The 144179-nt window shown below is 47.1% G+C and overlaps 1 protein-coding gene and 1 pseudogene across 1 annotated transcript; one reads left to right on the top strand and one right to left on the bottom strand.

Moving 5' to 3' along the window:
* Positions 1 to 4218: 4218 nt before the first annotated feature.
* Positions 4219 to 4928, bottom strand: LOC102905009 (chromatin target of PRMT1 protein-like; annotated as a pseudogene).
* An 82290-nt stretch (positions 4929 to 87218) lies between these two features.
* On the top strand, positions 87219 to 138540 carry Smyd2 (SET and MYND domain containing 2). The gene is made up of 12 exons (XM_076548194.1): positions 87219 to 87468; positions 102947 to 103010; positions 110723 to 110833; positions 112848 to 112908; positions 113621 to 113745; positions 118990 to 119057; positions 121599 to 121701; positions 124413 to 124523; positions 126050 to 126170; positions 127581 to 127755; positions 136628 to 136736; positions 138166 to 138540. The coding sequence occupies exons 1-12, from the start codon at positions 87296 to 87298 to the stop codon at positions 138244 to 138246; spliced, it is 1302 nt and encodes a 433-aa protein (XP_076404309.1). The 5' UTR covers positions 87219 to 87295; the 3' UTR covers positions 138247 to 138540.
* The last annotated feature ends 5639 nt before the right edge of the window (positions 138541 to 144179 follow it).

The following is a 144179-nucleotide window of genomic DNA, read 5'->3' as shown; positions in this document are numbered from 1 at the left end:
TCCCAAGTGATTTTATATTTTAGCAAGTTGATGACTAACACCACCATCACACCATCTAATCAGTCACCAGAGACGAAGCCCGGTATCTCATGGTTTCCATCAGGTCCAGTAGAAGCCCCTCTTGATCCAGACACCTTCAAATAAAAAAGCCCCTCCCCCTACCATGCCCATGTACACATTAGACCTACAATAGAAAATCAATATCAAGATAGTACAACCATCACTTTGGTCTAGAAAGAGGAGACTGGGGAGCACTTGCCCACAGCCTTTCCAAAACCACAGAGTAAATACCGCAGTGCTCCCTGATTAAGCCCAGTCACACTTTCCGGGCACATTAGTCATTCTTCTTTCCTTGTCCTCCAGTCCCCAGAAACCCATCTTCTTTCATTATATCTTTTACCATATTGGAAAGGCATCTTCTCACCTCAAACAATCCAATCAGGAAATTCCCTCACAGGTGTGTCCAGCTGCTTGGGTTTTAGTTGATTCTAGAAGTTCAAGCTGACAACCTTGAGGAGCCACAGGGTATATTAGATCACATGGTATATAAACTTGGGAGTGTTGCATGAATCCTAATTGGTCTTAATAAAAACTCGGAGCCAGATATTGGGATAAATGCTGAAAGATCAGAGAGACAAAGGAATAAGCCACAGTCACTTCTCACTTCTCCAACTCCAGAAATCCTCTGATGACAGAATGTCCCTGAGTCCTCAGCCAAAAAGGGCTTTAGTTCCTGTCTCCTTATGCCTTATATACCTTTCTCTGCCCAGACATATTACTTGCTTCCTCATGCTGAGATTAAAGGCATGTGATTCCTAAGTGCTGGGATTAAAGTTGTGTGCCACCACTGCCTGGCTGTTTCTCTCCTAGACTGAATCACTCTCATGCAGTCCAGGGTGGCTTTGAACTCACAGAGAGCCAGACAAATCTCTGTCTCCCAAGTGCTAGGATTAAAGATATGTGCCACCACTACCTAGCCTCTATGTTTAATCTAGTGGCTTGTTCTGTTCTCTGATCTTCAGGCAAATTTTATTTGATACACAATATAGCACCACATTTCCCCTTTTTTGTCTAAAATAATAAAAGAAGGTAATAACTAATATAAGAAAAACTATATACAATAAATATGTATATAATATATATAGCCAAAAATTACATTAACAATGTCCAGTCCATTAACATTTGACAGATTCAGAGAAAATACTCCATTATTTATCCTATTTTGGTGAGTCCAAAGTGTTGTACCTAATTCATTTTCTATTCTAACTTGTATTACCAACCCAAAACTATATTTTGATGTCTTTCAATCTTATACACTTTACACCTCTTTAGTGAGTTTCTTTTCTGAATTTGTTAACAAGGAAAACTATATAATTATCTAGTCTTCAACTCCTTCAGAGACTGGAGAAGGAAATAATATTACCTGAGTAATCAGTAAGGACAAACAAGTGACTTCCAAACAATGTTAGAAATGACAGAAATAGCAGCTGGCTGCCTGGACAGCCACCCAAGGTTCCTCTGCAATGTTGGGGCATCCATCTTTGGCCTACAGCCCTAGCATATCTGACAGATTTATCTGTGAAGCAGGATATTGTGAAAGACCTTCCTACCTTGTCTTGGCAAGGTTCGGCAGTCCTTTCTCTTGTGTCCTGCTTGTCCATTTTGAACAGCATACTGTCAGCAGTCAAGATAAAGGCATTTTCTTGCCCAGTGGCTAACTTTTGCCACAAAGAAAACAAATTCCATATGGAGTTTCTTCGATGCCCATCATCTTTTCTGAAGTAGATTAGTGCTGCCAGCAGCAGATATGTCTCATTGTCATTAAAAAAAAATCTATGTTATTAAAACATCTTAAATGCCGTGTTCTATAGCTCTCTGAAGTGTTTGAAGATGACCTATCTAAAATATATCTCTGTTTGGCCTTGAAAACATACCTAACATACTACAAGTTGATTGCAATAACTATTAATTTGCATTTCTTTATATCCTAATTAGTTGGTAATAACAACTTTCAAGGACTAGTGATTAAATTGTTAAATGAGCTGTATAGGTACAATACCTTGAACAAGAGTAGAAATGTATTTACAGTATGTTCTAACAAAAATAATCTCAAGTTTGTATCAAAATACACAATTTGTATACAATATACAAAAATTCAATCCAATGTAAAATATTTAAAACAGGTAGTTGCTTTTTTAAAAGTAGATTCAATAATCTATCATTTTGCCTTATCATATCCATATTCTCTTTTTTCTTTTCAGAGTAGATTCAATAATCTACCCTTTTATCCTACCATTTCTATATCTTTTTTTTGAGTAGATTCAATAATTTACCTTTTATCTTATTATATCTATATACTCTTTCTTTTTCTTTTTTTTTTCAAACAAGAACGCTGAATCTAATCTCATTTGTTTAGCTTTTTTTCTTGACCATTATCAATTAACAACTTGTAACCAACCATCCTAAACAATAACAATTATCTATAAGCCACTGAATGGCCAAAAACCACCCACCCAACTTCTTGGGAATGTGGGTTTTGTGTTCTTAAAACTACTTCCTGCTGTCTGGCAGGAAGAACCGGGGCGGGGGTGGGGTGGGGTGGTGAAAGCATCTTTAGGGGATCCTGAAAAGAAAATTTTGGATTAATTGTCAAGTCCTGGGGGAGGTAGCTGTATCATTTGTTGTCCATTCTCTGTGTAATGGTAAAGTGCAGGGCTTGTCTTAAGTCCCGGCTAAAGTAGTCTGTGAGGTTGGATCATCTCAGCTAGTCACCTAGAGATTGTCCTGACCAGTTTGTAGTCCAAAGCCAATCTTTAGGTGGTGTTTGTCAGCTTAGTGGTGTTATCATAATCTATGTGGAATCATCATTGTCCTATCATCTTTTTGGAGACTTCAGAGATTGCATTAGGTAAGATTATTTCTTTTCTTGGTAATTTTTTTCCAGATAGTTCTCCCTTCTTCTTTGGTTGCTTATTTGTCCAAACGTATTTAAATTTCTCAAGATGGTTGTTTTTATTTTTTCTGAAAAGACAAAAACAAAACCTTTCCCCAACCCTAACTTTGGGGAGTTTCTAAATCTAATTTTATTCACTTTGATTTATAGTTTCTCCTGATTTTTTGTTCTCTCTTCTATAGCTGTTCTATCATCCAGAGCTATATGTTTTTTTATAATAGGCATTAGGTTCTTTAATTGCTCTGGGAAGGAGTTTCCTCGATGATGAAAGGAAATGACTGAGCCGAATTTGACATGTGGGCCTGAGAGAGGCCCCTAAGGCATTTCCCGATGGCAAAGGATTACCTTGTCTGTCCCTTGTTGATCTACACTCATTAGGCCAATGTCTGCCTTTGCCACAGCTTCTGCACACTCCAGAAGGGAAGGGCATTCTGTTGGGATTATTCTTAGCAAAAGCATTGTTTCTAGGGATGCCCTGATTACAGTCCCTTTTTAGGTGACCTTGTTTACCAAAATTAAAACATTTAACATTTCAATTTTTCTTCAAACCTCTGGGAATCACCTCTCCTATCCAAGTATCATCATGGTCAAGAGATTCAATATTGATTGTATCTCAGATCCATTCCTCCATGGGTACTGCTCTTGCCTTTAATGGCCTAATTATCCTTTTGCATTGTGCACTACCATTTTCAAAAGCCAGAGAGTCAATTATTATTTGTCTATCTTCTGAATTTGGTATCAAGCAATACCAACATTCCCAGTTTACTGCCTTCACCATCAACACAGCAGACACACCTTTAGCTTTAGCTATTAACAAACAGGAAGCTTCTAAGGAAGATGTAGAAGAACTGTATCCCAGAGACCACACATTAGTGAGAACACTGGCTCCCTCTGGGAACCTTTTCTGGGATCTTAAAGATGAACAGAGGGAATATTAAAATGCCAGAGTATATGACAGGTGAGTCAGAGGCTGGAAAATGTTCTCTTCACATGGCCAACGCATTCCTGTTCACAGAACTCTGAGTGACTGGATAAACAACAAAACAAACTCAACCAAATCAGAGGAAAATGGGGTTTCATATAACACAGTATCCAAAAGTAGATGGGACAGAGTAAAGAGCCAACTGGTGGCAGGTAAGTCCACAGCCTGCTGCGATGGGTCCTTTCAGCATCAATCAGATTTCTTCTCATGTTTTCTCAAGGTTATTTTTTTATAGATGTGGTGATTTAAACAAGAGTCTAATAGGCAGGCAGGCTGGCCGGCTTCAATCATTGGTTTCAGGATCTGCCTGTGCCATGTAGGCATCTAACTCAGCATCCAGGTGTCCTTTAGTTTTCGACATGTATGCATCCAATTGGTTGTCCAGCTGCTCCTTGGTCAATACAGAGTGAGTGAGGGCACCTTTCCCTCTGCCATGACCTCGGCCTTGGCCTCCAAAACCCCCTCTTCCCCGACCTATCATACTCTGACCTCAGAGTGATATCCTGCCCCTAAGCAGGGCTCTGGTGGCACATCCCCCACATAGTCCACCTCAGTGGCAAATCTCTCTGGATCATGGGTAGGCCTCTTTCTCCAATTGCTCCCCTGGCCAAGGTACCTATGGGTGGTGCTAAATGTGCCTGGATGTTACTCTTACCCAGGAGCTGCTTTTCCTGGAACTCACTCTGTAGCCCAGGCTGGCCTCGAACTCACAGAGATCCGCCTGCCTCTGCCTCCTGAGTGCTGGGATTAAAGGCGTGTGCCAACACTGTCCGGCTTCTGCTTAAGTTTTAATGCTGCCTGGACAGAGGGTCTCTTCTCCATCTGGTGGGCCAGTCTTCTGTTTCTGGCACTGGCTAGCTGCCGCTGCGGCATCGAAGCCCGAATACTCACCGGCATCAGCCAATTGGTCTTCAGCGTGTTAGTAAAGCGCTCATGTAGAGACATCTCGGTCGTGCGTTTCAGCACAACTTTTGGCACTGACTGTGCAGCCATCTTCAAATCCCGAGACTCGAAGGAGATGGATGCCAGCACTCCTCCTGGGGCTGCCATCACGGCTGCGGTGGGCAGGCCGGGGGAGGGGGGGGACAGCCAAACCTGAGCCGATGGGGGACCGCTCAGGTTATCTAGATGGGCGGTTGGGTTAGATGCTTAAACGGTATGATGCGAAGCTCACTCGTGTGGGTTGGGTATCTAGACAGCCGATCCCCCCCCCCCCATCCTCCCACTTGTCAGGCCTGCCCTTTCCTGCCTCTCATCTGTGCCACCACCGCTGGCCCCGCCAACTCCCGCTTGGTGTCCAAAACAAAATCCCAAGAGGTGGGGTGGAGACTCCAGCCCGGTGTAGCCAGTGGCTGCAAAGCCACAGGCAAGAGGCTTTTTCTTGAATTCGTGCCCCAAACTTTGGATGCGAGACGTTGCTTGAATTTTAAAGGTCTTATAATAAAAAACCTGGAGCAGATATTGGGGTGAATGCTGAAAGAGCAGAGAGACAAAGGAACAAGCCACAGCCGCTTCTCACCTCTCCAACTCCGGGAATCCTCTGACTGAATGTCCCTGATCCCTCAGCCGAAAGGGGCTTTAGTTCCTGTCTCCTCATGCCTTATATACCTTTCTCCACCCATCCATATTACTTCCTTCCTCGTGCTGGATTAAAGGCATGTGATTCCTAAGTGCTGGGATTAAAGGTGTGTGCCACCATTGCCTGGCTGTTTCCTCTCCTAGACTGAATCAATCTCATGTGGTCCAGGGTGGCTTTGAACTCACAGAGATCCAGACAAATCTCTGCCTCCCAACTGCTAAGATTAAAGGTGTGTGCCACCACTGCCTGGCCTCTATGTTTAATCTAGTGGCTGGCTCTGTCCTCTGATCTTCAGACAAATTTTATTTGATGTACAATATATCACCACATGGGAGAGAGTGATGGAAGTGAGAGGGTGTGACTCGGTGGGGGGTGGGAAGATGCGGGAGAGGACTAATCAAAACTAAAAATGTTGGGAAAGGCCGTAAGGATATCTGATAGTTTGCAAGCTAATTTAAAAACAAAATTTTGCTGGGCAGTTCCAGGCCAGCCTGGTCTACAGAGCAAGATCCAGGACAGGCACCAAAACTACACAGAGAACCCTGTCTCAAAAAACCAAAAATAAATAAATTAATAAATAAATAAATAAATGAATAAATAAATAAATAAATAAATAAATGAAGTTTTAATGTACTCTTTTAAAGGGTTTGTTACAGAGCAACAGAAGATAGGTTATCCTGCAGTGGGTAGCAGCTCATTGTGTACAACAGCTTCACATTCAACTTCATGTCTTGACAGTCCTTTTAGGGTAAAAGCTCACAGATGCCAGACATGCTTGTCATGTGACCTTGAGCACAAGCAGGCACATTTAGGAAAGTATTTCCTCAGGTGATCTCTTCAATTAAAATCTCACACGCCAGCCTCATCACTGACTTTCCTCTTTGCTCACTGTCTTGGCCACATTTCTCAGGTTGGCTTGCAGACTTGGTACCTCTGTTTGGTTGTTTGGAAAGTCGGATGAATTGCTCTCTCTCAGAGCACTTCAAACTTCTGACAGCCATGTCACCATCTGGCAACACCAAGTGATTCCTACTAGGTGCCGATGACATTGGATAAAGGCTGTGACAGGCCAGAGGTAGGAGACACCCCTGCTGGGAGGTCAACCTTGACCATCAACTTAATGAGTTGAGAGCCGTCTGGGGGAGAGAAATCACCCCTGAACGAGTTCTCCAAAGGAAAGAGCAGCCTGAAACATGAGCAGGGCTGTGCAGTAGCCTAGGGTCCAGGAGGGACAGAAATGGAAGAGAGAGAATGGACATCTCCATTCTACCAGAACAACAGTGTGTCCTGGGAGCTTGGGGGCGGGGGAAGGGGAGTGGCTTGTTGGTAAAGTGCTGACGACACAAGTGTGGGGCCCTGAGTTCGGACACCCCAGAACCCACATTTAGAAGCTGGTGTGAGCCGGGCAGTGTGGTGAAGACAATCTTGTCACTGGGGAAGCAGAGACAGGCTAATCCCTGGGGCTTGTTGGCCAATTAATCCAGTCTAGTCAGCGAGTGTTGCTCCAGTGAGAGATCCTATCTCAAAGACCAGAGCGGACAGTACCTGAGGAACAATACGTGAAGTTGATCTCTGACCCACATCCTGTGTGTGAGAGCACACACGCACACACACACACACATCCACACCCAGGTGTGAATACACACAAACACACTCACACACAGGTGTGAATACACACAAGCACACTCACACAGGTGTGAATACACACAAGCACACTCACAGGTGTGAACACACACACATGCACGAGTCATTGCTGCTGCCATCCTCTGTTGTCCTCAGTTTTCAGAATCATCAGCTTTTCACAGAATCATTCCAGCAACTCTCCAGGGAATTCCAGGCCTTCAGTCTCCAACTGCGACTGCCTTGTTATACAATCAAGGCTGGCCTCAAACTCACAGAGATGGATCTGCCTGCCTCTGCCTCTGAGCGCTAGCACTGAAGATGAGCACCATCGGTCGCATCTAGAGGCTTTTCTAGCTTCTTGGAGTAAACAGCTACCAAATTCTCCACCTCCCAGTCCTGCAGACTCTGTTGTTGGAGCTCCGAGGCCCCGATCACATGACCTTTCACGACTGTGCATTGCAGTGAGACAGGCTGTGCTCCTCTAGAGAACCCTAGGTACTCCATCAGAGTGGAAGGTTCTCAAACTCTACCTCTATGGTATTTTCAGTAACAGCCAGTTAAACAAAACCCTGAATGTCTGTGGTAGCACTCAGGAAGCCAGCTCTTTCCAATAGAAGGAAAATCTGTCTGGGAGGTGATAGCACTTTGAGACAGGTGTCATCACCTGGATATAAACAATCTCCGTGAGTCTCTAAACATAGCAGTGAACTGCTACCCAGTGAGACAAGGCGGGGAGACTATGAGGCCCAGCGACAAATCTTTGTATAAGAAAATGTTTAGCAAACTTACCTTCTTAAGTGGCTGGAAGGGAAATTTTCGAGCGGAAGTCATTTAGGAATGGCTTTAATGACCAGATAAGCATCACTTGAGGTTCGCACATTTAGTTAAGAGAACAAATAAGTTCTCTTGGCCAGGAATCACTCCAGGACCGAATGAAAGCTAACTTGAGCTCAGGTGATTTTGCTATTTTTAGGATTTTCCAACCAGGGGTGTCTGACTTGTTTCAATTTTTATTGTTTTGGTCAGTCAGTCTAAAGAAGAAACCAAAGAGATAATCACAAAGAAATAATGCTGCTGATTTGGGGAGTGTGTAGACATCGTAGGTGGCGGTTAAACAGTGTCATTGTGTCCGTGCTTGGGAAGAGGCTGTTAAAGGGTGCCAGTGTTGGGACCTGACAAGGGAATCTGCAGCGCTGTCTTCGTAACCAGCCACCTTGATGACGGACTGTCTTTGCTTATCAGTGGAAGTCAAGAAGCCCTGAATCATTAGACAGGCCATGTGAGCACTAAAGCACACTGCTTCAGTTTGCTTCTCTGTTGCTGTGAGACAACACTGGCCCAAAGCAAGCTGGGAAAGGGGCTAATTTTATCATACAGATACAAAGCATTTCCAAGGCACATGGGTGAGGGCACCCACAAAGGTCCGAAGAAGGCAGCCAATCCCCAGTAGCTGGAGTCATGGGAGGGTTGGCAGCTGCCCTGTGTGGGTACTTGACTGGAAGTCATCCTCTGGAAGAACAGTGAACACTCCTAATGGTCCGGTGTCTTCCAGTTCCTAGAAGTTCAAATTCTCAGCAGATGTGTGTGGAGACAGTTCACTGGGAAGAAACACCAGGGACACGTAGTATAGATCTAAGTGGTGCATATCTTACTGCAGAAACCCCCTTTAAGGTTTAAAACAATGTAAATAGAAACCAAGTGAAACTTAATATAACTCACAGACAGAAGTCTGTATGAACCAAAGGATAACAAAACATCCAGATGTTCAACAATGCAAGGTTCGTAACTTATGTCTGACAAAGACTCATAGTCTGCTGTGGGATGTTCTGTATGTCCTGTGGGAGCCTGTTCTCGGGTTCCTCGTGGCGTTACCCAGCATGTCCACATAGAGGATGATTAGGACCACGGACCTGAGTGCAGGTGTTTGAGATAGTCTGCACTTGGCTGTGCTGGGGAATGGTCTGTTTGTCAAGTTGCTCTGATTGGTCAATAAATAAAACACTGATTGGCCCATGGCTAGTCAGGAAGTATAGGCGGGACTAACAGAGAGGAGAAATAAAAGAACAGGAAGGCAGAAGGAGTCACTGCCAGCCGCAGCCAGGACAAGCAGCATGTGAAGATGCCAGTAAGCCACGAGCCACATGGCAAGGTATAGATTTATGGAAATGGACTAATTTAAGCTATAAGCACAGTTAGCAAGAAGCCTGCCACGGCCATACAGTTTGTAAACAATATAAGTCTCTGTGTTTACTTGGTTGGGTCTGAGTGGCTGTGGGACTGGCAGGAGACAAAGATTTGTCCTGACTGTGGGCAAGGCAGGAAAACTCTAGCTACAATAGTCCACTGCTCAGTGGGAGAGCTAGGCTGAGAAAGGTCACCAAGTCTGGCATACCAGACATGTCACAGTGGTGCGGGCTTTCTGTCCAGAGCACATTGAGCACCTGGAACCTCAGGGACTCTACAGGCTTCGCCAGGGAAGGGCCCTCATTAGCGCTCCCTGGCTGGCTTCTTCTCAGTGTTCATTCATCAGCTCATCAGAGAACTGAGTTCCACAGCTACCTGACAGCTGCCAGGCCTTCCCCACAGCAGTCACAACCACAGAAGTCCTATATTTTTATTACTTGTTTGCATGAGCATATGGTATTTCTTTCTCACCACTAGTGTATAAAGTGTAAATCTTCATCATTCTGTCTGAAGAACAGTACCAGACATTTGATCGTGTGTTCAGTAAACCGCATGGGAGCATTGAGAGGTCCAGCAGCCTGGGAGCGTGGAGCAAGCTTCCCAAAGGATGGAGAATGGTTGGGGGCTGGAGAAGCCTGAATAATGAGTGAGTGCTCACTAAGGTGGCCTTTGACCCAGTGGAAGGACAGAAGGAAATGACCTTTCAGAGAGTGGAAGGTGTGGTCCAGTAGCCAATATTGCAGGGGCAGAATCTGTGACGTAAAAGTTAGTTTTGAAAGTTCAGGACAGAAATAAGAGCAGATGAGAGCATGCAGGAACTGTATGCTGAATCAGGCCTTTCCATTTCACCTCTTAAAAACATCTTTGTATCCCAGGAATAGCGGCACACACCTTTAATCCCAGCACTTGGAAGGCAGAGCCAGGTGAATCTCTGTGAGTTTGAGGCCAGCCTGGTCTACATAGTGAGTTCCAGGACAGTCAGAGCTGCCGAGTGAGAACCTGCCTCAAAATATTAATTAATTAATTAAATGTTTTTAACCAGCTGGGCAGAAATGAAGATACTCTAAAGAGACACTTGTGTCTTTCAATCTATCAGACCTTTGAAACAATGGACCCCAAATAAACAGGACTTTCCCCAGGAATCTGTGCTGGGAGAAGGTGGCAGTCAGGGAAGGATCTTGTCCCCTGGAAGGGGTTCCGCAAGTTCTAACCTGTCAGTCCACCTTCCAGGACGAGACTGAAGCTCAGGTGGATTAGTGGAGGGTGGGGCCACACCTTGACCTGGACTACTTAGCCGTGATACCCTTGGCCTCTGTTTCTTTTGCTTTTTTCTTTTTCTTTCTTTCTTTCTTTCTTTCTTTCTTTCTTTCTTTCTTTCTTTCTTTCTTTCTTTCTTTCTTTCTTTCTTTCTTTTCTTTTTTCTTTCTTTCTTTTCTTTTTCTTTCTTTCTTCCTTCCTTTCTTCCTTTCTTCTTCCTTCCTTCCTTCCTTCCTTCCTTCCTTCCTTCCTTTCTTTCTTTCTTTCTTCTGAGACAGGGTTTCTCTGTGTAGTTTTGGTGCCTGTCCTGGATCTCACTCTGTAGACCAGGCTGGCCTTGAACTCACAGAGATCTGCCTGGCTCTGCCTTCCGAGTGCTGGGATTAAAGGCGTGCGCAAACACTACCCGGCAGGCCTCTGTTTCTTAAATTCTGGTTTCACTGCAGGACCCAGAAGACTGGCTTTGGGGGTTCTCTGGATCCCTTTGTCCCTCTTCCCAGCATGGCCACATTAAATAAATCTCCTTTTTCTGCTCTTCCCTTTTAATTTGGCTCTTGTAATTGAGTTAATGAGGATGGCTGACCCTGACTTGGGGCATAGATTGTGACCTCCACTGCTGTGGGATGGTCTTTCTGTATGCTATGAATATGTGTTGCTACCATTGGTTAATAAAGAAGCTGCTTTGGCCTATGGTAAGACAGGTGATAGGCAGGAGGGAAATCCAAGAGAGAGATACAGGGAGAAGGAAGGTGGAGTCAGAGAGACGCTGCGAGCTGCCAGGGGAGCAAGGTGTAATGGAACACAGGTAAAGCCAGGAGACACGTGGTGTACATGGATGAATAGAAATGGGTTAATCTAAAATGAAAGAGCTAGTCAATAAGCCTGAGCCATAGACCAAACAGTTTGTAATTAATGTAACCTCCGTGTGTTTATTTGGGACTGAGCAGTTGCGGGAGACAAGAGAAATTCCAGCTACACTCCACCTTTGATAACATTTTTTGCAGTCATCTATTTACTCGTGTGTGTGTGTGTGTGTGTGTGTGTGTGTGTGTGTGTGTGTGTGTGTGACAGAGAGAGCACACTCATGTGTGCATAGGTCAGGGGACCACTTGGAGGAGCTGAGATTTTTTTCTTCCATTACACAGGTCCAGGAAACTGAACTCAGTCTTCCAGGCCTTGCAGCAAGTGGATCTGATGAGCTACCTTACCAGCACCATTTTCAATTTTCTCTTCAGGGCAATATTGAAAGAATTAAGCTTGGAATTAACCAGATTGGGGTTTTGAAAAATGTCCTGTTTGTGGCCTGGCTAATCTCTCCAAACACCATTGAATGATGCCGAGGCAGACTACGAATCTGAGACAGGAAGACCAGCAGGGACATTGGGGCTGTCGCCTGACAGTGATTCTAGTGGCTTCGGGAAGGGCCCTGGGTGGAGAGGGGCTTGAGTGTCCCCCATGCCTCGCCCCATCAGTTGGAACTGCCATCTCTGCCCCGCAGGTAAATGCAGTTTTTAGAAGGGCAGAATCACCTTCCTCACGACATTCCCTGTGATAACAGTGTTCTCTGTCAACCGACAGAATATAGAATCTGCAGGAAGATGGACGACGGGGAGGTGGGGGGATTGTCTTGAGAGCCTTAACTGAAAGACCCGCCCACCACGAGAGGCCCTAGTCCCCCACTAGGATCCTGGACAGTAAACGGAGAAGCAGCTGAAGGACAGCATGCATCATGACTATGCTTCCTAATTGTGGATGTTATGTGACCGCTGTCTTCATGCTCCCGCGGCCTTGCACAGTGATGGACTGCCGCCCTGAACCTTGAGCCAGAGTAAACCTTTTCTCCCTTAATTTGCTTTGCTGTTATTCTATCACAACAACAGTCCCCAAGTGTCTGCCTGAATGCTTGGGGAGGGAGTGGGAAGCAGAAAACCAAGGCAGCCTCCTGCAGTTGAGAAAAACACTGGGGAAGTGAAGGGGCAGCAGTTGGGTGGAGAGTGGACGTCGCCCCCAGGCTGTGGGGCTGTCGCTGGTTGAACCTGAGGTAGATCCAGGGTGTTGGAGGACAGTGGCAGAGAGACAGACAGGCTTCTTTTCCATCGTAAGTCCTCCCTCATCTCAGACAGACCCGTCTCTTTCCCAGGTTTTTCCGCAACCCAACCGTCAGCCTCAGACAGCCCAGGAGGTGGTGAGCAAGCCCGTCTTTCAAACAAAGGCCTGGAGAAGAAATAGAAGGAAGAACTCCGACGCATCTCTCAGCGGACATTTAAATGCTGGCTCTCCTCAAGGAGAGGGACTCATTAAGCCTAAGACCCTCGGTCACTCACGGCCCCTGTTTACTGAAAAATGACAAGAGGACTCTACAAAGCCGGCTTGAGAAAGCGGGGAGTCCACTTCGTGTCAAACCTCAATCCTGGAAATTGAATGTTTAATTCATAGAGTAAATTATAAGCGATTACTTCTGCAAGTAACGGCAATGTCCTTAAAATTATTCTTTAACTGAGGAAAAGTTTTTTTTTTTTTTTGACCTTTGGAGAAAATGCTTGCTTCTAGCTATGACTAAAAAGAGGTCTTCTCTCTCTCTCTGTTGTGTTAAGAATCTTTTCTTCTTTATAGAGAAGGCACCACAGTGATTTATAACTGTCATAAAAGCCTGGAATTCTTTTGAGGTTAAGCTACTCAGCTATTCAACTTTTACTACAGAAACTTTGAAATTCAAAAAGAAAAAATAATGTAAGTTTTTGAAGGACATGTGTTGCTGTAGGTGAGCCCGTTAATTAAAAGTGATTGCCTGCTAGGAAATCAGACTTTAAAAAGTTTCACGAATTTATTAGAGCCTGAAGGTATCTTTGTATGCACAGAGCCTCGCCAGCCAGCCATGCAATTTGGTCTCAGATCTGCTTAAAGCCCCCGACACTCCCAGTGCAGCCAGCAGCTCGGCTAGCATTCGGATGTGTTTTGGCTAATTGAATTATGTGAAAGCACACACTAATGAAGCCTTAGCAGGGGTGTTTGCCGAGTAGACTCCTTGTCTAATTTTCTGTAAATTAGCAGTGTCTTTTTTTTTCTTTTTTAAACCACAGATTAATGTTTTAGGGAAGGCTACCTCCTTGGGGGTTGGGGGAACCAACACACTGTGGAATATTGGGCTTTATTTTTGCATACTTAAGAAAACGCCCTGTACTCTGACAGCCACACTGTGGGAGAAACCTAAATGGGACTTTTAATAATAATATTTAAATGCACCATTCCAGAAAAAAAAAAACTAATGACATGTAATTATCCAATCAAATTAATAAGCAATATTATTAATCTTCTCTAAAACATTCAGAGTTCTGTTTCCCTTTCCTTTGCAAACACGTTTAAGAACGATTGTGTTTGGTTTGGTTTGGGTTTAATGAGGATTATTATTTAATGGTCCTATTTGGGTTTTTTTCCAGCATGTCTATTTAGAAATATTGCCTCATAACGTTTGTTGCTGTGATTCTGCGGTCCCTGGATGCCGGTATTTGAGAAACATGTTCTGCAAGCGCCGTGGCTGTTTTTTTCAGAGTAACCGGGGGAACTATCAAAGTCTGTTTGCCAGAGAGATGGGCAGGGGGACAGCTCCATGCTCAGGACTCACCAGCCTGAAATCTGCTAATTGCCTACCAGGAATGGACGACCAGGGCGCTCCCTGCGGTGCCTGGAGGGTCACAGATGCCCCTGGGGCTCATTCTCCCCGCTCCCTCACACGGACCACACCACTCCACGCCTCTGCGGCAGAGGAGAAGCCTGGCTTCCGCTGAGCTCATAACTAAGCTCCTAGCCCTGTTCAGAAATGCGTCCGTCAGTGTCCCTTGCGCATCAGGAGACCAATCTGAAGTCCCCGGAGCTGAAACTTGTCAGGCAGATCCAAGAGCCACACACATCCTGAAAACAGTCCGGGAAAGTTTACATGTACTTGAGATATGAGACTATACCCACCCACACCCTGAGACATAGGTGCCCCTGAGACACTGTGCAATTAAGAGGGAAAAAGGACGCTTCATCAAAGAAATATTAACAGGACTAATATTTTATTATTTTTTTACTTTATTATTTTTGAGGGAAGATCTCGCCTGCAGCCCAGGGTAGGAGGTAGCCCAGGCTACCCTGGGAACCGATGATCCTGTTGCCTTATCTCCCAAGTGCTGCCATGACAGGTGTGTGCCACCAATCTGCACTGTAGACACAGTACTGTCTGCACATGAGTGCTTTGACTGTGTGGGGCCCTCAGATCAGAACTGAAATGCGGCTTTTCAGTTTGAGCCCAGAGATACGATCCCAGGATGCTTCGCTTTACCATCCTGGCAGAGAGGGTAGACACGGTCAACAACAACTCATCTCCGGTGGCCACCAACTCCCGGGATCCAGGACCAGCTGTGGCCCACACCCCTGCCCTGTCAGTGAACCTCACTAGATCCTTGTGGTGGCCTCACCTCCCTATGACTTCCTTCTTCTTTTTTTAAAATAACAACCCCATTCTAATTATTTTATAAGCTTCCAAGCCACGAGTCCTCTTGAAATTTCTTCTCTCTTCCGGTCAGTGGTTCCTTTCATGTCACCAGCCCTTGTCAGCCTCAGTTTCCAAACTTGGTCAAAGAAAGGAAAACAATATTGGAGAGCACCAGCATGCATCAGGGCCTAGCCTGGTCCTGGCCTCCTCTTCTGATTTTTTAACTATCTCCATACCACACTGTCAAACTATTGTGACCACTGTCTCCTGCCACCAGTTGACTGCCAGCCTTGGAGAGTGTCCTGGGCCACAGAGTCCCTTGCAGTGTTTATTAGGGACTGCTCTTAGGATCAACACCGTAGGAAAGAAAAAGAAGGGAGAAGCCAAGGCATGTGGAGGCCTCAATGTCAACCTCAAGCCACTCTGATGGAGTTCCGAATCATGGATGCCCCTGAGGGCTTTACCAGCTGGTTTGACGAGAGTGCCTTTATTTCTCCAGTTTGAGCAGCAGTGGGAGGAGCCAGGCCTTCCCTGGACTGGATTCTTCACGGAGGCTGTTGCCTGCCTATCACACCATGGAGAATAAGCTCCACACTGAGAGGAATTTGGAGGAGCCCATATCGACACTCATCATACTCACCTTCCACTTGGGGGTCTTTACTGTGGACACGCTCCAGCAGGAGGGACTGGTCTCCTGGTCTCATCCTTGGGAGTTACCTAGGAGTCAGGAAACACAAGCTATGGGTGCCATTCTGTGTCAGCTAAGTGTCTGCCTGCCTCCGCTCTATCCCTTCATCACCCTCTTCCTATCCTGCTATCCTACCCCCAACACACACACACACACACACACACACACACACACACACACACACAGACACCAGCTCCTCACATTGTCTCTGGGACTCAGAGTTTGCAGCCTCTCATCAATTCTGTGCATGTACCCAACCCTGGACTCCAGTCTAAACTGGGGTCCCCCACCAGAGGAAGCCAGACAGTATTAATCTATTATATGTCCTTCAATGGACTCATTCAGCAGCTCACTTCAACTGTAAAGCAAGAAGTCACATTCTTTCCTGATTTGCCAGGGACTGTCGGTCTTTCTAATAAACTCAGACAACGAGAGCATGCACTATGTATTTGTGTTGCGTGTCCACATGTGTTTGCTACACACAAACATTTTTGCTGAATAGGTGAAGTTAACTGGTACATAGTTATTTCTCTGATAGGTGTCAGCAACATCCTTAAAACCCATGGCCATGATTGCATTCGTTCATTCACTCTTTCATTCATTCGGCACAGGATGCTACTCCATGTCAGACACTGCCCTCGCCACTACAGATGGGCTGTAATAACCAGAGCTCCTGTTCTAGGCAGAAGCCACGTGCCTTAGTGCAAATGCAAAACGTGACCATGAAAAGAGGAAATCAAGCCCCACAGAGAATAATTACCTTTTTTCATAATGTCTATTTTTACTGATATTTCTTTATAAATGTGCTGTTTTCCAACATTTTATAAAATTACATATCCACGAATAAAATTTTTCTCTACATACTAAGAAACACGATAGTGAACTATTTCAATTCATGTGAAAAACCATTTTGGGCTCTCGATCCATTTATGTGTGTATGTGTGCATGTGCAGGTGCACACACACATGCATTTGTGCCTGTGTGGAGGCCAGAGGTCCACTTCAGATGTCATTCCTTGGGGGATGCCCACCTTTTATTTTGAGACAAGGTCTCAAGGTCTCCTGTGGACTTGGAGCTCATCCATTAGGGTGGGCCGTTTGGCCAGGCAGCCGGGAATTCTCTGCCTCCGCCTCCTCAGCCCAGAGATTAAAAGCATGTGATATCATGCCCAGCTTCCCTGTTTCTTCTATATGTGGTTTCTGAGGGTGGTACATTATGGTTCAGCCCTCTTCTCAGCCATCTTACTACATTTTTCAAATAATTTTTACTGGGTCATTGAATAGTAACAGCTCTTAGCTAATAACATCCTTTAATTTTATTTCTATGTGTTTCCATCTCTGTTAAAGTCCAAAAATCCTAGGAGCTGAGATGGAGAGGACTGGACCCAAAGCATCACCAGGCAAAGGGAAAACTAAGCCCATCCCAGTCATTAAGCAGGAAGTAGGAAAACAGGGTTAAACTGAGTAGGTGGAGAAGTTCCTATAATCGTGTGTGTGTGTGTGTGTGTGTGTGTGTGTGTTTTACAATACATGAACCATCAGCTAGTCTCAGCTTGTCTGCAGCTTGTGGTTGGTAAACAAATAGGGACACCAGGCTAGCTGGCTGTGGAGCTTCTGGGAATTCTCCTGGCTCCAACTCCCCTCTTGCCATGGGAACTCCGGGATTACAGACACCCAGTACCAATTCTTGGCCAATGTGGGTTCTAGAGATTTGAACCTGGATCCTCATGCTTGAGCAGGAAGAGATTTACCTGTGAGCCGCCTCGCCAGCCAGGGAGTATCTTTCTAAATCCTTAGTTGCCGTTTAGTATTCCCCTCTCTCACCTTCAATGCTCAGGTCAGTGTCTGTAAGAATGGTATTCTAACCGAATGAATGCCTCTCCAGCCAGCATGCAAGGGGCAGGAAGCCTGGCTCTCATCAGAGACGTGTGCCCACTGCTCTCCAAATGATGAAACCTGCCCTGTCCTGATCCTTGGTAAAGAGCAAATATGTCTGCCTTCTCAAGGGCCTTGGGGACCCGAGAGTAGGTTAACAGCCAGGACCACAGGCTCAGACCGGCTCTAAAAAGCTCCATCCTGTAAATTACATTCCATCATTTCTCTCCTTTGGCCTCCCAGTTCTTCCAGCCTTTTCCTGGACAGTTACTACAACACAGATGGAAAGAAAAGTAGAAAGTTAGGCTTTAAAATACTGTATATAAAGATTTAGCCTCAGGGATCATTTATAAAACAATATTTTAAAAGTCATTTCAGGGCCAGTGAGATGGCTCAGCAGTTAAAGGCACTTATTACAAGGCCTGAAAGCCTAACTTTTCATCCCCAGAACTCACAAGGTAGGAGGAGAGAAATGGCTCTTTCAAGTTGCCCTTTGACCTCCACATGTACTCTGTGATGGACACACATAAATAAATAAATAAATAAATAAATAAATAAATAAATAAATAAATAAATAAATAAATAAATAAATAAATAAAAAAGTCACCGGTAAGATGGCTCAGCAGGTGAGAGCAGACCTTGCTCTTGCAGATGATTGGAGTTCAGTTCCCAGTGCCCACGTGGCAGCTCACAGCTGCCTATAATTGCAGGTCCAGGGGATCTGATCTCTTCTGGTCTCCAAGGGTGCGCGCACGCACGCACGGACACACACACACAAATAATAAAAGTAACAAAATAGATCTGAAATCAATAAGGTTGAACAGATGTCTTAGTCAGTGTCCTATTACTTTGAAGAGACAATATGACCACGGCAACTCTTACAAAGAAAAATTAGTTGAGGTTGGCCTAGAGGTTGGCCTACAGTTCAGAGGTTTAGTCCAGGCAAGTCAGCATGCAGACATACATGGTGCTGGAGAAGCAGCTAGAGAGTCCTACATCTGGGTCCACAGGCAGCAGGAAGAAAGAGACACTGGGACTGGCTTGAGCATTTGGAACCCCAAAGCCCACCCCCAGTGACACATTTCCTCTAACAAGGCCACAAGTCCTAATTTTTTCAAATAGTGCCATTTCTTCTCAGCCCATGGGCTGTTTTCATTCAGACCACCACAGGTGTCTATGCATCTCTGTGTACATGTCCTAATAAAAGAATTGGCCCTATAATGTGGACACATTCAACAACACTGAATACTTCTAAGCAGTTGAGACTGTAACTTTCACCTTCTGTTTATTTCACCACAGTTAACTTTTAAAAGGAGTAAACAGAGCCTGGCAGTGTATTCTTTGAAAGAAGTCTGCATAATGTCTTTACAGACCAGAAGTAATTCTATTAAAATGGCATTTGCTTTTCTTTTTCTCCTAAAAAATGGATTTGGTTACTTATTTTAATCTTTTTTCAGATTTTTTTTTAGTGTGTGTGTGTGTGTGTGTGTGTGTGTGTGTGTGTGTACACACATGTGTTCAGGTGTATGTGTGCAAATGGAGGCCCAAGGTTAATGCTGTCTGTCTTTTCTCCATCTTTCTCCACCCATACCTTTCCAGGCAGGGTCTCTCACCTAACCTGAAGCTCATTGATTCAGATAGACTGGCCAGACAATGAGCTTCAGGGATCCACCTCTCTCTACTTCTGGGTTTACACACCAGCACGCTGGCTGGCTTTCTATGTAGGTTCTAAGGATCCTCACACAGCAGACACGTGCCTTACTGAGTCACCTCCCTAGACCCAACCTCATTTTCAACTTTATCATTTTATGTAACTCTGTAATTTTCTATGACTAAAATTACCTGTTTTTTGAGATAGGATCCCTCTATGTATCCCTGGCTAACATGGACTGGCTATGTAGTAGATGAGGCTGGTCTCAGACTCATAGAGATCCACCTCCTTTGCCTTCCTAAGTGCTGAGATTAAAGGCATGCACCACTATGCCCAGCTTGATTCCTAAATCCTTCACAGGGTTTCAAAAATAGTAAATAAAAGTAGAAACTGCCCAGCAGACTGTCCTTGTTGACAGGTTCTTTTGTGTTTGTTGTCTCATTTCATCTGCAGATTTCATTTCCTCCAGGACTCACAGATTTCCTCTTGGAGCTTCTAGATGTTTCCTTTAGGGAATTTTATACACATCAAATTTACATAGTCATTCCATGACAATGTCATCCTTTCAAATATGGAGAGGAAGTTGCTCTAAGCACTTCAGACTTCCTCCACTGTCTGTCCTCCACAGATTAGAAGGAGGATCTTTCATTCCTTGCAAAAGTCAATACTGGACAGCAGGATTGTGGGAACACTTTAAGCTGGTCAAAAAGAAGAGGGCTTGGGGAGACGGCACAGTGGCTAAGAGTGTTTGATGCTCTTCCAGAGGACCAAGAGTTTGGTTCCCGGCACCCATGTTGGGTAGCTCACAAGTGCTCGTAACTCTAGCTCCAGGAGGTCTGACATCCTCTCCTGACCTTGACAGGCACCTGAACACATGCGGCAGACACTCACCCCTCCCTGAAACACGAGAATAAAGATTAGGATAGTGTTATCGTTGTGCAGTCTTATGGGTCTGAAAACTCTTCTATGCTAACTGAACAGTGTCCTTCCTTCATCTCCAGCACAGGTGACATCCCTGGGTCAGAACAAAGTTGTTTATCATCATCGGCAAGGTGGCTGATGTCATCATTTGTCATAATGTGGTTTTTTTTTTTTTTTTTTTTTTTTTTGGTTTTTCGAGACAGGGTTTCTCTTTGCTCCTTTCCTAGAATTCACTTGGTAGCCCAGACTGGCCTCGAACTCACAGAGATCCGCCTGGCTCTGCCTCCCGAGTATAATGTGCTTTTCCAGTGTGGTTCCAAGGTGTTTCTCTGGAGCAGTGGGAGTCAGTGGGATTTGTTCAGTAGAGCCCAAGCGGCTGCCTGTGAAAGGTAAATTCAAAATATCTCATCAATAGCAGAAGGTCCTTGGCTTTGCAATTAGCATTTATTTTAATCCACAGGAAAACCAGGCCCAGGAATCCCATGGCTTTGGCTTTTTCAGCAAAAGTTGTTACACCAACCCCTCTAAGCTGCCTAGGCTTCTCCTGGAGGGCTACAACACAGGTTTTCACATTGGAGGAGAGGGACCAGGCGACAACTTCTTGAGGGCCCTTTGACTCACTGTAGACTCGAGTCTCAGCCTCTACTTTAAAGAAGGGGTTAGGAGAGAGTCTAACCCAGGCTCTGCACCCCTGCAGGATGCAACAACTTGGTTTCTTTTCTGCTGCTGTGGAAAAAAAAAAGTGATGAGAAAAAAGCAACTCAAGGGAGAAAAGGTTTGTTTTGGCTCATGGTTTCAGAGGGACATAATCCATCATGATAGACAAGGCGTCAGGCTGGGGAGGCACAGTGGCAGGAGCAGGAGGCTGGCTGGTCACATTTGTCACCTTGCATCTGTACTCGGGAAGCAGAGAGTAACAGATGACTGTGCTTAGCTCAATTTCCCTCCCCCCTCCCCTTTATAGATCAGAATCACTATACTACCCAGGGAATGGTCCCATACAGTCAGGATGTGCCTTCCCATTGAGACAACCCCTCATGGCCATTCTCAGGGGCACCTTAATCTAGACGACCCCTCACAGGCATGCCTTTGTGCTTCTAGATCTCATCAAGTTGACAATGAGATGAATGGCCTCACATGTTTTCCAAGTCAGGGAACACTATTATGGGCATAACATGTTCCGATCTTCCCAGCACTAGGGACACCTTCCTGACCCCTGCTGCACTCAGATCAAGAAATCAGAGTCCCCAGGGTTGACTTTGTCCTGTGACAGAGAAAGTGTGAAGGAGATGGAACCAGAGCTCAGAGTCTACATTTGCTCATAGCAACCACTCAGTGGAATTTGTGTAAAGAGTCGATGGTCGCAGTGTGTGTCCACTCTGTGAGTCTCACTGAGAGCTTGGTCTACAAATCCACTGTGTGTGTGTGTGTGTGTGTGTGTGTGTGTGTGTGTGTGTGTGTGTGTGTGTACACGCGTGCTGTAATCAAGTATTGAACAAGAATCAAGTTAAGGGAGGAAGAGTTTTTTCTGGACCGTGGTCTGTTGTGATAGGAAAGGTAAGAGGCAAGAGTAGCTCAGGGCTGTGGCCAGCAGGATGAACGTGAAGCTGCCTGCTCACATCTGGGTGAAAAGGTAGGAAGCATTCTGGGCCGTAACATTCAAGTCCCCACTCTAGCCCCCACCCAAAGACCTACTCTCTCCTCAACCTCCCCCAACAGAACCTCTAGCTAAGAACCAAATGGTCAACCACATGAGCCTATGGGGACATTTTACATTCTAACTACAGTACCCACTTGTCCTGTATGCAATAATAACATCTTCCTCCTCAGGCTAGTTATGGGTTCCGTACCTGGTAATCCACTCCTTAGCTTTCTCAGAAGGAAAGAAAGGAGCTGACCTCTGCCAGCAACCTGCCTTGCTGAATGAATCTTTTGTTCTCTAGAACCTATTGGTCTTTCTTCCTCTTTCTCTTCTTCTTCTTCTCTTCTCTTCCTTAGTGTGTGTGTGTGTGTGTGTGTGTGTGTGTGTGTGTGTGTGTGTGTATTTATGTGTGCAGCATGTGGTGCAGGGTGTATGCATATTGATGTACATGTATGTAGAGGCCAAAAAACAACTTCAGACAATACTCTTCAGTCACTGTCCTCTGTGTCTCCTTGAGACAGAGCCTCTCACTGGCCCGGAGTTCTTGAAGTAGGCTGGGCTGGCCAGAGAGCCTAAGGGATCTACCTGTCTCTGCCTGCCCAGCACCAGGGTTGCAGACACCCATCACCACACCTGAATTTTCTATTTGTATGTTCTAGGGATTGAGCCCATGTGAGCCGAACACTCACGAAGCAAGCACTTTACTCCCCACCCCTAGAACATGTATTTTTCCAAGACATTATCCTGTCTCTCGCAAGCGTTTCCTCTGGGTGAGTTTTCATACAACGTAGGTTTCACCAGCCTTTTAACTCCTCAAGGTTGCGGGTTCCAGATTTGAATTGGAGTTTCTCCCGGTTCAAGTTGCAGTGAGTGCTGGCAACAATGTGACCTTTTAGTCGAAGAACCAAGACCCTGGGGATGGCTGCGCTCTCAAGTCGCCCTTGCAAACGGAGATTCTGATGAGTCCAGTGTAAAAGAATCAGGCTCTGCAGCATTCAGTTTCTCTTCACGGCGAAGGGGGTATTTATTAATAACACGTATGTGGGGTCTCACTCACTCCAATGTTTGAAAGGAGATGAAGGTATTTTTCCAGTACCACAACCTTGCTAAACCCTCTATTCCTCTTCCTCCTCCTCAAACCAAGTCTGGGACATTGCATTAAATAGTCTCAAGATAATTTTGTACCAACTAGGAAATAGCATTGTCCAACTTAGACATGAGGCAGAATTTAAATTCAAATCTTATAACTAAAACCAGAAAAAAACTTCACATTTATCACCTATGCTGGATTTTAGCAACCTTGAAACATGGACCTGGTTAGAGTGTGGAATACACATATATGCTTTTAATGCTTTTTGTTGAAGAAGAGCTGCCTATAGCTATAAATATTTCTTATGACTATCTCAGAAAGTTCCAGAGGCCACTGGCCTTTCTCACCAAATATGGGATTCTTCTGGGCTCAGAACAATCATTTACCTTTACACTTTTACTGTCTGGAATGCTTCAGGAAAACTCTGGGAGGCACTGGGAGTTCTCTGACTTGGTGTCGCCTTCTAGTTCCAACAATTAAGGAATATAGATTCCCTAAAGGTTTACTTGATGCTTCAGATTGATTTAGGAAACAAGAAGAGAGAAAAATACTCAAAGTTTATCATCAGTGACTGGGTCCATTGTAAGCAAGAATGTTGTCACGGTTTGAACATGAAATATCTCTCGTGGTCTCATGGGTTTGAGCACCTGGTCTCCAGCTGGTGGAGCTGCATTAGAAGGACTCTGGGAATATGGTGTCTAATTGGTGGACACAGCACTAGGAGCAGACACCTAAAGGTTGTATTCACTTCTGCTTCCCATCTAGCTTTCTGCTTCCTGTGCACCTCATGTGAAAACCCACCACAGCGTCACTCCCCACCAGGGACCAAATTGCTCCTTCGGCCTTGCCCATCATAATGGACAGAAATCCTCTTGAAACCACCTGCCCCCCCCCAAAAAAAAAGGCCCCCCCTTAGGTTGTTTCTGTCCAGTGTTTATGACAGTCGAAAAAAAAGTAACTAATGAGATAAGCCAACAATGATGATTACGTGAAGCCGTATTTACAGTCACTAGTGCAGGGCATGATCTGAACACTTCTGGGAGTCACATACACATTGCCACCTTACAAGATGCATACTAGCATCATAGCCAGTTATAGAAGAAAGGATCTCCATAGCTCAAAGACCTTGCCCAAGGCCATGCAGGTGTGACAAGTATTCAGAGCCAAGGTGGACCACTCTGCAACGTGAATGCCAAACTACTTCCTTCAAACCTGTGTGTGCACAGAAAGGAGCAATACAAGTGTGCACGCAAACTAAGATCAGGGCTCTCCAGTTCAGCACACAGAGACTCATTACAGTAACATTTCCATGTACTTTAACCTAGAGTTGAAAATGCACAGTAGACCCTTGTTATACACAACCCATATCGTCAGCAGTGTGAATCAGACAACACTAAGCATGCCTTTGAAGTGAGACGAGACCATCCTAACTGCTGGGGATGCGAAAACGCTTCCAAGAAAGGTAGAGGAACTGAGTTCCATGTACAGGAATTTAGGGGCTCTGTTCTATTCCCCAGTGCTGGCATTACAAACACAAGCTGCCACCCCCAGCTTTTACATAGGTGTGGGTGTCCAAGTTCAAGTCCTTACACGTGTACAGCAAGCACTTTACCTACGAGCAGTCTCTCCAGGCCCACACATCCTCACTTCTTAAGAGCAGGCAGCCGTCCTCCCCCACGCCCCTCCGTCCTCACCCACGCCCCTCCGCCCTCACCCACGCCCCTCCGCCCTCACCCACGCCCCTCCATCCTCCCCCACACCTCTCCACTGCCACCACCCACCCTCACTTCCTGTTGCTATGATTTCCTGGCCATCCAGACTGTCCGTCCCTACCTTTGATACAAAGTTTTATCTCCACCACTCTGCATCTCATCTGCCTTACTGGGTTCCGGAAGTAGAAGTCCCCTTCCTGCTTTGATGGGGCCCAGGTGAACTTGTACAACAAAAGAATAAGGCTAATAGGACTGCAATAAAAGCAGGAGAGTTATTGAAAATGTTCTCCGGCTAAGTAGCCACATCCCCCAAACATACTCCGGGAAAATGAGCAAGTGTGCAGCTCTAAGGAGGAAATGAAACAGATACAGAGATGCCTGACATCAAAGGATGCTCACATCACAGCAGGACGGAAGGGTTGCGCACTAATGACAAACACAAGAAGAGCGGCGGGTTCACGGCGCAGTCCTCAGACCAGTGACTGGTACCCATAGCACCTGGTGCATGGCAGGGTGTGTGCATCCCCTCACAGTTCACTCACTGGGTCAGCACGTGAAGACCAAGTCAAAGTCTGCACACACTGAGCTCTGCCAGGCCCCGGATCACGGTGAGAACACAGATCACAGAGAACAGTAAATGTATGCTAACTGACGTGGCAAAGCCCTGTCCGGAACATACCGTGTTTTTCTGGGGACTCCTGTAAGAGACCACTAGATAAGGGAAGGCAGGATCCATGCAAGCAAACTATTCAACAGAAAGTTTGAAGAGAGCTCACACTCATCTTAAGAAGGAAAAAAATCGAAGGCTGGAGAAATGGTTCCACAGTGAAGAGCCCATGCCTCTCGTGCCCAAGACCCAAGTTTGGTTCTGAGCACTCACATCAGGCAGCTCACAAGCACTTAGAGCCCCAGCTCCAGGGTGTCTGACATCCTCTTCTGACTCCCACGAGCACTGCACTCAAGTACACACACCCACACGTAGACACACATGTACACATAACTTAAATAATAATAATAACAAAGAGCTAATGACTGAAGGCTGGCAGGGTGGTTCAGAGGGTAAAAGCACCCGCTGCCAAGACACACACACACACACACACACACACACACACAACATGTTTCAGAAAGCAAGAACAAAACAGTGGATGACTGAGGGTCACACAAGGTACTGTAGATGTCTTCCTGGAACGTGGACTCCCGAAGCCCCATCACTCCCATCCTCCCCACGGCCATGTCTACCTCGTTAGGATGTGGGGAAAGTGAATGAGGAGGAGGAGGGAGGGAAGAGGAGGAGGAGGAGGAGGAGGAGGAGGAGGAGGAGGAGATTGCTGATGGAGTGGTTCGGTTCTTCACAATGGCAGAAGGAGAGTTTTAATCCCCTGTGGTTGAAATAAGCATAGGAGGAGTTCCCAAGACTTGCAGCTGGCAATGTGGACAGAGGCGAGCATCCTCCGTGCTACTGTAAGAACGAAGGTTGGCGCCCGGGGCAGGTGTACCTGCTCTGCCTGCTCCAGCTGCCTTCACTTGCATTCCCAAAGCATGTAGAGCGCTTTTGTAATACTTTACTACCAGAAATTAATTGAAGTGAAATCTAGGGCCTCCTTGTCTACAAAAGCAATCTCTATGCTACACAGAATGAACAGAATAAAGACAGAGAAGGTTAAATCTGCTTCCGGGGAGGAAACGGGTGCTTGTCTGGGAAATTAGGAAAGGCCAAGAATGTGAGCACTGGAGTGCTGGGGGGGTGCCTTCACTGTAGCTGAGAGGAGGACCTGGGAGCTCATTCCACTGCTAAGCCACGGCATCTCCGAGGCACCACATGCTGCTACTGTGTATTTATCACAAGGACAAGACAGCTGGGGGCTGCCAGCCTCACTGGCCGTTGTGTCCTCCCGCCCACCGCTGTTCTTTGTGGCCAAGAGTCCATCTTGCTGATTCATCCTGGTCATCCCTCTGGCCTGGGAAGTGTCACTTCTAATGAGCAGGAGATGGACTGAGATTCCTCAGTGGGGCTTGAAAGAATGAAGGAATGCAAGCTAGAGGCCATTCACACTTGGAATAGCCATTCAGACCATGACCGTGGCTCCCAAGGGACTAATCCTACATTGATGTGTACGCAGACCCCTTTCAAGGCCAGTGATCCATGCAGTGCTGGTGGTGATGGGATCCGACCTGTGGAAACCTGAACCTGTTTGGCTCAGAACAACGGGTCATTCTGAAGTTAGCCCTCGCAACAGACTCTTTCTCCAGACCCATGAAAAGAAGAATACCTTATTTCTCTCAAAACTTGGTGACCACCATGCTGAACACTTTGGGGCAATTCACAAAGCATTATAGCAGCCATGAAAATTACAAATGTAATGCTGCAGACCACCTAGCCCTTCACATGCTGGAAACAACACTCCTTAGCCATGTCTTCTGTTCTGGGGAACTGTCAATAAGGCTCAAAGGCCTGGCTAGGAAGAGGAGTGTGGAGGAAACGCACTTAGACACCTGTGCAGGGCACCTTGGCTCAGTCTGAAGGGCAGGATCCCAGGCTCACTGCTCATGCTGATGTGACTTTGGCTGAGTCAAGCCATGCTGCTTCTCTCTCTGTGGAGTGCGGAGAGTGTCAACCTTGTGATATCACAGGGACCCAGAAACTGTCTCTTCCTTCTGCTTTGCTTCCAGCTCCTTCCTCCACTCAAGTTCTGAATTTAATAACTGCTAAGGTTTTGTGTACACATATGCGTGCATGTATGTGCATGTGCATGCAAAACAGCCAAGGTATATCAGTTTCCATCTAAAGAGATACACAGATGTCCCTCCAGCAAATGACAGTTTGTCATAGGCAGTTTGGGGACAGCTTTGAACAACCTCTCTTAAGAACTCCATGTAGCCTAGAGGGACATGTCACTCTTCAGTTCGTCCTTCTCCTGACTGGACTAGGCTGTGGTATGGCTCAGTCAGTAAAATACTTGCCGTACAAGCACGAGGACCCACGTAACAAAACCAGGCCTGGTGGCATGTGCCTGGAATCCCAGCACAGGAGGGGTGGCGACAGCCTGGCCTTGCTAGCCAGCTAGCTTAGCTAAATTGAGGAGCACCAGTTTTAGTGAGACACCCTCTCTCAAAACAAACAAACAAACAAACAAACAAACAAACAAACAAGGTAGAGAGCAATCGAGGAATACACCTGAGATTAGCCGCTGGCCTTTACCTGTGCATGCATACGTGTGCAGGCCTTGAGACACTCTGCATTCTTAGATTCAAGGAGCTTAGCAAGGAGCCCTGGTTTCCAGGCCCTCCGACAATAAACCCAGAGCAGAAATTCCCCTGACTCAGGTACAAGAAGCATCCTGCTCTGAGACACTTCTGTAATTCTTACGTCATTTTAATGCTAAGAGTGCCTTTCCCTGTGTGACAGTTGTGTGTTACAGAAGCGCTCCATCTGTTTGGTTTTATGGAACTTTACTCTGGATCCTATGAACCACAGCTTGGCATAAATACACAATAAAGGACGCAGTGAATTGTGCTACAAGTTGGTCCATATGTATAATTATAAAGACCCAGCAGTGGGAGCTTTAGTCCTGGACAAACCAACAGGTCTGGTGAAGAGTCAAAACTCGAATCCAGCTTCTTCAGGAGCTCTGGCAAAGCTCATTCCCCAAGTAGGTGCAGCTGAGGTAAGACTCTCCTCGGGCTTACAATGCTGCAGATTTCCCAAGGGAAATCTTTGTCTTTTCTAGGAAAATAAATTATGTTCTGCCTGGCTCGCCTATCCTTGCCAGCCACAGGGAAGAGAGACGATGAGGCAGAGGCAGTAGAGGGTTGTGTCCAGCCCTCTCCCTGGACAGATTCTGGCGTCCGTCGCCTCTGACACCCACTGTTGATTTGCTGTAGCTGTCCGGGTAAAAGAGAGCAGATGGAGAAGCAGCCTAGCCAGCCAGCCCAGCCCTGTCAGTCATTTTATGAGACTTCTGTGAGTTTTGCCAGGCTAGCAAGAAGAGAGATCTGGGGAAAGAAAACGAGAGAGACAGAAACTCGGAGGCACTGGGCCAGGTCGTTTGTGAACCTGGAAAAGGCCAGAGCAAGGTGGGGATGTCAGAGGCGGACAGACGGACGCTTTCCAGCTCCCGTCACAAGCTCTGCACTGGTGGGCAAGTCGGTCACCCTCGGCATTTGTTCCCTCATCTGAAAACACCGAGTCCAATCACATATCCCTTTCAGAACTATTACAGGGGTTTAAAAATGCATGCGAAGCATGGATTGTGAAAGTCGGCTGTCTCGGGGGGCCTGGTGGTCTACTTTGGAGCACTGAAACTAATGATAAAATAATGTTCTGTAACAAATAACGCCTTTGCAAGTCAGTTAGGAGTGGAAAATGGAGGGGGAGCGCCCTGCCAAATTCTATTCAACCTTCTCAGTTTGGCTCCACACACATACATTAGGCACCTATTATGGACCAGACTATGCTATCACCATAACTCAGCTCCTGGGGCAAGAGAGATCTGGGTTTCAATCCCACCTCTACCATTTCCCAGAGGTGCAGCTTTAGGAAATGACATCGACCCTCTGATGTGACAGTGTGTTCCTCCAAGTAATGCTACCAGCACCTGCCTCAGAGGTCGCCGAGAGGAATGAATGAATGAATGAATGACGAGTCTGCCACACTGGGAGTGTTCAATGCACTACACTTATTGTCCTCTTCGTCATTGTCATCACCACGACCGCCACTACCAAGTCTGCATATCGTATAAGGAATTAAAGAACGAACGAGATGGGATGGGTTGTCGTGGGGGAGCGTGGCCTAGCAGGCACAAAAACCCAGCATGGAGAAAAACAAAAACTAAAACATGGGGTTAGACACTTTTCCTGTTGTCAAGCCCTTCACAGGCTTGTAGATCCCCAGATTCAGGAGAGGGTCCTAGGATCATGTGGTACATAAATAAGCCTTTATTGATATGTATTGGACATCATCAGGAAAGACAGAGGTCTTTGAAGTATAAAGAAGGAATGGGCTTTCGAGGCCAGCCTGGGCTACCAAGTGAGTTCCAGGAAAGGCGCAAAGCTACACAGAGAAACCCTGTCTCGAAAAACCAAAAAAAAAAAAAAAAAAAAAAAAGAAGGAATGGGCAATAATAAAATTGCCTTGCCTACTCTGTTTCTAACAGAAGGTAACAGGGCTGTTCTCCTGGAATTCTATGGCCTGCGGAGAATTCAACATTGGGGGCTGGAGAGATAGATGGTCCAGCGAATAAAAGCACTTGATACTCTTGCAGAGGGCTAGAGTTCAGTTCCGAGCACCTATAGGTGGCTCACAATTGCCTACAACTCCAGCTCCTGGAGCTCCAACACCCTTTTCTGGCCTCCTCGGACACCATACACACATGTACATGTACACACAGACATGCACATAAATAAAAGTAAATTTTGAGCCAGGAAGTGGTGGCACATACCTTTAACCCCAGTACTTGGGAGGCAGAGGCAGGTGAATCTCTGAGTTTGAGGCCAGCTTGGTCTTTAGAATAAGTTCCAGACAGCCAGGGCTACACAGAGAAACACTGTCTCAAAAAAACAAAAACAAAGGTAAATAAATAAATAAGTTTTGGGCCAGAGAGATGACTCAGTGGTTAAGAGCACTGGCTGCTTTCCCAGAGAACCCAGGTTGGATTCTTAGCACCAACATGGGAGCTTGCAACCACAGTCTCAGGGGATCTGTTGAACTCTTCTAGACTTTGCTGGTACCAGGAATGGGCATGGTGGACAGACAAAACACCCATACACATAAATGAAAAATTAACTTTAGTTATTTTTTTAATTTAATTTAAAAGTCTTTTAAAAAAAGGAATTAAAGTTAATTTGAGGGACAAATACTCGGCCATCAGTATCTGGTGCATTGATCATTTCAGGGCTAATGGGACAGCAAAAAAGACAAACGTGGCCTCAGCCATGGAAACATACTTCCACGGGACAGGATGAGGGACAGAGGACCAGCTGCAAAGGGGGGCCCTTCCCTGAGTCTCACCAAAACAAACCCTCATCCTGTGGCTGCCTCTGGATTAAAGGTGAGCCTTGTTCTCTGTTATTTCTTTCACTCTGCTCCATGTGTATTTGTGGCATGCAAACATCCCAGCCTTGACTTTCACTCTGCTCCATGTGTGTTTGTGGCATGCAAACATCCCAGCCTTGACTTCCACTCTCAGCCATGCCATTACTGTTTAAGTCAAGTCTCCTTTACAGTTCCTATCTCTTTCACTTGATCTGGGATTCCTAGGGCAATCCACAAGAGGGGTCCTTTCAACAAGTGTGCATTGAATAGTTGCTGAATAACATAGTGTGAGACACTATGATACAATATACTGGTCCTAGCCCTTAAGGACCCAGGAAATTCAGGCTGATGTCCCCAGATAGAAATGAGCAGTCACCGCCCAGAGAGTGTATGGTAGGTGGTCACAAGGAATGTGAATTACTCTAGCAGGAGGCAATAAAGAAGATTCAGGAATATGGACTGATGCTGCTTGCATTGACTGCAGTGATAAAATGGAAGCTCTGTGACACAAACAGCAGGCACAGGCATAGATACATAACTCCCAGAATGCTCTGTGTCCCTTGTTCTAATGGCCACCCACACTCTTAGGTAGATCCAAGAGCATGGTGCATGGGATTTACTGAGAGTCGGTGGGGTGTGAGCTATTACAAGGTGAATACCTGTAAACTCTCATCATCTGAACCCAACTCATCAGAGAAGCAAGATTTAGTGTCTCTCATAAGGTCCAGTGACATAGAGGAGGAGACAGAGGACCAGGAGGTGGCATTTCCTGGCCAGCATCGTAGATAAGTTACAGAGATCCAGTGAGATGGCTCAGCAGGTAAAGTCACGTGCCACCAAGCCTGTCACCCGAGTGAGTTCAGTCCCACATGGTAGAAATAAAGAACAAGCTCCTGAGAGTTGTTCCCCAATCTCCACATGTGCACACCTGCGCACACGCACACTCAAAAGAATAACCACTAAAATAAAATTAAGAAATTATAGTCAGAATGTAAACATGGTGTTCAGAGTTTACCTCTCCAGTAAAGGAATAAAAACAACAAATGATTCTTCAGGTATTTCACTCTCCTAAATTTTGGATTCTAGTGAACTGTGACACAACTTTTCTCGGAAGCCACATTCCAAGTTCAGAAAGTATACAGTAATAAAACTTCCTTCCTGAGCTGGGAGTGGTGGCCCATTCCTGTAACCCCCCAAAAGAGGAAGAAAATGAGGCTTCCCCAAGCCACTCTGGACCACATGGTGAGACCCTGTGCCCATAAAACAAAACAGAACTCCTCACAGGAACCACCGGAAGCAATTCCGGAGCACTTCATGCTGTGGCCGGCAGATGGCAGAGGCGGACAAGAGAAGGAGGATCCAGAGTCACTGCCCCGCCCCTCCATCCTGAGGTTCTCAACAACAACTAGAAAATGCATTTGCCTCGTAGTATCTGTTTAAAGTCACTCTTCCTCCCAAAAGGCAGTTTCCAGGGGGAGACATCTCTGCTCAAAGTCCTTTTATCAGCACTTTCCACCACACCAGGAGACCAGGCATCCTCCCTGCACTCCACCAAGCGCTTACCTCCTGCTGCTCTGACCAGACCTCTCCTGAGGTCACCAGACTCTAGTGTAGCTGAGGGGAAGCTGGGAGGTGCCCAGGCAGTGACTGCAGCAAAGGATGTAGCAGTGTACAAAGAGGTCAGTCCCTGTTGACTTTAGACAGGGAGAAAAAAAAAAAAAACCCTCCTGGATAATTCTCCCTAGTAAGGGAGATTAAGCACCCCTCCTGCTCAGGCTGTGGGCTCCTGGAGAGCAATGGAGGCCTGTTCTGGTCAGTTTGCTGTTACTTTAATAAACATCCTGACCAAAAAGAACTTGGGGAGAGCGGGTTTGTTTCATTTTGCACTTTCAAGTCACAGTCCTTCTGTGGGAGAAAGTCAGGCAGGCACCTGGAGGCAAGAACTGTAGCAGAGACCATGGACGAACATGACTAACTGGTTGAGCAGTTGGCTCACGGTAAGTTTCCTGTCTTATACAGCTCAGGCCCACCTGCCTAGGGATGGTACCGCCCACAGTGGGCTGGGCCCTCCCACATCAGTTAGCAATCAAGAAAATGCCCCACAGGTGCGTCCACAGGCCAATCCAATGTGCACAATTCTTCAGCTGAGGCTCCCCCTTCCCAGGTAACTCTAGATTGTATCAAGTTGATAAAAAATAAAATAAAAATAAAATAAAATAAAATAACTGACCAACCCCAGCTAACCAGAAACCACAGATTCTTAAAGTATCCCATGAATGGCCTGGCTAGAGGCTTTAATGGACTATCAGACTTCTCTCTGAAACTTCACCAGCTAAGCATCTATCATCTGCATTCCTCTCAACTCTCTCTCTCTCTCTTTCACTCTCTCTCTCTCTCTCTCTCTCTCTCTCTCTCTCTCTCTCTCTCACCCCCCAAGCTCCCACAGAATAGCCCATTAAGCTCTAAGTACACAATAGCTTTTCCAGACCAAATTCCAAACACTTCCACAATCCTCCCCCAAACAATGTGATCAGGACCGCCACAGCAATAACCCGGGCTTTAGTACCAATTTCTGCCATAGTTTGCTTTCTTTTGTTGTGATAAGCACTGTGACCAAAAGCAATTTGGAAGGGGAAGGGTTTGTTTGGCTGACATGTCTCCATCACAGTTCATCATTGACGGATGTCAGGGCAGAAAGTCAAGCAGAAGCTGAGGCAGGACTCATAGAGGGTGCTGATCACTGGCTTGTTCTTCTTGGCTTGCTCAGCTTGCTTTCTTATACAACCCAGGACTGCTGCCTAGGAGTGGTACTGCTCACAGTGGGCTGAGCCATCCCACATCAATCACCAGTAAAAAAAAAAAATAAATTAAAAAAAAAAAAAAAAAACTCAGTTAAGGTTCCCTCTTCCATTGATCTAACCTGTCAACTTCACAAAAACTAACCGGCAAATTCAGCCTTGGATTTTTTATTGTTGGGTTGCTATTGCTATTACTTTTTGTTGTTGTTGTTGTTGTTTTGGGGGTATAATTAAGTTTATTGTTATTTTTTATTTTACTTATTTATTTATTTGAGACAAGTTCTCACCCTAAATTCCAAGGCCGTTCCTTGCCCCTGGGAAATCACTATATAACTCAAGCCAGCCTTGAACTTGTGGCAATCCCCCTGTCTCAGCTTCCCAAGGCTAGGACCTCCTGCAGGCTTCCAGTTCTGGAGGCTCCAGTCCCAGGTCAGTTGGTCCCATTACTTATGGGCCAGTGGTAGTTTTCTACCTGGGAGCCCCATGCGACAGAGAAAGCAGCTCACCCCATAGCAGCCAGGAAATAAAGACCGAAAGGGACTAGGGGACCCAGTCCCCTTTAATGGCTTCCACAATGACTTGTGCACTAGGGGCCACCTCTTAAATGTCCCACTGCCTGGAGTGACACCATGCTGAGGACAGGGCCTTTGGGGGACACTTTAGATCCCAACTGCAGCAACTTCTTTTGGCATTTTGTCACTTTGAAAGGAGAGAGGTATACAGGAACCAGAGAAGCCAGGGGCTCCTCACCTATCAGAGAACCGTTCTGTGTTTGGGCTGCGACAGTGAAATGTGATGAGTCCCGAAAGATCAGACCACAAGGAACTTTACTCCACCCACCTGGAGTATTCACCAGGAAGCCTGACACTGATACAGTGTGGGGATGAGCCGGCAAACATTCTCTTCTGTCTGCTGAGAAACTCTAATCTTCGGACTTGATTTTGTAAACAAGGCCACGGGAATATGGTGAGTGTTAGACAACTTCACACACATGAAGGGCGGAGCCCCTGTTAAACGCCGGCTGTGCCAGAATCCAACAGAGAAAGACACATTTTTGAGAACTGGGGAGTTATTAACTGACATTTGCTATTGCTCTCCTCCACTGAGAAAAGTTTATTGAGTATCAACTATGTGCCAGGCCCTGGGCCAGGCATGGGATGTAACAAGATCGTGCTGACCCCTCTCTGCCCTCAGGAGAATTCCCTCCTTGAGTATTCGGTATCTCTGGGGTTAGCCAGGGCTTCCTGCAGTGCAATCATTGGGCAATGTAACCGGAGTTTTAAGTAAGAGTGTGACCCCATTACCCCCGACAGGCCAGTCACAGAGACGTCTCCCAGCACACTAATTAAAGACATGAGTAATGGTGGACGCAGAGGCTGGAACTCTAATCAACACTCAGTGAGGGAAGGAACAGACAAAGGGTCCAATGACCCCAAGCTATCTTTGTGGTACTGACATGGGCTTAGATTTAAATAGAGGAAGAACTGGAGCAAGGGACCAGAAGTATACGTGACTGAGCAGTCCTGATGGGGAGGGGGCCTGGTTCAGCTCGGCTTCTTCAAAGGGGTTTGAGGTGTCCTTGTTGCAATCATCACTTGGAGGATATGTCATCCCTGGGAGATGTTACTCCTGTCCAGGGTGCTGTCTCACCATTGTGGAAGATTGTCTGCATGTGGGCAGTGTGTCCTGCTAGGCTCCCCAGTTCCTGGTATTCAAGGAGACAGCAGGTTTAGAATAATGACTTGGTTTTGAATCTTCAGTCTTGAAGGGGACTGCCGTAGATTTAGTTGACAGGTATTCCTTAGTGATTAACACACCTGTGCAGAGTCCAGCAGGACTCTGACTCAGGATATAGGGGACAGGCACAAATTGAAGGCAGAGGTACCAGGCCTTCAGCCTGCTTCTTGTTACCCCATGAGCCCAAGTAGAGAGCCCATGCTTGTTAGTAAATGGCAAAGTAAGTGCCAGTTAGGTGGTGTGTGTGTGTGTGTGTGTGTGTGTGTGTGTGTGTGTGTGTGTGTGTGTGTGTTCTATAATTAAACATATAAAATAATGGAAACATGACAGTTACCCTAGTTTAAAGACTTAGCCAGCACCTTTCTTGAGCACTAAAATAGCATGAGAGTTGTCCACAGACAGCAATCTTCCAGAAAGACACCACCAGTGAAATAGGTGCTGCACTGTTGGTAGGCTTTATTACATCCATCATGCAGCATGGATGGAGACCAGAAGAAAAGTTCACACTTTCTGTGTAAATGGGGGCCAAGGACAGGACCCCTACAAGTGGTACAGACAAGTCCTCACACCCCCCACACTCAGAGTCAAGTCCTCACACCCACAACACTCAGAGTCAAGTCCTCACACCCCTCACACTCAGAGTCAAGTCCTCACACCCCCCACACTCAGAGTCAAGTCCTCACACCCCCCACACTCAGAGTCAAGTCCTCACATCCACCCACACTCAGAGTCAAGTCCTCCTGTGATACTATCTCTGCTCGGAAGGACCTGAAGCCCAAGCGAGGAGGATGGTGTGAGTGAAGGGAGGCAGCCTGGGATGCAATGCAATGTAATCTTGGCTAGCAGCTTCCTGGCTCCAAGCTTGGAGACCTCTCACCACCCTGCAAGATCTTAACCCATAACAGAAATCAAACGTTCATGACAATCCGCTGGCACGGGTTCCTTGAGTCAGTCCCCTGTCCAATCATTTTATAATACTTTCTTTAAAATCTCCCACTCAAGGCTGGGGAGGTGGCTCAGTGTTAAGACAGTTTGCTCTGCCAGCATGCTGACCTGAGTTTGATCCTTGGCACATACGCAAAATGCCAGGCATTGCTGAGTGTGCCTGCAACCCCAGCACTGTGGAGTGGAGACAGGCGCCTCACTGGCTGGCCAGCCTAGCAAGATGGAGAGCTTGCAGTTCAATGGGAGACTCTATCTCCTCTGTCTCAAGGCAGTTAAGGTAGATAGCAATAGAGGAAGATACACACACACACACACACACTCACACACACACACACACACTCACACACACATACACACACTTACTCACACACACATACACACACACACACACTCTCTCACACACACATATACGCACACACACTCACACACACACATACACACAAATCTGCTATTCACCTAGTTGGTCGATTTGTTTGGAGAAAGGGTTTCATATAGCCCAGACTAACCTCAAATTCCTCATCCTCCTGCACCTATTCCCTCAAGTGCTGGAATAACACACATGTGCCCCCTTACCCAGCTTCCATTCACCTTTATCCTCCATTCACGGGGCAGAGATGGCAATCCAGTGACTTACAGGGTTGATGATCCCCAAATTATCTGTACATATTGAGGACAAAAACGAGCAAACAGACCAGAAAGCATCAATCCGATGCTCTTGGCCAGAAACCGAGCCCACCCTGCTGGGCGGAGGTGCTGGAGCAAGGCTGGCTGGACCATGTTTGTGGAGAGAAAGGCACAGATGTGCACTGTAGCCAGCTGAGACCTTGAGACCAAGACTCAAGAGAATGCAGAAACTCATGTTGCAGATCCCTCGGGACTAACACTCCTATTGGCTCTACATGAGGTGGCCGTTGACTAAGCGAGCCTTTGGGAATGGGAATGGATTGGACTTGTTCTTCATCTGCTGCCTTTTTTTTTTTTTTTTAATTGTAGAAATGAGCCAACTCCATATCACTTCACACCAAAGACTCTGGGTGTTGGTGGCTGGTGAAGGTAACCAGCAGGAAATGGATGGGAGAGTCTCAGGTCATCAGAATGATGTTCATAACAGCTTCTGGTGCTTATTTGTAGAAAATATGACTAGCTCTTAAAACTTTTCACAGTCATTCCACACGGTTCCACTCAGATGTCTTATTTCTTACCAATTTTAGAATTAAGTGAACAGGTTTGATTCACTTAATTATTGATTATATTCTATTTACATTTGTTTTCAGTAAACAAGATGCCTCAAATGTTCCTCTCCTCTATAACCATAAGCTTTTCTGTCTTAACTCTTAGGTTGAGGTAAATGAGCCCTAAAACACATTCCAAAGAATTCCCACATAAATTCAGCAATTGTCACACTTGACCTTCATCCTCTGGATTTCCCCTCAGTTCCTGCACATCCTTTCCCATCATCCTCTCAGCCCTGTCTCCCCCACTCATCAGCGTGGGCCTCAGCAAGCAATTCTTCCTAAGGGCAGGTCCAACAGGAAAAGCTTCCATCAACTCAGCAGGAATCTGGATGGACACAGCCGTGGATCACCTCCTTCCTTGGCCACCACTACCTACATCATGGAAATTTCAGTCTTGCTGTGCTGAGAGATAATCCTGAGTTTGCTATGGATGAGTCATTGAAGGGAAAGCCATGGGAGGCTGGTGAGAATTCTTATTAACAGGATGTCACTCTGAAAGGCAGCAAGACTGAACCCTTGGGTGGAAAAGGGTCACTAGCAGAGAAAGCCTCTCAGTGCTCTGAGAACCTTGAGATTCCCTGAGGAATATGAGAAGCCTGGCTATAAACCTGAACTCCAAGGCTTAATTGTGCAGCAAATGTGTCTCTGTTCTGCTGAGACTCACAGTGATCATTAAGCATCACTTAGTGTTAATGTGATGGAAAGGTAATTGTGTATGTATGTGTATGTGTGTGTCTGTGTGTGTGTGTGTCTGTGTGACTCTATGTGTGTGCCTGTGTCTGTGTGTATGGCTGTGTCTCTATGTGTATGTGTGTGTGTGTGTCACTATGTGTATGCCTGTGTCTGTGTGTGTCTGTATGTGCGTGTGTCTGTATGTCTCTATTGTGTGTGTGTGTGTGTGTGTGTGTGTGTGTGTGTGTGTGTGTATGAACATGCCACAGCACATGTGTGGAGGTCAGAGGACAATCCTGAGTTTCAGTCTTGTTTGAGGTAGGGTGCTTTGTTATTCAGCTCTGTGTACACCAGACTCATGGGCCTATGAGTCCCATGGATTCTCCTGTCTCCACCTCCCACCTTCCTGCAGGAGTGCCACTGTGTAGACATGCACTTTTGTACCTGGCTTTATGTGGGTGCTGGGGACCTAAACTTGGGTCCTCACGCTTGTGTAGCAGGCCCTTTATCCCCCGAGCCATCTCCTTAAACCACGATAAATTTTAAAAAATTGTTTGCACTGTGAGAATCAAGAAACCCTAGCCGACTGTTCCAAGAAAGAGTCTGCATCTAAAAATAAACACCAAGGGGACTCTCTAAATAGTTCTCAAACATGAAGATTCTACATACCTTGATAAACAGGCCACAGGGAACTAACAGCAGTAGAAGAAAATAAGTCACATTGCAATAAATTCACGAAGACTACAAGAAGATCCAAAATTTATTAATAATTCAAATACTAAAACCAGTTTCTTTTAAAGGATCAAGAATCAGCTTAATGCTGCAGGAAAGTGTAGCTGCAATGAATAAAAATTTTGAAGAAAACATGCTTCCAACATGAATTCTCTACCCAGAAAAAACACCAAATGACATGAGAATAAAAACTTTTTTTTTTTTTTTTTTTTTTTGGTTTTTCGAGACAGGGTTTCTCTGTGTAGCTTTGCGCCTTTCATGGGACTCACTTGGTAGCCCAGGCTGGCCTCGAACTCACAGAGATCCGCCTGGCTCTGCCTCCCGAGTGCTGGGATTAAAGGCGTGCGCCACCACCGCCCGGCCGTTAAAGGCTAGGCTCACAACCAAAAATATAAGAGAATAAAAACTTTTTATTGGGACATTCAAGGTCTTGAATTTTTCTTTCCTGCACTTTCCTTAGGAAGCATCTCTGTTAAGACAAAAGAAAAGTAGATCAAGGCAAAAAGAGATCCGACTTAAAAAGGGACATCCATGGCCTTACAGCATTCTGGAATGTCTGTTCTGCTCCAGTCCATACCGGACATGGCGAGGAAAGTCAGCCAGCTGGGGCAAGACAGGGTGGAAGGGTGATAAGTCCATAGAAGTCAGGGAAAACACCAGGCAATGCCTAACTCCAGGAAAACAGAAAGTTGCCCAAGAGAAGAGAATGCTGGTGAGGACACCTGACTGATGCATGAATTGTATTCACACAATTAGATTATAATCAATTATAAATTATACTGAGTTTTAATTATAAGTGACAGATAAAAGTCATAAATATTATACTGAATATGGGATTCAACAACACTGGGAGGGGAGATAGGCATGCAGAAAGTGATGAATGTGTGGCAGAGGTAAACAGTAAAAGACAGAGAACCCTTTGCCCTCCATGGTCAGAATTCACTGGACAATGCCTAAAACTGAAAAAGTATTGAATACATGACAAAAAGCTGGGAATTTCTACGCCAGTGGAGACAGAAGTGGGCGAAGCATTTGTCTTAGCTTCACTTCTGTTTCTGTGATAAAATGCTCAGGGAAACAGGGATTTGTCCAGTTTACAATTCCAGGTCATAGTCCATCATAGCATACAGTTCACACTGGCAGGAGCTCAAATCATATCACATCCGCAGTCAAGAACAGAAAGGAGCCGGGTGGCGGTGGCGCACGCCTTTAATCCCAGCACTTGGGAGGCAGAGCCAGGCGGATCTCTGTGAGTTCGAGGCCAGCCTGGACTACCAAGTGAGTTCCAGGAAAGGCACAAAGCTACACAGAGAAACCCTATCTCAAAAAAACAAACAAACAGCCGGGCGGTGGTGGCGCACGCCTTTAATCCCAGCACTCGGGAGGCAGAGGCAGGCGGATCTCTGTGAGTTCGAGGCCAGCCTGGGCTACCAAGTGAGTTCCAGGAAAGGCGCAAAGCTACACAGAGAAACCCTGTCTCGAAAAACCAAAAAAAAAAAAAAAAAAAAAAAAAAAAAAAAAAAAAAAAAAAAAAAAAAAAAAAAACAAACAAACAAAAAGAACAGAAAGGACTAAATGCATGCAGGCCTGCTTATGTGTTTGCTATTTCCTTTCTTACACAGTTTAGGACCCCGTAGGGAATACTGCCACCCCATATGGGCTGGTTCTCCCCACATCAATCAACAATCAATACTGTCCTGTATAGACATGACCACAGGCCAACACACTCTAGCTAATTCCTCAGGTAAGACTCTCTTCTTGGGTGATTCTACAATGATTTAAGTTGACTGTTGAAAACAAAACATCACAGTAGTGACTTTTTAAAATAAGACTCTGAAAACAAATCATGTGATCCCTACATAGAAGTCAGGTTTGATTGTTGTGTGTGTATATATATTAAAATTTTAAATCAAGTGTATATATATCATATGTATATATACATATACGTTATATATGTATATAGACCTGACTTACTGTCATTCAGAAAAATTCCTCATCTATCTTGAACCAGAAACACTCTAATGGTTTCATACAGACTATGAAATAGCATTAAAAGCCTCGACTCGGAGTCACACATTGCTGCATTCAAATTCTGGAGTGACCAGTTACTAATTAGGACCTTAGGAAAGGTTTCTATCATCCCTCAGCCGTGATTTCCTTATATGTGAAATTAAAGTAGTGGGGATAATAGAACCATCTCATCTAGTGCTATAAAAATAAAACATGAGCATTTAGAAAGCACATGTAAACTTCTTAATAAATAGGAGGTATTATCATTGATAAGAAAATAGCCTTAAAAAATGGAGGAGATTTGGTTAGTGAAGATAGACACAGATGTAGGTATGAACTTACCTGCTTGCCTATCGGAAACCCGCCACTCTTCATAAGTCAGTACCTAGTATATTGCCTTGGCACATGGGAATGGCTCGACCACAATATACAAAATGAACAGATGAGTGAATGACAGCCCAAGGTTCACTGGATATGTTTGGACTGGTGCAACCACATGGAGAGAAAAGACCAAGAACGCGAGATTCACAAACTTAGTAACCAAAGCAGAGGGTCTTAGTGGCCAGCAAATTATGTCTTTAATTCCTTTATATTCAGATTTCGAGTTGTAGCCAAGCACATGGCTGCCCCGACGGACTTCCCTCCTCCCAGTAGTACCTCTTCCCTTCTGCCGTTACATCTTCCTCCGATGCCGCCCACCCGCCTGCCCCTCCGTACCTGTTTATGTACTGCCCCTGCTCCCAGCAAAAGGTCCACTCCGCCCCACCAAGTGAGCCCTGATCTGATCCGGCACACTGCATCAGTCGTGATGGCATGAGTACGTTGGGAAAGAGAGTGAGTTCAGGGAAAGGGGACATCTGGCACTGGAGACCTCTCTGTAGAATTAGTGTTCATGTTTACCCAAGTAGATGTGAGGTACATGTCCTCCAGAAAGGCTTAGGACTCAAATTACCCAAGGGGCTTATACCCTTTAATTAAGTGACCAAGAAATTGCTGGATTGGTTTCTCTGAAGTCTCTCCTATTGGCTTACATATGGCTGTCTTCTCACTGTACCTACATGGTCCCAGTAAGGACTTCCTAGGTGTTTCTATGCCCAGACTTCCTTTTCTTATAATGGTATCAATCAAGTATGATTAGACACCACCCTTTGGCTTCATCTAAACTTGGTTACTTCCTAAAGGCCCTATGTACACATGCTGAATTACTGGACATTGGGGCTTCAATATGTCAATGAGAAGGGACCATACTACCTATTTCCCCATTAAATAAATAATTGAAATAACCAACTAACAGAGAAGGAAGAGGCTCTTTTCACAACAGGAAGTAGAGGGAAGACCCTGAACACTGTGCATGCAAGTTGGGTGTTTATGTGACAGATACCAAGAAAATGATATGCCCAAACCATGCAGTGCCCAGAGCAGCAAGTTCCATGAAAGATGGGCAGCTTGCCCTCAGACCTGGACAATGAAGATCTGGAAAGTGAGTGTCTACAATTTAGGAAGGTGAAATAAATGAACTGAGTTGGAAGGGGCACTTGGGTGCGTATGTGTTACATGACTTTTATTGTAGAGATGAAAAAACATCTATTCACCCCAGACAGAGGGCACAGACAGACCAAAGAAGGATCCCATCCAAGTCCAGCTGGAGAAGCCCCTACTCTTCCTCCTTTGTCTTCACTATTCTGTCATCTCCCTTCTCTCCTCCTCCTCCTCCTCCTCCTCCTCCTCCTCCTCCTCCTCCTCCTCCTCACTCTTCTCCCTGTCCCTCCTTCCTCTTACTTCTTCACTGTCCTGCCTCCTCACTTTCCTCATCCACCCTCTCTCTTGTCCTCCCTCTTCTCCATTAGAAGCCACGAACACTGACTGAGATGCTGCCTGGGTCTTCTTCACAGCTCTCCACTCCTGCCTTGCGAGCCTTGTCCCTGTAGCCCTGATCTCTTACTGCCGCTCTCAATGTGTGGTCAGCCTTCCCTCTGAAACCTAAATCAACACTAATGAGGAGCCATCTTAGCTGTGTGCCTCTCTATCCTTCTGCTTGGTTTCCTGGGTTGGCATTCTTCAGTGATCTCTGTGTGTTCAGCTCTCAGCTCCCTCAGGTCCACTTTACAAGAAGCCCAGGGATCTTCCTTATGGGGTGACACTCGAGAGTTGAGCAAGCTATGGGGTGTGGTAAGGGACACTGTGCCAGGACAGGTCTGTCTAGCCACCTGGATTGTCATTGCCTGGAGCCACAGACTGCTGGGTCAGACCCTGTCACCTGGGCTGAGTCACTCTGCCCTTCACACTTGCTGCTGGTCCTCCTTTAATTAATCTTCCAGGAAACAATTCCTGCCCCTTACGGAGCTCAAGAGACTTCCCTGACCTTAAATCCTTCCTTTCGTGGCACATGGCTGACATGCCACGTCTTTCGAAGTTATTCCCTCAGGTGGTTTTCAGATTTGAACTAAAGAAAAAAAAAAAGCATAGCTCTGATAGGATTTTCCCCACTTGGGCCACAGACTTGTCGACAAGTAGCAAAATCAAGATGGAGAGGACGCTTTAGGGTCCTGAGGCAGTGGTAGTGAGAGAGCCACCAGATTCCTAAGGACCGTCACGGGGGCAGCTGTCCCCGTCACTGCTTTCAGATTGGGCCTGACTGCAAGGGCCAGAGGAGCTGCCCACTGTCATCGGCCCCTTGGTTTTCTTTAGCAGCCTTGACTGGGGGAAATCGCCTCCTCTTCCTTGATCAACTCTCTCTTCTCCACCTCTCTTCTTTATTCTTCTTGTATCCCTCAAATCATGCCAGTCAGCACACAGTCTCCAGCCCCTCATCCTTTGACTTTCTCTCGTTTGCTCTTTCAATGGCTTCGCTTTCCTTGCTGCGTCAATATTTCTCTCTTTCCTTAATCTTTTAAATTATTAACTTGAATCTTTCCAGTCACAGTTTCTATTTGGAAACTCTGTTGCTGTGGGTTGTCTTTCTGTATGCTGAGAGTATGTGTTGCTTCCATTGGTTAACAAACAAAGCTGCATTGGCCTATGGCAGGGCAGGATGGAGCCAGGTGGGAAATCCAAGAGGGATAGAGAGAGAAGGAAGGTGGGATCGAGGGAGAAGCTGCGAGCCACAGCCAGAAGAAGCAAGATGTGAGAGAACAGGTAATGCCATGAAGCTACATGGCAAAACATAGATTAATAGAAATGGGTTGAATTAAGTTATAAGAGCTAGTTAATAATGAACCTGAGCCATAGACCACATAGTTTGCAATTAATATAAGCCTCTGTGTGTTTACTTGGAACTGAGTGGCTGCAGGACTGGGCGGGGACACAGGAAAACTTCCAGCTACATTTGGCGTCCAACATGGGGCACAAACCCAGGTCCTGAGTTAAGAGTCTCATGCTTTATTTACTGAGCTAGCCAGAAAACCCCATGAAATTCTGACTACAGACATAAAAACAAACCTGAAAGAACTGAAAGACACATGATGTATATTTTACCTGCACAAACACATAACAAGAAATTAACTTTGGTTGATTTGTATACAAGGCACAATCTGTACTTGTATTAATGCAGATGTGTAGGTTACCTTTAAAGTTTATGTATTTTCAGGATGAGGGAACCAGACACCAATGAAAACAAATGGCCCAGATGATCCAGCATCTCAAAATGCCTCTGTTGAAGTTTCCTCTGAGTTCTGCATCCAGAACAGGTTCAAGGCTGCTAGCTGAGATGATCCAGCCTCACAGACTTCTCCAGTCAGGACTTAACCATAATTCTAAATTTTCTTTGGGAATCCATAAGACTATCAGCACCCCTAATCAGCAGGAAGTAGCCTAGAAAACTGTGCCCACATCCCCCCCAAAAAATGGATTATAGATGTTTGTCTTTGTTTAGGGGGGTGGTTACAAATTGGTATTAGTCATAGTCAATTTCTTTCTAAAAGAAGAAAGGGGAGTATGATATAGAATTGTATGATATGGAATTGTATGATAATAGGATAAAAGGGTAGATTATTGAATCTGCTTTAATACAAAAAACAACTATTAGTCTTACATATTTTACATTAGTATGGATTTTGGTTTATTGATACAATTTAAAGTTAATTGCATTATACTGTATGTATATTTCTACTCTTGTTTAGGGTATTATGTTTATGTAGCTAATTTAAAAATGTAATATATAATTAAGAAATACAACTTAATAGTCATCTTAATAGTCAAACTTATAGTCATATCAGTTAGGTTTTGTATATATGCAGAGATATATTTCAAATGGATAGATAATCTTCAAACACTTCAAAGACCTACAGAATATGGCATTTAAAGTCTGCTCCTAGCAGCACCAATCTACTTCAGCAAAGATGATGGTCAGTGAAGAAATTCCATATGGAGTTTGCTTTCTTTGTGGCAAAAGTTAGCCATTTGGGCAAGAAACTGATCTTGCCTGGACTGTTTGACACTATGTTGTATAAAGTGGACATGTAGGACCCATAGGAAAGTGACCACTGAACTTTACCAAAACACGGCAAGATGATCCTTAAGTTCCTGCTTCACAGAAGATACTAACAGACATTTTGAAGGACAGAGAGGAAAGCAACTGATGAACTTTGCCAATAGATAAGACAATCCTTCAAATTTCCTGCTTCACAAAAAAGTCTAACAGAAATTCTAGGCTGTAGGCTGAAGATGGATGCCCCAACATTGCAGAGGAACTTTGGGTGAGGTGACTGTCCAGGCAGTCAGATATCTCTGTCATTTCTAGAATTTTGGAAGTTGCTTATAATGTACTTCCTGTTTACTTAGGTAATATTATATCCTTCTGGGGTCTTTGATGGAGCTGAAGCCTAGATAGTTATATAGGTTTCCTTAGTCATGATTAAAGGTAAATTAGATATAAAACTTTAGACTCACAAGTAGAGGATAGATGATAGAATATTTTCTTTAATTTTACCAAATACAAATAGATTAGATATTGTAACTGTAATTCTTGCTTGATAACTGTTTTGTTATATATAATTTTACTATGTTAAAGTTAAAACCTTCCTTTTTGATTAGACAGAAAATGGGAAGTGCTGCAGGATGTCTTTCTGTATACTGTGAACATGTGTTGCTCCCATTGGTTAATAAATAAAGCAGCATTGGCCTATGGCAGGGCAGAAGGGAGCCAGGCAGGAAATCCAAGAGGGATAGAGAGAGAAGAAAGGCAGGATCAGTGTTCCACACACCACTGGAATGATTCAGCCTTTAAAATACTGGTGTGGGGTGAGTGAGGTCAGGTTCTCCTCCCTGAGTCTAAGCCATTCTTCCCGAATCCCTGCGTTGCAAGCTAGTTTGTTGTTAGCATATTCCTAGTTTGCTTTTCTGTTGCTGTGGTAAAACATCGTGACTAAAACTAACTTGGAGAAGGATTTATTTCAGCTTACGCTTTATAGTCTATCACTAAGGGAAGCCAGAGCAGGAATTCAAGGTAGGAACCAGGAGGCAGGAACTGCTGTAGAGGCCATGGAGGAACAGTGCCTATTGGGTTTCTTGTTTGTTTGTTTCCATGACTTACTCAGTTTGCTTCGTTATACATCCCAGGATGACCTGTTGAGGAGTAGAACCACCTACACTGGGCTGGACCCTCCCACATCAGTTATTAATCAAGAAAAGGCCCCCACAGACTTGTCCACAGTCCAATCTGCTGGCGTCAACTCTTCGACAGAGGTGCCTTCTTCACAGATGACTTACCTTGTGCCATGTCAACAAAAAAGCCAGCCAACTCAGCATGCATTAAAACAAGAGACGGAAGCTTGCCTCGTCGCCATGGTCACCTCTTTCTCCAATCCTTGTCCACTTTTGCTCTTGGACTAAAGACAGAGCAATGGGAGGCAGGGGTGACACCCGAGAGATGGCTCAGTGGTTAAGAGCACTGGCTGTGCAGCCATGAAGCCCCGTGCTCAGACCCCAGCCCTCAGGGAGCAGCCAGTTATCCTGCAAATGCCTGTAACTTGAGCTCCAAAGGATCTGATGCCTTCTTCTGGCTTCTGCTTGTACATAGACATGCATGACCGTACAGACACAGACACACAGACACAGACACACACACACACACACACACACACACACACACACGGATTACATAAAAGAAACCTTACAAAAAAGAAATAGCAATGGAAAATGAAAGCTCTTGGGAAAATTATGGAATGTGCAGTTGCCAGAGTGATACATGCTGGAGACAGAAGAATCTGCATTTTCTAGAAATATGAATCTGCATTCATATTTCATCTGTATAGCAGAAACCATAATCAATGGGATGGGGTGTACCCCAAAGACACAGCAATGCCAGCTGAACCCACAGTGCAGCACCGGGGTGGCCAGGAAGGTGATTGACACACACAGACTGGAGACCCTCACCACTCATTCCAAGGCACTTGACTATGCTAAGGCAAGACTGGCCAGTCTGATCTGCTCCCTGGCCCTTTCTTCATCCAGCCTCAGTATCTTTCTCTCTCCCTTAAGCAGAAGTTACTCCATTTTGGTTTGGTCTACTGGGCATGAGTTTAGCTCCAGCTTCTGTAAGTTCATTCAACACCATTTTTAGGACGTCGAGCAAGCTAGTTTCCCTCTATGAACTTAACTCTCTCATCTTTAAAATGGGAGTTAGTATGATAATAGCTTTGCCATTTTGTGAAGATGACATGGGAGACAGACACTGGAGACAGTAATTCCTGACACCAGAATTTCTCCACAAGTGAGAGGAAACTACATCGCCCTTTCCGACTACTCAGACTGACTGCATTTGCTTGAATTTACAGACAGACTTTTCAATTTCAGTATTTAACCTCCAACATACTACTTACGAAATAAGGGGGAAGGGGGGGTGGACCTCTTTCTTGAGTTACAAAACAACAGCTCTGAAAGTGGCTTCAATGATGCTGGATTTCCCTCTGCCAGGAATAAAAATAGAGTGAAATTAGTGTCCTCGTCAGCTGAGTTCAGGCCCCATGAGACTGGCAACTGCTAACACGTCATTGTGGGGACGCCCTGACAGTGGGGACACAGAGTGCCTGGCCTAATGTGAAGGTCTAATTGTAGACCTTAACATCACTGGCCTTTTTGGCAGGGATGGCTCCCAGTGCAGACCAAGGAGGACAAATAGCTCAGATATATTACAGCCAAGTGTGCTCACAGAACACCTGCCCTGTGCTAAGCACAGAGCATCAGGGGGAATCCACGGAAGTTAAGGAGGCAGACTGTCCCCTTGAGAAGCCAGCTATCTGCAAGACCAAGTTGTTCCTACATTCTTGCTTAAAGGTGGTAGCATGGATCTGGACAATTTAAGACACAGAGCCTCTTCACTTCGGAGTCTAGGGAATGAGAATGTAGTTCCCGCAAAAAAAAAAAAAAATCATAATAAGTAAAGGAAAATAGTTGGGTGTGGTGTCTCATGCCTGTAATCTCAACACTCTGGAAGACAAGGTGAAAGCATTGTGAGTTCAAGGCCAGTCTGGCCTACACATTGAATTTGAAGCCAGCCTAGGGTACATAATAAGTTTGAGGCCAGTCTGAGATAATTAGTGAGGCCTTGTGCCAAAAAACGGGAGCGGGGAGGGGGGCAGAGCAGACTGGATAAATGTCTCATGGTAAAGAACATTTGTTGCTCTCTCAGATGACCCAGGTTTGGTTCCCAAGCAAGCATGTGGTGCACAGACAAACGCAGGCAAGGGATTCATACATACTGAATAAATAAGGACAATAATGTCCAAATGATAGTTTCTGAATACAGATTTAATGAAGTCCTTTAAAATCCTATACCTTCCTTTGATGATATCGGGCAAGCTGAATGGGGTATGTGACCCAATTTTTATACATGTGCCCTTTTAGCAACAGAGTCGGGAAGAAACTGGGTTAAGTGCAGAAAGGATCCCCTAGGGAAAAGCATGAGTGTCTACAGGTTGACTGGCAACACAATGGCACAGGCAATGTCCAGACCATTGTCCAGGGGTGGCTTCAGTGGCTTCAGTGGCTTCCTTCCATTCACACTGAGGTTCCGACCACCCTTGTGGGCCTTTCAAGGGGCCCCTAGAAAGAAATACCCTGAAAGGGAGATCTGGTCTACCATGATTTTGGAAGGAAATGGAGTTACCTTATCCCCACATTAATGCTAAACAAATCATAGAATATTTGTTTAAAAAGCACAGTGCAGAACCCAACAGGGGGCTATCCCTGACGTCAGGAGCTAGCCTGCACCAACGCCGATCAAGAGCATGCTAGTCTGTTGTTTTACTTTGCTAAATAACTTTCTACTCACACTGTCTGTCTCCAAACTGAATTCTTCTCCTGAAGAAAAGAACTAAGAAGTCTTTACCCATTAACAGCAGGGGCAGATGTTCAGGGTTAGCAGCATTTCTTATTTATCTCACTATGGGACCTATATTCTCGGGTGGCTCCATCCACAGGACTTTCTTTCAGCAAAAGGTCAGTTCTGGGCTCCTTGACAGAAATGTCCAAAGAAACTCTAGGGAAAAAAATCCCTAGAGACAAATGGCCACTGAAGCTACTTATGTAAAACCTTCCCCTCAGAGTGACAGCCTCGATCTGGATTCCCAAGTCACTGGACTTTCCAGACATGGGTCCTGGGTAAGCTGTTAGCTTCCCGGTGGTTTCATTCTTACGGGGGTTTACGTTACTGCTGCGCCTATGTCTGGGCTATTTTGAGAGTTTTACATTTTTGCTTCTATGGTGTTTAAAGCAGCACATGGCTGCAGTGTGTAGAAGAAAGAACAAACGTCTCTAGTTTAGTCCCATCAAATTGACCCCAGTAAAATAATACTTGAATAAAGTAGCTGGGAGCTCCTGGAGCTGGAGGGATGGATGAGTGGTACAGCACTCACATCCAGGCCTGACAACCCAAGCCTGGTCTCCTGGACTTGTGTGGGGAAGAAGAGAACCCACACTCATAAGCTGTCCTCTGACCACCCCAAGTGTGCCACGGTGTACATGTGGACAGACAGAGAGGGAGGGAAAAAGAGAGACTTTAGCATAGCTATGATTTTGTGCAGGTAACCAGGTGGAAATAATAACATCCAAAAAACATTTCTATGTTATACTCCAGTGCCTAAAAGTAGATTGATGGATCCCTTTGATCGCCAAGATCACCGAGTCCTAAAGGAAGGTTCAGTCTGGGTTCTCAGTCCCCAAGTGGTGAGCGGAGTATCTTCTGCTCTTTACCTCACTTCCCTGACCCGGATTCTTCAATCAAGTAGACCTGAGGCCTCTCCTGACAGAAAGAACAGAGCTGTCCCTTTACTCCTCTGTCCCATGTGTAAAATTCCAATAACTGCCTGTCCTCAGTCACCTAGAACAAGAATTCCCCTCCCCTCTTCCTCCACCACTATCAGAACCCCATGAGCACATTTTCACTTTCGCATTGCGATAAGTTACCGCTATGCACCTTGCTGTAGACAAAATCATTTCCTACCCAAAATATACACACTGTATGGGGAGACAGGGTCCTTGTGATGGTAGCTGAGATTGAAAGAATGCAGAAGGGCAGACCCTGGTCCAATAAGGAGAAAGACCTCAGAAAAGGGCGAGGTACTAAGTGTGTGCACACAGAAGAAAGACCACATGAGGCCACAGAGAGACCGCGGGCTGCAGGCCACAGGAGAGGCCCCATCAGAAAACAGCCCTTCTGTCCCCCTGATGCCGGACTTTCAGGCTGCAGAATTGTGAGAATACAGATGTCTCCTGTTTTAATCAGCCAGTTGTCACGTCCCATCGCGAGTGCTCTAGCAGTCAAACCCAGATGCCTCCAACAGACTGGGCTCTCTCGGCTTCCAAGATGCCAAGAGTGAAACCACTATCACTCATGAAGAGTGAAGTGATGGGAACCTCCTCTGTCCCCATCTTAATGGGAGGTGTTTTAAAACTAGAGCAGCATAAAGGGGGCCTGGGGAGATGGCTCAGAGGGTAAAAGCACTTGCCACGCCAACACGAGGCCGTGAGTTCAAATCCCCAGAACCAGTGTAAAATGGGAACACAGAGTGCGAGTGTCAGCAATCTCAGCTACAAGGAGGCGGGGAGCAGAGATGGGAGGGTCCCCAGGGTCACATTCTGCCAGCCTGGCACATGCATCAGCAGGCCAGAGACCTTGCTTCAAACAGGGTGGAGGAGGAGGACTGACCCCCAAGCTATCCCTCTCACTTCCACAGGTGTGATATGTGCACCTCTGCACACACACACACACACACACACACACGCACGCACGCACGCACGCACACGCAGTTTTTGTGTAAGGGAGAAAGAAATACAACTGAATTTATGTGTCATCTACTATTTAAGCTATCTGCATGACAAATGAGAAAGCCTACCCATCACTCCACAGTGAAAAAATGAAATCTTCAGCATCACATTTGCTGTTGTAGTTTTAGTGCAGAGGGAAGTTCTAGAGAACACTGTTTTGGGTTTTCCAAGTGTTCTTCATCTAAAGCAAATTAGTCAGATGATTCCAGTCAGAATAAATCCATCATCTTAGCTGTGACTCTGTGAACACGGCCATGCTGAGGTCTGAGATAAATCTTTATGCCAGAAAAACCTGTTATTTGAAGTGTAATAAAAATAACAATCAGAGCTGGCCTCGGGCAGCGAGAACATTGTGCTCCTTTGCAAGGCAGAAGAAACTGACTTCCGCTCATTGCAGGCCAACAGGACAACCTGGTATCTACAAAACATCTGGCTGGCGCCAGCACGAAGATCTTCTGTCCTCTGGGAAAATTATTTTTGCACACCATGGCTTGAGAAAGGTCATTGTCATGGGCACACAAACACCTTCTAGAGATGGCCTGGAAGTATCGCTTAGTGAGGTGAGGACAGATAAGGCCCTGTCTCTCACTTGTGGCTAAGCAGACTCTACTTGGATGTGATGATGGCTACTGTCAACACATCCTTCCTCTGGCTCATCTAAAGACATCTGTGGGACCATTGGTTGAGGAGAAGAAGTTGGCATGGGTGCAACACAGATAAAACCGAAGAGATGAGGTAAAGTGAGAGGAAACATCTGGAGGCCCTGGCAAGGCCGGCTTCAGGCCCTTCACCCAAAAGTGGCTAGCGTTTGATTTCTCTTCATTGTTGGCTTCCAATCTGGTGTTTCCTGATTCTTGCAGGTTTCTCTCAAAACAAGTCAGATGGGAGCAAATATCTCCATCTGAAGATACAGAAGGTGCTCACTCAGATGTGCAGGCCTCATTTCAGTGATTCACAGCCTGTGGAGATGTTTGTTTGCTGGAGCCTCAAGCTGACCCCACACTTAGACACAGCGGAAGGTCTTCTCCCATCACCTCTGCCTGGTCACTAAGACAACACCCTTGACTGGTCCTCACCAGACTTGTTTGCCTTTCACGTCCCAGCAACAGTGCAGTTGTCTGGAATGTTCAGAAACAGCGTAGGGCATAGCCTTATGTGGTCTTCAGTTGTGGGAAGGGTACGGGAGGGCAGTTTCTCAGCAGATTTCCAGGGCGCAGTGCTTGTGTTATCAGCTATGGATAAAATGCCACAAAATAGGCCTCTGCATCTTGCTCACTGGGCTTTACTGAAGCCTCGCTCACTGGGTAGCAGATCTGTGCTGCCTCTCCCCTCCCCTCGGCTTCAGGCCACGACCACCCCACTGTGCCTGTGTGTGCACACATGCACGTGTCTAAGAGTGAGTGTGTGTGCGCGCGTGCGTACGTGCGTGCGTGCGTGCGTGCGTGCGTGCGTGCGTGCGTGTGAATGTGTGTGTGGGATCAACTCTGGGTGTCATTCCTCAGGCACTGCTCACTGACCCATCTTCCCAGGTCCAGTAAGGCATTCTTTGAAAATAGACTTTTAAATTTACAACTAAACAATGTGAATAATATGTCTCTCACTTGGTTTTGCCTGGGTGTTGGGTTTATATGTGTCTGTGGGTAGTGTGCATGTGTGGACGTCAGAGGACAGTGTGAGTGTGTCCTCAGGCACCTTCCATCTTGCTTGAGGTAGGCTATCTTACTGACTTGGAACGTTGACACACAGGCTGGGCTAGCTGGCCCTGAGCTTCCGAGGACCCCTCTATGTCTACCCCCTGCCTTGCCACAGCTGGGATTAAGAGAGAGAGAGCTCACCATGCCCAGGATGTCACATGGATTCTGGAGATCTAAACTCAGACCCTCAGGCACTTTCACAGCTGAGCCCCCTTCCCGGCCTGATTTTATTTTCATGTGTGTGTAGCAGTGTCTAGGTAGCCGAGGCTAGCCTCCTTTTCTCCAGTGCTGACATTACGGGTGACAGCATCACTGTGCCTAACCCTCAGTTTCTCTTTAATCCATTTTAACCATTCCAACAGTATGAAGTATTAAATAGCAAATGTTATTTCTTCTTTCTCCATCAGTCCCATTCATTTTAGGAGCTGGCATTTTAAAAAGTATGGCTTATGCAGACACAGGAAGAAACCATGGTGACAGATGAATAAATAGGTTTGGTTCGTACAACTGGAATGATGAAATAGCACCCAGATAATTACGATTCCCCACCCTAAGGATAACAACGAACTGGACTTCTCAGTCAGATGCGCAGCCCATCTTAAGGTGGGGCGTGGCTCAGCTGGGAGGGTGCTGTACAGCACGTGTGAAGCCCTGGACTCTCTTATCATACAAAGTGAGTGTTGTGGGTTATGTCTACAATCTCAGCGCTCTGGAGGTAGGGGCAGGGCCATCAGAAACCCAAGATCATCCTTGGCTACACAGGATGTTTGAGGTCAGCCTGAAGTACACGAGATCCTGAAAACAAAGGTCCTGGTTGTTGAGTCTTCCCTGGAACTGTGCAACACTGCACATGTTATTTCACTGACACTGACCAAGTCTGCAGGAGAGATGGTAATGTACACTCTTTTCTTTGGTCTTTCAGTGCTGGGGGCCTGTACTTGGGGTCCTGTGCAGGATCAGCTTGAATTCTACTATTGAGCTAAACTCCAGCCCACTGCTGGATTAAGCATTTCAGGTTTTAAGAAGAGAAAACTGAGTCCTTATTAAATGATCTGTTAGTGACAGAGATGGACAGGGCCCAGGGCCCTGGTTCTCACTGTGGCATTCACATGTCTGAGTCCAAAACTACTTCCAGAAACAAACACCTACTTACCTTTTTTAACTTTCCCTTTTTTAAAAAAATTAAGAATGACTATATGTAGTTGAATTTTCCAGAAGCTTTTTTTGTATTTAGAAAATGTATCAGTCTTCATTTCTATCAGGGTAAATATTCGTTGAACTCAACATAAGCAAAGTTTCCTTGGAATTCTTAATATTTTTTTCCTTTTAAAAAATATCTATTTCTAGATGCGTGTTTGTATATGTGTGTGTGTGCGTGCATGTGTTGTGTCCCTCTATGATGTAAGCAGTGGTTCCTTCCCGAAAAGCAATGAACTATCCAGTGTGCTTTCATGATTTGTATCTTTAAGCCAAGCAGTAAATTTTGCAAATGAGAGTCAAAAGTAATAAAAAAAAAAATACCAATACAAATACAGTGTTATTTCTATTCCCTAGGTAAAATGAAGATTTTAATACATGCATGGCATTTTCTCCAATTTTCTTGAGCATTTCTGACTTATCCTAGGAACATAATCTAATCCTAGGCTGATTTCTCTGAGGGATTAGTCAGCATTTATTGTAATAACTTTTAAATCTTTGGACTCATAAAATCTTACATCTCTCAATTTAAATCAAATCTTGATTTCCTGGAAATCCTGGTTAATGGCAACAATCCCTTGAGTCTTTGAAGGGTAACACATGAACATATTTGAAGCAGATGAACTGTTGGGGACCGCAGCTTTTCTACATGAAAAGCAACACACTTTGAACTCTTCTTTCCCGTGGTCCTGGTTTGCTTTCTGTGTCTGTGATAAACACCATGCCCAAGAGCAACTTGAGGAGGAAAGAGTTCATTTCAGCTTACAGGGTATATATAGTCCATCACTGAGGGAAGCTAAGTCGGGAACTCAAGGCAGAAGCCTGAAGCAGAGACCATAGAGGGATGCTGCTTACTGGCTCATGTCCGGCTCACTCTTTTTATACAGCCCCGGCCAACCTGCCTAGGGATAGTAACACTCCTAGTGGCCTGGGCCCCTCTAATCAATCAGCAACCAAGAGGCTGCCCCACAGGTACTGGCATGGACTAATGTAATGAAGGCAATTTTTTAAAAGATTTATTTTATGTGCATGAGTATACTAACTGCACAGATATATGTGCATGTGTCTGGTGTCAGAGGAGATCAGAAAAGGGAGCTGGATCCTCAGGAACTACAGTTCTGGGTGAACAAACTCTGCAAGAGCAATAAGTGCCCTCCACTGCTAAGCCATCTTTCCAGGCCCATGGTGGGGGCAATTTTTCAAGTGAGGTTCCCTTTTCTTAGGTATGTCAAGTTGACAGCAAAGGTTAGCTACCACACCATTTTATTTAAGTAAACGATTTAAGTAGTAGACTTTTAAGTTGATCACCAACTATTGAGCACTTGTTGTTTCCTGATACTTCCATGTGAACAGAATGACTTATTCATTTCAGTGAGTCATAAATCATTTGTAGTTTCCCTCTACCTGATGTATTTCTATTCCTTCAGAATTGCTGTTTGGTACATCTTATTCCAGTTGTTATTCTGTATAAAGAGGTCGGGGGGAATAAGGCATATATTAAGATATGTCTGCTAAAGTGTGTGTATATATACAATGCACATCACTCTACAGATAGCATGTATTCATATGCATCTACTGTACTTGCCTATAGTTTCAATGTAAATGTAAAAACCAGTGAGGACTACATTGTCATGAATGGATTGTATCTCTTTCTCTCCTTCCTGGGTTGGGAGAATAGCCATCACTGACGTATCTCTGCCTTTTTGCGCAGCAAACTGCCAGTCCTAAAGGGCTGAACCTCATCTATGGCATTCCAAGGGACACCTCATCTATAGCATTACAAGGGATGCTTTTATAACATTACCCAGGCACAGTGGAGTAAAATCCTTTTGCCGACACATTCTTACCAAGCAAGCATAACCTGAGTTGATACTTCTGGGTTGACACTTCTGACAGAATCTGAGTCTATCACACCTCATCGCATTTCTCTGCTCTGGAAGGGAACAGGGAGAGAAGATTGCAGAGAACACAGACCCCATGGTTTATGAAGTAGCCCTAAACTAATGCCTAGAACGTGAGAAGAAAGTGAGAAAACAGGTAAAGATGTAAACGAATAAACAAATAAACCACAATAAAGTGATCCAGCATTTGCAGGTCAGGGTGCAGTTAGTTTGAACGTGGGAATCCCATGAAGACAGGATGAGCACAGTGAGAAGAGAGAAATGAAGGCGTTGAAGGGCCTGGGGTGGAGCTCTGGCTGGACCTGGTGGGTGGTGTCGGGGTGGGTGCATGCAAGGCACACAGGCAAGCTTGCAGGGCTTCCTTCACTGCCCAAATGCACAGGCTGTTGACTTCCCTGGAATGAGAATCCTTTGGGGTAATAATTATAATCATAATAATTCTTTACAAATCTTATTTTAAGACCCATGACACTCTCCTCTATGAGCTGTTGGATTATTTTAAGTGAAAGTTGAACTAAGAAAACACAAGTGAAGTCACAGACCTAACAGCTCCATTTAGTTAGGAAGAGTCTATGTGGCCATCTACTAGGTGACAGATGGATGCTCAGGATGGACAAATCACTGGCATAGGGCTCAAAGGTAACATGGTCTAGGTATTAGCCACTCTGCAGACTCACAGGATCCTTTTGACCTTGCAACAGTGCCAAGCCCCACAGCAGTACCACCTCCCACACCTAGCTAGCTATGGTTCTCCAAAGGCTAGTCACTCTGACGTCAGTGGCTAGCCTTAAAGACAGCAGCAGAGGGTGAAATGGCCCTTGGCTCAGAAGATAGGCTTGGTTCATTGGAAACAGGCATCAGAATGCTCGGTAACCACCTGGAAGTTCAAGGTCAGAGCATGCATTACGCATCAGAATTACCTAAGCTGCTTGTTAGACAAGATTTTTCTGAACTCCTGCCTTACACAATCCCGTTTCCTCAGCTCTTACTTCTCAGGTATGGAGTGCAGAAATCTGCATTTTAATCATCTTTCCAGGAGACTTTGATGAAGCTCATCTTTACACTCAGGGAAATACTGCTGACTCTGTGTGTGTGTGTGTGTGTGTGTGTGTGTGTGTGTGTGTGTGTGTGTGTGTGCGTGCTGGGGCCTCAATCCTTCCTAATGCTGTGATTACAGGCATATGACACAATGCCCTGCTGTGCATTTTTAATGTCATTTCAAGTCTTTTTATTTATTTATTTATTTATTTATTTATTTATTTATTTTGGTTTTTTTTTATTTTTTTTGAGACAGGGTTTCTCTGTGTATGTTGTGCCTCTCCTGGAACTCACTTTGGAGACCAGGCTGGCCTCGAACTCACAGAGATCCGCCTGCCTCTGCCTCCCGAGTGCTGGGATTAAAGGCATGCGCCACCATTGCCCAGCTATTATTTCAAGTCTTAACATTTGCCACATTTTAGTCTTTTCCAGGTCTAGAAAATTTAATTATTGGAAATAAAAGTCTTTACTAAAATCATGAAATCATAAATAATAAGTCAGTTTCAAGAAAATGGATAGAAGATTGATACATAATAGATGGATAGATAAATTACTAATAGATTGGTAGATGACAGATAGATATAGATGATGGCTAACTAGATAGTAGAGAGAGACGATATAGGTAGATAGACAGACAGACAGTAGATAGATAGATGACAGACAGATGCAGAAAATAAACCACTCAGAGTCCCCTCAATTTGAGTTCCATGTAACTGTGTCATGACTGATATTTGTCGTCCGTCCCTTGTGTTATCAGATGAAAACTGACGTTAAAGTCTGAGTGCCACAGTCATTCTATTTAACAATAGATAAACAAGCCAGTACGCCCTCAAAAAGACAGCTATTCTGTGAGGATCCTGAGGAAAGATATATAGAGAGAAGCAATCTGTTGGTGTCCCTTCAGTTCCTCCAGACCCAGAGTATTTATACCTTTCAAGAAGAGAGTGAGAAGTGGGCTGTGGACTCGAGCAGGTGGCTTTGCCCTGGAGCCTCGTTCTTCGACTGTTTTGGTCCGGACTGAGAGCTCAGCATGCAAAGTGGCTGATGGTTCTCTACAGAGGAATGAGAGTGAGGAGGCCTTCCCCTCGCAACCTCCCTGCCAGGAAAGTTCTGAGAGCATCCAGCTTCCCAGTCAGTGTGTACTGAATTATCCCTAATACTACACTCTTCCAATATGAGTCATAATACGTTTTAAAAAACTACATTATTCTTTCATTACAAACTAAGCTTTTAAAGTATGTTTTTAATTGAAAGAGAATTACATCATTTCTCCCTCCCTTTCTCCCCTCCACCCAACTCCCACCTACCCTCCCTTGAACCCCTCCCATGTCCTCCTTCAAGTCGATAGCCTCTTTTTCTTTGATTATTGTCCTTGCATATGTATGTATATATGTATGTACAAATATATATGCAACATCTATGCCCATTTTTTATTGTAAGTATGTCTATGGCTTCAGGGCCGAGGACTCTGCATTGGATAACCAATAAGGAGCTCATCCCTGGGAGATGCTAATTCTCCTTCTCCCAACCATCATTAGCTGCCTGCAGTTCTTTGTCCAAGGGTGGGACCTTGTGAAAATTTCCCCCTTGCCTGTGAACATGTCCACCGATATTGTCACTGTTCTGGTATTGTTTATGTAGCCATTTCTAGGGACATTGTTTTGTAACAGATTTTCTGGTGTTCCAAGTCTTACAGTCTATCTAACCCTCTTCCTCACTGTCCCTCCAGCCATAGATGAAGAAGCTGTGAGGTAGATGTATCCACTGGAGCTGGGCTCCCCACGATCTGTTGATCTCTGCACTATGTCCAGTTGTGCTTTTCTGTGATAGGCTCCACTTGCTGTGGTGAGAGGCTTCTTTGTGAGGAATGATAGGTAGGTACACTTATCCAGAAAAGGTGGCCCCATGTACCTAAGTCATTTTTAAAAATGTTTGCATCAAAATAGAGAATTTGATATCTCTTATGCTGTTCTAAACCTCCTCCTTGTCATTGATGGTGCAATCCTAGATGTTTTCACGTTGTCATGATACGCAACACGGGAGACAAAATCTCTTCTCCGAAAGTCTTCTGAGTGGTCTTCGGGAGCCTCTGGTTTCCTTGCTCATCAATGGCTGCCCCTCACACCTTCAGGACCTGAGCTGCTCTGGAAGGCTCAAGCCCATCTAGCTGATGTCTGGTGGTATCAGATGGCTTGCTAGCTAAAAAACTCCCAGCTCCAGAGAATAAAGAAGAAACCCTTGGCTCGGTTGCTATCGTTGGCCACTTGGATAAACTTCATGATTCTGTAGCTCTCTTCTTCTTTCTAAAAGTAGCTGAAACTGAGAAATTTTGATCAGCTTTCTCCTTGGCTCTTCTCTCTTCCCTCACCTCTCTCTCTCTCTCTCTCTCTCTCTCTCTCTCTCTCTCTCTCTCTCTCTCTCACACACACACACACACACACACACACACACACACACACACACACACACACACACCATTGCTGACAAAGACAAAGTCCAATTGATTGTCTCTGGGGATCGGAGTCCAGCAAACCTGATCTTACTGAAAATGTCAGCGTCTTGTCTTCTCAACTGCAGCTTTCTAGTCTTTATTTCTATATTTAACATGAGCTTAGATTCAAGATTAGCTACATTGTACTACTTGAAGGGGAAAAGAAAAACTAGCAGAGAAGCAGCTCCCTTTTCAGCATTTTGTTGACCTTCGTGGATAGTGACTTCCAGCCTCTCCTCCCCACACTGCTACAGCTTTACCAGGAGACTCTCCACTTGATGGCTTAAATTTCACCTTAAAGATGAGATTGCATCTCACTGACCAGAAGTCCAGCCTTTTCCACAGAGTGGAAACAAGCAATGTGATTCCAAATTTGCTTATTTGAGAAAGGCAGATGTCATCATCTACTTAACTACTGCAGCAAGACTGGAAATGTCATCGGGTGAGAATGAGAAGCAGAGCCCGTTGAACTGCAATTAGTCAGATGACAAGGCAAAAACCCCAGGACCAGCAGAGGCTCCAGCCTGCTCCCTCCTGGCACTCCATCCTCCCCTCCCGCATGGGCCCTTGAGTCCCAGAAGAAGCACACCACACTGGGGATTCCTGGGAGAAGCCACAGAAGACAATGAGCTGCAGTCATTGGCAACACACTCCAAGAATATAAGCAACGACAGCGACAGACAGAGCTTTCTTCTGAAGCGTGTGTAAAGACAGCATCAACAGCCGACACTCTATTTCTCTTTCTCGCGTTCTTATTCTTCTGTTTAGTGTGATCATTTTAAAGATGCCATGTCTCTACTGCTCACAGACAGAGAGCTGAATTTTTACCTCTGCATTTAGCTGCCTGCAAGGAATGAATGACAAACATGCAAAGAAGGACATGATAGCATCGTCTCCTTTCAGAGAACCTTCGAAGTGGAAGGGATTTCAGAGTTCAGCCATACAGGGGACCTCTGACTTAGCTTGGCCAGACCCATAGCTAGAGCTTTTGCTTTATAGACAAGGAAAGAACCTGGGCATGGGTCCACATCAAAGCCCGGGGATGGCTCTGCTATGCAGCCAACACGGACTAGTCCTGTCCAAACATCCTGTTTGTACATGAGAAGCTGGAGACCAGAGACTGAGTGAATTATTAAAGAGTCTTTTGAATTCCTTCAAAAAATATTTAATTATGTAACAAACACTAATCACACAGCTCCTGCGTGTTCTGCTAAGTATGAGGCAATGACAGTATGAAGACAAATAAGACCTTGCCTTTCACATCTTACCTAAGCAAAGCAAATAGTAAGTGAGTGACTGCATCTTTTAAAAATGTTATTTATCTATTTTACTTTCTGTGCGTGAATGTTTTGCCTGCATGCGTGCATCATATGTACCAGGTGCCTGTTGGATCCTCTGAACTGGTGTGACAGATGGCTGTGAGCCACCATATAGATGCATGGGAATTGAACCTGGGTCTCCACAAGAGCAACAACCTTAACCTCTAACTCACCTTCCCAGCCCTCGAGTGCCTCTGCACAGCAAGCTCACTTGTAAGCTATAAAATGTCCCATAGGTACAACATATAATTATCATGTTTTTGACATCTAAACCCTTGAGTTCTACCAGAAGCAAAAGCCCCGGTTTTCTTCTGATAGAAGTGACTTTGCCGTGAGAAGAACATGACCTAATGATTCCACCTCAGTGACTCAGGGAGACCAACAGACAACACCTAGGTATCCGCTGAGCTGGCAGGTCAGAATCCACCCTCCTCCCATCTCAGCTGACCTATTTGGATATATGTGCTCATTCAGGTGTGGGAAGGGCAAATTTAAAGTGAGGGTGTCCGCTCTTTCAGAGCATGCTGCAGCCCTTCTGTAGAAGGCACCACAACAACCCCTCTGTGAGTGCTAGGCTTCACAGCCTGCATTTCCCCTCAGTGAGTCGGTCCTTATGTGAGTGCCGTCTTCTCCTGGCTTCCACTCCACTCGCCCTCCATCTGCTGATGACCTGGGTGTCGCTCTGCAGCCCACGGTGGAAACCTGGCTTGCTCTGAGCACCCCGCTGGACAGGACCCGAGTGCCTCTGCCATCCCTACGGCTAGTGCTGCCGCGTTGGTCCCTGATAGAGTCCCCAGACTAGAAGATTAGCGAGGCAATTCATTTTCCGCTAACTGCACACAAACACCAAGAGGCGACACTAGGGCTGGCTGATACCTCAGACAATTCTGTTTTCCAAGTTTGATTTTCACTTCTGATATCTTTTAGTGGGCCATTTGGCGTTGTGCTTCCATTCTGTAGGAAACTAAACTTGGAGGGTTTCCCCCCTCTCATTTATGTCCAGAGTCTCTTGTTTCCCATTTTGAGTGGAATTTTACTAATAAACGCTTAAACAGCAACTCCACAGATAGGAGTGACTTTTTGATGCCAGAATAAACACCAGCATGAGTTATGCAAGTTGGTCTCTGACTGGCTTAGGAAAAAAATTCTTTTTATTGTTCAAAGCAAATGGGAAAGCCCCTATGGATAGAGCTATAATGGGGTGGGTGGAGGGATTAAGGATATTATATTTTAGAATGAATCACTAACAAGTTGAGAAAATGTCTAGGAGAGTGATACCCATTCTCTAACACAGAATATTTTTTTCCACTCTGTTTTCTGACAATTAATACCAAGATGTGTGCACTACACGGCTCACAGCAAACAGCCCTTGAGCTACTGATCCTTAGGAAGGAACATGGCTACAGAGGTTCACACTTTGCCCGGGAGAATGCCCCCTGGACTGATAAGGAATGTTCACATCAGCCATCATTCATTGCTTGCTTCTTTATTCCGACCTATATCTGGCCTGAGTCGGACAGAAATGAAATGATACCCGATCTGAAAGTAGAGGAAGCTCTTGACTCATGAGGGCCCATTTCCTCTGGGAGTGGGCTTGGAGGGAGATGATGCTTCCTGGGACGAGGCCTCCAACCCATCACTCTCTCCAAGGCCAAGCCTCACCTCAGGTCTACTCTCAAAGTGAAGCATCAGTGGCCATCTTTCAAGATCTTTTCCTGTTTATTGCCCTAAAACTGGATATGACTCACTGAACAAAGGTGGTCCCCCCAGGCCAAGCAGTGAGCAACACGTTAATAAATATTCAAGCCTGTGTCTTTCAGATGTCACCGTGAGTCATCTTTCCCTCCTTCCTGCCCATGGTTCAACCATCTTGCTAGCTCCGGATCTGCGCCTTTTGTCTGGGGCCTCGGTTCCCCTCACTTTCCTGCCTACCACCCGGTTGTCTTTGTCTCCTTTATCCGCTCCACTGTGTCCCGTTTTCCTAAAAGATCTGGCACCCACCTCTCCACAACGTTATTCCTTTGTTCCAGGAAATAAGTAAATTTTGGGAGGCAGCAGAGACACAGCTCCAGAGGCCACAGGGTGATATCCTGTCTCACCTAACCCTTATTTAGATCTGGGTTTTAATTGCATTTTCCCCCCATTTCTCAAGCACCGCACACCTCCCTTCCTCTTTTACAGGAAGGGACATTTTATTTCTCATTCAAAATGCTTTCCTACTGATCTCAGCCCTCAGAAGTTCCAGAGGGCCCTTGTTACCTGTTGGCTTGCTCCTGTTGGTTGATCGGTTGCCCTTGCTGTCATTTATCGCCTTTCAACCTCCCCCCACTTCCCTCTTTCCCAACTTAGGCCATAACTTACAGCCTGCTGGCTCTTCTCATCTTCACTACCATTATCTTCAGACCGAGTCTTCCCAAAATGGATTTTTCTCCCACCAACCCCGTGCGCTTTAAAGAAACAAAGAAGGGAATTGTGATGGCTTCCACTGTCGGAACGTCTGAGGCTTTGTCTGAGCAAGCGCTTCAAACCCAAAGCTAAACCTTGACTTAACACACAAACTCCATTGCGGAGAGGAGTACCCATGTCGAAGCCCACCAATTGGCCGAGGACACAATCAGAGGGTTATTGGCAGGTACCTTCTAATCTCCCTGGTGCACTGAAAAAACTCAATTCATTAAAATAATAAAAAAAGATCTTGGTCCCTCATGTGAGCGGCATGCGATTTTCCATGGACGTTCGCTCAGAAGGCTCCGTGCCTATTATACATCCCGTTTATAAATCAAACACCCCTCGTCCTGCGGCTGCACGCTGACATGTCAGCGAGGTTTGGGTCAGCCGCACACACTTCCACGTGAACGGCAGATGAAGGCAAAGAGACAGGGAAGCGGCTCTTTTCTTGCCCCCCTTTTCCACCAGTAATAGGCAGCTCGAATGTTAAAATTGGGCTGAGACTCCAAAACCAAAGTCCCATGAACCATAGAAGCAAAGGGACTTGAGATGAAAGGCAGGATCTGTCTGTTCTCTTGGTGCCTTCACCTCTCTTCTGCTCCCCTTCATCATGTTCATCGGAAAGAAACGAAGGTGCATGTGTGTTCAAATTAAAGAATATGTCTAGGAAAAGATGGGGGGTGATCTGGCCCAAGAAAGACTTTGGTTTCTAAAAGCTAGGGGAGGTGGTTTGGACCTGGGAGTCTACGGCTTTGTCTACGTCCAGAAGCAACCACTGAAAGAGGACACTTAGGTTGTCTATGAGAAGGCAGTCAAGAATCCTGCTGTGTAGACCACCATGAGGGCAATCAACCCACTTGAGCCACACTGTGAAGTCCCCTTGCCCTTCCTTGTTACTCAGGGAGCCCATAACATCTCATAGCTTCCCATCCATGTCAACAGCATGAGGAGATGTTAAGAGAAATTATTTTCCTACAGAATGAGGTATGTGAGTTCCCCAATCTTTGCCCCTTTGTCCTAACAACCCTGTCATCTTTTGCCAAGACTAACAGAAAACAGAATGAGAGTGACCCTAAAGGAGAGCTCCACATGTGACTTGTGTTTCCTTTGTACCTACAGCATCAGATGAGAGCCAAGGGGGAAGGGCATTGAGGAGATGTAGGAAAAGAAAAACCAACCGAAACCACTAGGGTGTGAATTGGCCATGACAGGAAGTGATGTCATCTTGTGGGGTTTAGCCAATGAGGCAAGCCAAAAAAGAAAGCAGGAGCTAGAAAGTGGGGACAAAGGTTTTACCATTTTTTACATATGTCAAACCCAAGACTCACACACATCCCTTCTCCCCACACTTTGAAAGCTATAGGATAAATTATCTAGTAAAATACCCTTAAAGGGTGAGGGGAGTGATGGTTAATTTCCCTTGGAACAATGAAATCTTGTCACAAGAAGGAGGCTGTCAAAGTGAGCCAGGATCAGTGGCATCAGCCTCTCAGAGGACCCATAAAGCTGTGAGCTCACATCCAGGCAGGGTTTAGGATAGATCGGTTGTGTCAAAAGTAGTCCACTGAGAGGTCTACTTTGTCATACGGAACCGTCTTCCTCAACCATAGGTTGATATCTGAATTGGAATTTGATGTGGTTCTCAAAATAATATAGATTGGAACAGTTTGATCAAAATATAAAGAGAGTGAGTCTAGACACATAAGTTTGAAAAATAATTAAATCTTCAGAGAATCCTAATCTATACAGGAAGCTAAAATCTATTTATACAGTGACTTGGCCCATATATAGTTTAAGGGTCTTATGCAATCAACCATGTGCAATTTTGTGAACAAAGATCCCATATTACATTTTTTATTAGATTTGTTTATTCAGTGTGTGTGTGTGTGTGTGTGTGTGTGTGTGTGTGTGTGTGTGTGTGTGTACATGCAAAATGGAGCCTTTTTGGAGGTCAGAGGACAACTTGTGGGAGTCATGTCTCTCCATCCACTCCCAGGGATTGAACTCAGGTCATCAGGCTTGGCATCAAGCCTCTTTACCCACTGAGTCACCTAGTTGGCCCTCTTTTTATTTTCCCTAGTAACAGGAAGAAATTAGTGGTGTCACCTGGTTCTTCTATGAGGCATGGCATTTGCCAGGGTTGGCAGAGATTGTTAAGGAAAAGGCAGGTGACATACAGCAGTGGTCACCTGCTCCTGGTAGTATTGGCCAATGGCTCCGAATAACTCTCACTACAAGCTATGCTGCGTACCGTTTTTATTAAGTACAGTGACTAAATTAAGGGAATGTTTCTTCAATGGTGTGTGGCGTATACCTACTGATCTTTTTTTTTTTTTCTTTATGTGAGAGTCTGACATTGTTTCCTTGGATAGTTTTTCTCTTTAACTGAGTATAGGTGGCATATGTCTTTAAGGGATTCACTTGACTGTGTGAAGTCAGCCTCTCCCTTGGCTGGCAGCAGTCACAGGACTCATAAAACAAGTTGCGATGGGCAGAGAATTAAATGGCGGGCTTACGGTTTAAAGCAGTTAGTTTGCTTCATAGCAATCTTTAGATAATATGAGTTTGCCTGGCTCACAATGGCGCTGTGGCCAGTGAAGAAGCGTCTGTCCTCAAAATGCCACGGTGCGTATACATAACCAGTGTAGAACAGAACAGTCATGTGTTCTACTCTACAAACATTGCCACCACTTGTCACCCAGATATTGTGTTTGCCTCATAGCTTAGTTATACGTTGTACTTATTTTGAATTCTGGGTTATATATGTATCAAAAAGATCATCAACAAGTCACACCTGCTTTATACTGTAACTTAAGCTAATATTAAAAGCATTTGGGCAGATGTATATACTTGGAACAAGGCACGGTCACCACTCTAAGACACCTGACAGTTCTGTAGAAATGTTTCCATTAATAAGGAGAGAGACTAAGGCACACTAAGGGGATACTCAGAGGGCCCCAATGGGGCAAGAATCAAAGCTCCTGAGCTTTGGTTTAGGGCTTCTAAATCACAACAGTGTGGCTAATCAGCAAAGGTCAGATTAACTTAAAAAAAGGGGAAATACTGAATCCTGACTAAGAAATCTGATCCACCAGCTGACATCAAACCTAAGCTGGGAGTAGAGAAAAGAAACCCTCCAAAGAGGTCCTGAGCTGTGGGGGCCAAGTGTTTATTCCACACCGTGGAGAGAGCGACCCCTCAGGACTAGTTAATCACCCCAATAGGAGTGGTCACTGACATGAGGGGTGCGGCTCCTTCTACCTCCAAACACCTGCACTGGAGTTTTTCATTTTCACATGCTTGAGGTAAGTCCAACCCAAACCCAAACGTCCATTTTCAGGAGCAATACAGCAACAGTGTTCTTGTTTCCATGTAACATGTAGAGTGATCGTCTGCGATGTGTGTAAGTCAGTCACCAAGGTGGGGCGTATAACCATAACAGAACTGCCGAGGTGCTTTGGATGTCAAATACAAGGAGTAGACTTTAAAGCGGTTTATCAAGGACTGAAAATGTCAGCGACCCATGTGTTTCTGTCGATTCATTTCAAATTCTGCCTACCAGTCATATGTGTACGACTTAAAATTTCAGAACATTCAAAGGCTTATTTAAAAATAAAAGAGTCCCCTGACCCTAGAACGTCTCTCTAAAGACAGGCTGTCTCCATATTTTAGTTACTGTCATCTCTCAATAACATGTTTACCAAGGACTGCCATCTCACTTCAGGAGCTAAGAATTTAGCTTCTATTTATCACCTATATGCTAACCACTATTATATGTAAATAGAGTTTCATATATGCCATATGTACAAATTATGTATTTTTTACAACCACCACCATTATATATGTATGTATGTATGTATTTGTGAATGTTGTGTATGTGTATCTGTGTGTATGGGTGTATAGATGTGATGTGAGTATATGGATGTGTATGTGCTTATATATAATTATAAATACTTATGTGTATGTGTGTATATGTGTATATAAGTGTGTATGTCTTTGTGTGGATATGTATATTAGTCAGAGTTCTCTAGAGGAACAGAACTGATAGAATGAATATAAAGGTGAGATTTATTAGAATGGCTTACAATATATATATGCATATGTATGTAGATATGTATGTGTGTGTGTATGTGTGTGTATCTGCATGTATAGTATATTAGTCAGGAATCTATAGAGGAACAGAACTGGTAGAATGAATCTATATCTATATATATCTATATCTACATCTTTATATATACACACATACATACATAAACACAACACATACATACATATATATGTTATATTAGATAGATTAGATTAGATAGAGATAGATAGATAGATAGATAGATAGATAGATAGATAGATAGATAGATAGATAGATAGATAGATAGATAAAAAGAGAGGTAGAGGATCTATTAGAGTGGCTTACAGGCTATGGTCCGGCTAATCAAAAATGGCTGACTGAAAGTCCGTGAAGTGGGATTTCTCAGCTGGTCTTTAGCAGACATCAGAATCCTGAAGAAGTAGGCAGTGATGCCAGTGAAGGAGTAAACGTGCCAGCAAGGGTGAGGGCGAGCAGGCAAAGACAGTGCTTCCTTCTTACTTGTCCTTTATATAGGCTGCCACCAGACAGGAGGCCCAGATTGAAGGTGGGTCTTTCCACCCCAAAAGATCTAGATTCAGGGTGGCTCTTCAACCTCAAGTGATCCAATCAAGCAAGATCCCTCACAGGTGTACCCAGCTGCTTGGGTTTTCGTTCATTCAAGATGTAGTCAAGTTGACAAGCAAAAATAGCCATCGCCGTGTGCGTGTGCCCATGCCCGTGCGTGTGCATGTGTGTGCACGCGTGCATACGCGCATGCATGCAGGCACCAGAGGAGGTCAGAAGAGGGCATCAGATCCTCTGGAGCCAGAGTTACAATTAGTTGTGGGCCACCATGTCAGTTCTGGAAGCCAAACGTGGGTCCTCTGCAAGGGCAACAAGAGCTTCTTAACTGCTGAGCCATCTCTGCAGCCTCATCTAAATTTTTAAAATCTTTTCTGTTTTCTCTGCTTATCAAGTTATCCCACTATATTATAATATCTTCTTCCTCCATCTTTTCTTTTATGAGATCTTTCTTGTTTTTATATGTTTGTGCATGTGTCATGTATGTGTATATATGGATATGTGTGTGAGAGGAGGGCCATGTTTGTGCCACAGCATCGACATCAAAGGACGACCTCAGGGGCCAGTCTTTGCCTTCCACTTGGTGAGACAGGGTCTATCTTGTTGCTCACCATTGCACACACGGGCATATCTAGCCTGTGAGCTCCTGTGGATTCCCTTCTCTGCCTTCTAACCACTCAAGTGAGGTGATAATAGACATACATGCTACCACATCCAACTTTGCATGCTTTGGGGGGATTCCAACTCAAGTCCTCATAACGCTTTACCAACTGAATCATCTCCCAGCCCCACAATTTTCAAATTCCAAAAGTTATTTCATAGTCTCAGAATGTTCTTTTTTAATAGTGTCCTGTTCTTGTTTCATAGATATAATTTTTAAAGTATTTCTAAGTCAGCTTTTTCCCTCACAATTTTTGTGTCTAATCATGGTCTCTCGATCCTCCAAAGTTCTTTTTTTGTTATTTAGTTTTGTCTTTCCTGTGACAGGTTTTCCTCAAGTATATAGTAATGTTCTTGTATTTAAATAGGCTGATTAAAGTTGAGTGAGTGACACTTCAGAAGCAATGGTCTCTCTTTTGAGGTAGTTTATTCCAGCCATCTGTCTACTGGGTTCTTGGCTGTCTGCCCTGGTAGGTCTATGCTTTTGAACTAACCAGAAAAAGGGTTTCTAGTCTCCTTCCTTCTGGAGTCTGTGGCATCTAGTAAGGGGGAGAAGCTGGGGATCTTCTCTCTTACTGTGAGGGCTCTCACTGACTGTCCTGCTTTGGAGATGTTATTCTTTCCATCAGTTGTGCCAATAACCCAACCTAGACTCCTCTGGTTCACCTCTGTAGAACACAAACCTCTGCTCTCATGTGTGTGCTGGAGGGATAGAAAGGGGAGTGTGACCACCCATCCAGCATGGAGCTGCTGGGCATCAGGACTGGACGATTCTTTAACATCTTGCCCACTACTGTCCCCGGCCCCACCTGCTCCATCTCCTTCGTGTCCCAGGATACCTGTGCTTCTGACATTCCCCTTGCATTACCTCCCAGAGGCAGCCATCAAACATGTAACAGAGGTGTGCTCATAGAAAATGGAGTATGTTGTCAGACTTTGCTCCGGAAACAGAAAAGAAAGACATCTAGAGAAGTAACAAGCTGTTTCCTGTTCACACTGCATAACAGCTTAGGAGGAAGATTTTCTCCTTCTGTCTCCTGAGGCTTTGATCAGCTCTTTTTATTGCCAGCTCTTTTGGTTTTCTGTCACTACTGAATAGAGTGAGCATCTGAGATAATAATAATTTAAAAAAAAAACATAAAGAGGCTGACGTTCAACAATAAATCCCTTGGAGGGCTGTAGAGATGGTTCAGTAGGTAAAGTGCTTGTCTTGGGAGTATGGCCTTGGGAGTATGAGGACCCGAGTTCAGATCCCCAGTTCTCCAGAACCCACGTAAGCCAGAGGTGCGAGTCAGCATCTCTAATCCCAGAAGCCCTACAGCAAGATGGGAGTGGAGGCAGAGGAATCCCTGGAGGCCTGCGGGCCAGCTAACCTGGTGTATTCAGTGGTGAGCAACAGGAGACCCTGTCTCCAACAAGGTGGGAGGCAAAGACCAACGTCAGTTGTTGTCTTCTCCTCTGCATATATGCATGCCCATGCTCACACCTATGAACACACACACACACATACTACATAAATAAACAAATAAATTAGGAATAAGTCCTAGTGGCGTGTGTATAGATTTAGACCCTGTGGAGTACCCATGGCAAGCCAGGCTCAGAAACTATAAATTCCAGCCACCAACACAACACCCATGATATCGTTGTTGTTGTTGTTGTTTTATTTTTATTTATTTATTTTTTTTGAGACAGGATCTTTTTGTGCAGTCCTGGCTGTTCTAGAATTTACTCTGTAGACCAGGCTGGCCTCAGACTCTGAGATCCACCTGCCACTGCCTCCTGAGTGCTGAGAGTAAAGGGATGAACCACTGCCCAGATCACCCATGGCATCTTTAAAGATGTAAGCATGCAAGGATATTCCAGGGACCAGGTGTCTGAAGCCACCAGACTGTCCACACAGCATCCTTCTGGCCACAGAACTGACCCTGAATATGGATTATGAGACTGAACACAGCAAAAGGGGTGCCTTCTGGGTATTTCCAAGAAAGCAAACAGTCTAGCCACTGGTTACTCTAGAAGGTAGCTGTAGGCCTGCAAAGGCAGCCAGCTTTGAGTTGAAGACAGCAGTGTGAACAACAGGGCTGAGAGACAGAAAGAGCAAGCAGAGAGCACTGACCACCAAGCCCAGAAGCTCGGCCAGCCTCCGCATCTTATATGAGGTGATCAAGTATTTTACCCTAAATTATTTCTTTTTTTCCTTTTTTTTCTTTTAAAATAGTTTTTGTTTTGTTGTTGTTTCGAGACAGGGTTACTCTGTGCAGCCCTGGCTGTCCTGGCCTCAAACTCAAATCCACCTGCCTCTGCCTCCCAAGTGCTGGGTTAAAGGCATGTGCTACCATATCTGGTTTGTAAATTATTTCTAAATTGTGTGTGTGTGTGTGTGTGTGTGTGTGTGTGTGTGTGTGTGTTCCATGCCATGAACATGTACAGGTCAAAGGACATCTTTTAGGAGTCGTCTCTCCTTCCACTTAAGTGAGATAGATTGTCCGTTCTGCTGCATACTTCAGGCCACTTGGCCTGTGAGCTTCCAGCAGACTCTGTCTCTGCCTCTCTGGCAGGGATTACGAATGAGTGCCACCAAAGCCAGCTTTCTGTGTGGGCTTCAGGGACTGGACTCTGGTCAACAGATTGCATAGGTGATTCATTCGCTCACTGAGCCATCTTCCCGACCCAATTCCTTTATCTGAAAGGTGGGTTCAACATGGGTTTCTCTACTGATACCTCAGCTCCTGTCTACCTGTCCAGATTGTCTGCCACTGTTACACAGTCCACTTTAGGGGTAGAAACCCCCTGAGTTTGCTCAGTTTGTCATCAGCCATAATAAGAGCATTGAAACAGTCTGGCAGAAAAATCAAATATTCCTGACAAAACACATTCACTGTGTGATTTAGTTTCAGCTGATGGAACTCTCAACTCCCAGCAAGCACATCTACTCACTGAGCCATTTCACGGGCCCTGTTTGGGCTTTTGTTACAGAATATCACAGGATAGCACTGACTATTCTGGCTCTCATTATGTAGCCAAGGCTGACCTTGAATTTATGACAATCCTCCTGCTTCAGCTTCAGGGATGGATGGCTCAGCTGCTGCCCTTCAACATAATAGGGAATGTGTAATGTGTCTTCACCTGAGGAGAACACTTTTTCTTTTCTAATCCGGTGTTAATAGGAACTCTGCTTGGGCACAACTTCTAAAATGTTACTTTTAAGAAAATGTGTGTATGTATATATACATATATACACACATATATGCATATATACACAGAGATGAACATATATATGCATATATATATTATATATACACATGCATATACAGACACACATACATATGGCTGCGGGCACACAGATGCCGAGGAGGTCAGGGATGCGCTTGACGACACTGGAACTGGACTCACAGGCAGTCTTGGGCTGTCTGATGTGGGCGCTGGGAACTGAACCCCAGTCCTCTTCAGGAGCAGCAACTGCTCAGCCGTCTCTCCAGCCCCACACACCTAACTCAAAAGCCACTTACTCTGCCATCAAAGAGACCCATCAAGTCATGAACTTTAGAGAAAGAGGAAAGAGTTTTCATATCACAACAACCAATTTGGTTTTGTTTCAGAAAGCCAGCATAGATGAGGACCGCCTCCTGCAGAGCGCCCCTTAACTGCTTTCTTGCAGTTTGCAGTGCAAAGGGTTAATAAATATATTATTGATTAATAACAGAATAATAATGCAACTCAAAATGTGGCCATCCCAGTGCCAAATAATGCAGACATTTGTAGAAAAGCAGACCAGATCGCTGAGGACAATTAACATACCCTGCAAATGTAGTCATTTGATTGGCGATCTAGAGCACTTTAGATAAATACCAATTTTCTATTTCAGACAGGTAGTGATTTCCTAAACAAAATGAGAAGCAGTGCATGGAATACGTGTACAGTGCGGGCCTTCACCGTCTCCTCTCCCCCATCTGCATCCACCGCCTTGGTCATCTGAGGTCATGGCTTCTATAGAGGCTTGAGACTTCGCTCTCCAACCGCCTTCATGACAACTTTCCCTGCATGGCCCATAGACAGCTCACACTATGCATGCTCATCTCCCTCAGACCTGTTCTATTCTCACTGGATGGCAACTCCATCTTTCTAGGTGTTCAGGACAAAATGTGGAGCCAGCCTGGACTCAGCTCTCAGTCCCCTGCTGGGTCTGCCATCAAAGCACATATTGTCACAGCAACATCATTGTCACCTCCTGCTTGGATTGTTGCAGCCATCTCAAGTGGGAGACCTGTCCCCATATTTGTCCCTTTTACAATATTCATTCCACACATGCCCCTATGCGAATGTGTGTGCACCACTTGTACACAGATGCTCACAGAGCAGCAGTTCTCAACCTGTAGGTCTTGACCCCTTTGGGGACCACATATCAGAGATCCTGCACACCAGATAGTTACATTATGATTCATAACAGTAGCAAAATTACAGTAATGGAGTAGCAACAAAATAATTTTATGGTTGGGGGGGGGGTCACCACAACATGAGGAACTGTATTAAAGAGGCACAGCATCAGGAAGGTTGAGAACCACTTCCAGAGAAGGTTGGATCTCCTGGAACTAGAATTATAGGCAGTTGTGAACCACCGCATGGGTGCTAGGAACCAAACCTGGGCCCTCTGTGGAGGGCAGATGAAGGCCTGAGTTAATGTGTATTGTTGACACGAACATGGCCTTGTCTAGGACACCAATACATCAGACTCATGGGAATGACAAGGCCTTCCCAGGTCGGAATGTGGACGTTGACCAACAGTTGATCATTAAAACAGAACGTGCAGATAGTCCCAGATGACTGCATGATTACAGCCCACCCCAGACTGCTCCCCCACAGAGATCCCTTACCTAAATTAGCTAACCTGCTTCCTTGTTCACGCTGGATAGAATAAACACACCGATAATCTGGGCTGCTGCTGTGTCTCCATGGGAGTGCACTACTCACCCAATGCCAGCTTTGCGCTGCTGGTGACTTCTTTCCTAATCTACCATCACCCCCAGTCAGGTTTCAGAGACCCAGCTCTCTAGTCCATGGCAGTCCTGTGCAGGAGCAGTAAGTGCTCTTAACCACTGAGTCACCTTTCCAGCCCTTATTTATTTATTTATTTATTTTATTTATTTATTTATTTATTTAGGTTTTTCGAGACAGGGTTTCTCTGTGTAGCTTTGCTCCTTTCCTAGAACTCGCTTTGTAGACCAGGCTGGCCTCGAACTCACAGAGATCCTCCTGCTTCTGCCTCCCGAGTGCTGGGATTAAAGGCGTGTGCCACCACAACCACCACCCGGCGCAAATTATTTTCTTAAAAATTAAATTTTTAATGCATGACTTCATGTCTATAAAGAGGTAAGTACCATGACATGACTCTAAGCCTGGCCCAGACATGACCTACGTGAGTTCAAGTCAAGCTATAGAGCTCATGAGCTGTGAGAAATGCCTGGCTGCTCCCTGACTCTCCTTCAGCCCCTGACAGGACGGGACGATTGTGCAAACAGATTAGCATGAGTGATGCATGTAAGAGTACCTGGTACGTGGTGGGTGCTCTATGAGGGTTGGCTTACTTTATATTGTAAACAACCATTTCTATTGGATGGCTGAGCTGGAGTGGGACAAATGTAAGGCAGCTTTACACCCTCCCCGAGTACGCCCACCCTAGGGTGGCCAGGTTTCTGCTTTGGGAAGTGTAGTGTTTCTGCCTCATCTCCTCTTGATACATGACGATCATTGGAGACTCAGGGGTGACATGCCTGTAGGGAGCAGCGGAGGCACCAACAGCTCCAGCCTTGTGGGAGACAATGCGGGGTATTTCTGTCCCCCGTTCATGTATACCAGTCTCTCCTCTCACAGGTCATGAGCACACACCTTCCTTGTGGCTCTTGGGGGCTGTCAATCACATGCTGTGCAGCAGAATGGAAGCCACACTCTCTTTCCAGGCCTACACCAGAGCCACCCTACAAGACCAGGGCAAAGCTATCTCCTAAAGGACTTGGCTTGAAATACACTCCTGATTGGCTGCCTCCCCTCCCCCATCTACTGCCCGCTGTGACACCACTGGTCTGTCCTGGGTCCACCCACATCTCAGTGTCTGCTTCTGGGGACCTGGGACTGAACCCTCAACTGTGAAAGAGTTTGAGAAGACAGATTTTGGCCACACATTTACAAAACCTGGAGCAATGCTACCCACGCAGTAAGTGCTTAGCAGATGCGGTCATAGTTGGAGGAGGGCCCCAGAGCACAGGACAAGCCAGGGGGCGCCCCGGGAGATTCAGACAAACACAGATGCAGGCACACAAACTCTTGAAAAGTATTGATGGCGCAGCCTCATCCACATAATTGCTTCCCATCACATCACTGGCTGGCCCCTTGCCCTTAATTACAAGGGGATGAAGCCTCTGACTGAGTTGTAATACAAAGAGCCTGGTGCCGTGTGCCCCCATGAGACCCTCCGCAGGCATTCAATTTAGCTAATAAGTATGGCTACTGGGAGACTTGAATGTTCTCTCTCCTGTGGACAGCTTCTTCTTCTTCTTCTTTATTTTATTTTTTTTTTAAATAAGTGAAACTCTTTGGTTCATCCTTTCACCCGGTTTCACAGAAGAGTTTCAAGGTGGCTTGTTTGAAGGTGAGCAGCAGGAGTCTTAAGAACTTAATTTTAAGAAATTCAAAGAGCAAAGAACACACTTTGTTCTCTGCCTTTCTTAAACCTATATTGCCAGCCTTTCATAGTAATTTGTCTTTTATGGATAAAATATACACAAAATCACTGAGAGGGAAAGGCAGCTGATGTGACCTTGGCCAACCAAGTCCTTCTGTTTTTAAACGGCATGCACCGAATGTATTATTAAGATTTCTACATGGTGGCATTCCCAGCGAGTAGGTCGGCTCAGAGGGAGAATTTACCGTTTCTTTATTTTTCAGTTCAAAAAAATAAGGGCAAAGAAACTTACATGGGATTTTTTTTTTTTTTTTTTTGGTTTTCATTTATCGGCTCAAAAAAAAAAAAAAACTAATATAGGCAGAATCCCAACGTGCTGCAACCAGAACTAAAGTAACAGTGCCTGGGGAACCTGCGAGTGAATTATTGTGATCCTAGGTGCTGAAAAATTGATTCTTCCCCGCTTCTCTCATCTGACCCCACTGCAGACCGGCTTTTGTCCACTTCGCAGCACTTGAGCCGGTAATGATCTCCTCCAGGCCAGACTGAACGGTCTCCGCTCCCGGCCGGCTTTCATCCGCCTGTGTCTTTGTTCCTCTCCTCCACGGCCTTCCTCCTCCTCCATAAGCCCCTCTTCTTCTAATTTTGTCTGATCCTTTAGTATGTCTGTTCTTTTCTAGTCCATATTTTAAAAATAAAAATGAAAACGACAATTAGAGAAGGGAAGGAAAAAAAAGAACCAACTCAAGCAGTATTATTTTATTGTATTTTTCTTCTTTTTTTAAGGTTGGTTTCTATGTATCATGAATAGAATTTTTTGTATCTTTCTCTATTCTAGCAAGCATTTTCCTTTAATTATTTTATGTATTCATAACCCCTCAAATTTGTCTTAAGTTCTGCTCCCTCCCTGACTCTCTTCCTTGGTCTATTGCCTTCTCCTGTGGGCACTCAGTGCTCGGCCCTCTTCCCCAAAATCCATCAGAGAGCCCCAGCTAGAGCCTATATTCTCTTTTTCTGTTCATTCAGGTTTTCCTTTTGTTCTCAGAGATGCATATAAGGTTGTTTATATTACATTTATTTATTTATTTATTTATTTATTTATTTATTTATTTATTTATTATCTGTGCCAGGCACATGCCATGGCCTTGGGGCAGCTGTTGGAGGACAACATGGAGTCAATTCCCTCTGGGGGTCCAGATAGCTAACTCAGGTCATCGGGCTCAGTAGCAAGCACCTTTGCCCTATGAACCATGGCTCTGGCCTGAGATGAAGCACATTTAAAAGAAAGACTGAAAAACCATCCAAACCTTAGAGCGCACTGCTTTCCCTGGACTCTAACCTGGCAATGTACATCACAGACATATTATCTAAAATATCCATCTTTCCTCTAAATAATTCTCAAGAATTTTCTGGAGTGCCTAAAACAGTGACAGCTCTCTGGATATGCCATTTTGCCCATTCTTGTCTAGACTGGTGAACTATTAACAGCTGATCTTTTTTAAAGGGGGGTATTGCCGGGACTCAAAAAAGTTTGAAAACATTAAACTAAGCAAATTTTCTGTAAGAATTTAAAATATCCATCCTAGCATGTCGCTCTCTGGGTTGGTGTCATTTCCCTGTTCTATGACTGTGCTATGAAGCATGAATCTAATTAGTCATATTAATAAAAACCGGGAGTCAGATTTGGGAAGCCGCTGTTGGGTATTTGGGAGTTGCTGGCAGGACAGAAACTTCTGATTACAGTGCCATGAGTCTCTAGAGGCACTGTCTGCGACATCTCCCAAATGGAAAGTGACTCCGTTGAAGGATCATTGTTTGAACTAGTTTATTATTTTTTTAATTCCGAATGTTAGCCAGGTGTAGAGTCTCACCCCTTTATTCCCAGAACTCAGGAGGCAGAGGCAGGTGGATCTCGTTTACCACTCTAATTGGCAGTGGAACCTGGAAGAATGGAGCCCAAAAATGAGGTGGACTAAAGTCCCATGCAATAGCTAACTTCATTCAGAGCCTCAGGCAATTTATACTCTGAGGGTTAAGAAGAGTTAAGGTGTCAATCCCAGGACAAGTCACACGTGACAAACCATGTTTGCCCATAGAGGCACAGGAGTAATGACAGCTGAAATCAAGTCACTCCTACCGGCCACACCTGGGAGGAGCTTGAAATCATCCCGAGAACAGCTCCAGGTTCTGAAGAAACTAAGGCACAAGACTTTTGTCTATGTTCTTGGAGTTTTCTAACAAGCACTCAGAATTCCCCTCACATGTCTTTATTTTTGGATCGTGTTCCAACAGGTCTGAGTTAGAGACCAGCCTGGTCTACATCAAAAGTTGTAGGCCAGCCAAGTCTACCCAGTGAGACTCTGTCTTAAAAACAAAATCCCAAATGCTTTTCATGTCTATAAGCTAGAGGTTGGTGATTAAATGACAGTATAACAAAAGAGCATGCAGCCATTATAAATAATGATGCAGGTCAACATTTCCCGACAATAGAAGTCAGTTTGGGGCAGTCAAGGGCGTTTGCTGTTCTTTCAGAAGACCTGAGACTAGTTCCAGGTCTTTACAACCAGGCAGGGCAGTTTACAACCCTCTGTAACTCCAGCTCTAGGAGATCCAACTCCTGCTTCTGGCCTCCTTGGGAGCCTGCACACACACGTGGCACACACACAAATTTAAAAAAATTTAAGCAGGCAGGTATGGTGACACATACCTATAATCCCAGCACTCAAGAGACTGAGGCAGGAGGATTGTGAATTGGAGATCAGCATGTTATGTAGTGACACTCTGCAAATAAATAAATAAATACTTGAGCACACACAGAGAAATAAAAATTGTAATAAAAGTTATGACCCCATTCAATTGCATATGGTCTCACGTTTCTTGACCTACAATAATCTAGTGTGTTAAATACCATGGGATACACATCAATGTCCATGACCAGAGCCTGAAAGAAATTAAGATATTTAATTTTCAACAATTAAATTAAGGTTTGTTTAAAGTTCAGAGACCTTTCGCTAACAGTTCTGAAAAGTGGAAATGAGACCGTGACGCCATTGTGCCTGCCGTCCATGCCTGTAAATTCAAAGACTAATGCAATGGTTTTGAAAAGGTGACGGGATCGGCAGAAGATGGACAACTTTTGTTTTCCCTAGAGCATTTAGTACTGCTCTCTGTACCCACCGTCATTAAAAAACCATGAGGAGGCTGCGAGACCGCTCAGTAGTTAAGAGTGAGTACTGTTCTTGTAGAGGACCCAAGTTCAGTTCCCAGCACCTGTGACAGGCGGCTCACAACTGTGACTCCAGTTCCAGCACCTTTGACCTCAGTGGGCACTGCACTCATATGTAAACACACACACACACACACACACACACACACACACACACACAATTAAAAATGTATTTAAAAAGCACTCTGATTTGAAAATGTCCTCATCTCAGATTCCTTTGTCTTTAAGATTAGGGCACTGCTGAGAAGTCAGGCCTGGAACTCATCCGGCTCTGCCTCGGCCTCACCCAGGGCTGCCAGGGCTGAGACTCAGACGTAGAGCACCATGCCCAGCTCTGGGAAATAAGTCAGTTTATATAGTTATGAATAGAAGTGATGCACTGAATTATTTTTGGTTTTGTTTTTTTCCAGCAGACTGGTGCAGATGCAGGAAGCACTGGAGTCTTTTCCTTAGTTTTGTTTCTTTTCCCTGGGGGCCATAGCATTTTTATTTTCGTGTATTTTATTAGCATGTACTAATTATGCAACGTAATAGTTTTTCTTATGACATTTTCATACGTGTATATTATGTACTCGGAATATATTCAACACACACACACACACACACACACACCATTTTCAAATGCCATGGCTAGGAGAAAAGGGGTCCCTTTAGCAATGCGTTCCATCAGAAGCAGAAACCATGTGCATTTGGTCAAGTATCCCAAAAGTTGCTGCTAAACAGTGAAAGATTTAAAAATGTTGAATAGGCCTAATTATTTCCCCGGAACACAGGCATTTTGTTGTTGTTGTTGCAGCCAATTTAAATAATAAAACATTAAAACTAAACTGACTTGAATGAGGTTCCTTTCCACATTTCCCCAACTTGGCATTCAAGTTTTGTCAAATTTACAGAAGTCTCTTCTATTATGTATTTGATATTTTTCCTTGAAGTCCTGTTTAAATGCAGGAAACTCTCTGGAGTCTGCCTGGAGGGCCAGGAGCACATAGTGGTCATACTGCTATGGTTGAAATGCCCCGTTAGGCTCCTGTGTTTGAACACTGGGTCCCCATCTGCTGGCACTGTTTTGGGAGGTTGAGGAATCCTCAGAGGTGTGGTCTGGGGTTGCCAGGAAATCGGCTATGATCACCGATGACTCAGCACTAGATACAATCCAAAGTCTGATGTCACCTGAGGCTCTTGCTGCCACAGCCCAGAATGCCTCCCCTGCCATACTTCCCGCAATAAACTTCCTTCCTCAAAGCGACTGCCGAAAAGAATCCTCCATGTTTGCCCCTGTCTCCACAAGCGCTCTTCTGGTGTGAGTCTCTCCTTGTCCCGAGGCCCAGGGTTAAGAACTGTGTTTATAATCTTTCCCCAAAGAAGACGAGCAGTTGATGGGTTTGAAAAACAACAGCATGTCAATGAGAGTGTGTGGGTTGGCTGAGCTTCATCTTTCTACGTTAAAAACAGAATTTCAGTGTGCTGGAAAGCCGCCTGCCTCTGTGATAGCCAGTATTTGTTTATAATCCCCAAATGGCTGAATACCATCTGTGTTGTATTTTCCATTCCTTCAAGTAGTGTTTATTGAGCACCTACATTCTGTCTGGCACTGCCCGGGGCTACAGCAGTGATCAAAACTGATGCCCCTGAGAGCCCAAGGCTGAACGGCTAGTGGTTTTTATAGCTTTCTAATGATATGCTTCCTCTCCTAGATTCTAAACTCCTGGAGAACAAGGTCTGGCTTTAAGTTAATTTCCAGTCCTCCACAGCATCCGAAGGAGACATTTGGCACTGATGAGTCAGGAGACGATGAAGGCCACACAACTTGTGCGCATTTATCCCTTACACAGCTCTTCGGTGTTTACCCTCTGACTTTAGCTAAAAGCTGCTCTGAACTCGTCTTTATTTGTCCCTCTTGATTCTTTTCTCCTTCCCGTTTTCAATTTCTCTGATTTCACTGTATAAAATGTTGATGAAACAAGGCAGGATGGTGCAGGAAAGAAGAGTAGCAGTCAATGCCAGAAATTAAAAAGAAGTTTCAGCTGATGCTTTCAAAGTACTGTGCTTGAGAAATACAAGCGAGGAAATGCTTCATTCTTCTGGAGTTCTTTCTTTAAAATGTCTTATTGCATTTTGGGGTGTGTGAGTGTATATGTGTGTGTGAGTGTATGTGTGTGAGTGTATGTGTGTGAGTATGTGTATATGTGTTGTGAGTGTGTATATGTATGTGAGTGCATATCTGTGTGCCTGTGTGTGTGTGAGTGTATGCACACATGCACCACAGCATGCATGTGGAGGTCAGAATTGGGTCTCTCATTCTACTGTGTGGGTCCCAGGGATGGAAATTGTCAGCAGGCACCTTTCTGAGTCATTTCTCCCTAGATTTCATAAAATGTAGTCTTTACTGTTTGTAAGATAAAAGTACTTACTTTCCAAAAAGATTCAAATAATCATTTAGGTCTAAGCTGTATTTAAGCATAATACACAAGCTCATGAGTTAGCAAGCAAATGAGAAATGCTCTTTCCCAGCTTAGGAAAAAACAAACAACCCTTATATGTTCACCTTTATCTTAATTTGCCAAGTAACAAGTGTTTAGTCTACAGACAGGCTTTCTGAGGATTGCAGTCCCAATCAGGAGGACACCTGAGCATCTGCTCTGGGGAGGTTGGTGACATTCTGCCACATTCAGTCCTTCAGTGGATTCTTCAACTCATAGCAATTAACACTTTTATTTCTGTTTTTTTTTTTCTTCCCTCGGACAAAAGAAATCAACAATTGTATTTAAATTCTATGTAAAGATTGAGCTTAGAAGGCAGATAGCTCTGAGACTGCAAGTGTGGGGCTCACACCTGCCTCTTCTTTGTGAGGTTCTTTGCTCTCACATGAGATCCACCAGGATGTCCTGGAGGGCTGAAGAGAAGCTCCCTGTGAGTACATGGAGGTCATGGCCTCTGGGAACAGTCTAGTTCTGATCCAGCCCCCTCCTGCGGCCACTAGATGACACTGCCACCTCAAAAATAACGAAGTGTTCATGGCTCATAGCAGAGCATGTTACAGAACTCTGGACTTTGCTGCACTTTGTACATTGTTGTTGTTGATTCTATTATTATTACTAAATGGATGAGAAAGTGGTGAGATTTCCAAGAGAGGGAAAAAAGTTAAAGTTCATGACTCCTGTTCAGGAACAACCATTTCAGTGGCAGGGCCTTTGCTTGGGTCTTTGCTGCCTTTTTCTTCAATTTTCAGTATCTGTTCAAAAGTATTATAGTGCCTGAATCTCGGCAGCAAAATCAGCTTAAGCCCCATAGGAGAGTGAGCACAGCTGGTCACTCAAGAATCAGACACTTAGGGGCTGGCAGGATGGCTTAGTGCTCAAAGCACTTGCTGCCAAGCCTTACAGCCCAAGTTCGATCCCCAGGACCTGCAGAGTGGAAATATCCTGCAGGGTGTTCTCTGACCACACATGCCATGGCGCATGTGTACACACACACACACACACACACACACACACACACACACACACACACACGAGAAAAAAAGAAAGACATTTAAGAAGCAAACATATCAGATTCTTGTGTGTGCACGATTGCGCTGCCCCCCCCCCCCAATATGAACAGTTTCTTCTGGGGTACCATGCCTGACAGAAATGCTGTAATGCAGGTGTCACATTGTGAATTATGCATGAGGGGACTCAGCTCTCACTACAGGTGAGTTCAGAAGCAAGGGCTATTTCTGTTCCTCTCTGCGTCTTTGCTAGCCAGCAAGATAACATCACAGGGCAGGGGCAGGGCCAGGGATGGGGCTTTGGCCCTCGGAATGGAATCCACAGACATTCCAACTTGACAGCTACACCCTTCTCGGCACTCATGGAAACTTTCTTTATACAGGTGACGGCTTTAAATATTATGATCAACAGTGGCATTGAACTCTCTGTACTCTTCCTAGATTTGCCTAATTAGAAGTATTTATTGTTTGGTTATGGTATAATAAAAATCTAGGAACTAGTTAAAAAACACCACTGGTGAAAAGTGCTTGTGTGATCAACGTTATCAATGTCATAGATAGATAGATGATGGATGGAGATAGATAGATAGATAGATAGATAGATAGATAGATAGATAGATAGATAGATAGAGATAGATAGATAGATAGATAGATGATGGATGGAGATATATTAGATAGATAGATAGATAGATAGATAGATAGATAGATAGATAGATAGATGATAGGTGATAGAGACAGATCATATATATGTATATACACATAAATTATAAGCTGATGATTAGATGACAACACAGCACAGACTTACCTTAAGCAGAGCGTTTGAGGTGGAGGGTGCTGTGGAATATTCCTTTACACTGTGTGAAGGTGTGTCACTGTGATTAGTGTAATAAAGAGCTGGATACCTCTAGTAACTAGGCGGAGAGAATAGGCTGGATTTCCAGGAAGAGAGAGAACTCTGGGAAGAAGAGAGGAGGGGAGATGCCAGTGAGACTCGGACCAAGTCAGACATACAGAATGGAGGAGAGGTAAAAAAGCCACATGGCAGGATGTAGATTTAAAAATATGGGCTAATTGAGTTATCAGAGGTAGCTGGGAACAAACCCAAGCTAACGTCCAAGCTTTTGTAATTCAGAAGAAGTCTCCATGTGGTTGTGAGCTGGTGGTCTCAAAAGAAGATCAAACCGTGGAGGGATGGTACCAACTGCTCCTCAAAACAGCAGGGCTTTTGTATGCTTGGTGTTTTGAGACAAGGTTTCTTTGTGTAGCCCTGCCTGACCTGGAACTTTTAATGTAGACCAGGCTGGCCCCAAACTCATGGGAATACACCAGCTTCACCTCCCAAGTGTTGAGATTAAATGTGTGCTACCATGCCCAGATTTTTGTTTGATTTTTTAAAGATTTCTTTAGCTGCCTATCTGTCTGTCTGCCAGATGAGTGCAGGCGTCCACAGAGATCACTTGCTGCAAGATACTTTTGTTGTCTCGCCTGCCCCGCCCCACCCCCACCCCAAGTCATTGTCCACTAAATCATGAAAACAGCCTTTCTGAACCAAAATCTGATCCCCCCCCCCCAGCCCACATTCTTCCTTGACACCACAGTGCCCACACAGCACAGTGTACTCTGGTTCCTACACACAGTCACATCATGCTCCACCCTGCCACATTTATGGGGATGTCCCTGGCCTAGCGCTGGGGCTCTGGTTCACTGGGAAACATCACAGTGAAGCGGTCCAGGGCGTGGACTCATTGCTAAGTCCACTGGCGTTGGGTAGACAAGTAATTTTTAAATTTTGCAGTCATTCGCGCCAGACCCAGGGCCTTGTACGTGTCAAACAGGCACAGCACCACTGGGTTACCTCCACAGCCTTGAACACATGAGTTTAAGCTCAGGCCTTCATCTACAACATGCCAGTTGTAGATGACTAAAGGAGAATTTCAAAATTTTTATTTGTGTGTTGGGAGTGGGGGTTGCCTGTGTATATGCCTGTAGAACCCTAGGTTGCCAGAAGAGGACGTTGTATCCCTTGAGACTGAAATTGAGATGGTTGTGAGCTGCCGTGTGGGTGCTCGGGATCCAATCCTGGTCCTCTGCAAGAGCAGCCACTGTTCTAGACCACTGAGCCATGTCTCCAGCCCCCTACTGAGAATGTTTTACACAGGTACCTAGCACACAGTCAGAGCTCTGTAAATATTTGTTATTTACACCCCGGGTGTCCAATGCTCTCCTACTTACAGAATTGGCAGCCAGTGTCTTTTTAAACCCTCTCTGCGCCATCAGTCGTGAAAACATCAGCTTCTTCCTGGGGGGAAGAACTTTGTATTGTTTTGTACTTTATATTGCTTTCTTGGGGTTGCTGTGACAAGTGACCAAAGGTGCAACAGCTTAAAAAGCAAACATGTCACTCTCATGGTTCTGCAGGCCAGCCATCTGGACATAGCATACCTGAGCTGAGCTCAGGATGTCACAGGCCATGTCCCCTGCAGGGGCTCTGAGGGACGACAGGCTTCTTTGCAAACAGACGCCACTGTAGGGTCACATCAAGTCAACCTGTGTCGCTACAGCATGTGCTGGCTCCTCTTTGGGCCATGTCAACTCTCCTGCCTGGCTGTCGGCAGGCCTTGGGATGGAATTGAGAGTCGGGAGGCCCTCACCAAGCTCTGATCCTCAACACATTTCTAAGTCTCCCTCTTAACCATAGAAGGCAGTGCTTACACGCTCCAGGTATGAGGCCCTAATAATATCTTTGAGTGTCGTTACCCGGGTCCTTCAGACCGGTCTTGTACCTTCCTGCAACAGTGTGAGCACCCGATTAGATCTCGGCTGTCTATGGCTGTAGCACCCCGGAATGCGCGGGATCTCTTCCACACATGCGCAGCAGATAAGGGCCGTATAGAAGAACAACAGTGGGCCGCGGGCCTTGGTCTGTGTTCCTTTCTGGTCCCTTCTCTGCTAGGGCTTTATTTCCTAGCCCTGAGCTGTTTCTTCCACGTGTTAATCTGCAGCTGGAAGGATGCTTTACAAATGGATTAGATGGTCTTCTAGGCTTGGGCGGTTAAGCGAAGGGGGCCTTCATCCTGTGCCATGTCTGCATTTCAGTGTGAGGCAAAGAGGCTCCAAACGTCCTTTCCAACACGCTTTTCCCAAATCATGGGACAAACAGGAGAGGCGACGGCAAACGGGCCCTGGCAGCCATACAGTTTCCTTCACGGAATGTGAGACCGCTGAGTGGCAGAGTGACAAGCCTGAGCTGCATGGAGGATGTTGTCATCGGTCTGTCCTGCTGGCTGGGAGCCATGCCCTGGCCAGTTATTTTAAGCATGGTTTTTATCATAGCCGAGGCTCCTAACTTTATGGCTCTTGCTTCACTGCCCATTTCCCCATCTCGAGTCACTCAAGTTCATACGGATTTTTCTGAAATGGAGCTGCTTGTTTTCCAGTGTTCTCCTGTGACAGCCACCTCTGCCCCGTGATGCCCTGGATTTAGTCCTTAGTGCCCCCATGCCCCCGGGTGTGGTGGTGCACACCTGTAGTACCGTCACCAGGGAGACAGGGGCAGGGGGATACAAAGTTCAAGGTCATGCTCCGGCATATAGGGAGGTTGAGGGCAGCCTGACTGGAAATAAAACACAGAGGGAGAAAGGGGGCGGAGGCGTTACTCAATCGAAACAATCTATTGTGTACCGTTTTACAAACATGTTGCTTATTTTCTTCTGGGTAAATCTTTTCTTCTTTGTACTGGTAAGACACCCACCCCACCCTAGCCAAAACCAGAATGCTAAAAAGCAAAACAGAATGACCGTCCAAAAGCACATTGAAGATCTGCACAGGTGGGTATGTTCAGAGAGTTCTAAGATTTGAGAAAACGCTTAGGCATCCAGAGCTGTGAGCTAAACCAACCTCTCTTCTCCATAAACCACTCAGCCTCAGGTACCCTGTTACAGCAACACAGGACAGGCCAAGGCACTGGACAAGCATTCTGGCTGAGCAGGTGGCGGGCTGTGTCAGAGGCGTGTCGTCGCACACCTGACCCTCTGAGAACGCTGCTCATCACAGGGGAGGAGAACATGTAAAAGGCTTCTCCACTCTTACACCTGTCTTAGGGTAAGTGTGTTTAATAAATGCATTGGCTCTATGGTTGTACCATTATACCCAGTAACTAAGAGTAATTATTACTGAGCTCAAATACATGGGATTCGATGACCCAGGGCTAAACTTTGCCCAAGTTTCTAGTCCACCCACAGTCAGTCCACGCTACTAAGATGGATAAAGGGTGCCTGCAAGATGATTCAGAGTATAAAGGCCGCCAAGCCTGACAGAAGACCCAAGTTTGAATCCCAGGCCCCATGTGGCAGAAGGAGAGAACCCACTCTTTCAAATTGCCCCCTGACCTCCTCCACACATGTACATAGTGTATATGACATGGGGTATGCTCACACACATAATATCATGCATACAAAAAATAAATTATAATGTAATAGAAAATAAAATGGAGAAAAGAGCTCATTCCCATGCTGTTCTGTCATTGGAAGAAGATTTATTCATTTTTATCATTAAAGGAATTTTATTCAAGCACCACAAATTTCGGATTTTATGATTTACCCTGCTAACAAAAGTTTGGGAAAGAACCACAGCTGGCACTGACTCTGTAAAGTTGATGAAACTGCTGCGGAGGTTGGAATGTTGCCGGTCTGGAGCTTAACGGCAGTTTTTCTTGGGCTCTCTTCAGCTCCTTTGACAGCCACTCCTTACCTGCCCGGGTCTAACCTAACATCCGGGTGACTAACAGGTAAAACCTCTGGGAACATCTCTAAGAACGCAGTCAGACCGCATCCGCGGCCTAAAGCGAGGCCGCCCCTCTTCTGTAGCCAGCCTACCTGATGGCCCCACGGCTGTATTTTTGGTGTCTTGATTTATGGCTTTGTTGTGTTATTACGGACATTGTTATCAAACTGTTACAACCTTGGAACATGGAATTTGGGGTAACCCAAACCTGGCCATGGCCCCCCATACTGGCTCCAGAAAGAACTCTCTCTAGCCCCCCAGCGGGTGAGACCTGTGTGTTTTGCACGCACAGCTCAGCAACTACAAATCACATTCATTTAAGCCCTGCTGAAGCAGCCTGGATCTTAAGGGGGGGCGGGTGGCGGGTGTGACACCATCTGCTGGCACAGCGGGTGGTGGCCTGGACGCCTTCGGACTGGTGTCTTTCCCACGGAGCAATCGCGCGGGATCAGCCTGGTGGGTGCACGCGGATTCCCGCCCCGCGCACCCAGGCACAGCCCTCCCGCCCGCCCGCCCGCGGCTTCGGGGCGCGGCCAGGGCACAGCACCCGCCCCGAGCCGAGCAAGCGAGCGAGCGCCCAAGTTCCTTGAAGGCCGGCGGCGGCCGCAGAGCGGCCCTCCTCCCTCCCTCCCGTGACGCGCGGGCCCCGCAGCGCGCAGCCGCAGCGCCGCCAGCATGCGCGCCGAGGCCCGCGGCGGCCTGGAGCGCTTCTGCAGCGCGGGCAAGGGCCGGGGGCTCCGCGCGCTGCGACCCTTCCACGTGGGCGACCTCCTCTTCTCCTGCCCGGCCTACGCCTGCGTGCTCACCGTGGGCGAGCGCGGCCACCACTGCGAGTGCTGCTTCGCCAGGTACGCGGCGACCGTGCGGGGGACCGTGCGGGAGGGAGGGGCCACGCGGGGCCACGTGCGCCGCGCTCCGCACAGCCACGGCCTGCCCCGCAGCCCGGCCCACGCCGCCCCACGCGTGTCCGCTTTAAACTTAGGCGCCCTGCCTGCCCCAGGCCGGCCGGAGATGGGCGGCTCCCCCTAACCCTTCCTCCCCCCCAGGAGTGATGACACGATCAGCCAAGGACCCTTCCGGTCACTCTTTAGGAGGAAAGGGGTGGGGCACGCCCATGAGACTGTGCTCCTTGGATAGGGGCGAGGGGGACACGGTTGAATATTTGATTGTAGTACATCCTATATGACGTGTGTGTGTGTGTGCAGACGCTGTATCCGTAGCCATATGCTAAGCCTTGAGGTAGCTCGGACGCAGAAGGGTACGTTTTCACCCTGTCTCTTCCTTTTAGAAGACACACTTAATCTTAAAGGCCCAGAAGAGATCATTTTTCCAGTTGGGAAACGAAAGCCCAGAGAAGAAGAATGACTGTGTATACACAAGGCACTAATTAGGGGGCTGAAACCTGGCCTGGCTCAGGGCTCCCACCCACTTCCGTGCTCGCTAAGTTTGCAGAGGTAGGAGGTCTGGCTTTGGAGTTCAGCCTGTTCCAGGCCCACCATGGATGCCCGAGGAAGGGACCCTGCCTTCCTTACTTTGAAGGTCAATGTCTTCATGTTTGAAATGGAGATGCTGCTGGGTTAGGTTAAGCTAACCTGAGGTTCTGCAGGTACCTCTTGAGGGCTGGTCCGAGTCCAGCACTCAACGAAGCCCTCAGCCTCCCAGACCCGTGTGCCTCATTCTACAATAAGACAACAAAAGAATGGGCAAAGGCTGAATATTAGAGTAATATCGGCCCGGACTCCCTGCCAGAACTGTCTTCCGCTTGGGGGGACCTGGAAAGGAACTAGACGCAGAACCATGCCGTGGGCAGCGGAAGGGCTGTATGTGATGTGCCTCTTTGAATTGGTGAGCCAAGAGCTAAAGGGTCATGGCACCACTTTGCGACGTTTGAGTGAAGTGAGCATTGGGTTTTCCCAAAGTTAAAAAGGCTGCTGCGACTGGTCCCTTGATCTTCTGAGCCTCGCTGTGGCTGGGAGTCTGCTGCAGTGTGGGTGTCTGCAGTACGGGAGCAGAGCGGGGTCACCCAGCACAGAAGGGGCCTCCATCAGGGGTCCTGGCGCTTGCTGGAAGCCACAGTGTGCAGTGCGGTGGTGTGGGCCTTTCTGAGTGCAGAGCAAGGACTCGGGGTGCCTGCCAGTTCTCTCCTGAAATTAGATACCCGCGTTGACAGCTGAGACGTGCTTCTCTTCTGTTGGGAGTGTCCTGATTGTACACATAGGCACACGGGAGTACCCTCCGATCCGTCAGCCTCCCGAATCCTGCCATGTGTACAAACGTTTGCTCTCTCTCGACTTTGATTTTTCTGATTGACAATTGTTAATGTCACTAGTTGGCTGTTTCCTCTCCCAGGCTGCCCCAGGCAGTCACATCATTCCACAACCTTCCTGTTCGGCTTACGTAAATGTCTCTCAGCAGCCAGAGTCCTTAGAAATCAACTACAATTTTACACAAGAACTGAGACCCATGCATCTAGAAAAATCTTTGTACCTCATCCAATGATGGCTATTAAGTGTGATTAGTTTTGCTAGATCGTTCTAATAGACTGCATAACTTGGTCTCCTATTTGTATATGACTGAGGCCTAACCTGTTATTATTAGACACATGCAGGCCTCTGTGGAGTCTGGGGGTGTAGGTAGGTCCATGCTACCCCCAGGTTAAAGCTACCTCCATCCTTTCTTGTGCTGGAAGTATAGTGAGAACATTATCACTTAAGAGAAATGAGCTACCTCTACTATGTCAGAATTTAACTCACTTGGAAGGAAAAACTTAATTTCTTTAGGAGTGAGGATATTGTATTAACCAAGAAGTATTGATAATTTTGATCTCTACAAAATAGGATTTTAGTGCCAAAGGAAATTTTTTTTTTTTTTTCTGAGAGTTTTAAATTAGTATCATGTTTTCTCAGCTTGGCAGGTGACATTTGGGAAGATGCAGCTCTTGCCTCAGCTGCTGGGAGACAACTCCCAAAAACATAAATAACTTCCAGGTGAGAGCTGTCACACACACACACACACACACACACACACACACACACACACACACACTTATGTTTGTGTACGTGTTATGGTCACTAGTTAGCTTTCTGCCAGGCTCTTCAAAGGGACACACATACATACATGTGTATGTACCTTTTTTTGAATATGTATTTCAAACTGAAAATTGGACATTCTGACTCTTGATTTAGTTGGCTACAGAGAGAAAGGCCCAGCTGTGACCAGGTGTTGACTAGAATGTACTAGAATATTCATTCTGCCTCTGGGGACCGCGGTCTCTCTCTCTCTTGATCTTTATTCTCTCTCTCCTGGGACACCATGTGACAGGGCCGATGTCTGTTCTGAGCGTATGGGAGAGCCCGGAGGTCCTCTCGGCCTTTGCAGGAGAGCGGCCTGTGTTTCGTCTGGCTCACACACTTTCAGAACTGACGTGATAAAGAATGTCCTGTCATGAGCAGTTAGACTTTTGCCCTCATGTCCCCAGCTTTAGTCCTAGTTCTGACCTGGCACAATAGGCTTTAGTGGATTTAATTTTATTAAGGACCGTGAAATCCCGGAGCTGTTTTCTTCAAGTTCTCTGAAAGAGATCCTGCCTCAAACCATGGCATTGGAAGACGATACGGTGCTCCATGCTGCTCTGACTCCAGCTGTTCATCAAATGGTCTAAAATCATCATGATTCCTAAATGGGAAATTGTGCATAGGCACTAATGAGGATTCACACTCATCTGTGAAGTCCCCGTTTATTAAATAAGTAGTCAGCTAAGACACCCTGGCAAAAGACGTGCTCCTAGAGTGACACTCAGGAATACAGACGACGGGTGAGTGTGTCAGGCTTGGGATCCAAGCTGCTTGGAGGGCTGAGGCAGAAAGACTGCAAGCTCAAAGCTAGCAAAAGGAAGGCTGAGAATTCAACTCCCCTGCGGACCTGCTCAGGGCTTGGGCATGTGTGCAGAGCCCTGGTCTGGGGTGGGTTCGGGAGTTGTCTATCTGTTTATCAGGTGAGGAATTCTTGTGTGACCATTCCCGTTGTTTTTAGAGCTAGCAAAGCAGGGGCTTGCCTCTAGATGGAATGGGGTTGGATGCTGCCTGCATGTCGTCCCTGGCAGCTGTCTGTGGGCAGTGGGTGCTCAGCCTCTGAGACACTGGGCTCCTCTGCCTGTAAACTTAGCCTTCAAATGCCCACCCTGCTGAGCTAGGGAAGGTGAGAGGACAGGTCAGGTCCCCTGTACCCTGCAGGCGGAGGACACTGTCACACTGTAGTCTGGGTTGTTGTGTGATGAGCTCGGCCACTCAGGTTTTCAGACTCCATTGACTTGTATATAAAATACCGTAATGCCAGGGACATGCTTTGAACGGTTAGAGGAGACCCTGGCATGTGTGTGTGAACTCTACTCACTGTCCAAGGGCTAAACCAGCATTTCCCCCGAGTACCTCCGGGTGGTAATGGTCTCTGGGGTGGGTTTTCACCATTTCCTGAAACAGTGTCAACACTACTACATCTACATAGGCAGGGCTCTTCCAGAGAGCACCTTACAACTCTGGAGTGCCCAGGCACCGGATTCCTTCAGCACGAGATTAAACAAATATTTAAGGGGAAGGAGAGAGAACAGAATTTTCCACCTAGTGAGGCCACTGGGCCTCCCTTTTCCTCCCTCCACTGTGATTCTTCCCAGAATGGCTATTATAGTCAAAGCGTGTGTGTGTGTGTGTGTGTGTGTGTGTGTGTGTGTGTGTGTGTGTGTGTGTAAGTGTATATATGTATATGAGTGTATACGATAGTGTGCGTGTATACACATGTATGTGCCCAAGTCCTCACACAAGCTTTAAACCCGAGTCTGCCCGTTCTCTTCTTTCACCCTTCCCTTGATAGGTAGCAGCCTAATGTATCTCCCCCCAAGCCAGAGGTTGATCTTAGGGGCCAGGTAAGCACACCACTAAACTGTGTCTCCAGTCCCTTCCCTAATTTGTTGTGTTTTGTTTTGTCTGAGACAGGGATCTCTATGTAGCCTTGGCTGTCCTGGAACTCAAAGAGATCTGCCTGCCTCTGCTGGGTTAAAGGCTGGTGCTCTGAGGTGCAGCCCTAATTTTTAAAAACATGTTTTTACTAGGTTGCCCAGGCTGGCCCTGACCTCACTCTGTAATCTAGGTAGCCCTCAGACTTTCAGTCTTGCCTCAGCCTTCTCAGTAGCTGGGATTGCAGACCTGCCGCCACCATACTTAATGCATTTCTAAAATGTTTAAAAAATCAGTTGGCTCGGCTGTCTTCACTCTGTATCTTATGCAGATGCGGACGCTTGGAATCTGATTAGGAGCCGCATGCATTCTTCTGTGTGGCCCATCACTGCATGTGACCATGGGGAAAGCTTTAAAGCATTCTGCTGGAAGACACGTGGGTCGGCTCCATCTCTGCACCTCACTTCCTGGCCATCCAGCAGGACAGGATAATAACCTATTATTTATTTATAATATTATAATAATATAATAATATTTATAATATTATTTGTGAATAACCTCCTTTCCTTTTGTTTAACTCTCAGAACTTGTCTGTGCCCAGGTTGTATGAGTGAGGCTTGGAGATGGGCGTTCTCGTGAGGCTTTAAAGCCATGAAGTTTCTGGGTGGCATTCTTGTAGGACAAGTAGGTTGTCAACTTCCTGTCGAACCTTCTTTAAAATGCTCTTTAAAGAAAAGCCTGCGATTCCTCAGTAAAGACCCAGGCTCAGGGCTGCAGCCTGAATCTGGCCTTCAGAAAAACTCAGGATGGATGAGAATTGAGTCCATTTTAGAGTTCAAAGTAGGGGGAGATGCCCAAGAAAGTGTCTACCGTATTTCGATGTTTTAGATTCCCTCTTTTGTGCTGGGGCTAATCACCTCTTTCTTCCTGTCACTATAAAAAGGAAAAATAATCACCCTTTTCGACCAACTTTCTTTCTGCCTCCCCCAAGCACCGAGGGTGGATTCTGCGCGGAGGGGGTCACAGCACCTGTTCCAGCTCTCTTTCATCTGTTGCACAGGCCGCTCTAATTTTTTAAAAAGCCCGTTTTCTGCTGGGCAGAGATAGCCCCCTCCGGCTTTGGCCCGCTCTTTGAACTGGTGTGTGCCCTGATCCTCCCCTGGAACGAACCAGACCTAGAGCAGGGCACCCAGCTTGTGCCTGACTGCCGTGTGCCCTCAGTTTCCTAGGGGAGCCTGCCTGGGGCTGGTGGGAAGCCGCCATGCCCAGGTCTCTGTTCCCCCTCACAGACTTGCCTTGGGAAGCATCATACAGGTGCCTTTCCCACCCACATCTGCAGCCCTCACTCACATCTATGGATTCTGAGAAAATCTGCACTAGTTTAGGGGTGCAGTTCTCAGGCGGGGAATTGACTGAAGTGCCTGCCTTTTCAGGGTTGAACCCCCGACCTTGGCCTCATTAGCTCTGTGAGCTGTCACAGAGCTACACACCTCACTTTGTGTCACTTCAGCGGACTCCCTGCCTGCCACCCTCAGAGGCCTCCTTTTCAATTGCAAAGGCGTTCACGGGACACAATAGAACAGAAAGAAATCCCGTCTCTCTTCAAGACTGCTCCGAAGGACCGGAATATGAAATTTAGCAGGAAAATAATACCAAAAAAAGGGACTTGAAGGTTCTAGAAACATTCCAGGGCACACATGTGCTGAGGGTACATCTGTGTTTCCTCGAATCTTCAAACAGAAATTTAAAAATAGTGCTCACGTCCTTGTGTCAATGTTAACAAAAAACCTGGTAACTCTCGTGTGCAAAGGGTGGTTGCGTTTTGCTGCTGGGTGGACACTTCTGGGACAGAGCGCATCTGAAAATCCTAAGTGTTTATCTGGGGCAAGTTCGCTGTATCCTGACACCAGGTTGAGGACTTACCCTAATAACAAGGACTCTTGAGTGTTGGCTAGTAGGTTCTGATTCCCTGGGACACACGAGACCCCAGGGCAGGCGTAGCTGTAGAGGGGAGGGGAGCGTGCTCTCCATGCCAAGGCTCGCAAGCCAGTCCCAGGGTGCCTACCAGGGTACAAGTGATTTTTATACCCTAGGACTTGACCGAAGTTGTTAAAATCTGTGGCAAAAATGGACCAGTCTGGAGCTAGAGGGATGACTCAGTGGTTAAGAGTGTTTGTGGCTTTTCCAGAGGACTCAAGTTCAGATCCCAGCACCCATGTCAGGGGGCTCACAACAGTCTGGAACTCCAGCTCCAGGGATCCGATGCCCTCTTCTGGCCTCTTTGGGCACACACATACACACACACCACACACACTCAGACCTCTTTGGGCACACCCCCACACACATTCAGACCTCTTTGGGCACACACCCCCCACACACACACCACACACACTCAGACCTCTTTGGGCACACCCCCCCACACACACACCACACACACTCAGACCTCTTTGGGCACCCCCCCCCCCACACACACACACCACACACACTCAGACCTCTTTGGGCACACCCCCACACACACTCAGACCTCTTTGGGCACACACACCCCCCACACACACCACACACAGTCAGACCTCTTTGGGCACACCCCCCCACACACACACACCACACACAGTCAGACCTCTTTGGGCACCCCCCCCACACACACACCATACACTCAGACCTCTTTGGGCACCCCCCCCACACACACACAGCACACACACTCAGACCTCTTTGGGCACCCCACACACACACACACCACACACGCAGACCTCTTTGGGCGCGCACACACACACACACACACACACACCACACTCAGACCTCTTTGGGCACACACACACGCACACACACACACACACACACACACACACACACACACAGCATGCACTCACACATGCACACATGATACACATGTGGATATGAAGGACCTGTTCACAGATGTGAACAGGCACCGGCTCCTGCTCTGTTGGTGGTTCCTGTGGTGACATTCCTGTAGGACATGCTTCCTGTGAGTGAGGACAGTCTTACCTGCCACTGCACAAATCTCCAGTGTACTCCTGTTGCTGTCCAGTGATAACCTTCCGGCCTCGGAGGTCGGGCACTTTAGTTATGAGCCCCTACGTTCTGGAGAGTATAAACTATGACCCTCTCTCTTTTTTTTTTTTAACCACATATGAAAGTCTTTGCCTCTGGAGCACTTGTGGGGTTATACATCCCTAGAAAAGACTGGGAAGAACCCCAAGTCCCGTGTGTTCCAGTAGGATATGTTATGTTGTCGACACGCAGCCCAGCCTTCATCTCAAAGGATAGAAAAGACAGTGCAGTTCTTTTTAGAGGATTTTTTTTGTCAAGAGACAGAGAGAGTGAGGCAGAGGACAGCTTGTGGGAGTCGGGTCCTTTCCAGCCTGATAATCACAGAAGGCCTCTCTACCTTCTCAGCGTAAATCTGCGGTTTTCTAGGCCTCCCAGGAGAAGCCCCATTTACAGAGAAAGGATGAGTCCTTGAACCCCTGTGGAACCCCAGAGTCGCTTTTCACTCTGTCATGTCCTTACCAGATTAAACTTCCGTCCAAGGCATCCCTGAGCACGTCATTTATCTCACCTAGAAAATGAGTAAAAGAAGGGAGATAGTTGTAACACGGATCTTATAATAAAAAAAAAAAGGTCTTATAATAAAAAACCCAGAGCCGGATATTGGGGTGTCAGAGAAGCAGACAAACTACAACCAACCTCACCTCGCCAACTCCTCAGCTGATCCTGTTTCCATGAATCCTCAGACTGAAAGCCTTACCTGAAAGGATCTCAGTTGAACTGCCTCAGTCCATCTCCTCAGCCTTATATACCTTTGTCTGCCCTGCCGTCACTTCCTAGGATTGAAGGCATGTGTGCTTCCCAGTACTTCCCAGTACAGTGTGCCACCACTGCCTGGCCGTTTCCAGTGTAGCCTTGAACTCACAGAGATCCGTATGATCTCTGCCTCCCGAGTGATAGGATTAAGGGTGTGTGCCACCACTGCCTGACCTCTGTGTCTAATCTAGTGACTGGCTCAGTACTCCGATCCCCAGGCAAGTTTATTAGGGTTCACAATATATCACCACAGATGGTGTCTTAGCAACCTTGGGGGATGTAACTTGAGGGCCCCCAGCATGCTGTGTATGGTGAAAGCTAAGACAGCTGGACACTCACTCTCCCTCAAGGCACGTGTACCCACACTTAGGTACACCCTGCCTTCTGCACATTTCTAGAAGCTCACACTCAAACTCTCAGGTGTGTCTCACTGAACACCTTCCTGTTATTCCTCATGCTTAAGCCTGGATCTAAATAACTCTAACAAAATCTCCAGTTCTACATCCTGAACTGGATAATCCTCCAATTCTTTTCAGCCTTGAGTCCTGGTGTGGCCTGGGTTGAGGTCCCTCAAAGTCTAAGGAATTCTTCAGGCTACTGGGGGTGGCCTACCTTACACTCTGCACAGCATGCTTTCATTCCAACAGTTTGGAAAACTTAACGATGTTAGTTGCTGCCTTGTGCCCTAAATTTTTCCTGCCTCCCCCCAGAGGAATGGTCAAACTTTTAACAAGCCTCAGAACAAAGCTCGAGCCGAGGGGAAGGTTCATCCGGCTCTGGGAAGAAGCCCCCCGCTGCGCGTGGGTCCTGATTTACCGTGCCTCCCGTATTAAAGTGATGTGGGGCACATCTTTCACCGTCACACAAAACCCTGCAGCCCGAGTGCTGTCCTGGTCCCCTGACCAGGGTTATAATAGGGCATCGCCACAGTCCCTCCATCTTTGTTCCTCACCCAGGGGACCACAGGCCTTCGCCGGGAGGGAAGCTAACTTTGGTTCTGATTGTCTTATTTCAGCCTCTGGTGAAGTTGGGCCTCACCGCTGGGCTTTTGCCTTTTCTCTTTTTCATTTGGCAGGGCCTGCCTCGGTTAGGCGGAGCAGACTTGTGACCGTTAGTTAAAAGTAATTGTTATTGCAGCCCCCCTGTACGCCACTGTCAATTCCTTTCATGGTCAAACCCGGTAAGCATTCATTTCAGCAGCAGAAAGTAGACAGTGGATGGAATCGGATCCTTTTCATGTGGACCAACAGCACCTGTGGCAACCGGCTAACTGGCCGGGCTCCTTAATTACATGCCTAACTTGTTGATCTCCATGGCTTTCGACTTTTAGAAGCAAGAGAAAACCACTGTGTGTCTCCTCCATGGAAAAAACGGTAGGAGAGTCTTCCACCACGCTCTGTTCCCATCACTCATAATCAAATACTTGCATTTCCTGTAACATTTCATTTTTCCCTTGTGGATAGTCATTTCTTAAGTTCAAAGAGCCCTTCTGTTCACAGCAAGTTATATATTTGCCCATAAAACAAAGGCTTCCAAAACATTAATCCTGTAGCTATGAGTCTGAGTGGGTGTGCTGAAGATATTTCTGTAGTTGGTATTACTGTAAATACATAAAAGCACAAGATGGGCTAATTAAAAGGGCCATCCTAATGTCAGCATTTATTGTTCTAAGTGTTCTAAGCAGGGCATTAAAAACTTTGCACATTTAATTTTCATAGCGAAACTTCGAGGTTCCAACTATGTATTAATGTGTTACAGTGGTGGAGACTAAATTCAGAAAGTATTAACTGCTTCTCTGCAGCTCCCCTCCCACGGCCTGCCAGGCCCCGAAAGAGGATGAGGGAGTGAAGCTGAGTGAAGGGAGGAGAGGCGTGGTTTCATCCCGCATGTGACTGGAGAATCAGAGCGGGGAAAGAAGGCCCGGGATTCCTTTCTGGAAGCCTGCACCAGTTTCTAGAGTTTTCCGTGGTAGTTGAAAAACCCAGGGCCAGGCACTCTGTTCTTACCTGAACGTTCATCAGCAAGACAGCTAAACACCCTGATAGCCGCTGAGGGTGCTGTTTGTTCATGAGAAAAGCAGTACCCACAACAGAGTTCTTAGCAGTGCAATCCCAACAAATTCTGAGCCAATGACACCCGTCCGTTGTGCTGTATGAATACAGGCCCATTCTGCCTTCCAGAAGCACAGTAGAATCTTCTAAAGAATTTAAACACCCCAGCACTGAGGGCTGCAGATGTCGCTCAGTTGAAGAATGAGCCTCGTAGGCATAAAGCTGTGGGTTCAGTCTCCAGCACTGGAAATTGGGGCTGAACTTGGAATCTCAGTACTTGAGAGGTAGAGGTAGGTGAATCAGAAGTTCCGGGCCATCCTTGGTTATGTTGCAAGTTGGAGGCCAGCCTGGGCTACGTGAGATCCTGTCTTTAAAAGGGCACATGGGGGTGGTTCGGCAGGTAAAGACTTCCTGCAGACCTAACCGTCTGAGTTTGATCTTGGGGACCTGCACAGTAGGATGAGGAGACCAATTCCTGTGAGTTGTCCTTTGACCTCCCCACGGGCATTGTGGCATAGGCCCCCCTCCCCTAAAATAAGTGTATTTACAAAAATCACCCCAGCACAGACCAGGCACAGACTCGGTGCTTCCTCTGCAGGCAGGGCCAGGGCTGAGGACCGTGAGAGGTAATGAGTGGCCAGCTCATGTCACTGGCCTCCTTTGTCGATAGATTTTAAGGAAATTCAGGCTTTCTGGTGTTTGTTTGGCACAGCTTCCCCCGGACATCTGCATTTTTCGGAACAGGTTACTTCACAAGTCAAGATTTAGCTCTGTGTATTCTTCATGTCAGGCTTATTTCAGTGTTCGCCTGCTCCTGTGGAGAAGGAGCCCCTGGGAAGGCTCCTGTCACTCATCCTCAGGCGCTCACAGGCTCCCCTCCTGTCTGTCTGTTTCTCCCCCGCATTCGCACATCCCTGCTGCCATGGTGCAGGTTCTGACTCGGTCCGTTTGGGGTTCAGGATCACCCATGACTCTTTTTTTTTTCTTCCACGTGTGTCAAAGTTTGTTTTTGTCAACTAGACACACCTGAGAAAAGGGAACCTCAGTCTAGGATCCGCCTCCATCAGACTGTACTGTAGGCAGGTCTGTGGGGACATTGCCTTCACTGATGGTGGTCCCAGCCCCCTGATAGTGCCGACCCAGGGCAGGGGATGCTGGGATGTGTAAGCAACATAGCTAAGTAAGGCAGGTAAGAGTGAGCGGTGGGCAGTGATCTCCGTGGACTCTGCTTCGGTTGCTACCTCTAGGCCAGATAAACTCCTCTCTCTCACAAGTTGCTGTTGGTCAGTGTTTTGTCACAGCACCAGAGAGTCTACCTAGGAGAGTGTGTCTGTGCATATGACTGAGGTGTGTGCCTGTGCATGCGGGTGTATTTGCATATGAAGACTAGAAGTTAGGTGACTTCCCCTGTCACACTTCCCTTTTTCTTTCTCTTTTTGTTTTTGAAACGGGTGTCTTGCCGTATTGGCTATATGGCCTGTGATCTCCCAGAATCCCCCTGCCTCACTCCCAAGCCTTCATCAGTGCTGCATTACAGCTGTGCCCCACCTGCCGTTCCTGTATGGGTTCTGGGGATCTGAACTCAGGCTGTCACGTTTGTACAGCAGGAACCTTATGACACTTTACTGTGGACTCTTGAAGAGTTTGTGTCTTTTTCCAAGTGTGGGGACAGCTGAGCATCTGTTTACCGTCTCCATCCCAAGCTGTCCAGGTGATGTTTGGTTTTTTTTTCCTTAGCGGTAACTATCAAAGCAGCTGGCTTTTCCCACTTCCTGCTCAAGCGCCGCCTTCAGAGCAGGAAGCAGGTGGCGTGCAGGAGGTGGTGATGAAAGAGACTCACCCAGAGGCAGGAAGCAGGTTAGGTGTGCATGCTCACAGTACATTGCTGGAGGACGTGATCTTGGGAGCCCCAGGAGCAGGCCAGTGTCCCCCACTGAACAGGGAGGCCCTTCTGTACACAGAACACACATCAATCACTGAAGAGGGAGGCCCTTCTGTACACAGAACACACACGTCAATCACTGCTTCCGGTCCTCTTCAGATCACACTGACCCATGTCACAGTTGATTGAGACCTGCCTTGTGAAAAGTGATCTTGCAGCAGTTCATCTCCAAGTGACATTTCTGGGGTGCCCCTGGAGCTTCTCAGATGCACTTCCTCTGTGTTCTATCCTGTGGAAGGTTCTCTCTCCTGGGATTGAACTCAAGTTGTCAAGGTTGACAGCAAATTCCTTTAACCCACTGAACCAGTTTGCCAACTTGATTTTGTTTTTGTTTTTGTTTTTTTCTTGGTGGGGGGGGGCGGTCAGGGCCTCATGGAGTCCAGAACTCACTGTGTATCTGAGTCTGGCCTTGAACTCACTTCTGGTCTTGCTCCCACCACCACCCCCAAATTCTGGGATTACAGGCATGTGCCACTATGAAACAGTACCTCTTCTTCCTTTTTCCAGATTCTGGCCGGTCATTTGATGGCTCGCTGGTCCTAATGAAGGGCAGCCTAGGGAGTCCGGCATCATAGTGAACTCAGTAGAGCCCCACCCTAACTCAGCCTTTCTCTCTGGGATCTTCTGTGGAGGCCGAATCATTCCTCCCTCAGTAACCCGTGCTGGCTTCTGAACTTGAAGAGCTGTATAGTACTTACTTTAAGAAAATATTTATTTTTATTTTACGTGTATAGTGTTTGCCTGCATATATGACTGTGTACCACATGCATGCCTGGTGCCCAGAGAGGCCAGAAGAGGGATGTCCTGGAATTGGAGTTGCAGGTGGCTGTTAGCCACTATGTTGGTGCTGGGAACAGAACCTAGATCCTCTGTAAGATCAGCCAGTGCTCGTAGCTGCTGAGCGTCGCTCCAGCCCCTGTAATCTTACGTTTTTGTGTGCGGTTGAGCTAAAATGCTGTAACTTTTAGCCGGGCGGTGGTGGCACACGCCTTTAATCCCAGCACTCGGGAGGCAGAGCCAGGCGGATCTCTGTGAGTTCGAGGCCAGCCTGGGCTACCAAGTGAATTCCAGGAAAGGCGCAAAGCTACACAGAGAAACCCTGTCTTGAAAAACCAAAAAAAAAAAAAAAAAATGCTGTAACTTTCTACTCTTTACTCGAGGGGATGGGCTTCGCTTTGGTTTCAGGTGTTCTTCAGTGTTTTGGGAGGCATCGGATTGAGACAGGGTCTCAGGTAGCCCAGACTGGCCTTGAACTCCCTCTGTAGCCAAGGATAACCTTGAACTCTTGATCCTATTCCCTCTGCCTCCCGAGTGCTTTGAGTAGAAACACAAGCCACCACAAGGCAGCATCGTGGGTCCTAAGGGTGGGCCTTCCTGGCTTATGAGTCTTTGACATTTTACACAATTCCTGAGGTTTGGTGGGGGCACCGGATAGATTATTGAGAAAAGTTACTAACTTTCATCGAACTGTCAAGGAAGTAGGTCTCAGGTCTTTTTTCCTACAGACAAAAATGAATTATAAAGATGGCTTTTCACTGGCTGGCTTAGGAGGGGCCTCTCCCAGTGGTAACCCACTTCTGGGGGGATCTTGAGTGTCCCTTCCTTGGCCTAACTGCCTCTGCTGCAGCCCCCGGCATCACTGCCCAGGCCACGCCACTTGCCAAGTGCTGACATGTCACTTCACAGTTGTCTTTGAGTGCTCTCTGACCTTTTCTGCCTCTGCAAGAAGGCAAGCAGCCAGCTCTAAGCCTGTCCTGCCTCTCTGTCACCAAATGTAGAGTCAGAGTCTGGGGCCGTCAGAGGGGCTATGGGTGGTTCAAGCCGGAGAGTTCACTAAGTGAGTGGGTTCCTTTCTGAACCACCGAAGCTGGTAAAGTGGGCGTGTTTCTGTATGTCTCAGCATCAAGACATAGCTTCCTCCTGCCTGTCCTCCAGCCAGTCCCGGCAGTCAGGCACTGACTACCTGGCAAGCTACAGTAACCAGCTTATTCTCTGGTGACATTCCTGGGTCCCTCTCTCCATCAGGAGTTGGGTGCCTGCACTGGTGAGACACATGGCAGATGGTGCAGTGCTAAGATGCTCAGTCTCTGAAGAATTGTAAGCCTCTCTGGTGCCAGCGCCTCTGGGCTGCGGACACTGCAGCAGTGGACACCCCCCCCCAGCAGGAGGATGACAGACACTGCAGCAGTGGACACCCCCCCAGCAGGAGGATGACAGACACTGCAGCAGTGGAGCCCCAGCAGGAGGATGACAGACACTGCAGCAGTGGACACCCCAGCAGGAGGATGACAGACACTGCAGCAGTGGACACGCCCCCAGCAGGAGGGTGACAGACACTGCAGCAGTGGAGCCCCCCAGCAGGAGGGTGACAGACACTGTAGCAGTGGACAACCCCCCCCCAGCAGGAGGATGACAGACACTGCAGCGGTGGACACCCACCCCCCAGCTGCAATGCCCCTGTCCCTGCTGACGGTTTGGCAGCTGTTTTTACACGTTTTCCTGTGGCTTACTTGATAGAGTCATTCCTTGCTTTACAAATAATTAAGATTTAGAATAAAAGCATTTAATTTTTATTAGTGTGTATAGGTGTGGCTGTGTGAGTTGATGTGCATCACATGTATGCAGGTTCCCAGGGAGGCAGAAAGGACACCGTGTTCCTTGGCATTGGCGTTACAGGCCGTAGTGAGCTGTCTCAAGTATGAGTTTTGGGAACCAAACCTGGGTCCTCTGCTGAAGCAGTAAATAGTCTTCTCCACTGAGCCTTCTCTCCAGCCCCCAAAGTTAAGATTTTTATAGTATGTGGATTAATGCAGTAGCTTTACCATTTTTGAAAGACCTTTGGCTACACACACACACACACACACACACACACACACACACACACACACACACACACACTAGCTCCTAGAAATCAGCAGGCAGCACTTCCTGTCCTTTGAGAGAAGCGGGAAAATGGACACAGTAGTGAACAGGCCGCATGGACAGAGTGTTGGAGAGAGAGCAGGACGGAGAACGTTACCTGTACAGAGTGATGGTGCACACCAGTCAGCCGCAGGCCCTGACACCACATCCAACAGCAGGCCCCAGCTGGCTGGGCGCATTACTTCTTACACAGAGCTTCCTGTGCTTCCTGTACTCTAAGCATAGCATTGTTTCTCACCTGCTGCTGCCAGCCCACAGCTGTGTCCAGACACCCTTCATGGGCTGTAACATCCCCACAGCTGTGTCCCGACACCCTTCCTGGGCTGTAGCAATGTGAGTTCATTGATTTCTGAAGAGTCTTCGGAAGCCCCAGAACTCCGGGACATACAAGAGTCTGATACTCTGAGTGCTGTAGTACAGTGATGTTGGGGTTAGGGTCTGGGCTGTGGTTGCCGAGCCAGAGTGTGTGCTCTCGTGTCTTTGGCCGCCTTGGTGAGCGTCGGTGACTGTTCCTCAAGGGCCAAATGTGGTGTAAACCTTCTTGGGAAAGACACACTTGCGGGGAGTCAGGCGAGGTGAACCTTGGCTCTGAGTCTCTGTCTCCTATCTCACTGCCGCAATGGCCTTTTCTGTTTTGAAGGAAAGAAGGGCTGTCAAAATGTGGACGGTGCAAGCAGGCGTTTTACTGCGATGCGGAATGTCAGGTAGGTGTGCGATCAGCTGGTGGCAAGGCTTCTCTTTCTCCTGGGGAGGTTGGGACTTGGGTGTCATCTGCGTGTTGGTGTCCTGCTCCACAGCTTCCCCACTCCATCCAGAGTGTGTGCATGCACCTCCCAGAAGCCCCTGGGTCAGGCGGAAGTGGGAGGCAGAAGAGGTGGGAAAGATGCACACCGGAAGGGGGCTAGGTTAGCTGGGGGTCACACCAAGGGTGGCGGTCCACACCAAGGACACCCTCAGCCAATGCTGGGGACTGCAGAGATGTGAGAAGGAGAAACCTGCCTTCCTGGCATGCGCATTGGTTGCCCGGGGTATTAGAATTCCTACAGCAGCAGGGCTCCTCACTCTTGGGCTGTTCGAGACCAGCCTCATAGCAGCCGGACTCAGCCCCTAGCCCGGCAGAGCAGAGGGTTGTGGCTGTGCACTGGAACAGAGCCTGTGCCCTGTAAGCAGCCTGAGTTGGGGACTCGGAGGTGGGATGGGAACACCTTGGTTGGCTCCTGCAGGACGGGACTGGAGAGATAGAGAAGGAAGCTGTGGTGAGACCTCTCAGGGTATCCTGAGGGACTGAGGAGGGTGTCCCCTAACTTCCAATAAACGTCCGCTGCGCAAAAGATGCTTTTCCTTCATAGAGAAGCATTTCACGGTCCGTGCAGAGGGACGTGCGGTCTCACATCACAACCTTGTCTATAGTCACTCAGGTGTGGGATGCACTAGGCATTGTGTCTTTTCAAAGAATGTGTGTTTGTGTGTGATACATATGCATGTTTGTTCTCACATGTGTAGGCATACAGGTGTGTAGGTGCACACACGGATGCGTGTGTGTGGAGGGGGTCTTTCTTGATTGCTCTCAGATTGAACCTGAAACTCACGGGTCCAGCTAGCCCACCTCTCTCTCTACCTCTCTCTACCCCTCAAGTGCTGAGATTACAGACTGGCACCCAGGCCAGCCCTGCTTTAAACAGGGTCTGGGGATCTGAACTCGGTTCTCACTAGAGTTTCTCCCCAGAGCCATCTCCTCGGCCTGCAGTAGGAATTCCTGCCTCCTCCTGTTTGACCTGCCCATCCCCCAGCCTTGCAGCCTCTTCTTTCCTACGGGGGCTTCTTACCACGCCCCCACCCCACCCCACCCCATAGCCAACACTCCCGCTCTTGAGTGGCTCTCCCTGTCCCGAAGCACACCTGCTTCCTCAGAGAACACTTAGCAGTGGGAGTCGCTGCTAAGCCCGGAGACAGCAGAGTGCCAGGGTCAACAGCCCCTTGCCAGGGTAGAGCAGACACTGCCATGCTGCCATGGGAAGCTGAGGCTGCCTTGGCTCCGGAGGCTGTGCGCCTGTGTCTCCCTCAGCAGGCTCCCTCAGGTGGCCAGGCTGAGCGAACATGGAAGTGAGCTTTGGTCCAGTTTTCAGGGCCCAGCATTATCTTTAGATGCTCTGGCCTCCTGTGACCAGGGTGCTCTGTGCTTAGATTGCCATGGCATTTGGGAGATACTCAAGGGACTGTCTCTGTGTGAGCCAGACACCTCTAGAAAAATTAACTCGTTCTCTCCTGGTTCCTCTAGAAGCAAGCGTAGGCAGTGGTGTACAGGCCAGACGAAAGAGCAGGAAGTATAAGGCAATGGCCAAGTGGCAGGTCCCGAGTTCCCACTTACAAGCTCTCGGAGCCTGGCAGGTCACAGGACATCTCTGATGTGACACTTTCTTCAAGTTCAAGTGAGGACACAGTGCTCATAGTGAAGAGTGAGAAGGAGAGGCCTGTGTAAATGGTGATGCCCTGGGCAAGCGTGTAGAATTGTTACAAATAATATTAGACTCCACGGCAAAGCAGATTTTCTGTGATTCAGCTGGGATGGAAGCTTAGCTGTGTGTAGAGGATAAAGCCAAGAGGCTTCTCTTTCTAGCGTGGGAAGATGGCTGGCTTCTGAGCTTGCCAGGGCTCTGGTGGTATGCAGTGGGTGAATGGTGGTTAGTTTAAGGCGAGTCGCCCTTCTGAGACATTGAGAACAGTTCAGCTGTAGAGAATCTCAAAATGTGTGACATGCTGCTTTGCCTCCACGCCCCCTGAGCACACTGACAAAAATATATTTCTGTAGGTCCCAGAAGGTGGCAATATTTCAATGAATCATCCCGGTCTGTGTTGGCATTTTGAGGTGTCCACGTGGTTCCTGATGCTCTGGTCTTCTGGGTTTGCAGACCCCCAAAGCTCCCGTGGGGCAGACTCACATTAACTAATGTCTCCACAGCCAGAGTGATCGCTCTCCCTGAAGCTCTCTGGGTTTGCACCGTCAGCCCCTGAAGGCCAGCTGGAAGGCGGCTCTGTCATAGTGCGATGGTAGGGAGGAGCCCTGGTGCGGAGGAGAGAGCCCTGAGACTGAACTGTTCAGAGGTGCTAAGCTGTGTTAGACCCGGATGGAGCCTCCTGGTCCCTCTGTCTGGGGACAGGGTGCCTGGGGACAGCCTCTGCAGCTGTGAGCTTCTGTGGTTCAACCGAGTGTCACATGACCAAGTAACCTTGTAGGTGGCACCTGTGGTGTGGCTTCTGGAGCCTCTTATTTCTAAAGGTAGCAGGCTGGATTTAACCTGAAATTTCTTTTTCTTTTCTTTTTTTTCTTTCTTTCCTTGTCTATCTCTTGAAGAAAGAGGCTCATGGCCACAGAGGGCTTTTGACCTTTAGTAATGAAGAACTAGGTGATCATGGGGCTGTGTACTGTAACAGAATGGCCACACGGAGTTGGGAGAAATCAGTGCCTTGAAACAGAGAGCAGTGCCAGGGCTGAGTTGAGGGTGTGTCTAATTCAGTGCTGTTAGGACCCTGCCGTTGTTGGGGAGGCCATGAATGCGGCCAGAGTCCTGGGTCCAGTGCTGGTGAAGCTAGCTCACTGTGGTCTCTTAACCCAGTCCTGAGACACGGCTACCGTGACCCGCTCTGCTCTCCGACTGTCCACAGTCAAGCTGGATGTCACTCACCTGTCCTCTTAGCACTTTGGGAGGGGAGGCAAGAGTTCAAAGTCAGCCTTGGCTTTGTAGGAGTTTTATATTAACCTGGGCTACATGAGAGACTCCATTTTTTAAAATACACAAAAAAACAGGGGAAACAAACAAAATGCTCAGCCATCTGATACTTCTACCAGATTCTCTTTCCTTTTCAAAAAATTTTAATTTTAAAAAATGGGTATGGGTGTTTTGCCAGTATGTCTGTGTTCCATGTCAGTGCCTGGGATCCACGAAGGCCAGAAGTGGGTGTCAGAACTTCTGGAACTGGAGTTACACACAGTTGTGAGCCTCTATGTGGGTGCTAAAAATTAAATCTGGGGCCTCTGGAAGACCAGATAACCACCGAGCCATCTCTTCAGGCCCTAATTTTTTCAATTAAAAATGAACCATGTCCTTGGAGAACATTTATGTCATTCTTCTCTTAATCCGTATCTCTCACATCACCTTCCAGAAGGAATCCCAGATGAACCAAAGTCAGCTCTAAATGGATCATTGTTGTCACGGCAGATCTAGCTGCATGCAGCTTAACTTCTGCATTTCCTGGTGTCCTGGATTGATTTCACCTCCTGTTCTAACATTGGTCATAAACTACTTGAAGTCAGCAGCAAGGCTGACTTAATTACTGGTACTAATTAAGAGTGGACACGGGCCAGGCTTCTTGCTTCTTGTGTGCAGGCCCCCGGGTACCCATGAAGTACCCGGTTTGTGTGAGTGAATGCTGACTGTCCAGTTTGAGGGCCTCCATGCACCACAGGCCTTGGTCCATTTATCACTGTTGGAAGGTGTGAAATCACAGACTCAAGAGTTCCAGACTTGCTAAGTAACGGGAGGATCATGTTATTTACAGCCTAGCAGACAGGTGCACAGGATTAAGAGGCCTGCATGGCCTCCCATAGCTGGTGCAGAGGAGAGTCCAGATGGGGGTCTCTGAGATTCCCAGGCTGGTAGCCATCCTGCTCCAGGCCCTCCGCTTTCCTCCACAGGGCTCCACTCAGTGAGCTTCTCTTCCCTTGGAAGACAGACCCATCATCAAAGTCAGGGTGATATATTATTTACATGAACATTAATTTTAGATTAATTATTTGAATGAATATGCTATATTGATACAGTTGATTAATTTTGATAAACGTTAATGTTTCACTTATTTCTCCAGGGAGTTTTTGCCTGGGAGACACCAAGCTCTGCTCACAGTTGAGGAAACCAAGTGTAGAGACCCTGGGGTTTTCAAGACAGGGTTTCTCTGTGTAGCCAAGACAGGGTTTCTCTGTGTAACCTTTGCTGGTCTGGAACTTGTTCTGTAGACGAGGCTGGCCTGGAACTCAGAGATCACCTACCTCTGCCTCCCCAGTGCTGGGATTAAAGGAGTGTGCCACCAGGCCTGGCTTGAGATCCTGTGTTAGGCCAGGCTTTCTTTCACGTTCCTGGAGCCCCGGTGGGCTCTTGTCCCTCTGTCCTTCCTGCTGGTGCTACTCTCCCTTGGTTGTCATGGGCCTCCTCGTCCCTTCCTCTGTACCTTGTGGCTGCTCTGCCTGGGGAGGAGTCTGCTGGACCCGTTCCCTCCTCCACCTCACCCTTGGGCTCTGTGGTTTAGACTCCAGCTAAAAACAGCTCCTGTGCCCCCGAGGGCATATCTTATCTTCATTTCCTCTCCCTGCTCTCAGTTATGTCGGGCATAGTGTTATTTAACTCCACAGAGCGTCTTGGCCCAGCACTCAAGCCCCAAGGATATGTCGGGCACTGCAGTAAATCATGAGGATGGATTGTGTGTCTTTCCCTTGGGATTCGGTGGGGGAGAGGAGCCAGGGCCCTCACCCAGCAACTCCCCTGAGTGCCTTGTGAAGAGCAGGCTTGGGTATAGGACCTGGGGTCCCACCTGTGAATAAAGCAGAGGAGATTCCTTTATTCTCATGGGAGCTCCTCATGTCACATGCAGGCAGTGGGAAGAACTAAGAAGCAGAAGTCTCGGGAAGGAGAGTGAGGAGAAAGCGCTGTTTGGGACAGGTGGCTTGTGGCAGGAAGAGAGGTGCGGAGACCAGGGACAGTTAGGGAGCCATGGGACAATCTAGGAGCTAGAGCTAGACAGCAAGGACTCAGGGGCACCGGGACCTTGAGAGAGGGAACAGGAAGGAAAATGCTGTGACAGCAGAGTCAGGAGAGCGTGGAGGGGCAAACCGGGAGAGCGCCTGTCCCCACAGCCTTGACCTTCCATGCAGGGTGAGAAGTCATCCAGGGCTGGGAGCTGAGACCTGAGTTCTTAAGAGCTCCCCCTCCCCACTCTCCAGAATTCTCAAAGCGAAGGGCAAAGACAAGCATGCAGCTAGAGGAACGTGGCAGTCATCTTGGTAGAGCTGAGGAGTCTCTGCACCCTACTCCCCATGTGTGGAGGTGTGTGTGTGTGTGTCTGTGTGTGTGTGTGTGTGTGTGTGTGTGTGTGTGTGTGTGTGTGTGTGTCATAGGCAACTGTGGGTGCTATTCTTCAGGAGTTGTCCACCTTGGGTTTTTGAGCCAGGGTCTCTCACTGGCCTGGGGCTAGCCCATTAGGCTGGGCTGTCTGGCCAGTGAGTCCCCAGAGATCCTCCTGTCTCTGCCTCCCCAGTGCTGAAATTACAAGCATGCCACCTCACTCAGCTTTTTACAGGGGTTTTGGGACTCAAATCAGTCCCGTTGATTGCAGGGTGACTTTAGTGTTTGTTGTTGGCCTCTGTGTGGGCTTGCTGCTTCCTGGGCTGGGGAAAGCAGAGGGCAGCATGGGGCAGACCAGTTCCATCTGCACAAGAGAGTGCCCCTGGGCTTCCATAAGTACACACGCATCTAACGGCATTTCCCACTCCCCTTCAGCCCTTCCTCCTGGAGCTCTTAGCCATTTCTGCCACGGCTTAGGTTTCCTTTTTGTTGATGTGATAAAACACCAAGACTAAAAGGAGCCTGGAGAGGAAAGGGTTTATTCAGTTTGTTCTTTCAGGTCGTGATCAGAGGAGGCAGTCAGTGCAGGACTCACGGCCGGCCGGCACTGAGGCAGATGCCTTGGAGAAAAGCTGCTTACTGGCTTTGTCAGGCTTATGCTAGCCTGCTTTCTTCTATAGCCCAGACCCACCTGCCTAGGGATGGTGCTGCCCACAGTGGACTCCCACATCAGTCATAAATCCAGAAACTCTCTTACAGATATGGCCACGGGTCAGTCTGATCAAGGCAATTCCTCATTTAAAGTTTCCATCTCAGATGACTCTAGTTTGTGTCGGATTTATGTGGAGGTCCAAATTACTCAGGGTCAGAGACTCCGAGCTTGCTTTACCCAGCAGGGCTGCATAAGGGGGTGATCTGACCATGGGTGTGGTTACCAGGTGTTTGGAAGGGTCTATACTTGGCTTTATCTAGCAAGGGGGAGGTCTTTTGCCTCGCCCCTGAGCGTTGTTACAAAAAGCCCTTTTGAATAAAGTTCTAGGCTGTTGAGTATTGATCCAGGCCCTCCTGAAGCTATGCTGTGTTTCTGTCTTTCCCCTCATTGTCTAGATATCTCTTTCTGTCTAAATAGTCCTCACTTCTCCCTACTCAAGAGTACCCTGGGAAAAGTCGGGGAAGGCCCCCCACAGGTTTACAATAAACACTAACCAAGATGGCTGCTTTCCTTGACTCCCAGTCTTCTGGGAGAGCTACCACATTGGCACTCCACCAAACTTTTCAGTTTGTTGTTTTGTTTTAGTTTTCAGTTTGTTTTGGTTTTGGTTTTGAAATCAGTCAGTATTGACATTGTGGTGACAGGTGAGTCTTCTGTGGTCTTCTTCAGTGGTCTTCTGTGGTCTTCTTCAGTGGTCTTCTGTGGTGCCTGTCACCAGCCTCTGTGTTATCATTTGCTCTCACCCCAAAGTACTTCCTTTTTGGTCTTCAAAGCACCACTGTGTCCTTCCACCACCTTGCTGATGACTGCGGTCTTCACCCCTCTACCAGGGGCAGAAAGGCTTCAAGGTGATAAAGGGAGGAATATAGTTGCTCCAATAAAGGTATCCGAGGGACCTGTGTCACCAGGTCCCCAGTGGATATTATTGCTGGAGTCTGGGTGCGTGACAGACCCTCAGTCGTACAAAATGGCCTAGAGAGGGTTGTCAGTGATTTGTCCCGACTTGAGACCAGAGGTCGTAATGCAGCAGCGTATAGACAGACCCCTTGGCCAGGGCCCTGCCCTCAGTTAGTCTCAGCCCACACAGACTTCCAGACAGGAGCGGCTGAGGAAGAAAACAGGAAGCAGTCAGGTATGGTGGCTTACACTTGGAATCCCAGCACTCAGGAGGCTGAGGCAGGAGGATAGCTATGAAGATCAGTCTGGAACTACATGGTGAGTTCCAGGCAGCCTGAGCATGTGACCCTTAAAAACATCCCCTAAACAACAAGAAACACCTTGACCAAGCTAGTGTCAAAGTTAGAGGATTGTATCTATCTTTAAAATATATTGTTGACTCTAGTTTGTGAGCATTCCTGAGTTTTCCAAAAGACAGTGTGTTCCACCCGACCTGGAATGGGGGTCTTACTGCAGTTCTCTTCAAAATTTAGTCTGTTTGTATGACCATGCAGGTGTGGCTGTGTGTGCCTGTCCATCTGTGTGTGACTGTGTGTCAATGTCTGTATATGTATGTGTGTCTGTATATGTGTGTGTTTGTCTGTCTGTCTCTGTGTGTGGATGCTGACAGTTTTATTTTACAAAACCCACCCAGAGAGAAGACTGGCCTCTGCACAAGCTAGAGTGCTCATCCATGGTTGTTTTGGGGGAGAACTGGAATCCTTCGGAGACGGTGCGGCTCACGGCAAGGATTCTGGCCAAACAGGTGAGGAAATGTGATAATGTTCAGCCGCATTAGTTTTCATTAAAGGTCAGAAAGATGAGTGACTGAGCTAGGCTGAGCATGTGGTTAAATATTCCTGGACTTCAGCTCCAGTCACACCCACGTGTAATGGGAGGGCACTCAGGCATAATCCTGGCTGCTTCTCCTGGGCAGTTAGGACATTGCTTATCCTGGAACAGGAACATAGCCTTACCAGTTCAGAGTTTCTTGGGAATTTATGTACATAGGAAAGCATAGCCATGACATTATAGCATGGACGAGCAACCTGGCCAGAAATTCCCAGAGCTTCTGTGAGCCGGGCGGGTTAAGGGACCTTTGTGCTGTGTGGAGCCATCCTGTCCCCTTTGTGTGTCCATTCCTGGCCAGTCCTACCCAAGTGCTTGAGAATTGCATGCCTTGGCTGTCAAGGCCTTTGTTTTGAAGTCAGTGGGGAGACATGAGGGCTTGTCTTTGTGATCCACTGGAGGCAGCATGCAGTAGAGGGGCGAGGTCTCTGTCCGTGTCCGTGTGGGGCTCTGAGCTGCAGATTTGATTAAAGCTTGAACTTCATTCACCTCTTGTTTCCCATTCCTACCAGCACCCCCTCCTCTTCCAGTTTGTCTGCTAGTGTTTCAATCTAAGAGGAATATGATTGTAATGGTTAGCATGTGCCTGTCCCCAGATCAAATTTAGGCTCCTGGGTGTGTAAACAGAAGAAGAACATTCTAGAACTCTGAGCTCATCTTCCCACTGCGTTCAGCTGGGGTCAGGTGACTCAAGTGACTCTCTGTCCCTGAGTAAGTGGAGCAGGGGTGGCCTGCAGAGTAAGACACAGAGATGAGGGTGGTTTTTCCTGGGGAAGGCCACCTGCCCCTTCCTAAATGACAGTTCTCTATGAACTAAAGGTCTGTGGCGGCGAAAGAGGAAAGATGTGAATGGTGGAGGTCTGGGGGTGATCAGTCCTTGATTGCGTCAAGCTCTGCCCACTGGGAGACCACTCTCTCCCTCCTCTGCTCGCTCTCCCAGGATCTCAGGTGGTACTGTCCTAAGGACCCAGACGGAGCTTGTGTGCTTTCCTGAGTGAGGTGTTCCCCTCCCCCGACAGGATGACTTCTCACAGAAGTCTGCTGTCTGAGTGCTGGAATGAGTTTAGAGGTTCCCTTTAGTTTTCCTTATAATTACCACTAATCGACTATTAAATGAAAAGTTACCTGGCCATCTTTTCATCTCCATAGGGATAGGTGATTAAAAAAAAAAGAAAAACAGACCATCTGTATTCTAGGAGCTTGCAAAAGATTAGGGGAGACAGGTGACCAGCTACCCAGGGGAAGCTTAACATGTTAACTAGGGAGGTGAGAGCGCCCCGCCAGACCAACCACCTGTATCCTCAAATTGAATGGCCAGATTACAAAGCCCAGGCCTCAGGCCAGCTCCCGAGCTCTGCCTTTGAACTCTTGTCAACACCAAGTTTATTCATGGCCTCAAAGCCTCGTGGGTTCACTATTGTTAGCTCCTCTCAGGACGCCTAGAACAAAAGGCAGCACGCGTTTCAAGTGCGGCTAGGCTTGCAGATACAACCCAAAGTGCTCCTTTTGAAATGTGGAATTTGAGATCATTTTAGCCTATGCTTAAAGAAAGTGGAAAATGGACGGGGGTTTTCATTTTGTTCTTTTTTAGAAGGAGAAGTAATAAATAGGATGGTTTGTCTGTAGACATGGTCCTTTTAAGTCGGGTCCCTAAAAAGTTGTTTTCTGGCCCTGTTCTTTTCTGTAATGAGCATTTCCGAGCCTACTGTGTGTGCACTGTGTTAGGGAGGCTGCAGGTCTTTTCAAAGCTTTTAAAACAAGCCCTTTGGATCTGGAGGGCGGGCGGGCAGACTCAGAGCCAAGTGTGGACTCCTTGGGTAGTGTTCTTCCTTGAACATGGTTGTCTTGTCTTCACTTGGACAGAACAAGGCAAGTGCTGGGTCTGAACCCAGGCGTTAACGTTTCTCTCTGATTTTGTCTCCAATTACTAGAAAATCCACCCGGAGAGGACGCCTTCAGAGAAACTGTTGGCTGTGAAGGAGTTTGAATCCCGTAAGTATGTCTCTAATGGATCCTCTTTTAATATGCATCAGATGAATTGAAGGCAGAAATAACTCATTCTCTGAGTAAGGATGGCAATTTTTAAAACTGTTAGTTGTATTTTGACTCGCGTGCTATTTTGAGGTATGTCCCTAACGTTGTTTCTCCCTTGGGTTTATAAGTTTATTAGGAAATGTTAAGGGGAGATAGGAGCTCATGCAGTGGTCCTCTTTGCTCCCGACATGCTGGGTGTTTTTGGGGTAGTAGCTGCTCTGCAGTCTAGAAAAACTGATGTCTGTGTGTGCATGCATGTGCTGTGCATGCATGCAGGCACTCACGCACACATGTACCGGTTTGTGTGGAAGCCAGAGGACAGCCTTGGGCACACAGTTTACCAACTGAACTGTTTCCTCAGCCCCCAGGTGATGGCCTTACCAAAGGACATTAAGTCAGGGCTGTCAGCTGCATGACGGCGACCTGGATCCCAGGGTCCAGAAGGGACACTGAGGTTGGGTGTCACCCACAGCTGCTTCTTTCTAACCTCACGACTCACACAGCCAGAGGGAAGTTTGTGTCTGTGTGACCTTTGACTGATGGAGGAAGAGACGGTTTTTCATTTAGACCATGTCATGGGGAAAGTATTCTCCAGGCTCGGTGGTGCCCGCCATGATGTTTCTAACAAGAAGGACCCAGGGTTTCTGTGGTGATGGATTGTTTCTCACAGATCTGGACAAGCTAGACAATGAGAAGAAGGATCTGATCCAGAGTGACATTGCCGCCCTCCATCAGTTCTACTCCAGACACCTGGAGTTCCCCGACCACAGCAGCCTTGTGGTGCTCTTCGCCCAGGTAAGGATGCCAGCGCCCGGGAAGACCGCCTTTCCCTTCCCTTCCTTCCCTTCCCTTCTCATGCCCTCCCTACGGCACCGACTCATGAAGACACGTGGAGATGGTGATGGTATCTACCTGACCAGGTCCTGGACCCTGGGGAGGTGAAAAAGGTGCATCCCTGGGGCTCACTGGCCCAGCCAGCCTAGCTCACTTGTTGAGTTCCGGGCCAACGAGAGACCTTTACTCGAGAAGCAAGGTGGACTGGGATAGAGAGATAGCTTGAAGGTTAAGAGCACTTGTTGCTCTTCCCAAGGACCTGGGTTCGGTTCCCGGCACCCACATGGTGGCTCAGAACCATCTGTAACTCCAGTTCTGAGAGATCCTATGACCTCTTCTGACCTCCATGGGTCCTGGGCATGCACTGTACATACGTACAGGCAAAGCATTAATACACATAAAATACGAAACAACAAAATTAAACAGGGTGGACATTGCCTGAGAAACAACACCCAAGGTTGTCCTCTGGCCTTCATACCTACCTGCACACACACACACACACACACACACACACACACACACACACACACACACACACACACACACTCCATATACTAATAATGAATGAAAAAGGTAAAAGCTCAATAAACATTATTATAGATGAAAGGGGGAAATCCTTACTTCAACCCCAGTGAGAAACACTGTTACTAGTTAGGTGAATTATCTGTAGACCTAATGTTTATGTAGATATATTTCAACCACATGATTATCATAATAGGAAGTTCCTCCTTGTAAAAGGAATCCTGGGCGTTGGTGGCGCACGCCTTTAATCCCAGCACTCAGGAGGCAGAGCCAGGCGGATCTCTGTGAGTTCGAGGCCAGCCTGGGCTACCAAGTGAGCTCCAGGAAAGGCGCAAAGCTACACAGAGAAACCCTGTCTCAAAAAAACCAAAAAAAAAAAAAAAAAAAAGGAATCCTGGGTTCCAATTAGGAATGTTCAGGTGGAAGCCAATGGTCTTGCTCATTTCCACACTCTGGGTTTGCACACTCCTCTGCATCTGGGCCACTTTTCTCACAGCTGTGGGGAGACACCCAGCAAGAGCAGCTTACGGAAGGAGTAGTTTATTAGGGCGCATGATTTGAAGATGCAGCCCACGGTGGGAAGGCAGGTGGCTGGGGCTAGACAGAGCGTCAATGATGCATGCTCTTCATTCAGTCCCGGACCCCAGCCCATGTCATGTCGCCACCCATGTTCAGATTAGGTCTTGCCACTCCAGTGAACCTAATCAAGGCACTCCCCAGACATGCCCAGAGGTTTGTTTCTGGAGCAAACCTAAATCCTGACAGGTTTGCAGTCAGTTTTAATCATCACAACTCCCAAAGAGGTTGGATGTGGGTGTGGGGCAGAGAGTTTTGGGAAACTGTGTGTGCAGGAGGTTTTTCTCACTGAGATGTGGTTATATGAGAAAGGAGAACAGCCAAGTGAAGTTTGTCCCAGGCGATGGCAAAGAAAACCTTTAACAGAGTGATGCACGCTGGTAGGCCTTCCGTGTGCTGATGTGCTTGGCTCAGATGAGACCACATGTTCACGTCAAAGGTCAAGTGTACATGTGGGGAAATGGAATCAAGTGTGTGTGTGCCCGAGAGAACACACGCACACAGGTATGTGCATACCTATATATCACAAGGTAATTTATCCTTACAACCTTTATATTGATCACATTTTAGTATCCATTCCCAAACTGCTCATGTGACACGTGCATGCTTCATTCCTATTTTTCATTTAATAGGATCTCATGTAGCCCAGGCTAGTCTCAAACTCACTGTGTAGCCAGGAATTCTGATTCTCCTGCCTCCACTTCCCAAGTGCAGGAATTACAGGCTTGCACCACCACACCCAGGGTTTCCTGTATTCTGGGCAAACACTCCACCAACTGAGCCACATCCTAAGCCCCCACACCACATATTCCATGTGTGTGTTTTAGGGGGAATTCAGTACCCCTGAAGAAAATGCTAGAGCACAAAAGAAATATGGTCCATACCCACCTTGCCTCCGGCCTTGCCTGGGCCCCCAACTGTGTGTCCTGTTCTACCCTTCTCTCCAGCTCCGGAGGCTCTTGTTGGGTACCTCACTGCAGCAGCTGGCAGCTGAGGGTGACTGCACTCCTCTGAGCTGTTTTAATCACTGCAAACCTGTGCATGGCTGAGAAGGGTATTTTTGGTGTGCAGCCTACATCTAGTTTAAATGCTAATTATGAGAATAGCTTTCGCAAGGCACTTACGCCTGATGTGACTCGGAAAAAAAGCACCAGAGTCCATGCATCTTCCTTAATGTGCAAGTTCGCTTCTCTTCTCTAGGGAGATCTCGGAAGGAAGGGAGGCTGGCAGGAAAATTGCTATGCAATTTGGCTCAAGCACCATCACTGCCTCTCCAAAAGGAAGAGTGATGGCCCTTGGGTTCATAGGAGATGCACGCACACTCCCACAGTATGAGGGGGCTGGAAGGGGTGGAAAGACAGGCATCAGAGGCTGATCCAGCCAGGGTTACTGTAGCAGAGGGGCTGCGGACCAGAGGACCAAGAGCTCAGTCCCTGAAGGCTGGGGAGCTGACTCTCCCTCCATCTGTTTTGATATCTCTCTGTGTTTTCATAGTATTTGTATTGATTACTTGGGAATTTTGCATCGCGAACCCCAGGAATGTCCCATTCACTCTTTGATTTAGCAAGCATTTGTCAGCCATTGTGGGTACCATGAGGCATGAGTCCAGCAGGAGAAAGTTGTTGCCCTGTACCTAGCCAGTGACACCAAGGAGTGGAGTTCACGCTCAAAGACATTTTATTGAATGGAAGAAAATCCCAGTTCATCCTACCTAACGTGGATTGGCAGCCCCTGGTTAAAATGCCAAAGATGCGCTTGGTCAGGATGCATGAAAAGATAGCATGCAATCTTCCACTTAGGAACACCTAGATCTTTGGGATTGGTTTATGAACCTGTAGGACTCGCCTCTTCCTATTCCTTTCCTCTCCTCTTTTTTCTTTTCCTCCCTCTTCTTTCTGGTCCTCAGTATTGCAAGTAAAGTTACCACAGCCTTTACTATGGTTTGCACCAAGACCCCCCCCCCACTTTTCCAATAACCCTTTAATTTATTCAAAACTGCCACATTTACAGGTAATAGATGCCGCTTATCATGAGAAATGCAGACCAGGGATGATGGCTGAGTGAGCCCACAATGGCTGACAAGTGCTTGCTAAATGAAAAAGTGAATGGGAGACTCCTGGAGTTCTCGATGCAAAATTCCCAAGTAATCAACAAAAATACTATGAAAACACAGAGCGATATCAAAACAGAAGCCCTGGCCACGCAAGTGTGAGGACCCAAGTTCAGATCCCCAGGACCCCATTAAGCCAGCAGTGGTCCTAAGGCAATGTGACAGGGAGAGAAGGAGAGACCCCAGAAGCCTGCAGGGCAGCAAGCCCGGCTTATGCTGCAGCAAACAGGAGACGCTGTGTAAAGTGAGGTGGAGGGTGAGGCCTGGCACCAGAGGCTGTCCTTGAACCTCCACACACCACCCTCCCACCCCAGTTTTCTCAGAAAAAAAAATTTAGAAAGGAGCAAGCATCGTCTGGTGTGCAGACCCTGGACTTTGTCAGAATGTCCTGCCCAGATTCTGGCTCCCTTTATGCCACTCACATCTCACAATCCTTGAACCAATCACTCAACCATGGGGACTTGGGACCTCTGGTTTCCATATTTGTAAGGTGGGCTACTACATTCATGCTAGCAAGATACTGAGGGGTTATGAGGTGGTGGATCTGGGCCACCCGGCATGGTGCCTGGATGGAGGGGCACTCAGCAATGCTCTTTGGAAGAAACCTTCAGAGGTGTAGCCATGTCTCCAGGAGTGGGAGGAAGTGGGGCCTCTGAGAGGTATTGGGGCTGAATCTGTTTGCACACATCTCCCAGTCCCAGGAGTCCCAGCCACCTCAGCCCTCGTCACTGACTGGCTTTGTGACTGTAACTCTGGTTCCTCTCTCATCTTCTACAAAGAGAAGACACTGAGTCTTCCAGCCCTGAGCTTCAGTACTTACAGAGAACACCTGTGGGATGTTCTCCTAACCAGCTGAAAGTCGCCCTGGTTATCTTTTGTCAAGTGCCCTACACATGCTTGTTACTATATGTGGAAAGAGAAATGTGCAGAACTGACATTCATAGCCACCATTTTCAGCCTGTTGACCTTGAGTTAGACCTCCAGCATGGTGAGAGTTGCCATTGGAGGGAGGGAGTGTGTGTGTGTGTATACACGCACACATGAAGAACCCAGAGGCCAGCCTTGCATGTTCTTTCTCTAGAGCTGTCCACTTTGTGTTTTGAGATGGACCTGTCACTGGGATCTGGGGCTCACTACTTAGGCCAGGCAGACAGCCAAGGAGCTCCAGGGATCTGTCGGTATTCACCTCCCCGGGGCTGGGATTTACAAGAGTGCACTGCCTGCCCAACCTTTTTTTACATGGCGTCTGGGGATCAAACTCAGGTCCCCATGTTTGCAGGGCTTATGACTGAGCCGTTCCCCCAGCCCGGCTCCAACCTTACATCCTCAGTACTCTAAATACAGCGTTTCTTCTCCAAGACGAGACGGGGCCAGAGTGATTTGTCTGAAACATGAAAGATAGAGTCATTGCTTCAGGGTTTTTGGTTCCTCTACCTCTCAGAGGAAGGGACCACAATTCCATAGATGAGGAAAGGCTTTTGAATTTACCATCTCACCTTCTGAGGTAGACATTGGGTCACCGGGTTCCTTTTCTAGTGGCAGATAATTTGTGGATACGATCGAAATATCACACACACACACACACACACACACACACACACACACACACACACACACACACACACACTCGGTCTCATTGGAGCTCATGACCCGAGGTAGTCTGATTCCCAAGCACATGGACGAGACTTCAGTCCCAGAAGCCCCATGGCGTGTCCCCACGGTGTCCCCACACCACTCTGCGGCTGAGGGCAGCCACACGGAGGCTTTGACGGCAGCACGTCTACTCTGTTTGTTGAAACTCAGAGCTGATGAGTAAATTTATGTGGACACAGGGTGCCACGCTGCAAGAACAGCCTCCACACCTCCATGCCAGAACATCTTGGATAATTTGTCGAGGGCTGAAGCTGAAGAAATGACGGGCAGCTGGGGGTAGGGGAGCTGTGTAACTGGAGCTTTCTCCCCCCTCCCACCCCACCCCCCACCCCATTTCGCTGCAGGTGAACTGTAATGGCTTCACCATTGAAGATGAAGAGCTCTCTCATTTGGGATCGGCGATATTTCCTGAGTAGGTTGAGTCTGACTCCGTTCCTTTCCCTTTGTACTTATTCAACACTGATTTGATTTTTTACATAACCCACCCGACTGCGTGTGGCAGACATGAAACTCCAAGTGAATTAAGACAGCTTTTTAATCTGCCACATTTCAAAATATTTCCCCTACACTTGCGGATCCGAAGGTGGCAGTTAGAGCTGTGGTGGCGGCGGCGGCCCACCAGGCCCGGAGCTGTGGTTAAGGAATATCAGTGTGAAGAGGAGCAGCCTGTGGCCCGCTGGGACGCCAGCTCTCTGCAGGCCTGTGGCTCTGGAGATCTTGTTTCTGGTGCCCCAAGTGAGACATTAATTGCTGATGCAAGAATTAGCCCTGGTTTGAGTAGGGAATATATGAGCTGCTTTTTGGAATATGCCTGTGGAAAGCGGCACAGTTTGGAGGGATGCTAGGCCGAGAGTGAGCTAGAGAAAACTTTGAAAATGTTATTGGGTATTTTTTTTTTCTGGTGCCTTCAGGAATATTTTGATAATTCCTGAAAGGCTAGCTAACGTGGAGGTCTTTATGCCTCTGCTGTTAATGAAAATTCCAGAATGATTGGTCCCCGTTTCCCAAGTGGAGCCAGGGAAGCCTTCGTGCACCCTGAGCTAATCCACACTGTGCTGAGGATGCCTTCTGCTCCCTGCCATGCACCAGTTCCTGGTGTGGGTATCTGCTGCAGGCTGCCGACGTCAGGGGAGTCTGAAGCCAGGATCCTGAGTGAGCAGAGCCTGATTCCTGCAGCTTGCACCAGAGAGAGAGGTCCTGGTCCTGGCCCTGAGGCCACAGTGGTCACCCGCAGGTGGAAACATGGCCAGGGTCAGAATGCAGAGACTCTCTCAGGCTTTTGTAGTTGGGAAGAGAACAGAGAAAAGAACAGGCGTGGGGCTCTGTGAGGACAACCTGGACAACCTTGGTACTGAGCTGAACTCGGCACAGTGGCCTCTGTTTATGAATGTCTGAGGGTGTCTGAATTTGAGACCTTACCCTCTCCCATGGCGGCCAGAAGTGGCAATCCTAGATACCATATTGCTTGGCTCTCTGTCTGAGCGCCCTCCCCACCACGTTCGACAGTCTGTTCAGAGAGAGATAGCCTAACACTTCTCCAAGATGGTCCTATAAGTCTGCTCTGCTTTGCTTTTAACATGACCTTTGGGAGCTTTGCTTAGCAGATGTTCTGGGGCCTGATGCCCTGTGCATCCCTTGTCAGGAATCTAAGGCTGTAGTACAGGGTGCAGATGTTTCTCCCCAGGAACAAGACCAGGAGCCAGCTGCCTGTTTATCCCGGGTGTAAAGCCAGTCACCCACTCTGCTTACACCTCTAGCAGGCAGGAGAGCGGGAGGGAGGGTCACTCCCCTCCAGAACAGGCACCCTGGTGCGGTACACCTTCAGTGGTCCCGAGGCCCCTTCCATTTTCCCCATCCTGGGGCAAGCAAGCGAAGGCTCTGTCTGGCCTTTCAGGGAGGTCAGGCGGTGCTGGCCCTCTGAGTGGTGATACACAGACAGGTATGCCCACAAGAGCATAAGCCCCAGTTTCTGGGAATTTTTAATTGGGGAAAAATCCTTTGGGGCTGAAATCACATGAGTGTATGATTTCAAAGGCAGCATTTGTGAGATCAAGCACTTTCCCCTGTAGTTTAGAAATTTCTGTTCTCAGAACTTTGACCTTGATATAATCAGAAAGCTCAAAGCACCTCGCCTAGGCGAGTCTCTCTCTGTCCTGTCCCTAAAAAGCAGACAGTGAGCAGCAGGAGTGGCCATGTCCCAATTTCCCGGATTTGGAGATTGAGGTGCTTCTCTGGGTCCTTTGGGGTTCACAGCCCCCTCCCCAAGCAGTTGGGACTTCCCAACATCTGAAGGGAACATTTGAGAAGTGATCCACTTAGACAGAAGGACAGTCCCTTTGTCCCGTGTCCCTGTATACTCAGGGGGCAGTCAACAGCCCATTGTTCTTTGAGTCTACCGGAAAGGAAGGAAACTTAGACTTGTTTTTCACTTGGAGCTTAGAGGTCCTCTTTCATAGGAGGATTTCACGTTGGAGTATGTTGAAAGAGTAACACGTTAGACATTAGGGCTCACTTCGTAAAGTGCTTGCCTGGCATGCATGAAGCCCAGGGCTTGGGCCCCAGCACTGCATAAACTGGGCATGGTGGCACAGGAGGATCCAGCCATCAAGGTCACCCTTGGCGTAGTGAATTCTAGATCAGCCTGGGCTATGTGAGACCCCATCTCAAAAAATCAAAAGAAAATAAAACAACAAAACCCAAAAAGGCTAGGTGCTAGTCTAAATGCACAGAGAACATTCTCTTAGAATAGTCGGAGCTGGCTCTGTACTTTAACCATCTTACAGAGACGCGGTCCCTCTTAACTCATCAAACAGGTAAGCAATGGGTGGCCCCAGGTAAGCAGTGGGTGGCCCCAGGTAAGCAATGGGTGGCCCCAGGTAAGCAATGGGTGGCCCCGGCAGTCTGCCCACCGCCGCCACCTTCAGTCAGCTGGGTTTCCTCTTTTAATTGACAGTGTTGCACTGATGAATCACAGCTGCTGTCCTAATGTCATTGTGACCTACAAAGGGACCCTGGCCGAAGTCAGAGCAGTGCAGGAGATCCACCCAGGAGATGAGGTGAGTGTAGCCATGGTGGTCGGGCACTGGACTCAAGCTGTTGACAGGCAGAGCCACCATGGGCAGAGCCACCAGATCCACGTGGTACCACCATGGTGACTCCTGCAGATGAACGGTATCGGTCCCTGGGTCTTCCCCCTGTTATCGATCAGATTTGGGACCTGGCTTGAAGTCCCTTGCTGAATACATGGGTGCTTTGCCATTTCCCTAGGCCAGCAGAAACAAGAAATAAATTTGAGTTAAAGTCTTTTCTCCCCAAATTCATGTATTTTACTTTGTGTATCTGAATGCTTTGCCTGCATGTATATGTATGTGCACCATGTGCATGCCTGCTGATTTCCCTAGATCTGGGGTTACAGCACCATGTGGGTGCTGGGGGTTGAACCTGGGTCCTCTGTAAAGACAAGTACTCTTAACTACTGAGCCATCTCTCCAGCCTCCTTCAGTTAAGTTCTTAGCCGAGGTTTACAGTCTGTGTTTCCCTGTTTCCAGACAATTGGCTGGCGAGTTCCTTCCCGTCCCCCAATACTTCTCAAAGCTCTAACATGGTTGTCTGTATTTGTGCCTTTTCTTGTGGTGACAGAATACTCAACAAAAGCAGCTAAATTGCTGGGTGGTAGTGGCGCATGCCTTTAATCCCTGCACTCGAGAGGCAGAGGCAGGTGGATCTCAGTGAGTTCGAGGCCAGCCTGGTCTACAAAGTGAGTTCCAGGACAGCCAGGGCTACAAAGAGAAACCGTCTCAAAAAAAAAAAAAAAAAAAAAGGCAGCTAAATTAAGGAGTGTTCTCATTTTGTGGGTACAGCTGTGTTCAGTTGACAGTCAGTGTTAGCGATCACATTATTGAACAGATAGCCCAGCAGTACTGATGAGGCACCTTTCCAAGTGGTGTCTCTGAGGTTCCTTTCTTAGAAGGGAACTCAGGTGGCCAGGTGCATGCCCAGATCAGGGAAGCAGAGGCACTCTGGGGACAGGAGGCGCCGTCAGCCGCATTCCTTAGTGCGGAGTGCAGAGAGAGCCACATGGTGCCTGTTCCCGGAACCGCTTCTCTTTCTGATGCTGAGGTCACCTTGCGTCATCATCCTTTCTAGGTTCAGTTTTGGTTGAACCAGTACTGCTGTTTTGAAGGACATGTCTGAATATTTAAAAACTTAAGGAGAATTATCAGTGCTAAGCGACAAAAGCTTTGATTTCTCTGGAAGGTTTTCAGTTCAGAGCTGACATTCAAGCCCCCTTCCTTCTCTTTGCTAAGTCCTGCATGAGGTGGGAATCCAAGTCTGGAGCCAGGACAGTGAGGTTCCCCAGTGGTTTGTGGGGATGAGCCTCCGGCCTCTTTTAAACCAAAGCAGACTCAAGTGCCCAACCCTGGCTTCTGTAGAGCGGCCGGAGGGGTGAAGGCCTGCCTTCCCAGATAGGCTGGCTGGACCTTGAATGGCGCCACTGGAGTGGCCTTTGTCGCCATCTTCTGGACGAGTCTGTCTGTTGCACTGTCTACCAGTCATGTCAAGGAGTCAGGCCTGGCCCAGCACACTGGTGTTGCAGGCACTGCCCGGCTAGTGTTTTCCTTCTTTGTTGGCATGCAATCATGGATTGTTCATGTGGTGACTTCAGTTTGGGGAAGCCGGTACTTCCGGGGTTATTTGCCCTCAGACAGAAAGGAGCTAATTCCTCCAGGTTCCAGGTGTTAGATGGAACCAAGATATGCCCCAGGCTTGCCCCTTGAGTCGGGGATGCCCCGGTGAGGCACTGGCTACCACCGCCTCTAGCCCTGGGCTGCTGTCCCTGACTGGCTGGCAGGGCCCATGAACCCTGCTACGCTGAAGACTTCTAGACAGTGCCTGGGTGTGTGGGACACAAGCATTGCTGTCTCTCTGAATAGCTGATGGCACTACCCAGCAGGCCACGTGTGACTGAGGATAGCTTTGGAAGGCCCCAACACAAATTCGTAAACATTTTTAAAATATTATCAAATCTTTGTGATTTAAAAAAAAACAAACTTGATCATATGTTCTCAGGCATGAGCTATATAAATAACATCCTGTTGCAATGTCAAAAGGTCAGGCACACCCAGAAGGGATGACCTTCTCTGTAGGCTCCAGATCTTAGGTCCAGACTGTTCTGTAACAGGCAAGGCCAGGAGAATGAAGGAACCCTTCCATGTTCCCTGGCCATCAGGGTCACAGCTGCTGCTGAGTGAGGCCACGGCCACTTACATCCTGGAGGCCATGTTTGCCACACTGCCCGGGGGTCTACTCAGGGCACCCCGCCCCCCAACTCTTGGTCTATTACATGATGTCAGGAGGAAAGATGAACAGACCTGGTGTGTAAGCCTTTGTTCTCCCCTGTATGTGCCCAGCAGAGACATCAGTGGGAGCATGGAGCCATCCCACGTTAGGATATAACGGGGGTGAGTCCTGAGGCCCCTGCTCCTGTCCCTGAGCCCAGCGAGGTCCTTGGCCTGATTTTGGTGAGGGAAAGTGAAGGGTCCTTCCATCTCTTAGCTCCCAGTTTAGGGACTGAGCCTATAGACCTTCTTGCCACCACAAGGAGATGGACACAGTTCCACAGCCTCTACAGAGATCCAGTGTTAGAGTAAGCCATGTGACCCAGCTTGCTTTCTCTCCCTATGACCCCACCTCAGAGGTTTGCAAAGCCACAAGAGTGGGAGGAATTGGGTTCCCTATGGCAGACCTCTGGCCTCTCGCATCCTAGGTGTTTACCAGCTATATCGACCTGCTGTATCCAACGGAAGACAGGAACGACCGGCTGAGAGACTCCTACTTCTTCACCTGTGAGTGCCGAGAGTGCACCACCAAGGACAAGGTCAGTTCCCTGATGGGAGGAGGGGAAGGGCGCACACCGGTGCCAGGGCCCCTGCTGTGAGCCTGCTGCGGCCCTTCCCCACACTGGGTATTTTGACCCCTTTAACCCGGGTGACAAAGACAGACAGATGGAGTCCAGGTAGACGAGGCTCTACTCAGATCTGCCGCTCAGCTGGAGAAGCATCCCCAGTCCCCTGGGCAGGTGGGAGAAGGATCTACCGGATCTCTGTAGAAATTCTGTAGATTCGGTAGAAAGAAGTGGCAGCCTGCGCTGCCAAGATGGCCCTCCGCAAAGCGCTGCCTCCGCAGACACAGAGACCTGGACTCAATTCCCACAGCGCACATCATAAAGACAGATGAGATGAGGTGAACTTAGAATCCCCGCCCTAGGGCCGAGGAGAGGCAGGGGCAGAGACAGGTGGACCACTGAAGCCCAGCCTCGCCTGCTTGATGGGCTCCAGGCCAGTGAAAGACCCTACCTCAGAAAGCAAAGTGGGGGCTGCTGCGATTCCCTCGGGGTAAACCTGAGTTCACATAGTAGCACGTTTAAAAAGGCACACGTTGCTGTGTGTGCCTGAAACCCCAGCCCAGAGGGGGTGTGTGCAGGTAGCACAGACGTGAGATTGTTGGCGCTGCTTGCCAGCCTGGCTTCAGGTGCAGTGAGGGCCCCATCTGAAGGGAACAAGGTGGGGAATGAGAGAGCAGGGCACGTGAGACCCCCCCGACACCTTGTGCCCAGGCATGCCCCCACCCACCCCCCATGCTCAGCAAAAGCAAAACCAAGGTGGACGGTGCCTGAGAAGGACATCTGAAGCTGACCTCTGGCCTGTAACTGGAAGTTCTCCTGTGTCCCGCCCAGTCCACAGCCGCTCAGACCCAAGTAAACACACACAGGCTTACGTTAATTAGAATTGCTCGGCCAGTAGCTCAGGCCTACTACTGACTGGAGCTCCTACACTTAAACTCAGCCCATTTCTGTTCATCTGTATTAGGCCACGTGTTCTGTGGCTTTCCCTGTTGCCGTTACATGCTGCTCCCTGGATGGCAGGCTGGTGTCTCCTGACTCAGCCTTCTTCTTCCCAGAATTCTCCTTATCTGCTTATCCCACCTATACTTCCTACCTGGCTACTGGCCAGTCAACATTTTATTAAACCAGTGTACAAAAGCATTATTCCACAGTACTGGCCTCCACATGGATAGACATACACAGTCAGGCCCAGGCTTTTTTAACTTGTTTCCAGGTTCTGCACCGCCCACATTGTGGATTTTCAGGGCCAGCCCTGGTGACTGGTCTCTCCTGACTTATAGATGGGCAAACACTGACCTCCACCCACTGAAAACATACTTGGGATCCAGCCTCGGGAGGACTGGCCAGAAAGCTCACTCTTATGGTTTTGTAAAAAGGGAACAGAGTGTCAGGTTTCTTTTAGACCCAGACCAGAGCCTCGGCCTCTGGATGGGAACACAGGCATGATTTGAGCAGTTTGCCCTGGAGGGGACATCTGACTCTGTGGACATCCCCCTCAGGACAAGGCCAAGGTGGAAATCCGGAAGCTCAGCTGTCCACCACAGGCGGAAGCCGTCCGAGACATGGTCAGATACGCGCGCAACGTCATTGAGGAATTCCGAAGAGCTAAGCACTACAAATATAACCTTTCTGTGTGCCCCGTCTGGGCATACTTCCATCTCGCTGGATGGTGGGAAGCTGGGAAAGGGGAGGAGGAGGAGGAGAGTTGGGAGGAAGGGTTTGGATACGGAAGGAAGAAGGTCTCCTGTGCGTGCCCATGGGAAGACAGATGGCCTCACGGCAGTATCAGCTCTGCCCACGGTCCAGGGTACTGTCCTCACTAGACCTCAGCGGTTAGGCGTGCCGCGTGGGGGAAGCGACCCCTGCGGGAGCCACAAGTGTTGATGCTGTAGTTCAGGTAGACACAGCGCTGGGAGACTTGCTCAGCCCCGGTCACAGTGACACTGACAGCAGCCATTACCACCTAGAGATGAGGGAAGAGCTTCGTGGTCGGAGGGACACTGTTGGTGGTGGCAGATCCAGGGTTTGGATCACCAGAGTCCATGTTCTCCCACAGCACTGCACTGTGTTCTCGGGGTTTGAAAAGAGCTGGACTCTGCATCTCGGAGGACAGAGTTTAAAACCTCTCCTCCTCCCCCCCTCCCTCTTTTCTTTCTCACCCCTGTGTCAGGGTTTAAACCTAAGGCCGTGTATATGCTGTCTCTGAGCTCTGTCTCCAGGCCTTCCCTCTTGGTTTTTTGGTTTTTTTTTTTTTTTTTTTAAGTGGTTTCTTGAGAACCATACAGAAGGATATTGGCCTGGGCCACATTCTGTTTTCAAGCTTTGAGACATGTTTTCATGGTGTGGTCTAGGCTGACAAAGAAGGCCTTCCACAGAATCCCCAGGGGGGCTTTGAACCTGTACTCCTCATTGGTCTCCTAACCAGCCTGGGTGGCGACCTGAACCACTAGGCCCGTGAGATACATTCTTTCCTAACATTAGAAACCTCTTGAGAGGCAGGGTTGTGGGGTCCTTTCCTGTGCTTGGGAAATGCTTCCGTGGGGCACAGCTTCCTAAAATGCTCCCCCCGGAGACACCGAGGTGCTCAGTGTGAGCCTGGGTGAGACTGGAACTTCACTGAAGATGGCGGGCTCCATCCTCACTGTGGGTCTGTGCTGAGGCTAGCACTGGCTACGCAGATAAGGGGTTTTCCTAGTTTCTGCAAGGAAATTGCAATTCTCTTTCATTCTGTTTGCCATTCTGTACTTTACTCTTCCCAGAGGTGAGGGGTGGGTGGAGGGGGAAGAAATAATACTGCCCGGCCCACAGGGGAAGCCCCGCCCTGCCTGGGAAGCCCTGCCCACCTGGGAAGCCCCGCCCTGCCTGGGATGCCCTGCCCACCTGGGAAGCCCCACCCTACCTGGGATGCCCTGCCCACCTGGGATGCCCCCCCCCTGCTTACCTGGGAAGCCCCGCCCCACCTGGGATGTCCTGCTTACCTGGGAAGCCCCGCCCCGCCTGGGATGCCGTCATTTCCTTGACCTTCAGCACCCCCTAGTGAACTGCTGGAGATCTGCGAGCTCAGCCAGGAGAAGATGAGCTCCGTGTTCGAGGACAGCAATGTGTACATGTTGCACATGATGTACCAGGCCATGGGCGTCTGCCTGTACATGCAGGACTGGGAAGGAGCCCTGAGATACGGGCAAAAGATCATCAAGCCCTACAGGTGAGTGCTGAGTGGAACTGGGAGGCGCGGAATGAGCATGGTGGTTGTGTAGTCCTTCACGCCCCGTGTTGGAGGACTCCAGCCCAGAATAGGTACTGCTTCTTGGTACCCACATCTGGGTGTAGGTCCAAGGCTCAGCCCCACTGAGCCAGCCTCCTCCATCCTCCCTCAGGAGGCAGAGTGGCACAGGTTACCCACAGAAGTTCATTCAGGCTAGAGTTGGAAGGCCAGTCATTTACATCTGTGCCCACCAACCTCTTCTGTGTGAAATGGTACTTGTGACTTGGTGAGTGGAAGTGTGTGTGTGTGTGGGGGGGGGCATCTCAGAAGCCTGCTTCCCACCACTGCTCATGCATGCCATCCGCTTCTGCCAGTGGCATCTCAAGGACCTCCCGGATCAGTGGGCTGGCCGTGGTGCCTGGTGTCTTCTCAGAGTCAAATAAAACAAGATGGGATTCCAGCCTGTAGTGATGATGACTTGGAGAAATGGCCCACCTGTGGGAGCCCGTTCTGGGGTTCCTCGTGGCTTTACCCAGCAGGTCCTCATAGAGGATGATCAGGACCACGGGCCTGAGTGCAGGTGTCTGAGATGGTCTGCACTTGGCTGTGCTGGGGGAGGAGGTCTTTTGCTCCACCCCTTGGCGTCTCTATAAAAACCCTGGACCAGAGACAGTCGGGCCCCGTTGGAATAGGTTCCAGGCCCTCTCGAGGCTATCCTTTATTTTCTATCTGTTTATCTCCGCAAGATGCTCCGCTATAAATCCTTCTATCTAATATTTCCTGCTGCTCGCACTCAAGAAAACTCTGGGAAGCTGTGGGGGTGGTGGGTAAACGCCCCACAGAATGGCGCCGTGAACAGGGACTAAAGAAAAAAAAAAGGGACTAAAGAAAAAAAGGGACTAAAGAAAAAAAAGAGACTAAAGAAAAAAAGGGACAAAAAAAGGGGGGACTAAAAACAAATGAACAGGAACTAAAGACAAATGAACAGGGACTTAAGATAAAGTAATAGGGACTAAAGATAAAGGAAAATAATAGTTTTAATACAGAGTTTTTGGTGAAAGTGCTGAGTCAGCCCTGCCAGTGGAAAGGCATGCCGGTGTTATGGAATATATATATTTTTATATATATTTTTTGGTGAGGCAGGGGTTTTATCCTCGAGAGAAAAGGAAAGCGGACTGGAAGGATGTCCGATGCTGCAGCGAAATTCTCTTCTGTCAAAATTTTCTATCTTCTATCCCTTTCTCAGTTTCTATCTGTGATAAGTATAAGATATAGGGTAGTAATATAGTTAGGAAAAACTTAGAAGTGTAAGATTGTGTAGGAAAAAATAAGTAAGGCAACTAGACAGAAAAACTCGTCAATTTTCTAACTTTGGGGGCTTTGAAAGCAAACTGGGGAAAAAAAATCTTTCTTTGGGCTTTTCGGGTAGTAAAAAAGCTCTTCTTGGAGCTTTTGGGGAAGAAAAAGTTTCCTATGGAAGCTTTTGACCTGGGGACAGCTGAAATGCTAAGTCCAAGCAGCAGGAGAAAGTAATTTCTCCCTGAGGCAAAAATGGGGGTGTAAGAAGTCAAAGTTTAAAGTTGGGAAGTTTTGGGAAAAGTTGGTCTTTCTCCTGGGGGGAAAAATCTTTCTCTTAAACGCTAAAGCTTTTCTTGGAAAATTTGGGGCAAAAAAATCTCTCTAAAAAGCCTTAATCTTTCTCAAAAGCTCTCTTAAACTTAAAAACTAAATGTCCTTCTGAGAGAGGACAAAAATTAGAATCACCTGAAGATATTAGTATGGGGACCACCTGTGATTAGCTCTAAGGGAAAACAACAAACTTAAGACAGCAAAACCTCTAAGTTCTCTTTCAAGCTTTAAAAATCCTCCCTGCAATGCAGGAGGCAGGGACAAGTTCCTAAAAACCTCTTCTAAGCTCTGTCTCTTCAAGCTAGTAAAAGACAGTGGGTCAGAGTACCCTGAGGGAAACGCTTGGGGAGAGCAAGGGTGAACAGCTACAGAGAGCCCAAAAGGGCAGCAAACTTTACCTGAGAAAAGAAAAAAGCCAAGTTTCACAGTTACAGCCGAGCTGAGGCAACAAAGGTTTTGAGCGTTTCAGAATGAAAAGGTGCTCCTAATGTCCTATGCAAAGATTCCCTGAAACTGTTAGCATTGTATCCTCGCTTCTGAGCAAAAACCCAGAGGCGACTGGCCAGCGTCTCTGAGTTGGAGTCCATTTCGGGGATACTAGGGTCCCTGCAGTTGTAAACTTCCTGGAGCACAGAGCTGAGGCAGGAAGGTGCAGGACCCAGGGGAAGATTGCTAATGAACAAACAAAGCTAAAGCCGGTGGGAACGGCACAGTTGTCTGCTTTCCTACAAGTCCTGGGTTGATAGGTCCACAGCTGCAAAAAGAAATCTGAAAAAAAGCTTTCCTATCAGAGAAAGGACCTTTCTGGGAAAACAGTAAAGCTGAACTGTGTCTGAAGCAGTCGTGCTGCCGAGTCAGAACGCTGTCTGGGGAAAGAGCCCAGCCAGGGCAGAACAGAACTATCCAGGAGTAAAGCTCTTTTCTGTCAGAGAAAGCACCTCTTTGAGAAAAGCTTTGTTTCAACTGACTCCCGATGAAATGAGGGAGTGTAGCCCTGAGGGGCCATTGACTCTGGCATAAGCTCTGTCCTTGAGCACCCAGACAAGCAAAAGCAACCCACTGGGGTACTGGGCCAGGTGAAGGCCTGATGAGGCAAAGCACCTGTCCTAATGGGAGTTTAGAAATGGCAAAAACCTCCCTTGTTAGATTTTCAGTCTGTACGCAAACCACACAGACCCCGAAAATAGAAACGGACAAAAGCCCCTACCTTCAGTAGCAGGGAAAGCCGCCACTGTAGTGTCGGAAACTGTTTCTGGGGTAGAGGGGATAAACTGAGACCAAACTGGATACTGTCAGGGAGAAATACTCTGAAGAAACAGAGGGAACAGATTCCTCCCCAGAAAATGCATGACCTGACAAAGTTGCTCGAGTTTGAGGCAGTTTCGGGGGAGAAAAGAAAGCCCCTACCTCCAAAGCAGCTAGCAGAAGTACAGAGCCACAGACAGATACCTGAAGCTCTGCATCTGGGGGGGGGGGGGGGAGGAACAAGCAAAATGAGAATAAGATCAGTGGGAGAAAATCTCTCTGAAAGAGCTATGGAAAAGCTGTTGTACGTGATCTTGTTTTTCACTGACTGGCTAAGGCAAGCACAAGCAAAGTTGCTATCAGAAATGCCAGCCTCAATGCGCGCTAACGAGGCAGGTGTGGATCTGATCCGGGGGCCAGTGTCTGATGAAGTTGAAACACCTGTTAAAGCCAGCTGAGGAGAATAGAAACCTCCCAATGTGCCATAGCTGAAAATGTAAAATGCTTGTTCAAATCTCCCATTGCAAAAGCAAAAAACTTTGTTCAAACCTCCCGGGCAAGAATTTGTAAGCAAGTCTGGTAAAAGAGAACCAGTTGACTCTCAGACCCAAAAAGAACTATGGGAAATGACTGATATAAGGGAAATGATATAAAGGACTGATATAAGGGACTGATATTATTATGGACCGACATAAGGGAAATGCATTCTGGGAAATGTAGTTTTTCTGTTAAAGATGGCGACATTGCCCTGAAACACTTTTGTCAGCTCTAAAATTAAAATACAGCTTTTAAAAGAAAAAGGGGAAAAGTCGTCTAAGGGTTTAAGTGTCAGTTCCAATGAAAAATTGAAAGGATACGGAACTAGGTGCTTCGCGGTTTGGGGCTCCATTGGTAAAATGCCTTATTTACCCTAATAGCTGTGCAAAGTTTTTACGGCAGTTGGATGACAAAAAGCTACCTATAAGAGCAAACAAGTCACTTTAAAATCCTTAAAATACCACCTAATAGCTGTGCAGTTTTTGATGAAGAGCTTTACAGCAGCTAAATATGGTAATTTCACCCTCAGTGTGAAGTAAAGTTTCTCAGTAGAACAAACCAAAAGCACTGCTGTGATAGAAACGTTTGTTTGAGTTGAAGTTCTTAGGGGAGCTATTATGAATTTGGGTGAAGGGACAGCCTCTAGTTAAAAACTGTTTACCGCTGACAGTGCATCTCTGCTGGTCTGGAACGCCTGAGAGAACTGGCAACTCTGGAGTGTGGTTTCGTCCCGAGAATGTTACAATCCCCTAGCAACAAGTATCACAACTCTATAATGACAACACTCACTAAATCCCAGTGCTTTATAACAAAGCTGACTATAAACTCTAAACTTTAGAAATGATGTACGTACTTCCTGTCTAGTTAAGAGAATCTTTCTAATAGAGATGGTGATAATAATTAAGAGTAAGAAGTAGAAAGATGAAAATAAGATAAGTTAGTTTGTAGAAATTCTGTCTTGTTAGATATCTGTTAAGAAATCTTTAGGTGTTTGCTAAGTTAGATATATGCTAATGGTAGCCTATATAAGTTTGTAAAATAGATCTATAGAGTTCCTTTAAGAATATAAGCTTGTAAGAAGTATCTAAGGTAGTCTTAAGACATGTAGTAATAAGCTTGTAAGATGCTAGTTGTAAATGTAAGTTTAAATAAGAAATAAGATAGAATGAATATAAGTATATAAGAATTAATAAGAAATATATTTGCTAAAGTAGTTCTATAGTTTCCTTAAAGTATAAATAAGTAGATGTTAATATATTATATGTGTTTGTAAAAATGTGTAAATGTTGAGTGAGTTTATGCTTAAGCACATGTTATGTCAGTTTGTGAAAAAGTGTAAATGTTAAGTGTGAGTCTATTAATGTATATGGTGAAAACACCTGAGACACAGGAGATAGTGTCCTAGTAGACTGCAAAGTAGGCAGTCTGAATGGTTTCAAAAGCTCCAGAAGCCACTAAGAAGCTAAGAATGGCGGATGCCAGAACCAGCACAAGGCATCCGCAGCTGAGATCGGTGGAATATCAATGCAGTACAGAAAAACCTGAGCTAACAGCAAAAACGGTGCAGTCTAAAATATTACTATAACTAAAAAGGTCTGTCTGTGAGAACAAAAGTTGCAGAGACGCTTGTTTGAACAAAGATTGTTAACGGCAAAAAGTTTTGGTTGTAAAACGTCTCTTCATATTTGGAAGTGAAAGCCTGATACCAGAATTTATTTCTTGAACTTTTTGAACTTAAAATGAGATAAAATTACAAAAAGATTTTGGTTATGGATTTCTTCAAATTTGGAAGGCTAGTACCAGAATTTATCATTTGAATTTTGGTACTTAAATGAAATGAACAATAGAGATTTCATTGCAATGGGACAATTTTGAGCTTACTTATAGCAATGACCTAGGAATGGTTTCTGGAATTGGGTTAAAAATGGAACTGTTTAAATGAAGAAATGTATTTCTACTTAGAATCAAGATGCAATTTTGTGTATGCGTATATGCTTTATTAACTGGTGATTTATGAGTTGTTTTGTGAAACTGTTTATGTAAAAATGAAATTACTTATGGAACTGGTTTTGTGTTACAAATGGAACTGTTCAAACAGATAAGTTTGGGTTCCTCTAACTAGGTTTGAGACTGTTTAAAAAATTATAAAGAAAAGGAGGAGCTATGAGATTGAATTATGTTCGCAGAAACCTATTGATATTAATGCACCCTGGTTTTGTGGAGTTAAGAAAATATTTAAGTTTGATGTAAATACATCAAAGTTTTTCCTATGTTAACAAGAAAATTCAAATGATTGAGTTAAAGTTGTAAGACGGAGAAAATTGTTAACTATATATAGCACCATATATGCTAATTCTAATGGTTCTGTTAAGAGTTTGCTTTGAGTTGTAAGATTGAGAGAATTGTGATTATGTATAGCAATATTTATGTTAACCTGTTAATGGTAATGATGAAGCTAAGGGATTCTTTAAGTTTGTAGTCGCCTTAAGAGTTTTGGTTTAGAAAGGGCTTGAGGCAGCTAAGACTGCTATGGTCACCTTGGACCTAATTCAAAAGAGAAATGCCATCTATATCATCCTCTACTCCCATACTGGGAGGTGTAACAGCTATGGAGATTGCTGTAAGCCATTAATAGTTATTTTTTTATATATTAAGAAGGGGGGACCTGTGGGAGCCCGTTCTGGGGTTCCTCGTGTCTTTACCCAGCAGGTCCTCATAGAGGATGATCAGGACCACGGGCCTGAGTGCAGGTGTCTGAGATGGTCTGCACTTGGCTGTGCTGGGGGAGGAGGTCTTTTGCTCCACCCCTTGGCGTCTCTATAAAAACCCTGGACCAGAGACAGTCGGGCCCCGTTGGAATAGGTTCCAGGCCCTCTCGAGGCTATCCTTTATTTTCTATCTGTTTATCTCCGCAAGATGCTCCGCTATAAATCCTTCTATCTAATATTTCCTGTTGCTCGCACTCAAGAAAACTCTGGGAAGCTGTGGGGGTGGTGGGTAAACGCCCCACACCCACCCTAGAGGGTTAGCAGACATCAATGTGGGGGACAGGAAGCTAGCACCATCATCTGCCTCTGGCCAGCCACTCCAAGCCTGGGGCCCCATCCTGGCAGAGCCCCCCACAGCCTGTACATTAGGCATTTGGGGAATCTGCTGTCAACAGTGTAGGCATTAGACTGGAAGTTCCCTTCCCCCAGAATATGCTGGGTAATCCTGGTGAGCCTGAGAAGCCCTGGCTCTAAGACAGGCCTGGAAACTTGGCCCCCTGGATCTCTGCCGTCCACTCACCCAGTGTGCCCTCGATCGCCAGCAGGGGGAGCCAGCGAGGAAGCCAGCTCTTCAAACCTGCTCCTGGCATGAGCTAAATGGGAGATCTCTGACCTTTGCTCTGCTGCTCCTGGAGGGATGAGGAAGTTCTCTGGTCTCTAACCTTCCCCTGAGAGAGGGGCACAGGCAGATAGCACCCCAGTCCACTGGCCCCTTCCTCAGCTTCGGGGGGTGGGAGTGGGTGGACTACAAGCCCAAGGCTTCTCTAGGCAGCTTGCCGCCTCCTGCCTGGGAATTCAGCCTTCAGGACAGACAATCAGCATGGACAGAAATGAGCAGACTGCCTGTAATAAGTACATCTTCCATATTTGCTCAGACACTCACCCGCAGCTATGTCCCGGGCTCCGTTCCCAGGGAAACGGCTCTTTCTTTCTTTTTTTTTTTTTTTTTTTTTTTTCCATCACAGGCAATTTATTTTGTTCTATTCATTCACAGTTAATACAGAAAATACTTGGAAACATTTCCATATAATGTTTGACACAGAAATCATCAAATAGAAGTATACAATCGGCCGGGCGTTGGTGGCGCACGCCTTTAATCCCAGCACTCGGGAGGCAGAGCCAGGCGGATCTCTGTGAGTTCGAGGCCAGCCTGGGCTACCAAGTGAGCTCCAGGAAAGGCGCAAAGCTACACAGAGAAACCCTGTCTCGAAAAAAGAAAAAAAAAAAAAAAAAACCAAAAAAAAAAAAAAAAAAAAAAAGAAGTATACAATGTTGACAGGAGGCAGTACATTTATAATTTATAACCCCAAATGTATTTATAAATTAGAAATGGAAAAATCTACAAATGAAATTATGAAGGTTCACCAAAGTCATTTAATCTGTCAGTTTCTCATTCATTTTTATGTCTTAATAATATTCTATTGTATGAGTAAGCTACATTTTATTTCTCTCCAGTATTTGATAGCTATTTGAGTTGTTTTAACTTTTTTACTATTAGCAACACACTGCTGTAAACATTCATGTACATGTTTCATAGGTGAACATTTCAGTAGTTTGAGGGTATATTCCTAAGGGTAGAATTGTTGAATAACAAAGTAACAATGTTTTGCATTTTGACCAACCACCAAACTGTTTTGCCAAAGTGGCACACCATTTTACAATCTCACCAAATCCTTGTTTTTAAGGCTCTGATTTTTGTACAAAAGCATTCAATCATTCTGTCAGACCAAACCAGGAAAAGTAAGCTATAGTTCAGAGCTGTTCTATTCCATTTACTATGCAAAGCCATTCTTGGCGTTTGCAACTCTCAGCCCTTTTGAGTATTCTTGCAGTGTTCACCTTTTCCTCAACCACTTTTTTTTTTCTTCTTTTTTTCTGGTTTATTTCTATCTATTACAAATGTATAAAAAATCCTCCATCAACGCTGCTGATAGCAGCAGAACCTTGAGAAATATACCTTTGGTTTGCCTCAGAAAAGGAACACATATTGCACTGTAAAGTTTATAAAATTGGCGCAAAACATTGTGATAATGTTACAATACCAGTTTTAAGAGTTCAGTGACTAATGGGGAGCCAATGGGATACATGCAGAACTGTGAAAGTGATCTCACTTAGCCAGCTGTACACGTAGACTGTAAATCTACATTCAGATCATTTCTGAACTCTTTCTTAAGCATACTCCATCAAGCAGACCTGAGTTCAAACCAGAGAGAACACTGACCCGGACACACGGTCCTCTGCTAGAGAGCAGAGAGAGCCGAAGAAATCAGAGGTGTTCTGGCTCCCACAGGCTTAGGGTACAGCGGACGGTTGGGCTCTTCATGCACATGTGTGTGAGTGTGCATGTGTGTGTGTGACCTCTCTGGCTTGATGGGAGCGTGAGGGGAGAGGCCTGGTTGCTGCCCCTGTGAAAGCAGTACTTGCTTTGCCAGTTCCCCAGTGCCTTGCCCCGAGTGTAGCTGAAATACAAAAGTCTGGGCTGGGTGTGTGTATGCACACCTCATGGTAAGATTTCCCCAACAGCTTTGATGGAGCTTCACCTGAACCCCAACCGCAGAGCACTTCCAGTGTCTGGTGGTGCATGCTAGCCCATCCCCACCCTCGGCCCAGGACCTGGTGCACGCCGGGAAGCCTTGCTGCTGCTGTAGAGAGCTGGGCAGCCTCTGATGTGGTGACGTGTTGTCTCTTTCCAGTAAGCACTACCCCGTGTACTCCCTCAATGTGGCCTCCATGTGGCTGAAGCTGGGAAGACTGTACATGGGCCTGGAGAACAAGGCTGCTGGCGAGAGAGCCCTGAAGAAGGTGCGTTTCGGGCTTGAGGGTGGGCGTCCAGGCAGTGAGGTCTGCTTTGCACTCACATGCGCCCCAGTGCCGGGGAGGCCGGTGGCCACAGGGGTTGAGGAGGGCGACCAGCTCTAGACTATGGCCATGGCCTTCCAGGGTGCTTTCAGCAGCTGGAGGCGGGGTACGCTGCGAAGCCCATGCTTGTTCTAACCAGGCCCTTCAGGACAGGAGTGTACACAGCAAGGGACTGAGCTGGGAGCAGGGGGAGAGTTCTCCACCTGCCTGCACTGAGAACCCAATGCCTGGTCTGGAGTCAGGGGCTGGGTCTAGAGAGTCACTCAGGGTTAGGATGTTGCATGGGCAAACTCTGAAATGAACTTAACTGTGGTCTCCATTCATGGAAGCCAGTCACGTGGGCTGCTCTTAGAGCAGTGAGGTAGAGTTTCTTGAGGGGAAGGCTCAAAGGGGCCACCTAAGGAGTCCAGGGTGCATGGTGGTCCTTCAGGTGGGAACCTTGAAGCTGGAAGCTTTGCCCTCACCAGCTGTGCTGGGATAAAACACTTGTGCTGAAGGCACAGGGCCCCCAAGCATGTGGTGTGTGTGTGTGTGTGTGTGTGTGTGTGTGTGTGTGTGTGTGTGCGCGTGTACACATGTGCAGGTGTACTTATAAACAAAAGACAACCTCAGGTTGTCCCTCAAGATAGTCCACAGTGTTGGCAGAGTTTCTCAGTGACTTGGAGGTCACAGATTTAGGGCAGGCTGCTCTGCCATTGCGTTCCCAGGATCCTCCATCATCAGTGCCAGCTTGGGCCGTCCACCGTGCTCAGCTTCCTTCCGTGGGTCTGGGCCTGGGACTCAGGTCTGGGCCTGGGACAACAGTTTACTTTCTGAGCTGTCGCCCCAGCCCTGCCGTCCCTGTGGAGAGCCCCTTCTGGGAGCTCGTCCTCCCGAGGAGGAATCATCCTCCTGAGAGGAAGAATCCCTTTCTTTTACATGGATGTTGACAGCGCAATGAGACTTCGGAGTTGGTCTGCCCAGTCCCCCACATTTCCCAAAGCATCTGTGGAGTATTTTGGAAAATGGGGTCACACCCCACACATCCCAGATTGAAGAATCAGGGTCTGGCTAAGGTGACGTGTGAGTTGTGTGATTGACTATTAGTGTCATGTCCATTGTCTCGGTGACGCCAGGGAAGAACACCCAGTTAGGTCACCATTGGAAAACATCAGTGAGTCTAAAATGTCTAGAATGGTGGGTTCAAGGCATGGTGTGAGGTGAGGCCCTCTGGGTCTCCTCCTGGGTATCTGCAGGGTGAGGAGGAGACCATGAGAGGCTGCTTGCATGCTGTGTCTTGAAGTGCTGATGTGCAGCATGGCCTGCTGAACTGGGCGCAGTGGGCCAGGAGCCTGGGGTGGGCTCAGCTGTCCCTTGTCTTGCTCTCTCCCAGGCCATTGCCATCATGGAAGTAGCTCACGGCAAGGACCATCCGTACATCTCCGAGATCAAGCAGGAAATCGAGAGTCACTGACTGTGTCCCCAGCTTTTCTTCAGAAACCTCAGAGGACTTGAATGTTTCCAACCCCACGGGCCACCCCAGCCTTCTGCAAAGCCTAGCTCGTGCTGTGTCTTCAGGTTCATGTTCAGCTCTGGCCTTAAATTCATCTCCAGTGCTTTCCTTTTTAGTAAGGGTCATGGCATGATTTCATGTAATATAGATTTTGGGGGCAGATTGAGCTTTAAAAATGCAATTATTTTTCCTCCGTGCCTGTTGGAATGCTCTGCACAGAGCTGAATGAGGAAAGAATAAAAGCCAGTCCTTGAAGTGTCTGTCTTCTTGCATCTGTGAGGACATGCTTGTGTGTGCATGCGTGCGTGAGTGTGCGGTGGGGAGGCTCCTTCAGTCCTAGAGCCCAGGTCTCTGCCCAGGAGTGGGGCCAGTCATCTTTGGTCTGCAGTTACTTTCCCAGAACAGTGATTCTGGAGGAAGCCAGCGGGCAGGAGGGAAGGTGCTAGGCACAGTCATCCGGCCTGGGTGCCCCTCCCTGGCAGGACTTGGCCTCTTCCAGGCTTCTCTTTGGCACCTTCTAGAGATGCTTAGCAATGCTTCATCTTCCTGCCATTTCCCGTCTCGTTCCGTGGACTATTCCCTGTGCATGACTCTCCTGTTTTGGAAGGACTCCAGGGTAAGCTTGAGGAGGAAAAAATAATTCCTTACCAACGGTGTGTTGTGAACAAACACTGGTCTCTACCCCCACGCCAGCAGGAGTCCAGCTCCTGCCAGCCTGGCAGCCTAGACCTCAGCAGGCTTGGCCTGTTAGCAGTCCCTAGGCCAGGAGCCCACGGCACCCCGAGGGCAGGGATGGTTCTCAGGAAAGTCTGCACCCCAGAGAGAGGGGTTTCCCCGCTAGATGGCCAGTAAAACTTAATAGAGTCCCACCCCCCCCCCACACGCCTCCGGTTGTCACAGTCACCATCGGAAGATGGCTTGAATGACTGACGGTAGCACCCATGTGCCCCTCTCTCCCTCACCTACATATGGACAATCTCAGTTTGGCACACACAGCGGGTGAGGTCCTTCAGTGACCGTCTCCTGTATGCAGGACACTGTATTCCTCTCCAGTGCGTGGAGAAGATGGAGACAGTCCCAGTCTTCATATCGACGCGCAGTGTTGGAAGAATGCCGATTCAGTGTACGTGCTACGGCCGAGCTTCCCACGAGCTTGGGCTGCCGTCTTTCTGTTATGAAGGTTTCAATTTCTCAGTAAATTAGAAACAAGGCGCCCTAGCCTGGAGGAGACGCCGCTGGTCACATCTGTCTGCCTTCCCCGGGTACGCCAAGGCGAGCCCAAGTGCTTTTTCTGGCTTAATAGTGGGCACCTTGTCCTGCACTTAGCAATTGGCCTTGTTCTTTCAACCTTAGAGTGTAAGAGTGCAGATGTCCTGATTTCCTCGAGACACTGGGTATGTGTTTTTATCTGTTTTTTTTTTTTCTTTTCTTCTCCCACTCTCCCTCCCTAACTTACTTTCTTTTTGACAGGGTTTCTCTATGTATCCCTGACTGTCCTGGAACTTGCGCTGTAGACCAAGCTGGCCTCGAACTGACAGAGATCTGCCTGCCTCTGCCTCCCCAGTGCTGGGCTTAAAAGTGTACATCCCACACCTGGCTCACATTAATCATCTTAAACATAACTCTGCTGATATGTAGTAGCATTAGGGGATCTATTCCTAGAAGTGTAATTTCCAGACCAAATAGGACATTATTTTACATTCTGAATAAATAGTGACTGTTTCTTTTACAGAATAAAAGTATCTGTTTTCCTCTCCCTCTAAGACTGTAAAAACAACACTAACATCTGTTCGTCTATTGTGGAAGCTATTTTATGCATTTGTTGCTGAGGTGGGTAGAAGCCATGTATAAGTAGGTATGGATGGCCGAGGTGTTTTCTGATCTCCTTTCTGACGCCGACACTGGAATGTATGTGTGGTTTTCTCACAAACGGTGGTCCTTCCGCCCAGCAACAGTCCAGTGCTTTTACCACCCGGGCAGCGTGGAACTGTGCACGTGAGGACTCAGTCCCTCAGGCCTGCCCCGGCTTCAGTGCTGGCCAGCAGGATGTCACTCACTTCCATCTGGCCTGGCTGCACAGTTGTGATTGGTCGGCCACAGCGGCTCCCCAGGCCGGGTCACTGTTGGACACACTGTTAACTGCTCGTTATGAAGGACACTGAACAGAGCAGAAGCCGCAGTCTGAGGAGTGCTGGGCGGGTTGCCTGCCACACTGCCCACAATGCTCACAGCAGCCTCCTAGACACCACCATCTGTTTCTAAGGGAGGTTCCATCACACAGGGAACTGCCAACCAGTCAGCAGCACCAAAGCGCAAGTGTGGAGCTGAGTGTTACAAGCTCCCAATTGGACTGTGGTCTCTAGGAAGAGCTTCCACTCTGGGGGTATTACCGAGGGGTCGGCCAGGAGTGGCCTTGTCGGTGCGAGGGAGCAATGAGGCTGGCGCTCTAGAACCCTTGTGAGAGCCAGGTGGGCGTGGCAACCCACCTGGAACCCCAGCACGAGGGAGGCAGAGACAGGATCCCTGGGGCGGGCTTCTTAGCCAGACTAGCTGAAACAGTACACTCTGGGTTCACCAAGCAAATCAGGGTTCAGTATAGGTGGAGAGAAATCGAGGAAGACACCCAATGCCAAGCTCAGGCCTGCACATATACCACACACATGCAAACACACATATGTAAATAATAATTATAATATAATAAGATTTTCTCGTTAGTACCTAGTAGATAGGGAGGGTCTCAGTGATAGAGTTCTCCTGGAACAAAAGGATCTCCTAGCACTCTCCTTCCTCACTTTTATTCAGGAAATTCCAAGGTTTTTGGACCTGTGTGCCAGGAACGAGAGGCCCAGAACACACACCTTCCTAGGATCCTACACTGGCCTTTGCCTGTTTTTGTCTGTGTCTTCCAGAACTTGACAACCCTGAAGTATATCGGGACGCTGGTCTTCCCTGTTGAAAATACTTCCACCTCCCCTCCTTTTTATGATAAATGGGCAGAGGCGAATGGTTTTCTATCTTTAGATGGAGAAAACATCTTTTTAGCTGTCTGTGATCCACCCAGGATTGTTTGAAGAGTTTAGTTGAGTTGCTGTTGCTGTGATAAAACACCCAGACAAAAATCAACTTAGGGGAAAAGGGTTTATTTTGGCTTTGGGTTCCGGAGGGATGGAGTCCGTTATGGAGGGGAAGACGCAGCTGCAGGCAGGGAACACACGGGGTGGGAGCAGGAGCCTGGCTGCTCACGTAGCAGAGAACGGCACCCAAGGCCCAACCCTAGAGACACACTTCCTCCAGCAAGGCTTGGCCTCCTAACGGTCCTTAGCCCCACAAACGGTGCCACTAACCGAGGACCAGGAGTCTATGAGAGACATGAGCCTGGGAGGGAAGTTCTGTATCCAAACAACAGCATCTGGTAAGGGTCCCAACTTTACATTTAATCAAGTTCTTAAAAGATTCCTTATTTCATGAAGATATGGATGTCCTCAGAGGCCAGAAAAGGATGTCAGATCCCCTGGAGCTGGAGTTACAGGCAGTTGTGAGCTTCCTGACATGAATGCTGGGATCCACAAGTCAGGTCCCACGGAAGGGCAGAGAACCTGAGCTTTCTCTCTACAGCCCACCCCCTACAACTCTAGAATCTTTAGAACTGGTTCTTTCTCTCTCCCACCCAGGGGGCCGCTGGGGGCTTTTCCAGGTCATAGCCAGTGAGACATGGAGGCTGAGCATCCTCAGAGTGTTCCTGTTCACAGATATGACAAGCTTATCAATTTGTCTAGATTTTTTGCCTCAAAAAAGGGTTTAGTTGTTTATACAGCCCAACACAGTCTTCTCAGTTCTTAGATTTTGTATTTTCTACAGCTAAGGAAAGTAAAATGTAAAATCACTAAACAAAAACCCGTTGAGATTCCCGCTTTTCATCACTCTAATGTATGCTTGTGCAAACGTGTATACAGTTTTTTGCACATACTTCTTTGGTTTGAGGGGTTCTTTTTCATCCCCCCCACCAAGCTGGAGAGATGGCTCAGTGGTACATGCTGCTCTTGCAGAGGACCTGGGTTTGGTTCCAGCAGCCCTGTTGGGTGGCTTACAACCTCCTGTAACTCCAGTTCCTAGGGATCTGACACCCTCTTCTGGCCTCAGCAGGCACTGCACTCATGTGCATACTCAGACACATTAAGTGCACATAATTTATAGTAAATATTTAAAAAGATTTTTCCCTCTTTGGCTCTGTTTATATTCTCTTTGGAGACAAACAGGTCTGAAAGTACTGCTGGCTTTAACATTTTTAAATTTTTTATGTGTATGAGTTTTGCCTCATATATGTATGTGTACTACATGTATGAACTAACCAAGGAGGCCAGAAGAGGCCACTGGACCCCCTGAAGTGATGTTTACAGACTGTTGTGACCTGCCATATGGGTGCTGGACTCTGAAAAAGCAGCCAGTGCTCTTAACCCCCAGCCGCCTCTCCAGCCCTTGCAGTGATGGTTTGATTTCTCAAGTGTCTACTGGAAATTGTTTTTGTAACCAGCTAAAGAGAATAAACCAGGCTTCCTCAGGGCTTGTCTCTCCGCCTGTCTCACTGCTCTCTGTTCTCGCTGGCCTATCTTGTGTTGTGTCTTTCAATAATATTATGTAGCTCTTATTTCAAGAGTTGTAATTGTCCCATAGACAAGGTCACCATAAAATGGAAATATTTCCATGTTTGCTAAAATGAACATCTCCTTTTGCCCAGGAGAGGCTCTCAGTGTTCCTACTCATAGGTGAGACAAGCTGGGTTGTGAATGGTTTACTGTTTATGGTGGTTTGAATGTAACTGGCCCCTGTAAGCCCATGGGGAGCGGCACCATTAGGAGGTGTGGCTTTGTTGGAGGAAGTGTGTCACTGTGGAGGTGCGCTTTGAGGACTCATATGCTCAAGCCACGCCCACAGTCTCAGACCACTTCCTGTTGCCTGTGAGTCAAGATGTAAGAAGTCTCAGCTCCTTCTCCAGCACCGTGTCTGCCTGCAGGCAGCCAGGCTCCCTGCCATGATGACAATGGACTGAACCTCTGAACTGTAAGCCAGCCCCAATGAAATGTTTTCCTTTGTAAGGGCTGCTGTGGTCAAGCCCCTGCCTCATCAGCAGTAGAACCCTGGCTGAGGAGGAACGCTAACGCTGCTGGCAGTTGTCAACATGGCCCCCGCTCACCAAGGGCACACAGCCTCCTTCACCCTCTTCACAAGGTGCTGCGGCCGGAGGGACCCAGAAGGGTCACCGCTTTAAACCTGGCGATGAGTTCAGCTTCCTCACAAAGCTGAAGGGCAAAGCCAAGGACATGGGTTTTCCACAGTGCCTTGCCTTCCACATCAACAAAGTGTCTGAGAGAAGGACAGTGGGGGAGGGGAGGGGCTTCTGGCTTGATAAGGGTTCCCTCTGAGTGTTCGAGAAAGACCCATTTCTGGGCTGTTTTCTCTGCTTTCCCGGGATTTGCTCCTCCTGTGTATCTTCCACAGTGAAGACACCAGAAACTGCAAATGAAAATAACTACGTCTGGAGGGAACCAGAAGGCGGTTTCCTAGCAGTCTTTGCTTACAAAACTGTTCCCCCCCTTTTTGGGTTTTTGAGACAGGGTTTCTTTGTGTAGCCTTCCTTGGCTGTCCTGGAACTTGCTCTGTAGACCAGGCTGGCCTCGAACTCAGAGATCCAGCTGCCTCTGCCCCTGGGTTAAAAGCATGTGCCGCCGCCACCACCCAGCTCAAAACTGATCTTCAAGTAGGAGACATTAGGGCCAGGGAGACGGCTCAGTCAGGAGAGTGTTGGCCACGTGATCACAAGGACCTGAGTTTAGTCCCCGGAACCCGTGAAACAAAGCAAGGCTTGGTGGCACATATGTGTCATCCCAGTGGTAGAG

Source organism: Peromyscus maniculatus, chromosome 11 (genome assembly GCF_049852395.1).
Source record: "Peromyscus maniculatus bairdii isolate BWxNUB_F1_BW_parent chromosome 11, HU_Pman_BW_mat_3.1, whole genome shotgun sequence".
Lineage (NCBI taxonomy): Eukaryota > Metazoa > Chordata > Mammalia > Rodentia > Cricetidae > Peromyscus > Peromyscus maniculatus.
The sequence above is the reverse complement of the archived record's forward strand: the minus strand, read 5'-3'. Positions and strand labels throughout refer to the sequence as shown.

Excerpts from the sequence above, each read along its gene's own strand:
- Smyd2 (XM_076548194.1), top strand. The coding sequence starts at position 87,296 with ATGCGCGCCGAGGCCCGCGGCGGCCTGGAGCGCTTCTGCAGCGCGGGC. Across the intron at positions 113,746-118,989 it reads TTGTGGTGCTCTTCGCCCAG|GTGAACTGTAATGGCTTCAC; the intron begins GTAAGGATGCCA and ends ATTTCGCTGCAG. Across the intron at positions 124,524-126,049 it reads AGTGCACCACCAAGGACAAG|GACAAGGCCAAGGTGGAAAT; the intron begins GTCAGTTCCCTG and ends CATCCCCCTCAG.